At 43.5% G+C, this 144,179-nt stretch overlaps 1 non-coding gene across 1 annotated transcript; it reads left to right on the top strand.

Annotated features, from left to right (window-relative positions):
• Positions 1-95,362: 95,362 nt before the first annotated feature.
• Trnat-ugu (transfer RNA threonine (anticodon UGU)) lies at positions 95,363-95,437 on the top strand. The gene has a single exon. It is a non-coding gene; the product is annotated as a tRNA-Thr (tRNA).
• The last annotated feature ends 48,742 nt before the right edge of the window (positions 95,438-144,179 follow it).

Raw genomic sequence — 144,179 nt, forward strand, 5'->3', positions numbered from 1 at the left:
ACTGCCACTGGTACAGAATCACTTGCGACTTGACGGGAGTTCCGGCGACGTCGACGCAGACTATTTGTGGGACGAACACAGTCACTGTTAGAGTGGCACTGGGCAGAGTGGCATGAACTACATGAATTTGCATGGGCGAAGTTTCACGAGCCTGAGTATCCTTTGTTCGATTTCGGCGCGAAGCAAAGGACCTGGAATGGTTGTGAGTGACTGATCTGAGCTTTTTCTGGCAAACACTCTGAACATGGCCTTTTTTATTACAGAAAAAGCAAATAGCCTGGCGTGACGGGCAGTTCTCACGCGAATGTCTAGTAGCACACCGCGGGCTTGATTCTAGAACTACATTTGCTTGCTGGCGCAGTACACGTGGCTGAGAGCCAGGCGGCTTTGGCGCGGCCGGGCGCGAGGACTGTTTCCTGTTCCGTGCAGCTCGCCCGACAGGCCGGTTAACCTGACACACGGGTGGCGAAGTTTCAAATGATTCCTGAGCGAAGTCAAGTGTGTCCTGGCGATCCAATATGTCCATCACTTGTTGAAGAGAGGGATTGACTTGTTTCAAAATCTGTTCCCTTATATGAACATCAGAAACGTTCTGTGCAATTGCATCACGCACCATAGTATCTGAATAAGGGAGTCCACATTCACACTCAAAAGCACAATCCCTAGTAAAGCCTTGCAAGGTTGCAACCCACTCCCTATTAGTCTGACTTGCCGTACGCTTTGTACGAAAGAAGGTATACCGTTTTGCAACTACATTGGCTGTTTCTTTTAAATATGCATCTAATGCAGACAAAATTTCTTCATAGGACAGAGTTGCTACGTCGCGTCGGGGAAATAATTTGACTATCACACGGTACATGGTCACTCCGACATAAGATAATAAGAAAGGCTGCCGCTCGTTACCTTGAATTCTGTAGGCGGCGAGATGGAATCCAAATTGGCATGACCACTCCGTCCAGCTTTCCAGTGCAGCATCAAAAGGACGAAAAGTTGGTGCAACTGCGTGTTGTGGCTGCGTGAGCGGTGGAGCGGCGGCTGCAGCATCTTTTTGCATTGCACGTTGACCCTGGACAAGCTGTCCAAGGGCATCCAATAATGCCTGCGTCTGCTGATTCTGTAAGCGATAAAATTCGGACAGTACATCTGGAGATTGTGGCGAAGCCATGACACAAGTAAATCAGGGCAGTATAGTTACGAACGCGGATTGACCTCGTCGCCAAATGTTGTGGATTGGCAAGAGAGCCAACCCACTATGAGAGGAAGCCGAAACGCACGCGTTTTAGCTCACGCAGGCTGGCGTGAGGTCTGGAACAGGTCAAGGAAATGACTTGCAAAAAAAGGACGTAGCTTTTGGAATACTTAACTTTAATCCGTAAATGGTGAACATCGCTCTTGACGGTACATGTTTTACAGCATCAATAGTAACTGGTAATGGCGCCTTGCTAGGTCATAGCAAATGACGTAGCTGAAGGCTATGCTAACTATCGTCTCGGCAAATTAGAGCGTATTTTGTCAGTGAACCATCGCTAGCAAAGTCGGCTGTACAACTGGGGCGAGTGCTAGGACGTGTCTAGACCTGCCGTGTGGCGGCGCTCGGTCTGCAATCACTGATAGTAGCGACACGCGGGTCCGACGTATACTAACGGACCGCGGCCGATTTAAAGGCTACCACCTAGGAAGGTAATGTTGACTTCGGTGCTTGTGTTGACATGCGACTCATTGCTCTACAGTACTAGCATCAAGCATATCAGTACGTAGCATCAACAGGTTAGTGTTCATCACGAACGTGGTTTTGCAGTCAGTGCAATGTTTACGAATGCGGAGTTGGCAGATGCCCATTTGATGTATGGATTAGCACGGGGAATAGCCGTGGCGTGGTACGTTTGTATCGAGACAGATTTCCAGAATGAAGGTGTCCTGACAGGAAGACGTTCGAAGCAATTGATAGGCGTCTTAGGGAGCACGGAACATTCCAGCCTACGACTCGCGACTGGGGAAGACCTAGAACGACGAGGACACCTGCAATTGACGAGGCAATTCTTCGTGCAGTTGACGATAACCCTAATGTCAGCGTCAGAGAAGTTGCTGTTGTACAAGGTAACGTTGACCACGTCACTGTATGGAGAGTGATACGGGAGAACCAGTTGTTTCCGTACCATGTACAGCGTGTGCAGGCACTATCAGCAGCTCATTAGCCTCCACGGGTACACTTCTGCCAATGGTTCATCCAACAATGTGTCAATCCTCATTTCAGTGCAAATGTTCTCTTCACGGATGAGGCTTCATTCCAACGTGATCAAATTGTGAATTTTCACAATCAACATGTGTGGGCTGACGAGAATCCGCACGCAGTTGTACAATCACGTCATCAACACAGATTTTCTGTGAACGTTTGGGCAGGCAGTGTTGGTGATGTCTTGATTGGGCCCCATGTTCTTCCACCTACGCTCAATGGAGCACGTTATCATAATTTCATACGGGATACTCTACCTGTGCTGCTAGAACATGTGCCTTTACAAGTACGACACAACATGTAGTTCGTGCACGATGGAGCTCCTGCACATTTCAGTCAAAGTGTTCGTACGCTTCTCAACAACAGATTCGGTGACCGATGGATTGGTAGAGGCGGACCAATTCCATGGCCTCCACGCTCTCCTGACCTCAACCCTCTTGACTTTCATTTATGGGGGCATTTGAAAGCTCTTGTCTACGCAACCCCGGTACCAAATGTAGAGACTCTTCGTGCTCGCATTGTGGACGGCTGTGATACAATACGCCTTTCTCCAGGGCTGCATCAGCGCATCAGGGATTCCAAGGACATTTTGAACATTTCCTGTAACAAAGTGAAGTCACGATGGTACATTCTGTTGCTGTGTGTTTCCATTCCATGATTAATGTGATTTGAAGAGAAGTAATTAAATGAGCTCTAACATGGAAAGTAAGCGTTTCCGGACACATGTCCACATAACATATTGTCTTTCTTTGTGTGTGAGGAATGTTTCCTGAAAGTTTGGCCGTACCTTTTTGTAACACCTTGTATGTACCGATCAGACATTATTCTCTGACCCACTAACTGTTCTTTTTCTCGACACCAAATTCTTTTTGTACTGATTGGCCTATTTCTGTTCATACTGATGTAAAATATTTATGATTATATTTTGTAATGTAACATTGTTTTTTATGCAGATATTCCAGTTATGAAAATCTGTATAATGTGACACGTTATCGTAAATTAATTTTCAGGCGTTGTGCCCAGCTGGAGTAAAATATGATCTATAATTTTAAGTGAGCATGAAGACGATGACAGATAACAGTAGAGAGCGAGTATTGGAAGCATGCTGGTGAGTGGTCAGTGTATATCAGTTAAGAAAAAAATTTAGAATACGAGTAGCTTAACTATAGTCCGTTTAAAATTACTTGCTAGTTGATGTCTGTCACTTGCCGCTACAGCGTTGCCACGTCGGCTGCCGGCCACCGCTCGATTCTCGGTGACACACACACACACACACACACACGGGGCGGATCGCTTTACAAATTCTGTTAATATGTAACGTGGAACAACGTTGGAAGTGGCCGCCGCGGTGCATGTCGGAAATGCAAGATCGTCTGTCGACATCTGGTTTTAAGCGATCAATGACTGAACTGTGGCAGGCGACGTGTTTTGTAGCCCTGAAATTAAACTCATGTCCTAAGCTAACCGCAACCTAATGGCGTGCAGCATACGCGAGAAAACGGCGGTCAACAACCTGCCGCAGAACTAAGATGGTTCAAATGGCTCTGAGCACTATGGCACTTAACATCTATGGTCATCAGTCCCCTAGAACGTAGAACTACTTAAACTTAACTAACCTAAGGACAGCACACAACACCCAGCCATCACGAGGCAGAGAAAATCCCTGACCCCGCCGGGAATCGAACCCGGGAGCAGAACTAAGATCACGACCGCTTTGTTCACGTCGATTAAAGCTAACCTCTACGAGAAAACTCAAAACAGAACAACTTCACTTTCAACGCTAAAAACAAACTGTGATTTCTCGCTATCTTTGGTTACAAAAAAAAAAAAAAAAAAAAAAAAACAATACAATGATGAAAATGATGTGGCAAAATATTAGAAATAACAACAAATTAGATTTGTACCAATTAATTGACTAAAAATAATTATAAAACTCTTTTGATTAAGAAACAAAAAGTTCGCATCATTTGACGATATTCAAACGTACAACCTTCTACACGTCACATTTATATGCTGATCATTGCACTACGCCTGAATGCTGGGGTGTTTAGTTATGTTTATAGCTATGGTGACCCAGTCGCTATGATGAATTGCAGTCTTCAAACATTCGGTTTGTAAGCCGATTTCTGTGACTATGACAACTGTATATGTGACGCTGAATCGTTTCTTGTGTGGAAGTATTCAGCAATGTTTGGTTAGTACTGTATATGAGACGTATGTTGATCATTAGCACCATTATGTGTGTGTTGTTTCTGGTATGGTTATCAAGTGTGATGAAATATGGTTCAAATGGCTCTGAGCACTATGGGACTTCACATCTGAGGTCATCAGTCCCATAGAACTTAGAACTACTTAAACCTAACTAGCCTAAGGACATCCATGCCCGAGGCAGAATTCAAACCTGCAACCGTAGCAGTCGCGCGGTTCCAAATTGAAGCGCTTAGAACCGCTCGGCCACCGCGGCCGGCATGATGAAATATGAAATAAAAGTGCCAGACCCATGATTCTGGATCCAAACGCACCAAGAAAGAAAGCGAGACAAGGTACTGGAAGTGAACTGACAAACTGTTGTGGCAGTTTGGCAACGGTGAACGATTCGGGCGTGACGTAGAGCGCTATGATTGGAGGAAACCAGATGCAACGCGTCAAGTGTCAGCCATCAAATAATTTAGTCGGACCATAGAAGGATATAGAGTGAAGTTAGTTTAAATATTCGGCGATGTGGAGAAGAGTTTTGCTATGGTTGTTGTAACAATGTAGTGCTAATATGTCTAGGTGAAATTATCGTTGAAACATCGTGAATGTAAACTATTTAACGACAGTCGAAGCAGATCCGAAACGCAGAAAAGTGCAAGGAAGATGGAAAAGTGGTCGTAAATAATTTCTGGTGGAGTTTTACTGACCTGAAGGAACGAGCAGAAGATTCAGTTGTTACTTTGATGGTGGATAGCAGCTATTTTAAGCTGAGAGGTTAATAATTGATGAACACTGACTCAAGAGGTTAGGATGGGAAAAGCGGAACTAATAGTCACTATCAAGCGTCCATATCTTCGTCAGTAAAGAGCAAACGGGTATACAAACTATGTCAAGTGAAGGAACAGTATATACGTACAGTCGTGCTCAAAAGTATCCGAACGACTTGAATTGCATTTCGCCTGATTCACATGCAACCAGCATAACGCAGCTGTCTAGCAGGTCCTCTAATCGCCCCTCGGTACAGTCGTTTGACTATTGAAAATGGTTCCAACAAGTTCAAATGGTTCATATGGCTCTGAGCACTATGGGACTTAACATCTGAGGTCATCAGTTCCCCAGAACTTAGAACTACTTAAACCTAACTAACCTAAGGACATCACACACATCCATGCCCGAGGCAGGATTCGAACCTGCGACCGTAGCGGTCACGCGGTTCCAGACTGAAGCGCCTAGAACCGCACGGCCACAACGGCCGGCGTTCCAACAAGTCACCACTAGAAAACACTGCTCCGTATCGCAATATCTCAAGATGTAAAGTTATACCACGATACTACAAATATCACGGAACACCTTATCACAGATAAGACTGTCCTTAAGGCTTGTAAGCTCACATTTATTACAATAAATGACATACCTGAAATGTTACCACTCTCATTATTACGTCAGAGAGGTAATGCACGTAGTACGTTCGTCGTATTCATGATTTCCTCTTCAAAGTAACATGCCATACTTATTATTTAACACAAAATGACATTAAAAATTTAAGTTATTCACGAGCAGCCAGTTCAGAATATGTATGAACTTCAAATGAAGCGACGAACCGTCTCGTTCTGCATATGGATTCAAACCCAGGTGATGCAGACTAAGCAAAGATTTCGTGACTGACGGAAACTAACACTCATTCCTGACTATGCATACAGGGAGTGGTATATCTCGATTTTAGACAGTTTCAGTTGGCAGATATCAACTTTAAATTACATAAGGTAAACATTTTTACCGGACAGGAATTCCTACCCAGCATCTATTGTCCCTGTTAACGAACTACGAGAGACGTTAAATATTGCTTCTTCACAAGTAACTTACTTGAACTGCCTTGAGGTAAAGCTTTGTGTTGGACAGGGATTCGAACCCAGAACCTAATCAGATTGTTATCGAAGCACAATCAACTGTGCATTTCCGATTTTCTCGGCAGTAACTAGATGTTTTAACTGAAATGACGAGACCAAACATAAATTTTTTCCTTCCCAGGGCTCCAAACCGACACCTATCGCTGTTATATTCTAGAGAAAACGAACGTTAAATATGGGTATGTTACACCAGCAGCGACATGTGAGCATGTTTGAACTAGAAATAATATGACGAAAAGTTCAGTTCTGATTGGGAATCGAACCACACACATATCGTTGTTACCGAATTTTTCTCCACCAGCAGCTATAGTTCCGTGACTCACTGGGAGTCAAAAACGTCAGATATCGTTAGTGTTGACAACGAATTAAAATAAATTAAAGATCAAAATTATTGCCGGCCGATGTGGCCGAGCGGTTCTAGGCGCTTCAGTCTGGAACCGCGCAACCGCTACGATCGCAGGTTCGAATCCTGCCTCGGGCATGGATGTGTGTGATGTCCTTAGGTTAGTTAGGTTTAAATGGTTCTAAGTTCTAGAGGACTGATGACCTCAGATGTTAAGTCCCATAGTGCTCAGAGCCATTTAAAATTATTATCCACCAGCAGAGAGGTGTTCTCATGCTAGAGCTTGATAATGCGTAATGAAAACTTTAGTGCTGGGCCAGGATTCGAGCCCATTCACGTGCAAATATGTGGTGATGTTGAAGAATCTGCAGTTTTGAACAAACAACAAATTGTAGTTAAGCTGTATTGTCACGAAGAGATCAAATTTCGCGTTAGGTGCGGTCTGAGTTGCATTCCCAATTCAGAACCAATTTTATCGACATACAGAAGCTCAAATAGAAGATGGAATAATCGTCCTGTGACCCTACATTGCGTTTGTTTCGCCACTAGAAATAAATAACTAGCATAATAAAGGCTGCTGGTGATAGAGTTTCTACAAGTCGTCGCACCTGACTTTATTGTGGTTCAACCTAACGTCTACTTGGTAGAGGAGGAATATCATTATTAATGTGGATTTCAGACCACAGTGTCATTATACCTTCTTCACTTGACGTAGCCAGAAGAGAATAGAATCTGTCTCTCCCTATCAAAAATCATCGGTAGAAGTTAGAATCGAACCCAGACCATAAGCATAGGAACCTGTTATTAATCCAAGAGACCACCCAATCCTCCGCTCAGCACGCACTTGCGCCACACTAGATCAAAATTCTGACACACAGGCTCCCTGTAGTGGTTTGCAGCATGTTCAGTACATTCATTTACTTGGTTGACCGAATCGCCATGAACTAGCTAGTTCATCGCTACCCAGCGCATGCATTCGACTCTATTTTGTAATCACCGAAATAAAATCACGTAACTGCCACCTACACAGAAATTCCAACAGTGTAGGATGCAAAAATTAAAATAGGATGTTCCTTTCCACTTGAGCTACTCTATTTCGCTATCTGTTTGTTGTAAATGTCGCGCAGTGCAAAAGAAAAGCTGTCTATCAGAAGTTACATCCGGCCATATGCATTATCTCACAGCACTGTGGAATGTTTGGAGGAATTGTTATTGACTTGTGGAGGTGCCGTACCTACGTGTCAGGTAGAAGCATAATGGTAAGCGTTTTGCTCTGTAGATAACATGTCGCGAGTTCGAGTACCTTCACTGCTACATTTTTTTAAACGCAATTCTGCTGTCTGCTGAAGTTATCAATCTAATGGAACTTTGAACGTAATTACCTTCACTTCTCAACCCAAAATAGTCGCCTGAGGAAAAAGGGCTAACTTCTGCGACATTTTGTTCTTTTCAGGTTTAATAGACGGCCAGGCAGCAGATGCAAATCGAAACTTTTGTATTATGTATCGGGAGAGCGCAACGTGCCAAAATACGTCAGAAAAGTATTATCTACATTAGCTGTCGTGTGGTAGTGGCATTTTATTCTTCTTCAAACCTTGTTTGACAGCTTTAACTCAGAACTAGTTTTCTACATGCATGTAATCAATAAACTGCATGTGCATTGTCATACTGTTATAAAGAACATCGCATACATCTTTGATGATTAATTTATTTCTCATGTTTACTATTGTTTTAACAACACTAAAAGAAACCTTACGAAAATTGTGCACTGTATTATAAGAAATGAAATAAAACTGCACACGATAACCTTACGACGGAAGTCTGTTTTAATAAAACTGAGTATCTGTACACAAGCGCGCATCTGTCGGCACGAATTAATAAAATACTACTCACTTAGATTTCGATTGGGCCTGTTTTTAATTAGTATGCTGTGTCATACTCAAGAGGTATGCAAATGTGGCATTTCATAAATAAAGTTATGTACTCCTAGAAACCCAAAATTTGCTTGTCAGCAGCGGAAAGAGGCGTTACCTGTTTTTCACCATAGCTCTATGAGCCGAAAGTATTTTCTTGCGATTTCCTTATTGTTGTTTCATCTGACTGATTGTAGCTCTTTCACAGAAGGGATAAAAACGTCACTGTCAGCGAGACTGGAACCGCGAGCCATAACGGAAGTTTCTTCACAGGTTAGCACGTAACCACAGAACTGTGGAAGAGGTATGTATTTGGTTACCTCTTACGACACCAATAGTGTCTTGAACTCGTAAACAGCTATTTAAAGGACGATATTAATTGCGATTTCCACGTGCAACGACTTTCCTGGGCTGAAAACCGTAAATTTACAATCATTTATGTTACACTTCAAGCGATAATCATTCAGATTATCCAATGGAAATGACAGGAAAAATCAAGTGAACTTTCATGCTTAATTCCGTGCACACCAGGAAGTAACTCGTCGATCACAGAGTAGCCAAACATACCATACCGTGTTGCCAAATCTCAGTTACAGTACCAGGAGGCAGAAGACGAACCGATGCGAGCCTACAGTGGTCTGGGAAGTGACCATAGCTGGCGTCTCGAAGACCCAGCTGGTATGGCCCGGAATACGTAATGCGTCGGATTCGCATTTCTGTAACTAGGTTTAGGGACTGTAGCGTAGTTACTAATAATAATCAGAACTGACTGCAAACTAAGCATCATAAATCAGTAACTCTCATAGTTGTTATTATATTTCTTTCGTAAGTGTACTCAAAACTAAGAAACTCATTCACGGACGTTTTCGTGCCTCAGCAATAGTCTTGCACAACAAACAAATTAAAAAAAAAGAATGTGAGAGAGAGAGAGAGAGAGAGAGAGACAGAAGAGAGAGATAAAAATAAAAAAGAATGAGAAGGAGTGTAAAAAACTGTTATAAAGAAATTGAATCATGGTGTGTAAAGAAATCATTCATTAAAATGACACGTTGCACATCACTAAAAAATGTCGTATTCATGATTTATGGAACAAGTATTAATCGAATCTAATCTAATCCAATCTAATCATATCATATTGCTAACTAGCAATGAAGAGTCATGAATTACCGAAATTTTCGCCACTATCAGTAACCAAATCTAAACTTGAAAATAAAAGACGACAGTTTTTGTAATAAACCGGACTCCTATCAAAACCCTTTGGTCCTATTAACTGACCACGAAAGATGTCAGATATACCTCCATTCAGAATTAACAATGTGTGCACACATTTAAAATATGAAGCGCATGATGTGAAGTTCTGTGACAGATAGACGAATACAACATGTAATTGGATTGTTAACTAAGTAAAATCAAATGTTGCTTATCGGTTTTTCTTACCAGCTGCTAGGTGTTTGAATCTAAAATAAAGATACAAATATTTGTGCCTGAGTGACAATCGAACCACACAACTACCGCCCTTCTTTATCATCCACGAATATAGCTTAAGTATCAATTACTTACTCACCAACAGTAAGATGTGTGCGTGTTTGACCAGACGTAACGACACCTGTTGTAATTGTTTGAAACACATGAACAGACATTGAAAATGCACGTTAATGTTCACTAGCAGGCCGGTGTGCACATGACACGGCTTGAAATGAAATTATGAATATTTTTGTACTGGATCAGGATTCGGACCCACATACTTACCTTTGGAGGAGACCTAGAGAAGGTTGCAGTCTTGCGGAAAGAAACGAAATGATTGAACTACACTGTTCCGAGAGATTGAGATCCTTGAAAGAGGAGATACGAATTCGAATCACAGTCTAGCACCAAATTTTTCGCTCTGGTTCAATCAAGTACAAGTAAATTAAGAGCTCTGTTCCTTTAAATGGCTATCAGTTCATCAAATGAAATAAAATTTTCTAATGTAAGTAAGTTCACAGGCGACAGTATTTCTGTTTACCATGCCTTCCGCCTATGTCATTGTCCAGCGTAAACCGGCTCTACCCAATTGGTAAAGAAGGAACATGATGTTCAATGCGGATTCACGACTATAACAGGGACAATAGATGCTGGGTAGGAATTCCTGTCCGGTAAAAATGTTTACCTTATGTAATTTAAAGTCGATATCTGCCAACTGAAACTGTCTAAAATCGAGATATACCACTCCCTGTATGTATAGTCAAGAATGAGTGTTAGTTTCCGTCAGTCACGAAATCTTTGCTTAGTCTGCATCACCTGGGTTTGAATCCATATGCAGTACGAGACGGTTCGTCGCTTCATTTGAAGTTCATACATATTCTGAACTGGCTGCTCGTGAATAACTTAAATTTTTAATGTCATTTTGTGTTAAATAATAAGTATGGCATGTTACTTTGAAGAGGAAATCATGAATACGACGAACGTACTACGTGCATTACCTCTCTGACGTAATAATGAGAGTGGTAACATTTCAGGTATGTCATTTATTGTAATAAATGTGAGCTTACAAGCCTTAAGGACAGTCTTATCTGTGATAAGGTGTTCCGTGATATTTGTAGTATCGTGGTATAACTTTACATCTTGAGATATTGCGATACAGAGCAGTGTTTTCTAGTGGTGACTTGATGGAACCATTTTCAATAGTCAAACGACTGTACCGAGGAGCGATTAGAGGACCTGTTAGACAGCTGCGTTATGCTGGTTGCATGTGAATCTGGCGAAATGCAAGTCAGGTCGTTGGGATACTTTTGAGCACGACTGTACAATCAGATATTAAGAGGACGCTTAATTCGACGACAAAGAGGACTATTGAATAAATTATGAGGACATAGTGCGGACTTCGTGCAATGTGAAGCTTTAAGATAGACGTGCACGCGAGCAAGCAAATAAATTTAATCTTGTATGTACTGTTCAAACTGCAATACCGTGTTTTGCTAAAACGACGAGCCGTATCTCATCCATGAGTTAGTTTCCATTGTGTTACCTGAAACTGCCGACAATCTGGAGCAAGACTTTGTCACATGATTTTCAGCGAAGTTTGTTCGTAGATGGTTGTCGAGGGCCGTCATTTGTACCAGTCATCGACGACTGACTATTAGAGGAGTGGAGCAATGATCACGCAGCATCCCACCGCAGCTGCCCGTAACGTGAACAAGGTACGTAGGTGGTGACGATACACACGTATTTTAAATTGCCTGGCAGACTGGAACTCAGACCTGGGATCTTTGCCTTTGGTGGGCAAGTGCACTATCGACTGAGCTACCCAAGCACGATTCATTACCTGCCGCTAAAACAGTACTTCGTCCTCTGCCTTGCAAACTTCAAAGAAGTTCACCTGCATACGTTTCGGGACTAGCACCCTTTGAAGAAAGCATGTCGTGGAGACACAACTTAGCCACTGTCTGCGTGGGTCCTGAGACGTACTGTGATAGGTTAGCCGGTTGAGCACTTGCCCGCAAAAAACAAAGATTCGAGTGGTGTTGAATTTAAGGCAGGACAGCAATGTTTATGGGTATGACGGAAGTGAAAATATTAACTGATCTGATCTGGTCGACTGATTTTTGTCGTACTTGACTTGTGAGTGTGAATGAGAGAGGAAGTACTTAATTGTCAGGAGTGGGTGGTGGACAGATAATAGCAAAAACATTTGTTTTATTCAGGTTTATATTTTGTCTCCAAACATACTGTGTTCTATGTAATAATAAAAAGTTCTCCCCAAAACGGTTGAATTCTTCGATTCCCTATGTTATTAAAATGCGGACTTGATTCATATCACATGACTTCGTTCTTTCCTTTTCGAAGGCTAGAAATACCATGCTAGCCACTCTTTCGTGACCCGCTGAAGCCGCTGAGGTCTACTGACTGCAGTCAAAGTCGAAAACGTAGACTCGCACACATACTATGGTCACCCATGTGTATCTCTGAACGCCTCCTGCTGCTTATCCTCGTGACGACTCAAATAAGCTTTGATCACAGTAGACTCTTCCCTCGATGGAATTGTTAGACCTGTAAAATCAATTAAAATTGTCAATTGAACATAATTAAATAACACAAATATTTTACAGACAGCAACAATGGTTTATTTAATTTTCTCACATGCAACTAAATTTTTCAACGATACCATTCTGCCTACATCGAACTGATCGAAACTTGCTAATGAATTTAGTAGGTCGTCGTTTCCCGAAAATCTTCTTTGTAATTAAGCAGTTGGCATGTCCAGAGTTTCGAAATGCTCACACTTTAATTCTGAGCAGCCTAGTCTTCTATAGTTTGTCTCACGGACGAACAGGAAGGGCTATACATCATGTAAGCATCCATCTGATTTGATTTTTTGACTTGCCTCTTCTGGGTCTGGGTAGCACTTTCGGGATCACCACTTTGCATCTTCCAAAATTTGATGATACATTTTTTTCTGATCTCTGTTTCGTCATTTCAATTGAACGCACTTTATTATTGTTATGGCGTATTTCAGTCCTGCGGTTCGGACTTGCAAAACTGCGTCTGCAGGCTGAAACACGGATAAGATTTTTTTTTTTTTTTGTCACAACCACGGGCATTCGGAATTCTAGATTGAGCATGACACTTTTAATGCCGACACTCCTGGCAATATAGTCACCGTTAAATCTGTCATTTATAATTTAACCTAAAGTCTTCAGAATCGATGAATATTTATGGTTTACAACTTTTGTAACCACCAAGTTCCCTGACCAATGCTGTTCGAGGAGCAGGCCAGTCCTTTTTCCACCATACAAGGCATCTGTTTTGCATGGTAAAAGAATTTATGTAACATGATACATTGACAGAAAATAAACGAATGAAAGCCATTTTCTAGATAGTCCTGATACCTATCAAATCCAGGCGATGGTTATAGCAGTGGACGTAAGGAATTTTTCAGCCCAATTTATTTTCTATTCTGGTCGCAACTCATTAGACTTGCACCCATCATAGCATAGGTCTGGTATACGAGAGGAACAAATCTTATTTTCCGTGAGGGTATTTAATGTTAATTCTGTAAAAGTGGTTGCATCAATGTTTTCAGTAGTTGTTAACTGTCGACATCGGCTCGTTGACGATTCCATCTTTAGCGTAACACATTACTATTGCAATATTTCTACGGTTATTGCTCTCTCTCGTCTCATCTTCCATTAGAATAAACCAGTTGACAACAGATTCTTTAATATCTTTAACAACTGAACTTCGTACTGCTTGAACGATTACTTGAATTATTTGATTTTGAATATCAGGTGAACGATACGTTGCATTTCGTTGTACATGACTGAGAGCCTCCTTCAAATTCGTATCTGTCAGCCACGTGTATTCAAATAAATTCTGAAATAATCTGTGCTCTTCTTCTTCTTCTTCTTCCAAAATATAATTTCCAAACAAAACTAATTCGTTTACAACTAGAAATTGTATTACATCAATAATAACCACGTAATACCTGCTTTTTTATCTAATGCTTCTTGATGTATCAAAGTTCCAGCACTGCTAGTTGTAGATATTATCCTGCCCAATCGCCGCGGCTTGTGTATGACAAATGAATTTTTCGTGTTTTGGAAAACCAATTTTTGAATCAGTGGCATTTTTGCAGTTTCTGAATCTTTTTCATGTGTACGAAGTATATTTGCTTCCACGAGGCAAAAATGTTTGGCAAGGGTAGCAAAAAGCATCATCTTTCTCGCCATAATACTATAACCATTTATATCCCTTGAACCAGTCCACTAGAAAGACCCCGTTATTTTCTTTTCGATACATGTCTAAAATAACTTGCTTTATCGTTTCTCCGATATGTGCAGTATCAGAAGGAATATCATAGCTAACGCTACCAATATGTTTCGCCGAACTCGTTTCCATAGGACTAGGTGTAGCAATTGTATCTTACGTTTCCATCTGTTTTGAGGAATGAGGTTCTTCGTGGTTACACCTACACAACACTAACGAACACCACAGACAAATAACCTCTCATTTACTTATTTTAATTTAAAAGGGGATTCCCCGTACCATAGAAATTGCAATACGGGCATAGCTCCCAAACATACTTTAAAAAAAGATAAAATAGTATGCATGATAGTGACAAACCAAGGTCAATTGGGAATTGCTTAGATGTCGCTACACTAGTGATAAATATCCAGCACTTTGTTTTAATCTGCCAGGAGGATTCGAATCAGCGCTCACTCCGCTGCAGAGTGAAAATAAAAGATCAACATAAACACATTGCTGATCACAGAAGCATAACAATAAAAATAGAAAGTAGTAAACAGAGTATAAACTTGGCAGCTATTCAGAGTGGCAGCTGTACCAATTAGACTATTACAGCTTGGCTAGGGATTTGGAAGCAAGGGGAATTAGTCATACAGAATACTCTGTAATGAAAAAGTTTACGATAGAGATGTTGCAACTGTCCAAGCTGCAGTAGTTCGTAACAATACAGACTAAAATTTCTCGCAGTCCATTATACGCAAAAATAGTATATAAACTGGATAACTTACTTACAAGCCAGCTCACCAACACAGTTAGACCGCAATAGACCGGTGATGCTGTATTGTAACATATCACCCCGGACTAAAAGTCCATTAAAAATTATAAAAAAAAAAAATTACAAGCCAGGACACACCTGCCCATGTTAGGCAAAATTTTCTGCCTGACTCGTGTAATACTATCACCGTCAGAGGGCGGTACGGGACCATAAGTCCCACCGCCACACCCCCAAAGTGAATTACCGTCAGAGGGCGGTACGGGACCATAAGTCCCACCGCCACACCCCCAAAGTGAATTGCAGTGACGCAGCCACTGCCTGTGGAAATCACTGCCTCACCAACACAGTTAGACCGCAATAGACCGGTGATGCTGTATTGTGACATATCACCCCGGACTACAAGTCCATTAAAAGAAATGTCAAGATCGCGGCAGCACCCTCAGCACAGGCACTCCGCAAGGATCGCGCGGCAGCACCCTCAGCACAATACGCTGACGACACAGCACTATACACCACCGGCCGCATTACTGACGCCGTCGTCGCCCGCCCCCAGCGACAGGCGGACGCCACTATCACCTGGTGCCGGACAAACAAAACAGCCCCCAATGCCGCAAGGATCGGTGCTATCCCCCATCCCCCCCCCCAATATCCATGTCAGCACAATACGCTGACGAAACAGCACTATACACCACCGGCCGCATTACTGACGCCGTCGTCGCCCGCCTCCAGCGACAGGTGGACGCCACTATCACCTGGTGCCGGACAAACAAAACAGCTCTCAATGCCGCCAAAACTACGGCAGTTTACTTCACGAAACGGCGCCCAGTCCTCCGCCGCAATATCTCGATTGCAGGTGCCCTGGTCCCCGACAACCACCTATCTCGGGGTCCAGATGGACCACAAGTTGCCCTTCCACTGTCATGCGGAGTATGTCACCAAAAAGGGGCAAAAGCTAACCAGGGCTTTGTACCCGCTTTTTCGCAGTAGGGAACTTAACCTGCATACCAAGCTCCGCATTTACCGAACAGTTATCCTGCCTGCCCTCACGTATGGATCTGCTGCATGGGCCACCGTCAGAGGGCGGTACGGGACCACAAGTCCCACCGCCACACCCCCAAAGTGAATTGCAGTGACGCAGCCACTGCCTGTGGAAATCACTGCCTCACCAACACAGTTAGACCGCAATAGACCGGTGATGCTGTATTGTGACATATCACCCCGGACTACAAGTCCATTAAAAGAAATGTCAAGCGTCAGAGGGCGGTACGGGACCACAAGTCCCACCGCCACACCCCCAAAGTGAATTGTAGTGACGCAGCCACTGCCTGTGGAAATTACTGCCTCACCAACACAGTTAGACCGCAATAGACCGGTGATGCTGTATTGTGACATATCACCCCGGACTACAAGTCCATTAAAAGAAATGTCAAGATCGTGGATGACCCCCTCTGTGGCAGCACCCCCCCCCCCAGTGGCTCAACGGGGGCACTCCGCAAGGATCGCGCGGCAGCACCCTCAGCACAATACGCTGACGACACAGCACTATACACCACCGGCCGCATTACTGACGCCGTCGTCGCCCGCCCCCAGCGACAGGCGGACGCCACTATCACCTGGTGCCGGACAAACAAAACAGCCCCCAATGCCGCAAGGATCGGTGCTATCCCCCATCCCCCCCCCCCAATATCCATGTCAGCACAATACGCTGACGAAACAGCACTATACACCACCGGCCGCATTACTGACGCCGTCGTCGCCCGCCTCCAGCGACAGGTGGACGCCACTATCACCTGGTGCCGGACAAACAAAACAGCTCTCAATGCCGCCAAAACTACGGCAGTTTACTTCACGAAACGGCGCCCAGTCCTCCGCCGCAATATCTCGATTGCAGGTGCCCTGGTCCCCGACAACCACCTATCTCGGGGTCCAGATGGACCACAAGTTGCCCTTCCACTGTCATGCGGAGTATGTCACCAAAAAGGGGCAAAAGCTAACCAGGGCTTTGTACCCGCTTTTTCGCAGTAGGGAACTTAACCTGCATACCAAGCTCCGCATTTACCGAACAGTTATCCTGCCTGCCCTCACGTATGGATCTGCTGCATGGGCCACCGTCAGAGGGCGGTACGGGACCACAAGTCCCACCGCCACACCCCCAAAGTGAATTGCAGTGACGCAGCCACTGCCTGTGGAAATCACTGCCTCACCAACACAGTTAGACCGCAATAGACCGGTGATGCTGTATTGTGACATATCACCCCGGACTACAAGTCCATTAAAAGAAATGTCAAGCGTCAGAGGGCGGTACGGGACCACAAGTCCCACCGCCACACCCCCAAAGTGAATTGTAGTGACGCAGCCACTGCCTGTGGAAATTACTGCCTCACCAACACAGTTAGACCGCAATAGACCGGTGATGCTGTATTGTGACATATCACCCCGGACTACAAGTCCATTAAAAGAAATGTCAAGATCGTGGATGACCCCCTCCGTGGCAGCACCCCCCCCCCCCCCCCCCCCCAGTGGCTCAACGGGGGCACTCCGCAAGGATCGCGCGGCAGCACCCTCAGCACAATACGCTGACGACACAGCACTATACACCACCGGCCGCATTACTGACGCCGTCGTCGCCCGCCCCCAGCGACAGGCGGACGCCACTATCACCTGGTGCCGGACAAACAAAACAGCCCCCAATGCCGCAAGGATCGGTGCTATCCCCCATCCCCCCCCCCAATATCCATGTCAGCACAATACGCTGACGAAACAGCACTATACACCACCGGCCGCATTACTGACGCCGTCGTCGCCCGCCTCCAGCGACAGGTGGACGCCACTATCACCTGGTGCCGGACAAACAAAACAGCTCTCAATGCCGCCAAAACTACGGCAGTTTACTTCACGAAACGGCGCCCAGTCCTCCGCCGCAATATCTCGATTGCAGGTGCCCTGGTCCCCGACAACCACCTATCTCGGGGTCCAGATGGACCACAAGTTGCCCTTCCACTGTCATGCGGAGTATGTCACCAAAAAGGGGCAAAAGCTAACCAGGGCTTTGTACCCGCTTTTTCGCAGTAGCGAACTTAACCTGCATACCAAGCTCCGCATTTACCGAACAGTTATCCTGCCTGCCCTCACGTATGGATCTGCTGCATGGGCCACGATTAGCGTCACCAGGATGCGGACATTGCAGCGCCTGCAGAACAAGGTGCTCAGGTGGAGCCTGCACGCCCCGCCACTCACGAGAACTGTCACTCTCCACGAGGAAGCGGATACCGTCCCCCTGAAAGATGACCATACGCAACAACGCGCGGCGGCTCTATGAGAAAGCGGATGCTTTGCGGGACACTGTCCATGGGTTACGCCACGTCGGGACCACACTTCCACGCCGCTGGCATCGACATCCGGTTCCCCTAACCATCCTAGAGGAATCGGATTCCGACCATGGCTAACGATAGGTCTGGCACGCCCAACACGGCCGCATCCTTTGGCGGGACCAGCCCCCATTCTACCTCCAATACTTTCCAATCATACCTGCCCACGTTAGGCTAAATTTTTCTGCCTGACTCATGTAGTACTGTCACTGTCAGAGGGTGGTACGGGACTACAAGTCCCACCGCCACACCTCCAAAGCGAATTGCAGTGACACAGTCACTGCCCTGTGGATAAATTTACTGCCTCACCAACACAGTTAGACCGCAATAGACCGGTGATGCTGTATTGTAACATATCACAAAAAGAAAAAAAAATATAGGTCGGTTGTCGCTTCGTTATAGTAGAATTCCACAATTTCGCTCTTTCGTGAAAGTGAGTAGGTAAACAGGAAGAACATGATAGATGACTACGGCAGTATATTTATTTATTTATTTTTATTTATTTATTGATTTATTTAACCTGGCAAGATTAGGGCCATCAGGCCCTCTCTTACATCTAACCAGGCATTCTACTTATTTTACATTCATATGTTTTAGTAGGCATGTTAAACTACATCTAGTACAAAAAGTGAAATAAACAATTAGAAAGGTACACCTGGAAAAATACATACATATAGAGTTTATATTCGTAGATCATAAGCACTGTTATAATTAGACATTAATGAAGAGACAGATTTTAGATAGGAGTGCTGGCAGCAGGGAGTGTGAGGGAGACTCATGGTGAAGGAGGAGAAGAATAGAGAGACATGATGAAACATAACTAAGGAAATATAAAGGAAAAGAAGATTGCGTAGCTAATAGAGATAGATGAAGAGGAAGGCATCTCAGGAGCAAGATAGGAGACGCTAGCTTTGCTATTTGACAGATGAGAGGATTGGCCTTGTACATTAATTTTGTGGAGAACTTTATGAGGATGATAGTAGGAAATGCTTCAACTTCTTCTTAAAAGCAGCAGGAGATTGAATTTTGCGCAAGGTAAGGGGCAGTTTGTTCCAGAGGCGGACAGCGGCAACTGAGAAGGAGTTTGCAAAAGTTTATGTTTTGTGAGTGGGCACAGTTAGGATACCAAATAAGAGTGACCTCGTGTTTCGATTATGATGGCATGACAGGTTTTTAATCTCTGAAGCAAGGTACTGAGGTGCTTGCGCGACGAGGAGTCGGCGAAGTAGACATAGAGTGTGGTAGTCACGAAATTTGTCCGGCCGCAGCAACCCTAGCTCGGAGTATGAAGCACTAACATGATCATATCGGCGAATGTTGCAGGTGTAACGCACACAGGTATTCATGGTTAGCTCTAACCGTCTTTTGTTTTCACTACTCATGCCTTGTTGAATCACATCACAATAGTGAAGGTTCGGTAGAACGAGTGCTTGCACGAGCTGGCGTTTCAAGTCCTGTGGAAATATGTTCCGAAACTTTTTGAGAGCATAGAGACAAGCAGACGTCTTTCGGCACACTGCGACTGTATTCTCTGCCCAGTTGAGATGCTCATCCAAAGTTACACCCAAGTTCTTCACTGTTTTCTGATATGGTATTGGGGTACCGTCGAGCAGAATAGGAGGTAGCCGTTCGCGGAAATCTGAACTTATTAATTTCTGATGGGCTATTAAGATTACTTGCGTCTTTTTAGCATTTAGTTTAAGCCCCAGGTTTTTCGCCCATGTCACTACTGAGGACAGATCACCATTCATCTGAGCGATTGCAGTGTTTACATATTCAGGTCTGACGCTTATGTAGAGCTGGAGGTCGTCGGCATAGAAATGATATTTACAGGAGGACAGAACCGACGAGATATCGTTGACGTATAAAGAAAACAAAAGTGGTCCTAAGACTGATCCTTGTGGCACTCCCGAGGAAACATGCTTCCAGGAAGATTTTTCATTTACGCAGACAACACATTGCTGTCTGTCTTTTAAGTAGCTTTCAAACCATCTCATTGCACTATCAGAGAAATTAAGCTGTTGCATTTTTCTGAGCAATATGTCAAAGTTAACAGTGTCAGAAGCTTTGCTGAAGTCCAGTAGCGACAATATTGTTGCCTTTCGATTGTCGATGGCATATTTCAGGTCATCAGTTACTTTAATTAGAGCAGTGTTTGTGCTGTGACCGGATTGAAATTTGTCATATAGGCTGAATTCATGCAAGTGTTCAGTGATTTGGTCATGAAAAATATATTCAAGTGCTTTGGAACAGCAGGCAGTATGCTAATTGGTCGGTAATCACTAGGCAGTTGCGGGTTTTCGATCTTAGGGGTGGGTCGAATTATGCTTCTTTTCCATGCAGTGGGGTATATTCCGTTCACGAGGGAAAAATTAAACATGTCAGTTAAGACATGTACTAAGATATCGGCAACATTCTTAATCTTGGTTATACCGATACTGTCGTTGCCTATTGCATCAGCAGAGATTCTCATTATTGATTTTCTTGCCGTATTTCTTGTTACATGTTTTAGATGGAAGGTATCGTTGTTAGTTATCCTGTTTGGGGATTCTTGTGGACGGTAATTATCAGCCGTGCGGGTATTCAGAGGTGCAGAGAAGAATTCATTTAATTCGTTAGCTGACACATGAAAAGTAGTTTCCGATTTTGCCTTTCCGACCCCCAAGCTACGGAGATTCTTCCATAGAGTCGTGGGCGTCAGATCGCTGCATACAAGGGAGCGAGCGTGCCTGATTTTAGCATTGCGAATGCATTGTTTCACTCTGTTCCGTAGCTTTCTATATTCTTCGAAACGCTCGGGTTTCGGATCTGCCTTGAAACGCCTGTGGGCAGCATCCCTATTAGTCATCATTTGACGTAATTCAGCTGTCAGCCATGGAGCAGGAGATTTTCTTACACGGATTGTGCGCACAGGTGAATGTTTGTCATAGAGGGCAGTGAGTTTATCACCAAGTTCATTAATTTTGCCGTCGATTGTAGGTTCTCTGATTATTTGATGCCATGAGATTTCTGAGCAATCGGCTGTTAGAGCGTCAAGGTCAATACGTTTCATGTTCCTACGTGTTATGTAACGCGATTTGATCCTTGGGGGCTGCGCAGAGTAAGCCAGGAATATTACATCATGTGCTGAGAGGCCAGGGGCCGATGTTTGACCAACATCTCTTACTTTGTCAGTCTGTTTCGTTGCGATTACGTCTATAAGAGTATGACTGTGCGCCGTATGGTATGTAGGTTGTAATGGAAGAATGTTCATGCTATTGCAACTAAACAGTCTTCTTAGGATTATTGCGGAGGGAGTGTCTCTTAGCAGGTCTATGTTCAAGTCACCCATTACGATGACATGTTCGTATTGACACTGAAGTGAATGTAATTCCGACTGGAAGGAACTCATGGAGTTTATTTTTGGCGGCTTGTACACGACGCCAGTCAAGAATTTCCGACTTTGTATACTTATTTCAATGAACATGAATTCAGCCTCTTTTTCTTCAGCAGGATTTGACGTACATAAGACTTTCGCTTTGAGATCTGTTCGTATATACGCGCCGACCCCGCCACCTCGCTTTTTTGATCTGTCTGCCCTAAGAAATGTGTACCCTTGGAGATGAATAGATGCAGAGGATATGTGTGGTTTCAACCACGTTTCGGATAAGAGGATTACGTGGTAGTTTAGTTGGTTGAAGAGGAGGCTAAGTTCTTCGTAATGTGCAGGTAAAGACTGGATGTTGCAGTGAGCTGCTAAAAGCTCTGACGCGTTCCGCTGAGCAGCCTGGAGTAGGGTGGCAGACTGGTTTGTCCCTTTGTTAGGCACTACCTGCCGCGAGGGGCACTGGCCGGTGCTTCCGCCAAGTGACATAACACAGGGGTGTCCGAGATTTTGCGCGCCCTGTTTGTGGCTCCGCGAGTGCCGAAAAAAAGGCGACTGCAAGAGATTTCCTGAGGTTGCGGGAGTATAGAAAATAGAAGGAGAATATGACCAAAATAGTGACGGCTGTGTGTCACTGTGTATCCTATGTCGTAAGAGGAGAAATGTAATTAGCGTATTTGAAACAGGTTAGGGTGGAAATAAGGGAAGGGGGAGTGATTTAAGAGGCCGATGCTGCCAGCAGAGAGAAGTAAGCTTAATAATTAATAGATTATCGTAGGAAGCTAGAATTAAATTGAAATTTACTAAAGTGATACTGGTAGTGATTATCGTAGGAAGCTACAATTAGATTGAAATTTGCTAAAGTGATACTGATAGTGATGTTTGTTATGAACAATTTAAACCGAAGAGATGGGTGATTAATGAACTAAAGGAGAGACTAATAATTGCAATAGAACTATTACAGAATGGAAGAGAATAAACTGAGAAAATGAAAAAAGCATTAGCAGTAATTAAAATTAAGTAATGGTTAGAGCTACAGACACAAAAAAATAGTGAAAAGTTAATACAGTTACAAAAACAATTAGTTGAAGGTACAAATATGGGTATAATTAAAAAGTTAATACGATTACAAGACTATATCTGAGTATAGGGCTGTTACAATTTGCAAATGGTGTTAAGTTTGCACTTTTGGCTAGAGTAGCTTCACTTAATACTATTCAGTTCTGTCATGTTTGTGACTGTCTTCTTTCCAGCTGCTGTCTTAATGATTACTCTGCCATCCCGAGTCCACACATTCTGAAGACCGAAATGGGATATGGCACTGTTTAAAATCTTCGTGTGTCAGATCTTCCCTTATTGTAAGCCCTCTCCTTGCTAACTTCTTCTTCTGGGTAAAGATCTCTGCCCTTTTTCGGTACGAGACGAATTTAATTATTATTGGACGACGTTTGGTAGCACCTGGTAGTTTTCGTCCCACCCGATGGCTCCTGTCAATGTCTGCCTTGGTCACTTCAACGCCTAATTTTTCACGCGCAACCTGTATAAGCAGGTTGTCTGTGTCTTCTTCCTTATTTTCTGCTACTCCAAACAGTCATAGACTATTTCGCCTTTGGTACTGTTCTAGCTCGTCTGTTGCGGCAGATAGTTTCACTTCCAACTCTCGTGCCTTATTCAGACACAGACTTTTTTAGTGCTGTAATTTCGGCAGTATTGGCCTCAACAGTTTCACGCATTTTGGCCAATACTGCTGCCGTTACAGTATCTGATATAGTGCCTGCTATCAGATAGAGATTGTTTTTATCGCGAAGCGCAGCGTTTACCTCTGAGCGGACCAACTCCGCTATACCGGGAGCCGCGGCCGCACCTTCCGCCAAGAGCAGACCCGCCGCACCTGCTGCTTCCCCGCTGCTGGACGCGCTGCTGTTGACTCTTCTGTTTTCTCGAAGATATACGAATTCGAAGTGTTAAACAAACCATTAATACGGTTCAATTCCCGCTTTCTAATGCTAGAATTTCGTGGTTTCATATATGGTTCGGCAATATACTAACTCTTCGGCAATATACGAATGCTAAATGGAGTAATAAAGGAAACGTTAACATAGTTCAATTCCCGCTTTGTGATATTAGAATTACGTTATTTCCTTTTCTCGTAAAAGTGAATTGTTGAACAGGAGGAACGTAAAAGTTATCTTCGGCGCCTGTATACCGCCTGCTAGTGATCCTGTGCACAAGCCGTGGGGAGTGAACTGCTTCCAAATACTGCTGTGGGCCTTAACACTGTTCTCTAAAGTTAAGTGAGGCCACTTTGTTAACATTAGCGTTGCTGTAAGTTATTTTACTGGTTGAGTTATTACTAGCGATTCTTATTTAATACTTACGTTAATCATTTGTGTATCTTTAATGAATGGTGTTATTTTTCCTGTGTGCCAGTTTTGCGAACTTGGTTGGCCCACTTTGCATTTTTAGTATAAGCATGTTTCACTGTGGACCTTTATGTGGGCATTTCAGTTTTATTAAGCTTTAAGATCTTTGTTTTTTTTTAATGAAGTCATGGTATTATGTGGCTGTGTAACTTTGGGTTGGAAGTGTATAGCGTTAGTAGTCTTATGAGATATGATTAAAGAAGAACGATTGTTTATGATTGATTATTCACCGTACCTACTGTCTATGATTTTGGCTGCGGATGCAAAATATGATTTTTATTCGTGTTTATGTTATTCAATTGAAGTGAAAATTTGTATATTGCATCAGTAAGAGGGCAAATGTCCGAATTGAAGTTTATAATAAAGTCTGTTTTGAGTCAAATTAAAATTGTAAAACAATGACACACTTGTCCATCACCAGTGATCCCGGGCTTCCTATTTCCTTTAAATAACTGTGGTGAGATTGTAATTTTTTATTTTCTGAAGAATTGAGTAGTACCACGGTCCACATGTAATTCAGAATAGTAAGCGGCCATTTGTTACCAGCATTCGTGGCTCACAGTTAACATCTGTCAGAGACCGTAATTCTAACTTACTCCTAGACGCAGTTCACACTGACAAGATACTATACGCGAAGAGTGTTTTGTGTCTTAACACTATTTACAGCTCTTGAAATTGAAAAAGAAAAGAAAGTACTGGGTGCACCCTGAACCGAGGCGGCACTTCTGGAGTCGATCCATCGCGGCTTGCGTATCTTTAGTTCACTGTGTGGCTAGGTGGCACTCGGGAGCTGAACGGGAGCGAAGCGAAGGAGATTTGGAGTACGGGCAGTGAGGTCAGTCAGCGAGCCTGGCGAGACCGCTTACAAGGAAGTGTGCGCTCGGCGTGCTGCACGCCGGTGTAGCTTCGCGGGATGTGGGGCCAGGAGGCATTACACAGTGGTGACTATCCAGATGGTCGTGCCGTATTTTGTTTACACATTGGCCGAACGGGCAGAACTGATTTTCAGGGCCTTCTGTTTGTCGAGTAAGGCCGTGAGTGAGGTGAGTGTTGTTTAACGTCCCGTCGACAACGAGGTCATTAGAGACGGAGCACGAGCTCGGGTTAGGGAAGGATGGGGAAGGAAATCGGCCGTGCCCTTTCAAAGGAACCATCCCGGCATTTGCCTGAAGCGATTTAGGGAAATCACGGAAAACCTAAATCAGGATGGCTGGAGACGGGATTGAACCGTCGTCCTCCCGAATGCGAGTCCAGTAGCAAGGCCGTATTTGCTGAGAACGGAGCAGATCTTCTGGAAGAAATGGTACTACTGTCCCCAACTCTGGATCCAAGCATTGTAACTGCATGTGTATTGTCAGCGTGGCTGAGAACTGCCTTCATCAACCTTGGCGCCTGTAATGAGCTATGTGATAGGGTTAAGCTTGCATGTGAACGATTTCTTTTAAATTCGTGTATTAATTTGTACTAAAGCCGGCCGGTGTGGCCCAGCGGTTCTAGGCGCTTCAGTCTGGAACCGCGCGACCGCTACGGTCGCAAGTTCGAATCCTGCCTCGGGCATGGATGTGTGTGATGTCCTTAGGTCAGTTAGGTTTAAGTAGTTCTAAGTTCTAGGAGACTGATGACCTCAGATGTTAAGTCCCATAGTACTCAGCGCCATTTGAACCATTTGTTGTGTACTGAAATTGATGGAAATCCTGGTTTGCCCACGTGGACTGCTAATTTTAATCTACGGTTTCATCACTGGACTGTTGTTCTGCTGGGTTTATCCGATCTGTTATTTACTCGTGGGCTCACCACTAGAACTGTGGTAAACTGTAAGAGATTTAAGCTTAATTTACCTTGATTTAAGCCGGCCGAAGTGGCCATGCGGTTCTAGGCGCTGCAGTCTGGAACCGCGAGACCGCTACGGTCGCAGGTTCGAATCCTGCCTCGGGCATGGATGTGTGTGATGTCCTTAGGTTAGTTAGGTTTAAGTAGTTCTAAGTTCTAGGGGACTAATGACCTCAGAAGTTGAGTCCCATAGTGCTCAGAGCGATTTGAACCATTTGAACCTTGATTTAAGTTGTTGAATTTTACGTGTAGCATGTTGCGCACTATTGCAGGTCTTGTTGCTGTAAATTTGTAACCTAGTTAACACTTTATTGCAATTATATGCCTAAGATACCTGTGAATTTCTTGTTCTGTCTGGTCATCAGATTAATGGCATTTGTTGCGCTTGTGAGCTCATTCATGCTTTTGAGGTCTGAAGATACTAAGCCACAGGTATATCGGGCGATTGCTTAAATTTGTGTCGGTCAAGCATAGTGGCCTGGTGCAAGGTTTTACTAATGGAAATTTAATATTTTAGTTCAAATTTCGCTTTCTCCTTTGTGCAGTAAACGCTAGTTTTTTCTCTTCGATGCGACAAATTAGTTTTTGTATCCTAAGTGTGCCTCCCATCCTAGTCGTAAGTACTTGCTTGTGTGAGGCTACCTTCCTTTCGTTAAATGGCTACGCTTGGGTCGCTGCGACAGTCGCGCTACGTACTCCACACGCCTGCGATCCGCAAGGAACACCTAGACATTGGGCGACACACCCTGTTCTGTGTGATTATCCCACGGGATCCGTCTATATATTGTGCCAATTGCAATTATCCCACACATGTAATGCACAAAATCACGTTTTACTTCACTGTGGTCTGAAACTGGCCCCGGAGTTTCAATATTTGATGCAATAACTGAAACTTTGGTCTCCATGTTCCAGGAAGTTGGTTACTATATTATTTCACGTTCTTGTATCTGGTCTGTTACTGTGTTGGTTAATAGTTTTACGAACCTAGTCGTTCCTTGACAATATGTTGTTCTGATTCATATTTCTCTAAGGCAATATTGCTGGTCAAATGTTTATTATTCTTATAAATCTGATCTAGTTGATTTCTTAAAGGGTGCCACTCTTTTATTTATTTAGTTTGCCTCAGGAGCTGGTTCCCCGTGGTAAATGAATCATAATTTACAGTTTTAATCTAAGAATTAACCAACCTGTGAATCCTGATTTTGATTTTTTAATTAATAACATTACATCGTTTTAATATCAATAAAAAATTGTAGATTAATTGATGGCTTGAAGTGACCTTCTACAATTGATTATTGTTTCACTAAATTGGTTGTTTTCTGAATGATTATAGTAAAAATACGTTGTATGTGAAATTACACGATGAATGCTGTTGAAGGAACTTGAGGTCAGTCCCTTCCAAGTAGGTGTTTTTCCTAGAAATTCTTTGGGGGTGCAATTTGCTCATTCTACACCCGTACAGTGCCATAAATACAAAACATTGTCCAACCGTGATTTCTCGTGAGCTGTCCTAACACGAACACAAATTCCACAAATTCTACAGAAGGAATCTAGACAATTCCCACGTTTTCCGAGCAACTACCAGGTCCAGTCACATTAACATGACAACCGCCTATGTTCGACGTCGACGTGCAGTAACTACTCAGTGTCTCAAAAATGGTTCAAATGGCTCTGAGCACTATGGGACTTAACATCTGTGGCCATCAGTCCCCTAGAACTTAGAACTACTTAAACCTAACTAACCTAAGGACATCACACACATCCATGCCCGAGGCAGGATTCGAACCTGACACCGTAGCGGTCACGCGGTTTCAGACTGAAGCGCCTAGAACCGCACGGCCACACCGGCCGACACTCAGTCTCCGTCGTAATGCGGAGACCTGAGTGGTTTATCTAACGCCCAAAAGTGCACGACCATGGACTTACGGGACAAATGTGGAGTCATTTCTGAATCGGCTAAGTTTGTGAACTGTTTGCGTGCCGCCGCAGTTACATTATATCGTACTTGGCGAAATGTTGCGCCACAGAGCATAGATGACAAGGTGGACGGAGATGTGTGCTGGAGAATAGACGAGCAACTGACCGCCCAGGTGAACGACCGTGCAGCGGACGTTTCTGCGTCTGGACCTCGGCAACAGGCGCCTGATTCATGCACCCATAGTGATGCTGTTTATTGGCGTGAAGGCTGGAACATGGACGCCAATACCGCTCAACTGAACGTCCGCTGAGTGACGACAGGTGTTCTTTTCGGATGAATCATGTTTTATACTCCATCGGGCAGCTGTCTGTTGGCATGTATGGCGTGAAACGTCTGAAAGCAAACACCCTGTAACTATTGTCGGAAGGATCGAGGCTGGAAGAGGGGTGGTCGGGGGAATCTTTTCGTGGCATTCCCTGCCTGATCTCGTCATACTGGAAAGCACAGTGGATCAACGCAAGTCCATCCCTACAAGCAGTTTGTTTTCCCTCTGCAGAAAGGCATCTACCAGCAGGGCAATGAAACTAGTGTAGTTCAGAGAGCACCAGGTTGAGTTTACTGTACTCCTCTGGCAGAGGGCCTATAACACTTCCCTGGGAAGTGCCAGATATCTCTTCTGTTTTACTCGATGACTTACCGTCGATTACTACGAACTGTGACCTTTCTGACAGGAAATCATGAATCCAGTACCACAAGTGACACGATACCTCGTAGACACGCAGTTTTATTAGAAGTCGCTTGTGAAGAACGGTGTTAAAAGCCTTCTGGAAACTTAAAAATTTGGATTCGCTTTGATATCTTCTGTCAATGGCATTCATTACGTCGTGAGAAAGAAAGAGCTAATTGTGTTTCACAGAAACATTATTTTTTAATTCGTGTCGGCTATTTGCCAATAAATCGCTTCCTTCGAGGTAATTCACAACGCTCGAAAACAGTGTATGGCCCAAAACCCTACTGCAAATCGACGTTAGGGACATGGGTTTCTGCCGGCCGCGGTGGCCAAGCGGTTCTAGGCGCTCAGTCCGGAGCCGCGCGACTGCTACGGTCGCAGGTTCGAATCCTGCCTCGGGCATGGATGTGTGTGATGTCCTTAGGTTAGTTAGGTTTAAGTAGTTCTAAGTTCTAGGGGACTGATGACCACAGATGTTAAGTCCCACAGTGCTCAGAGCCATTTGAACCATTTTGACATGGGTTTCTAATTCATTGGGTTACTCCTATTTTCTTTCGTGGGCATTGGTGTGACCTGTGCAACTTTTCCAGTCTTTAGATACGGATCTTTCGTCGAGCGAACTATTTATACGATTGCTAAATACGGAGCTATCGTATCAGTATATTGTGAAAGGAACCTAACTGATACACAGTCTGGACCATAGGCCTAGCATCTATTATTTTAAGCCGCTTCGCTGCACCGAGGATATCCGTGCTAAGTTACTTATGTCAGCAGTTGCTTTTGAATCGAATTATCGTATATTTATTTCGCCTTACTTTTTGAAGGAATTTCGGAAAACCGTGCTTGGTAACTCTGGTTTAGTGGCAATGTCATGAGTAACATTAGCATTGCTATCGTGCAAGTTAGGTATTGATTGCGCCATGCCGCTGGTGTACTTGACATACGGCCAGAATCTCTCTGGGTTTTCTGCCAGATTTCGAGACAGAGTTTTGCTGTGGAAACTATTAAGGGCATATCGCACTGAAGTTCGCGCTAAATTCTGGGCTTGTGAAAAACTTCGCCAGCATTGGGGTTTGTGCATTCTTTCCAATTTGGCATCCTCTTTCCTTTGATCCTGAAACAGTGTCCTGACCTGTTTGTGTCTCATGAAGAATCAGCACCGTATTTTTATTAATTTCTTTGGTATACATCCCTCAATTGCAGTCGATGCGATTGAATGTAAACTACGTCTGGTCTGCGTCTCCATAGTCTGATTAGAAGTAATGGAGACTGTATCTTAGGGAGGCGTCAAGCGAATTTTTATCTACTTTTCTTTAAATATGTATATTTTGTGTTTATTTTTGTGGATTTAGATATTTCGGTATTTAGTCTTGCTACAACGATCTTGTGGCCACTAATCCCCGTAGCCGTCATGATACTCCCTATTGGTTCAGGATTATTTGTTGCTGCGCAACCATTTACACTTCGAGCGGGCTCCTAAACAATTGTTCAAAATAATTTTCTGAGAACGCTTCTAGTACGATTTCGGACGACGTTTTATACCTTCCACAGGCTTTAAACGTGTATTTTCACCTATACATCGAGGGTAAGATTTAAGTCATCACTAGCTATAATTGTATGAGAGAGGTACCTGTTTGATATGAGACTCATCTTTTCTTTAAACTGTTCAGCAACAGTCTAATCAGAGTCGTGGCATGATCCTTTTACAAATTTATTTCACTTGCCAAATATAGCGTCCACATGTAGTGACACACAGCAACTATCTTCTTCGGTTTCACTACAAGATAAACTAACTACTTATGCATAGCAACAGGCACCTCACCACCAACTGTACCCTCACATTCCCACGTAGTCCAGCATCGGAAACCCCACAGATCTTGATACTGCACGATTCCCCCAGGAAGCCGAATGGAGACTGACAATGAGGCCTCTTTCAAACTCTGTCAGCTGCTGATAACGCTGTCACACGCAAGTATGTGGCCTCTCGTATCCCTCATAGTGATCACTCAGCATATGACGCAGTTCACGCCCCTTATTGTACTATATGAGGCCTGTTAACAACACTAAACACGATCCGCGCTAATACGCTCTGGTGGCTGTTCTACCTATCACACAGAATTGCAACTCTAATCACTCAACTTCTGCGCGCTTCACTTTGAATGTCGGGCAGTGTATTTCATGCCACTCAGACGCTTTAAAAAAAATAAAGTCGAAACGGGTATGGTATGGGAATCCAGTTGCATAGAGACGGACTTCATGTGAAAATTATTAATATAGTACTGAAATAAGTTTGTGAGCAAGTATTGAGGAGTGTAAGTGGACTGCAGAATAAAAAGTACAATCTAAAAAAATACAATTTCAGGATTGGACGATTTATTCAAAAGAAAGAGCTCTACAAACTGCGCAAATCAATAACGCGTTGGTCCACCTCTACTCCTTATGCAAGCAGTTACTCAGCTTCAAATTAATTGATAGAGTTTTCGGATATGCACCTGAGGATATCGTGCCAAATTCTGTCCAATTGGCGCATTAAATCGTCAAAATCCCGAGCTGGTTGGAGGGCCACATTCATAATGTTCTAAACGTTCTCAATTGTGGAGAGATCCGGCAACTTTGCTGGCCAATGTAGAGTTTGGCAATAGAAGCTCTCACCATTTGTGGACGGGTTTATCTTGCTGAAATGTAAGCCCAGGATGGCTTGCCATGAAGGGCAACAAAACGGGGAGTAGAATATCGCGCTGCATGGGTGCCGTGGATGGCGACCAAAGGTTCCAACCCTCTCTGGGGCGTCTTCAGACACTTCATTGGTCATCGTGTCCCAGTTCGAAGCGGGGCTCATCACTGAAGACAATTCCGTTCCAGTCAAAGACATTCCAGGACGACACCACTACAATAGGGCTTGTTGGTGCACAGAGGTCAATGGTAGCCGGTACATGGGGCCTCGTGAGCTCGGCCACCTTTCTGTAAGCCGCCTATTAATGGTCCTTGTGGTCACTGAAGCACCAGTTGCACCTCATATCGACGATAATGATGAATCCGCGGCTGTGAGTGACTCTCTGACGACTACTCGGTCCTTAAGTTTTGTCATATCTGTATGTCGACCGCTTCCTTCTTGACTGTCTTAGGCCACGGTTCACCCGTTGCTGCCAACATCGTCGAATAGTGGCATAGCTTCTATTCAAATGTTGAGGATCCGCCGATTAGTCCAACAGACTGCTTTGAGCCAAACTACACGTGCACTGTTTACGTTTCTCTGTCTGTGAACCATAGTTACTGTCCTGCTGAGTACACCAAATGAAATTCGAAAAGACTTTACTCCTTGTTATGAACATTCCCCTGTTTGCTACCCTTGCCAGATGCGCATTGAAACTGTGCTGCAGCGTTACCATTCATTACTTGGCCGCAAAAGTGTACAATTTTGCGTTTTCGGTCAGAACCTATACAAATATCACTTTGTGACCAATTTGCACTACTCCTCCGTGGTGTGCCGTTTTCTTTTGGTCTTACAATGTATAGGGTACTATCTAAAAAAAGACGTACTCATGTCCGAAAGAGTAGACACTACGCATGCATATAACTGGGCTGTGAATCCACCACCTTCAGAACGGATGGACAACTATGTTCGACATCCTGCGGGAACCCCAAAGTAGTGAGTGTGGAGGACGTGGGTGAAGACTGTGGACAGATAACCGTTGGTGGGAATATGGGTCGGCCGAGGAGCTTGGCGAGATAGTCTGTGCATTTGCAATAAACATTGTCCCTGGATGGCGCAGTGGTAAAATCGATTGCCTAGCAAGCAGGAGCTCCTAGGTTCGAATCCCGGTCCGGCACAGATTTTCGCTCGTCGCCGCTGATTGCGCATAATGTCCCGATGCAACTGACATTAATACTTCCCTCCCTTTCATTTCGTTTCTCCCCCTCCATTTTCAATTTACGTCATTCTGGTTAATGTACTGCTGGCGGCTAAAGAATGTATGATTGATATATTTTTTTTATTTTGCTTCTGACCGAAAAATTATTTGGGGTGCTTTAGATAAAGTCGATACCTCGTATATAAAAGTGATTTTTGAATGATGAGACTGATTCGTTGCTACGGTGTACTGAGGTGTACACGTCGCCGCCTGAAGTACTATCTAACCGAGCGATACTTGAAAGGCAACATCCTTGAATTAAAAGTAACTATGTGGTTTCAGAGACCTTTTGAAGACTCAGACATCTATGAAGCGACGAATGAAAATTTGTACCAAGGCCGGGATTCGAACCTGGGCCACCTACGCACTAGGCAGGTGCACTAACTGCTACGCCACCCTGGCACAGTGGCTTCGTGGTAACTTCACGGACTAACCTAGCACGCGTCTCTTTTCAGTTCGAATTCCCATTCACGCCTCAGTTCACTTGGTATTTCCCCTAAACTCCAAAAGCGCTGCAGAGGCTCTCCAACTGTATGGGAGTAGCACCTCAGCACCGAACGCTACAGAGGTTCCAATCTGAAACCCAGACAAAGATGCTGTAATAAAACGAAACTGTATAGTTCCAGAGATCTTTTCAACTCTCAAACATCTATGATGTATACATGCAGACTGAAGCAACGAAAAATTAGTACCAAGGCTACGATTGGAAATGCGACCTCCTGCTCACTAGACAGATCCGCTAACCACTATGCCACCTTGGCACAGTGGCTTTGCACAACTGTACGGACTTCTCTAACACGCCTCCACAGTTCGAATCCTGGCATTGGCGTAAACTTCCATTCGTCACTTCAGTCTGCATATACTGCGTGGTTGTTAGTAATGTTTAAAAAAAAACCCGAAGCGACGTAGATGGCGCTGAATAAGTAATTTAACGTAAGACACATGGGGTCACGAATGTCTGGAAATACTCCAAAAATGGATGATAAGTGTTGAACATTTGACGTCACCAGATCACGTACTCTGCCGCAGGTGCAGCGGTTTGACTTGGGCGCGAAGGGATGATTGAGCAATACAATACATGCATTCGAGCAAACGGTGCAAATTTCGAGCACCTTTCGTAAATGTGGACTGTAGTGAACGTAGAAGTTACTGCATTATTGCCCTCACTGTAACCGCGTAATAGCTATTTTTATTTTGTGTTTCTTCCTTTTTCCTTTTCTTTTTGTTTTGTTTACAGCCATTAATTAGTAAAGAAAACTAGGAATTTACTGGTAACGACGCAATTCGGAAGCTTATACTCATTTACTTGTGACGCAATACGATAGGTTTTTGTTGTACCGTACTTAACAATAAACAAGCAGAGACCGCGAAACCGGTAAGTAAAATAATAAATCCTACCACGATGTAAGCACGTAACCCTCTAAAGAAATGTAAAAGATACTGCCTGCCCAACGTAAGACTCGAGCCTTGAGCTGCAACCGCTGAAGTCGCGCACAAAGGCCTAGAACCACACCGACGTGAACACTTGACTTGGCTCGGGATGATCAGGTGCGCAACACCGACAGGCTCCATCGCTGCACGTGCGGCGAGGTACGTCATCTGGTGTCGTCACGTGCTAAATATGTCCCATCTAGTTTCGGAGTTTTTCCCAACATTTGCAAGCCCGTGTGTCTTACGTTAAAGTACGAGGGTGAGTCAAATGAAAAAATTAAATTTTTTAAAAATATTATTTATTGTGCATAAGTGGCACAAAGCTGTATCACTTTTCAACATAATCTCCCCCACGCTCAATGAAAGTCCTCCAGCGTTTACAAAGTGCATAAATTCCTTTAGAAAAAAATTCTTTTGGCAGCCCGCGCCCCACTCATGCACCGCGTGGCGTACCTCTTCATCAGAACGGAACATTGCGTCTTTGAGTGGTCCAAACACATGGAAATCACTTGGGGCAAGGTCTGGTGAGTGTGGTGGATGAGGAACACACTCAAAATGCAGTTTTGTGATTTTTGCAACTGGTGTTCGGGCGTGTCGGGCCTTGCATTGTCATGTTGCAAAAGGACACTTGCTGACAGCAATCCTCGTCGCTTTGATTTGATTGCAGGCCGCAGATGATTTTTTAGGAGATCTGTGTATGATACACTGGTGACAGTGAACCCTCTGGGCATGTAATGCTCCAAAATGACGCCTTTTTCGTCCCACAAGAGAGTCAGCATAACCGGGAAGGTAATGCTGATGGTTCTGTTCGAAACTTCTTTGGTTTTGGTGATGAGGAATGGCGCCATTCCGTGCTCGCTCTCTTCGTTTCCGGTTGGTGGAAGTGAACCCAGGTTTCGTCCCCAGTAACGATTCTTGCAAGGAAGCCATCACCTTCTCGTTCAAAGCGCCGAGGAAGTTCTCCGCAAGCATCAACACGTCGTTCTCTCATTTCAGGAGTCTGCTGCCGTGGCACCCATCTTCCAGACACTTTGTGAAACTTTAGCACATCGTTCACAATGTGCTGTGCTGACCCATGACTAATCTGTAAACATGTCATTCAGTGTCACTCGGCGGTTTTCCTTCACTATGGCTTCAACTGCTGCAATGTTCTGTGGAGTCACAACTCGTTGTGGCTGACCTGGACGAGGAGCATCTTCCACTGGAGTCCCACCATTTGCGAACTTCCTACTCCATTCTTAGACTTGCTGCTGTGACAAACATGGATCACCGTACTGAACCTTCATTCGTCCATGACTTTCAGTAGGTTTCACACCTTCACTACGCGAAAACCGAATAACAGAACGCTGCTCTTCCCTGGTGCAATTCGTAAGTGGGGCGTCCATCTTTATACTGATACTGCGACGCTATGTGTGCATCTGCACTATGCTGCCACCTACAGGCCATTCTGCACGCTGTTTGTAGCACGCTTATCAACTTACAGGATAACGGCGTGAAATTTCGATTTGTTATTACAAATTTAAGGTTTTCATTTGACTCACCCTCGTACTTGTCTCAGCTTCATCTACGTCACTTCGGGGTATTTAAGTGCTAATAAGAATCACCATGTGGACTTGATTCCACGAACTGCAACTGCGCTAACTGTCGGTCTTACAAGAGGGACCGCCACATTGTTAGATTAGAGTTCGTGCAGCGATGTGAGCGCTGGAGGCGCAGACTGCTAGAAGAGTGGCGCCCCTGAGCCCCCACGGTAATCAGCCCCCGGTGCTTCATTTCGCTGGTGGCGCGCAGTTCCGGGAAAGAGCAGTAGGCAAACACGCTCTGCAGGAATCGGCCTCGCGAGGAGCGCAAAATTACGGACGACTGCAGGATGCGAGGCTTGAATCACGGCTCGCCGTTTTCCATTTCCTCTGCCCAACCCACAGCACAACGCGCTGCCGCTGGCGCCTCTTTCCAGTGGAGTAAAGGTCTGCTGGAGGATAATATGCTACACTGTCATCTGCACTATCGCATTTCACTTTCTCTTTTATTGTCGTGGTAGTGGAACTTTGTGACTGTATTAACCAAGGACACTACAGGCCATTAAGATTGCTACACCAAGAAGAAATGCAGATGAGAAACGGGTATTCATTGGACAAATATATTATACTAGAACTGACATGTGATTACATTTTCACGTAATTTGGGTGCATAGATCCTGAGAAATCAGTACCCAGAACAACCACCTGTGGCCATAATAACCCCTTTGATACGCCTGGGCATTGAGTCAAACAGAGCTGGGATGGCGTGTACAGGTACAGCTGCCCATGCAGCTTCAACACGATACCACAGTTCATCAAGAGTAGTGACTGGCGTATTGTGACGAGCCAGTTGCTAGGCGACATTGACCAGACATTTTCAGTTGGTGAGAGATCTGGAGAATGTGCTGACGAGGGCAGCAGTCGAACATTTTCTGTATCCAGAAAGGCCCGTACAGAACCTGCAACATGCGGTCGTACATTATCCTGCTGAAATGTAGGGTTTCGCAGGGATCGAATGAAGAGTAGCACCATGGGTCGTAGCACATCTGAAATGTAAGGTCCACTGTTCAAAATGCTGTCAATGCGAACAAGAGGTGACCGAGACGTGTAACCAATGGCACCCCATACCATCACGCCGGGTGATACGCCAGTATGACGATGATGAATACACGCTTCCAATGTGCGTTCACCACGATGTCGTCAAACACGGATGCGATCATCATGATGCTGTAAACAGAACCTGGATTCATCCGAAAAAATGACGTTTTGCCATTCGTGCACCCAGGTTCGTCATTGACTACACCATCGCAGGCGCTCCTGTCTGTGATGCAGCGTGAAAGGTAACCGCAACCATGGTCTCCGAGCTGCTGCAAACGTCGTCGAACTGTTCGTGCAGATGGTTGTTGTCTTGTAAAGGTCCTCATCTGTTGTCTCAAGGGTCGAGACGTGGCTGCACGATCCGTTACAACCATGCGGATAAGATGCCTGTCATCTCGACTGCTAGTGATACGAAGCCGTTGGGATCCAGCACGTCATTCCTTATTACCCTCCTGAACGCACCGATTCCATATTTTGTTAACAGTCATTGGATCTCGACCAACGCGAGCAGTAATGTCACGATACGATAAACCGCAATTGCGATAGGCTACAATCCGACCTTTATCAAAGTCGGAAACGTGATGGTACGCATTTCTCCTCCTTACACGAGACATCAAAACAACATTTCACCAGGCAACTCCGGTCAACTGCTGTTTGTGTATCAGAAATCGGTTGGAAACTTTCCTCATGTCAGCATGTTGTAGGTGTCGCCACCGGCGCCAACCTTATGTGAATGTTCTGAAAAGTTAATCATTTGCATATCACAGCATCTTCTTCCTGTCGGTTAAATTTCGCGTTTGTAGCACGTCATCTTCGTGTTGTAGCAATTTTAATGGCCAGTAGTGTAGTATCACTCTCTGCCAGGCACTTAAATGTGATTTGCAGAGTATCCATGTAGATGTAGATGTAGATAATATCCCAGAAATCATATGTTTCACCGTAAGTCTAAAAAGTTTTGAGAATGGATTAATGAAAAGTAGGGAAAAATTTGAGACGAATGCTTTAGCTATTCTACATAGTCTCCTCCCAAGTGAGCACAAAGCACGGACAGTTCATACGAGGGACCTTCAATAAGTAATAGAACACTGTTTTTTGAAAGCACGTTGATTTTATTCAGGTTTCCAATGCAGCACTCTTCTGGCTATAAAAACCTATTTTGCAACATAATCTCCGCTCAATGCGACCACCCTTACGCCACCTTACTGTGAGGGTCTGTATGCCCGCATGGCACCACTCCACTGGCCGACGTCGGACCCGAAATCTTGCTGTGCAAGTAACCTCCCCAGCATCTACGTACTGCTTCTTGCGGAGTGCATCCTTCATCGGGCCACGAAATGGCAGTCGGAAGGAGCGAGATTCGAGCTGTAGGGTGGATGAGGAAAACAGATGAGAAGAGTCTTTGGAATGCCTCTCGGGTGTGCAGACTTATGTGAGCCTCTCGTTGCCATGGAGAAGGAGAAGTTCGTTTGCGTTTTTGTGACGTCGAACGCGCTGAAGTAGTTTCTTTAATTTTATGAGGGTAGTACAATAAACTTCAGAGTTGGTGGTTGCACATTCAGAGAGCCAGAATACTGTCGCCGTGACTTGACAGGCTGACGGTGCGGCTTTGAACTTTTCTTTCGGAAGAGAGCTGGTCTCGTGCCACTCAGTGGGTTGCCGTTTTGTTTTCAGTTCGAAGTGATGAACCCATGTCTCATCGCCTGAGACGGTGTTCGGAAAAAAATTGTCACGATCAGCCTCGTAACGCTCAAGCAATTTCGCACAGATGGTGCTTCGTTCCTCTTTCAGGCTTTCTGCTAGGTGGCGAGGAACCCCGCGGGCACACAACTTTGAGTACCCCAACCGGTGGACGAGAGTAACAGCACTACCAACGGAGGTGTTCAGCTGAGCAGCCAGGTGTTTGACTGTGATCCGTCGATCACTTTGAATGAGAGTGTCCGTACGTTCCAAGAATGCAGGACTCACAGCTGTGTGCGGCCGGCTGGCATGCGTAAAATCGGACAGGTTTGCGTGACCCTGTTCCGATGAAGACACACACCTCGCCCAACGACCCGCTGTACTTTTGTTCAATTCCAAGTCTCCGTAGACATTGTGCAAGCACCTATGAATATCTGCGATGCTCTGGTTGCGCCAACCGAAACTCAGTGACAGCTGTCTGCTTGGAACGCACCTCCTTACAGACGTTATTTTGAAGGCTATGCATAGCACCGCCACTTATCGGAATTCGATGAAACAAAAGCGGCTGAAGCAAAAATATTCCACGATGTCCCACAACAAATTCCGCATTTTTCTCAACCGAAATTGGCCGAGAACAAATGTGTTGAATTAAATATTGAAATGCCAGAACCATGTGAAACAGCCACAAAAGTTCTTATCTGGCCTGTCATTCGACTCGCACGTCATATTGGCTTCAATGTCAGTTACGCCACCAAATCGTCGACCCTTCGTGTGAATTTCTACAGTTTTTCATTTTGTCGTAGGTTCGTATTGAAGACACCAAGTCTTGTCACACGCGATAATTTTTTCCAGTACAGAATTGTCCACGCTTTGCACTTTAAACAAGTCACTGCATGCTTCCGCTGGTTGTAGTTTTTGTTCCGGAGTCAAGGTCTGCGGAACAACCTTTGCATACGCTGCAGCTTCTTCAGAACATTCACAACCACGCTGACACTCTGTGGCAGCAGACCCACTACGTAACGCTGCCTGCTCACAACTAAATGGTCGCATGCACATCTGTAGTTTACAGTTGTTAATTTAAGGTCCGATCATAATTAATGCGCTGACGTCGCTACGCAAGGACAAATCAGTATCGGAACTTTCTGGATGGCCAGTATACATGTTTAAGTGATAACTGGTTTCAAAGAGTTACTCGTAGACTTACATTGACATTTGTTAAGATTCGCCAACACAAAATATTTCCTATAAGCAACGTGCCGTGGGTTCTAAATATTTGAAGATGGTCATGCATAACCATCAAAAACCTTCGACAAGAGTTTATTCCTTGCCGTCATGTGTAGTTTTTATCAAAAAAAACGTTTTCAATCTCCTTATTCTCTATCGTTCACTAACTCATAGGACATTTAAAACGCCATCTTATAGGGTGATTCCGTGATGCAAACTTTTAGTGATGATGAGAACGGTAACTGTATCAGTTTGAGGGAAGGAACCTTGGCTCTTGCAGAATGTCTACGGACACTTGGAATTGAACAAAAGCACAGTGAGTCATTGGGCGAGGTGTGTGTCTTCATCGGAACAGGGTCACGCAAACCTGTCCGATTTTCTGCATGCCCGCCGGCCGCGCACAGCTGTGACTCCTGCATTCTTCGAACGTGCGGACACTCTCATTCAAAGTGATCGACGGATTACAGTCAAACAATCAAGTCGATAGTTATAAGCGGAAATCGCTTTGATATCCCTGACAGTGCAAAACATGTATAGGTACTATTTTTGCTAAGATTGTAGGGTACAAAGCTTTCAGAGGTCGTAGTATGGAGCGAGCAAAACAAGAAAAAGCTATCTAGTAAACATGCTCTCTAAAATGCATACCATATGGGCAGTGAGCACTTCCTCATCTTCGATACATGTTTTTGGAGGAGGCACAAGTAGTGTAGACCAAACAAGAAAAATATGTCCAGTAAAAAAGAGCTCTAAAGTGCTGCAAGAGGCGGCTACTGGGACGGCGCAAGCAGAGTTGGTTCTGTGTCAGGAGGAACTCTCACAGTTCGCTCTTTGCCAGTTTTCCTCGGAAGGAAGATAGTGACCTACGATCGCCAGTAGGCGCAGTGATTTAGATTCAGATTTAGTTATTTATTTCCATAAAAATACAGGTAGGTACGACTAGGTATCCATCTAGACTTGTTGCATCGTCTGTCAATGTCCACTGAGGAATAGGGTCGTAAGCGGTCTTCAGCTTGCTTAAGGCAGCTGACACTGCCCATTTAGTTCCAGCCGGCTGCCGTAGTGGCGGTTCGCTGGCGCCGGCTGCCCCGCGACGCCTCGGCAGTAAGAGTCGCGTGTATTGAACTTACACATGCTGACTTGGGAGGTGCTCTGTCCCCACCTGCTTACCACTCTTCTTCTTCATCCGTCGTACAGTGATGACGGTTACCGTGCAGCCTTGTCTGCCGGAATGTCAGGAACGCAGGTGTCCTGACCCTGGTGGGAAGGAAAGACCTTAGATCTCCCCATCTGCGACAGAGACAGACTGTGGTGTTGAACTCCACAACTGGTGACTACGACTAGGTATCCATCTTTCCCAGGAGTGGCTTTTGTTGTCTGTAGCGTGCAGGAAATCTACAACAGACTTGTGCCACACGTCACGTCGCTGCAGTCAGGAAATCGAGTGCGAACGTCATGTACGCCATCGATCCGTCTGACCGACTGCCTTACGAACTTAACATCTGGAGTGTTTGTGGAGCGAAGTACTAGATACTGTTGACCCGACGCCATTCGTCATGACCGCATATGGCTTGCTATTACGAATGTATCTGTGGTTTTCCTTCTGCCATGATTGCTTAGCGAGTTGATTAGAGTATAGAACTGGTTCGTAAAAGCTCTTGGTACCCTTTGCTGCATTCGCCTTAGCCTTTCTTTCATCACACCTCGAAGGCCACGTGGCCCTGTTCAACTGCTTACACCCACTACATTCTGCTGAGGTCTGCTGTCTGGCTCGCCAGAAACGTCGATGCCGTGTTTTGCCCTGACCCAGTCTCGGTGGTAAAATGTTTTCATTGTGGCCGCCTCGTGTCGACATTGCCATTATGTAGCGACTTAGCTTCGTTCTGTGACTTTGAAAATTTTACCAGTTTTACTGCCCTACACAAGGTTGGCATGCAACAAAGCATAACTTAAGAGCTACGTGAACTTGTGAACTTGTGACCAAGAGATGAATACACTAAGCAGATTCAGAAGGATGTAGGATGCATAGGTACTGGAAGATGCTTGCACAGGATAGAGTAGCATGGAGAGCTGCATCAAACCAGTCTCTGGACTGAAGGCCACAACAACAACAACAACATTTTCACCCGTAAACCGATGAACACAGAGCTTTGGGTAACAACGTCAAAACGGCGCCTTTCGTTTTCATGAATAACATCAAGTCTTATATATACATATATATGAACAGAAAAATAAGTGTTTTTTTTATTTGTATTACTGAGATACTAATAAAAATACAGTAATTGACATTTCAGGAACAAGCTAGAAGACAGAATTAATCAAGCAAAAAGTAATTGATGCAATTTGAAATTATGATGGTCTTTGTTCTGTGGCGTCGGAAAGTTCACTTACTTGTGATAGTTTTACAGCATTAAGTTCTGTGAGGTGATTTCAGATAATTACCGCTAAATTTTTCAGAATAAAGTTTGCCGTAGTGGTAGATTCAGTAATTTACAACGATTTAGATAATACCTCGAGGGTTCAAATATTCCTTATGAATGAGGTATTCTGGGCAAACATGGCACATTATGAAAATTAAATTCCAAATCCATCTCTATAGCATTAAGGTTGATTGTTAAAAATCCTGCCAGCAAGCGTTGGAAGCTACAGGAGTCGCTGTACAAGATGTTGACGGAGCCTTCCTTTACGTCGCGCAGCAAACGGCAGCTATTTTTCTTTAGAAAAAGAACCCATCTAATATTTACAGCCTAGGAGCTACGAGCTGAATCAGCCTCTAACTCTGCCTGGAATCACCAGAATGTCAGCGGAATTGTCACCTACGATAGAAGCGTCAAGTGGAGCCCCGTGCACGGCCGTCTTCGCTGGACTGCACTGAAGAGTTCGTGCTGGCTGCTACTGCCGTGCCGCATCTGAGCCAAATACGTGTGTCCTTCACTAGTCCTACTGTTGTGTCGCTGTAATTACAGAGGGTATCATTAAGTCGCAACTGTCGAGCTTCCACTAACCCACATAAAGATGACCCTTTGTTCTGAGCCTGCAGGTACTCTAAGTTGCAAAAGCGAGAAGATTCGGGAAAGGAGCATGTTAGCTTGTCCTGTGGTGCCATCCGACCGGGAAGTTCTACTTACAGTGAAGGAACACAGTTTGGCAAGTGGTTAGAATTTGAAAATACAGAGACTGCCATTCTAATGCAACGGAATAGGGACTGTTCTCGTATTTGTAGTGCCAGTAGTAATGTGCTGCATTGGCTCCGCATATTTGCAACATGACATTTGTCATCAGCTGTACTGGGACTCACCTACAATGCGGCAAACTGCGGATATAATAGACCAAGTTATTCTCAAAGAATCTTCGGTACATCTGTTAGATAGTAAACTAATGTCCACATCGAATCATGTACGACTAGTTGCACTCTCTACACTTGGTAGTGGGGCGAAACTACCATGGAAGAAGATTACACTACCTTGATACCGTGTTCTAGCCAGCGATGTTTCGTGGCATGTAATTTGGAACAAGCTACTATACATGACTTGTGTTAGAGGTACTCTATGATCATTTGTTTTGACTTGCCATGATGATCCTGGGTTTGGTTCGTGACCGTGTGTCCTCGTGCTCAGATCAAACAAAGCTTCCAGGTGGACGCAATGGCAAGACTGTTATTCCCAAATGATGACAATTTGTTTCATGGCTACCGTAAGGTAATCTGCCTATTCTATGTCCAGCAACTCTAGCGTGTCGAAATAAAAAACGTTCTGTTGGTTGGTCTGCAAGCATCATACTTTACTGCAGCTACCACATGCGTTGTGCGGCACTATTTTCATCTGAAACTTGTTGTCAGTGTATGAGATATGTAAGTTCTACTTTGGCCATTTGTAACTAATTGTGTTTATATTGCTTATGGGCAATGCCTGCAACTAACTGCGTTGTATTAGTTGAAGAGATTTTGTCATATATTCGGGTGATGAGCGTAAAGCTCTCATTTTAAGAAAGAGCGTTTTCTTTTGTGTTACAACAGGTATATATTAGACGTTGCAGTCTCAGAGTTTTGAAATTTAAAGTGTACTGGGCAAGATTAAGTACTTTCATCATTTGCAGCTTGTTATCTAGCATGCGTGTTGTAAATTTTTACCATCGAGCATAGAGTATTGTTATATTAGTAATTAATGTAATTTCAATATTCAGTATCAAATGGGCCGGCAGGACGGTAGATAAGGTGATTCAAACACAGTCTGCATTACTGTGAGATATCCTCCCTCCTCCCCTCTAATGTCACCGATAACATCACGTATTGTTGTCAGATTTCTCTCCCACCGCTATCCCACGCTTTGACGTCACGCCAGATAGAGGCTAATTGCCCTATATAAAAAATGGTGAGAAATTCAAGAAATGGCGAGAAATTCAACTAGACCAATTGTGCTATCGGGCTTCCCCTACTATCTGATGACATTTTGTTAATGTGTCACTTGTCCTAAGTCTTAAGTGGCGTAAAATTTAATAACTGCCATATGGGCAATTGTCCGACTGATGAGATATTATAAAAATCAAGAGGGTCATTTGTTTTAAGTAAAGAATCCAAGATGCCAGGAGGACGTAGGTGCAGCCTGCAAGTTGTAAGATTTCCTGGGTTTTCCCCAGCTCAAAATCTACGATGACGAGTCAGCATATGGAGCTAAGGACACAGGAGCAGTCTTCATAGTTGCCAGGTCATTTGTGCTAAGTTTTGAATCCTGTCCTTCGTTTACTATGGTAGAAAATTAAAAAAAAAAAAAAACAGTGTGGCTTTGCCCCACTTCTGTGACATCACAGCTCACTTGTACTGAGAGTACACTTACCTTAAGTTTAAAACTATGTTCTGTTGAAATAATTGCTACCAGTACTGGGATATGGTAAGAATGCTTGTCTTTATTTAGGCAAAAGAGGGACACAATGAGAAGATGTCCCACTACCAGCCCCGTCTACCCTACACCCGTCTGCACTAGAGAGGTTCCAACAGCACAGCTAAGAGACACTGCCACAGTCGTGTATCAGCAGATGCCGGCAAGGTAGGCAAAACGCACATACCACACAGTGCCGAAGCCACCGCTGCCGACTGGGCAGGTCAGCGCAGGACTCCTGCAGCACCAGAGATGCCTCAGCCACCCCTGCGTGGCTATAAACCACAAACGTTGAGTCCAAAGTTTAAAAATCCCAGAGCCCACAAGTCGTAAGTTGAAAACTGTGAGAATTTCAAAATCCAAGATCGCGGAAATAGCGCAGTTGTTCTATTTCTCCATACCACACACCTGCACCGCCTCCACCTCCTCTGCAGACCACAGACACCAACTGTCAAGTTTAGAACCTAAGGCCCACTCGCTGTAAGTTAAGAATTGCGGGAAATTCAAAAATCGAAGATAGTAGTTCTGATAATGACCACTTGTATGTTGTTTGTGATGATGCTGCAGTTACCCCCTCAATGCCCCTATTACTGTAGATAAAATGGGGTAGAAATTTGAAAATGTAAGGAAGACATTTACACTTAAGCCCATATTGAAAAATGGTGGGGAATTTAAAATTGACCTATGCTTAAACAGTGTCTTTTATGTTGTGTAATGACACACACATAAGTTCCGCAATACTGTGTTACTTCATCTGTCCTGGAGGGAAATCAAAGATGGGTGATGCACATTCGTCCTCTGGTAAAGACTTATGCGATTTGCAAGGAGCTGAAAGACTGGAATTGTATCTTTTTAAAATTCACCATCAAAATATGAACGTGTGGGAATGCTGGCAACAATCAAACAAACAGGTCCCATCAATAACCACCTCTTAGTTCCTTTAAAAACGCGTGAAGTTTTACACATCCAACAAGTTCCCTATTCATTTAAGAATGAAAGAAGTTTATACTAATTTACAAGTCGATTCATGACCGTCAAAAACATTGCAAAGACAGGTGACGGAAAAAGAATGATATTTGTCATGGTATGAAAGTAACGTTCATGGGCCTACTTGTGTCCAGCAGCCGCGCGGAGTGGCCGCGCGGGTTGAGGCGCCATGTCACGGATTACGTGGTCCCTCCCGCCAGAGGTTCGAGTCCTCCCTCGGGCATGTGTGTGTGTGTTGTTCTTAGCATAAGTTAGTTTTACTAGTTTGTAAGTCTAGGGACCGATGACCTCATCAGTTTGGTCTCTTAGGAATCCACACACATTTGAACATTTTCTGTCCAGCATGTCGAGACGAAAAACGTGTATCATCAGCGGTGGGAGAGAACAATGCCACCTAGCACATGGATGATGTGTGGTTCAGCCCATACTACTCCCAGAATGTTATTAGAATTGAATCTTGACTGAATATACCTTACAAAGGATGAAATTGTCTTATGGTGTGGTCTCAAACACACAGCTGTCGTTTTCCTTTTGTGTGCAATGTACAGAATGAGTTTGACGCCTTCTATAACGATCCTATTTGATACATTTTAAGTCTTTAGACGAGGAATGTTTGATTAGTATAGCCCAATCCGTTACACTCGAAGGCGAATGTCCAATGTTCCAATATACATAACGATTTACCAGATAGTCAGCAGCACTGTGGGATTGTTTGATGTCGATGTTGTGTAGTGGGAAGTGTCGTCAGGGTGAGTGGAAGTGTTCCAGCAAAGTGGAATGCATCCGTAAGGTGAGCGGGATACAAGGCGCTAGTGCCGCCATTTGAGGAGCGTTTTCCATGTGTTTGGAACCCTTACCAAGAAGACATGACAGCAGACAAATTCAGAGACGCACTACTAGGATATTAACAGGGCAATACAGCCCCCATACGAAAGTAACAGAAATGATCAGAAAGCTTAAAAGGATTCCGTGGAAGATTGATGATGCGGGACCACACCTAACACTGCTGCTGGAGGAGCTCTTGGAACGGGAAGATACTCGGCGAATGGACTGACCTGCCCATTCCCCAGACTTAAATCCCATCGAGCACGTGTGTGATGAGTTGGGGAGACGTGCTGCAGCAAGTCGACGTACACCAACGACCATCCCGTAGTTGTCAACCGCGTGAGTGGAGGAACGGAACAACCTCTACCACAAAAGCCTCCTACCAACCTTCTGGCCAACATGGGAGCACGTTGGGATCATGCATTGCCGCCCGTGGCGATGACATACCGTATTAAGAAATATCACACCTTCTGTAACGTGCAGTGGATAATCATGAATAGCAATGATTTCAGAGTAGTTACTGTCTTTGAATAAAAGTGTCATTTCCTTTCGTCATATTGCGCATTGTTTTCAGTTACTTTCTGTACTGCACTGTACTATACTGTTGCAATTCCTTCTGTGCACGGTCCACGTTTCATCGGGTTGGGTTACTTGGCCGTGACACGCCATTCAAAAGCTACTTTCGTCCTTAAGTTTTTCACACTAATGTACATATGATATACATGTTTAGACAATTAACAGACAGATATTCCTTCACTACTCATGAAACGTGGTGGAATAACCAACTGTCATATATACACCACTGAAACGGAACAATAAGCGTTAGTCACATGTATAACTTTATTCAGCTTGCCGATTTCGCACTATGCTGAAACACCATCTTACAAACTTTGAGTTATAAAAATTCTTATTAAATAAATATAAACAAATGGGAATAATAGGCCAAATAATTCATGCTGATGTTAATGTATCATGTACCAGTAGAGAAATCCTTGTTTTGACACTCAGTAAATAATTGTTAAATCATTCATTTATAATACTTTATCTGTTCAGTAGTAAGATAGATATTCTCATATTACAGCTAACTTCAATATATGTCCAATGGTGGCACTGCAGCTTTTTTTACTGTTGTTAAACACAATTTCACACATAAACATTAATAACTTTGTTAATATTTGTTATATGAATATGGTAATAATTTTACTGAATTGATCCTTTCATTATGATTTCAATGCTGTCATGAGATTTTCTGTAGCTCATCTGGAAGTGATTTTGGTGTTTCTAGCGAATATTTGAAGCCTCAGTTTTAGCACAGTGAGAATGTGGCAATACTGCTTAGCCACGCAGTGTGACAGTTTACGCTTGCTGCCCCGGGAATTCCAGGCTGCTTCTGCCCTGTGGTCCGCTGGTCATCAGCCCATCTCCTCTCAGGGCTTTCTGCAGCGACTCGGAGCTCTCCCCGGTGCTCGCGTGCCCACCTGACCGAGTCGCCTTATAACAACTGGCCAGCGATATGATGTAAACCCAACCTTCTATTCTTTCCAATAATCTGTTCATAACTGACACGCCACTCGTAACATCACACGTTGGAGAGCTTTTCTAGTGCTTTCTTGAAGATGCGACTTTGCGATAAAAGTATAACCAGTTTGTGTAAGATTCTATAACGAAATTTTTGATTTTTACAGTCATGTTCCATACGTGTCAATTGTATACTTGTTGAAGGACACTGTGACAGTGAGAATCCAGAGGCAAACAGTATGCTAATTGTTTATGATGAGCCCTCACTGATCCAGTCTTGGCTATTACCCTCGATTAGTTAAAACAGTGCACCTCCTTGGGTGTGCGGAACCGCGGGATTGCTACCGTCGCAGGTTCGAATCCTGCCTCGGGCATGGGTGTGTGTGATGTCCTTAGGTTAGTTAGGTTTAAGTAGTTCTAAGTTCTAGGGGACTTATGACCTAAGATGTTGAGTCCCATAGTGCTCAGAGCCATTTGAACCATTTTTTTGGGGTGTGCCATTTATTGAGAGGCCAGACAAACGTATGGTTCCTGAAGAGGGGCAGCAGTTATTTCAGTAGTGTCAGAGGCAACAGTCTGGGTTACTGACTGATCTGGCTCTGTAACACCAAATAAAATGTCCTTGCTATGCTGGTACTGTGAACGGCTGAAAGCAAGAGGAAACTACAGCTGTAATTTTTCCCGAGGGCATGCAGTTAAATGATGATTGCATCCTCTTGCGAAAAATATTCTGGTGTTGAATAGGCCTCCACGGGCGGGAACTTCTCATGAGGATGTCGTTATTGGGAGAAACAGAACTTGCGTTCTACGGGTCGTAGCGTGATACGTTAGATACCTTAATCGGGCAGATAGGTTAAAAAATTTAACTAGAAAATGGATAGGATGTAGTTAGATATTGCGGGAATTAGTGAAGTTCGGTGGCGACAGGTACAGGACTTCTGGTCAGGTGAACACAGGTTTATCAATACAAAGTCAAATAGGGGTAATGCCGGAGTGGGTTCAATAACGAATAAGAAACTAGGAATGCGGCTAAGGTACTACGAACAGCAAAGTGAACAGATCATCGTAGCCGAGATAGACACGTAGCCCACACCTACAACAGTAGTACAAGTTCATACGCTAACTGGATCCACTGATGATGAAGAGATTGAAGAAATATACGATGAGATAAAAGAAATTATTCAGATAGTTACGCAAGACGAAAACGTAATTGTGATGGGGGGGGGGGGGGGCTGACTGGATAACACTTGGTTTAAGAGTCATGAAAGAAGGTTGTTTACTTGGAAGAAACCTGGAGACATCGGAAGGTTTAAAATAGAGTATATCATAGTAAGACAGATTTCGGGACCAGATTTTAAATTGTAAGACATTTCCAGGTGTAGATGCTGACTCTGATCACAATTTTTTGTTCATGAAATGTAGATTAAAACTGAAGAAATTGCAAAAAGGTAAAAAGGTAGAAAATTAAGGAGAATGGTCCTGGACAAGTAGAAAGAATCAGAGGTTGTTGAGAGTTTCACAGGGAACATTAGGCAAAAGTTATCTAGAACGGGGGACAGAGATACAGTAGAAGACGAATTGGTAGTTTTAAGAAGTTAAGAAGTGAAAATGTGAAGGCAGCAGAGGATCAAATACATGAAAGGACAAGGCCTAGTAGGAATCCTTGGATAACACAGGAGACATTGAGTTTTGTAGATGAAAGGAGAAAATAAGAAAATGCAGCAAATGAAGCCTGTGAAAGGGAATACAAACGTCTAAAAAATGATACTGACAGTAAGAGCAAAATGGATAAGCAGGAATAGCTAGAGGACATTGTAGAGATTTAGAAGCCTGTTTCACTAGGGGAAAGAAAGACACCCGATGGACACCGTCTCCAGGAAAATTAAAGAGGCTGTTGGAGAAAAGAGAAGCAGCCATATGCATGTCAAGAGCTCAGATGGAAAACCAGTCCTTAGCATAGAAAGCAAAGCTGAAAGGTGGAAGGAGGATAACAGAGGGTCCATACAAGGGAGATGAACTTGAAGGCAATATTATGGAAACGCAAAAGGACGTTGATGAAGATGAGACGGGAGATATGATACTGCGCGAAGGATTTGATAGAGCACTGAAAGATCTAAGTCGAAACAATGCCCAGAGAGTAGGCCACGTTTCTTCAGAACTGCTGATTGCCTTGAGAGAGCCAGCCATGAAGAAACTCTTTCATTTGGTTTACGAGGTGTATGAGATAGACGAAATACCCTCTGACTTCAAGAAGAATGTTATAATTCCAATTTCAAAGAAAGAAATTGCTGACAAGCACGAAAATTATGGAACTATCACCTTAATAAGCCATGGTTACAAAGTTCTAACACGAATTATCTACAGAAGACTGAAAAAGCTGGTAGAAGTTGAACTCGGGGAAGATAAATTTGGATTCTATAGAAATGTAGGAATGTAATATAATGGTCCACATGTGTCAATGTCGGTGCAATGAAGATAGTCTAGACCTACCGATGGTGAAGTCAGTTTTTAAAGATCTCCTCCACCATATTTTCACAGTATAGTTTGCTGATCGTTCATTCCTTTCTTCATTGAGGGACAGACTTCGCCATATTTCTTAGGCCTGCATATCTTGAATAATTTCACACAAAAAGCCTCACAGCTATTATTACATTTCTTGTTGAGTATTTCCTAGAGTTTCACTACATTTTGTTTGAAGTGTAAGGTTACAGCATCAAAGAGTTTGCTTTTAGTGTACACCTACATTCTGACAGTCCCAGTCGAATCAATTCCAATGTCAGTGACACTGTCCATGTCGCAGTTTGCTGTGTCAGAGGCTTATCCGCACCGCTTTTGTTGGCTTTGCACAAATTTCCATAGTCTTGTTCTTGTCGCCTCCACGTACAGATACATGATGTTACCGGTACCGGACAAACCTGTAGACACAGACGTAAGTGTGCACAAATTTACGCGAAGCACCGTGAACAATTATGTCGTGTGTTAAATTGCTAATTTTTATAACTTACGAAGTATCAGTTTGCTCTCCTATTGGATGTTTGCCTCTGCAGCGAATTTCGCTAATCACAGCTAGTATTTTGTAGTTATTTGAACAAATGTCTGACCCCTTGACACTGGTCAGGTCTTACACTCTTCATTAGAAGTGTGCTGCCAGAATTTAATATTGGCACTAATCATTTAACCAAAGCCACAAAAGAAGCTGTATGTGGCCACCAAAATCAGCTGCAAGTACAGTTCCAGCATCAACCACAGTCAGCAAGGCATCAATCACCAATTATGATATAGCGTGTAATGACTAAGTAACTAGTGATGTGCAGAGGCAAATGATCCACAAAGTGAACGTGTGTGTGTAGAATCTAAGATCTTAGTAGGCTGTTATATGGACGAAATACCAAGTAATTGAGGGGTATCCCAAGCCACAGATTACTCTCGAGATCAATAAACTATTTCATCACAGGATATAGGTGAGACTGAAATGCAAATATGCGATACGGTAGCCCAATTCACTGCATTCATAGAGGGCATCGACAGAAACATACGCAAACTAGACCCTATGTCAGTTGGCTAGTTACTGTACTCTTGCAGTTTCATTTAATACATGATTTTGTAACATGTCACCCTTCAGAGAGAAAAGTATTCAAAGTTGAACTCAAGATCAGTGACAGCAGCCGCCAAATTGATTGACTCATCCGGTTTCAGAGACAAAAACTTAGGTCTCTGGCCTGTATTCCAAATTGTCTATTGCATACATATGGAATTATGTATTTCGATAATGGTATATAAAGGAATACACGAAGTAGAGAGTACATGCGCAGTCACCCATATCAAAAGTATAAAGGCGAAAGTTAGCGTAACATTCTGATGCCAGTAACAGTCTGTGTCATAGCATTCGGATTGCAAAGTTCGCCCTCTCACTTGTCTACACTGGGGACACACAGTCCAGTCGAGTCGTACGTCAATCCAGTAGTACGATGCAAAAATTGCTTTCATTTCTATCACAGCGCGAACCAATGCTGCAGATGAGGCGGACAGCAGTCAATGAACAGCTGTGTGACAACAGAACCAATTCGCTTGCTCTGTCCCGGACCGTTTCTCGTCACAGGCACGTCACGTATAACATTTGGGTAGCAATGAGAGCTAGAGGGTGCAACGGCTCACTCCAGATATACATGTGTCCTTAATGGCACAGCCCACGTGTTTAGTGATGCTTAGAAAGACTCCCACGCACAAGAATTTCATAAACCATGAACAGCGCCAGCATGACGCGAATACCCCACAGGAGTAACGTCGCCTCAAATAGTTTTCCATTCGCAGTAGGAGGACACTAGCAGAATACCTGTTAGGCTGAAAAGAACAGCCACTTCAATGAATACGAAAGAACCCCGGAGAACATGTACTGCGAAAAGGTACAGTTAAGTACAAAGCTCATGAGAATGGCGTAGCACTGTAAGGTTCGTGCGAAATATTCAACATTGAGCGTTTGCGAAATGTGGGTTACATGCACAGTTTATCGTTACAGGACTGTTTTGTCACTGCTGCCTGCAGCATACCGAGGCTGGTCTATTACCAAGGGCCTGAAGCTTTGCAGATGGAAACTTTTGTCCGATCGTATTATCTTAATACATACAAGTGTCTAATTAATTTGCAGGAAGTTTGTATCTGGTTAAAATATATTGCTAGATTGAATTTGACGCCACTGTGCAGCGGAGTATACGTATACTGTTTGTCTACTTAACTATATACCCCACTTTCTTGCATATACATTAAGTGCCTAATTATAACTTTTCAGTTCTGTACATTTTCAGATCGCTCAACTTCAATCTGGCTTTGAAACGCTGCGTGACGAAATTCCAAATTCTAAGGTTTATTCGTAACATACAAACATACACAGACCACGTTATATATATTATAAATATCCCAAATATTATAATCACTTATATGCTTCTAAATACAGGATTCAAACCCTGGAACAGATAAGAGGGGAACCAACATGAGGTCGCTTCACTCGCGTGGCTCCCAGAGCTGCCGCTGACGGCAGGCTGACGCAGGAGGGCAGTGGGGCGGAGCGTACGTCACGCTACTACAGCCTACTGTGGAGTGAGGGGCGCGCTGTTTACCAAACATCCCAGGAGGTCTCCATTCTCTGTCTTTTGTTGAGACGTCAAACCTAAAGTGAAATACCTTGCCCTCTGAAACTAAAAACAGATTGTTTCAGGCCTCTTTGGAACATTTTTACTTCTGCTTCCAAGCATCTTTAACTACATTTCTTAATTTTCCTTCTATGACCTTGTTTTCCCATTTATATTCCGTTTCTGAACGAGAAAATTTGAAGAGATTGCATCGAATGAGCAGTTAGAATAGAGCTGTATAGAAGATAACTGTTCTCATTTATTCCCATTAATTCACCCAATTACGGATAGCAAGGAGTACTAAGAGTGCACCATCGAGCACTGCAAATGTCTAACCCTGTCAAAACAGTTTCGTTTCTGCGTCTTTTCAACAACGTACACCGTGAGGAGCCTCATTTACACTCCTGGAAATTGAAATAAGAACACCGTGAATTCATTGTCCCAGGAAGGGGAAACTTAATTGACACATTCCTGGGGTCAGATACATCACATGATCACACTGACAGAACCACAGGCACATAGACACAGGCAACAGAGCATGCACAATGTCGGCACTAGTACAGTGTATATCCACCTTTCGCAGCAATGCAGGCTGCTATTCTCCCATGGAGACGATCGTAGAGATGCTGGATGTAGTCCTGTGGAACGGCTTGCCATGCCATTTCCACCTGGCGCCTCAGTTGGACCAGCGTTCGTGCTGGACGTGCAGAACGCGTGAGACGACGCTTCATCCAGTCCCAAACATGCTCAATGGGGGACAGATCCGGAGATCTTGCTGGCCAGGGTAGTTGACTTACACCTTCTAGAGCACGTTGGGTGGCACGGGATACATGCGGACGTGCATTGTCCTGTTGGAACAGCAAGTTCCCTTGCCGGTCTAGGAATGGTAGAACGATGGGTTCGATGACGGTTTGGATGTACCGTGCACTATTCAGTGTCCCCTCGACGATCACCAGTGGTGTACGGCCAGTGTAGGAGATCGCTCCCCACACCATGATGCCGGGTGTTGGCCCTGTGTGCCTCGGTCGTATGCAGTCCTGATTGTGGCGCTCACCTGCACGGCGCCAAACACGCATACGACCATCATTGGCACAAAGGCAGAAGCGACTCTCATCGCTGAAGACGACACGTCTCCATTCGTCCCTCCATTCACGCCTGTCGCGACACCACTGGAGGCGGGCTGCACGATGTTGGGGCGTGAGCGGAAGACGGCCTAACGGTGTGCGGGACCGTAGCCCAGCTTCATGGAGACGGTTGCGAATGGTCCTCGCCGATACCCCAGGAGCAACAGTGTCCCTAATTTGCTGGGAAGTGGCGGTGCGGTCCCCTACGGCACTGCGTAGGATCCTACGGTCTTGGCGTGCATCCGTGCGTCGCTGCGGTCCGGTCCCAGGTCGACGGGCACGTGCACCTTCCGCCGACCACTGGCGACAACATCGATGTACTGTGGAGACCTCACGCCCCACGTGTTGAGCAATTCGGCGGTACGTCCACCCGGCCTCCCGCATGCCCACTATACGCCCTCGCTCAAAATCCGTCAACTGCACATACGGTTCACGTCCACGCTGTCGCGGCATGCTACCAGTGTTAAAGACTGCGATGGAGCTCCGTATGCCACGGCAAACTGGCTGACACTGACGGCGGCGGTGCACAAATGCTGCGCAGCTAGCGCCATTCGACGGCCAACACCGCGGTTCCTGGTGTGTCCGCTGTGCCGTGCGTGTGATCATTGCTTGTAAGCCCTCTCGCAGTGTCCGGAGCAAGTATGGTGGGTCTGACACACCGGTGTCAATGTGTTCTTTTTTCCATTTCCAGGAGTGTATGTCATTGAGGTGTTTCAATCAGCCGGCCGGAGTGGCCGAGCGGTTCTGGGCGCTCCAGTCTGGAACCGCGCAACCGCTACGGTCGCAGGTTCGAATCCTGCCTCGGGCATGGACGTGTGTGGTGTCTTTAGGTTAGTTCGGTTTAAGTAGTTCTAAGTTCTAGGGGACTTATGACCACAGCAGTTGAGTCCCATAGTGCTCAAGCCATTTTAACCATTTTTTGTTTCAATCATCTGGCAATGCGATGTTGGACAATCAAGTATTCAGGTTTGGCATCGTCTTATTAAAGATTTACTATTACCATATACCGAGCTAGAATTGCGACTACTTGGTATGGGCAACACAGGAGTAAAGACACATCTGCCCTACCCCGTATTTGAACTCTTCTGGAACATCTACATCTACATCTACATCGATACTCCGCAAGCCACCTGACGGTGTGTGGCGGAGGGTACCTTGAGTACCTCTATCGGTTCTCCCTTCTATTCCAGTCTCGTATTGTTCGTGGAAAGAAGGATTGTCGGTATGCCTCTGTGTGGGCTCTAATCTCTCTTATTTTATCCTCATGGTCTCTTCGCGAGATATACGTAGGAGGGAGCAATATACTGCTTGACTCTTCGGTGAAGGTATGTTCTCGAAACTTTGACAAAAGCCCGTACCGAGCTACTGGGCGTCTCTCCTGTAGAGTCTTCCACTGGAGTTTATCTATCATCTCCGTAACGCTTTCGCGATTACTAAATGATCCTGTAACGAAGCGCGCTGCTCTCCGTTGGATCTTCTCTATATCTTCTATCAATCCTATCTGGTACGGATCCCACACTGCTGAGCAGTATTCAAGCAGTGGGCGAACAAGCGTACTGTACCCTACTTCCTTTGTTTTCGGATTGCTTTTCCTTAAGATTCTTCCAATGAATCTCAGTCTGGCATCTGCTTTACCGACGATCAACATTATATGATCATTCCATTTTACACTCCTTGAAATGGAAAAAAGAACACATTGACACCAGTGTGTCAGACCCACCATACTTGCTCCGGACACTGCGAGAGGGCTGTACAAGCAATGATCACACGCACGGCACAGCGGACACACCAGGAACCGCGGTGTTGGCCGTCGAATGGCGCTAGCTGCGCACCGCCGCCGTCGGTGTCAGCCAGTTTGCCGTGGCATACGGAGCTCCATCGCAGTCTTTAACACTGGTAGCATGCCGCGACAGCGTGGACGTGAACCGTATGTGCAGTTGACGGACTTTGAGCGAGGGCGTATAGTGGGCATGCGGGAGGCCGGGTGGACGTACCGCCGAATTGCTCAACACGTGGGGCGTGAGGTCTCCACAGTACATCGATGTTGTCGCCAGTGGTCGGCGGAAGGTGCACGTGCCCGTCGACCTGGGACCGGACCGCAGCGACGCACGGATGCACGCCAAGACCGTAGGATCCTACGCAGTGCCGTAGGGGACCGCACCGCCACTTCCCAGCAAATTAGGGACACTGTTGCTCCTGGGGTATCGGCGAGGACCATTCGCAACCGTCTCCATGAAGCTGGGCTACGGTCCCGCACACCGTTAGGCCGTCTTCCGCTCACGCCCCAACATCGTGCAGCCCGCCTCCAGTGGTGTCGCGACAGGCGTGAATGGAGGGACGAATGGAGACGTGTCGTCTTCAGCGATGAGAGTCGCTTCTGCCTTGGTGCCAATGATGGTCGTATGCGTGTTTGGCGCCGTGCAGGTGAGCGCCACAATCAGGACTGCATACGACCGAGGCACACAGGGCCAACACCCGGCATCATGGTGTGGGGAGCGATCTCCTACACTGGCCGTACACCACTGGTGATCGTCGAGGGGACACTGAATAGTGCACGGTACATCCAAACCGTCATCGAACCCATCGTTCTACCATTCCTAGACCGGCAAGGGAACTTGCTGTTCCAACAGGACAATGCACGTCCGCATGTATCCCGTGCCACCCAACGTGCTCTAGAAGGTGTAAGTCAACTACCCTGGCCAGCAAGATCTCCGGATCTGTCCCCCATTGAGCATGTTTGGGACTGGGTGAAGCGTCGTCTCACGCGGTCTGCACGTCCAGCACGAACGCTGGTCCAACTGAGGCGCCAGGTGGAAATGGCATGGCAAGCCGTTCCACAGGACTACATCCAGCATCTCTACGATCGTCTCCATGGGAGAATAGCAGCCTGCATTGCTGCGAAAGGTGGATATACACTGTACTAGTGCCGACATTGTGCATGCTCTGTTGCCTGTGTCTATGTGCCTGTGGTTCTGTCAGTGTGATCATGTGATGTATCTGACCCCCGGAATGTGTCAATAAAGTTTCCCCTTCCTGGGACAATGAATTCACGGTGTTCGTATTTCAATTTCCAGGAGTGTAAATCACTCCTAATGCGTACTCCCAGATAATTTATGGTATTAACTGCTTCCAGTTGCTGACCTGCTATTTTGTAGCTAAATCATAAAGGATATATCTTTCTGTGTATTCGCAGCACATTACACTTGTCTACATTGAGATTCAATTGCCATTCCCCGCACCATGCGTCAATTCGCTGCAGATCCTCCTGCATTTCAGTACAATTTTGCCCGCATCTCGTGGTCGTGCGGTAGCGTTCTCGCTTCCCACGCCCGGGTTCCCGGGTTCGATTCCTGGCGGTGTCAGGGATTTTCTCTGCCTCGTGATGGCTGGGTGTTGTGTGCTGTCCTTAGCTTAGTTAGGTTTAAGTAGTTCTAAGTTCTAGGGGACTTATGACCATAGCAGTTGAGTCCCATAGTGCTCAGAGCCATTTAAGTACAATTTTCCATTGTTACAACCTCTCGATACACCACAGCATCATCTGCAAAAAGCCTCAGTGAACTTCCGATGTCATACACCAGGTCAATATTGTGAATAGCAACGGTCCTATGACACTCCTCTGCGGCACACCTGAAATCACTCTTACTTCGGAAGACTTCTGTCCATTGAGAATGACATGCCGCGTCCTGTTATCTAGGAACTCCTCAATCCAATCACACAGTTGGTCTGATAGTCCATATGCTCTTACTTTGTTCATTAAACGACTGTGGGGAACTGTATCGAACGCCTTCCGGAAGTCAAGAAACACGGCATCTACCTGTGAACCCGTGTCTATGGCCCTCTGAGTCTCGTGGACGAATAGCGCGAGCTGGGTTTCACATGACCGTCTTTTTCGAAACCCATGCTGATTCCTACAGAGTAGATTTCTAGTCTCCAGAAAAGTCATTATACTCGACACAATACGTGTTCCAAAATTCTACAACTGATCGACGTTAGAGATATAGGTCTATTGTTCTGCACATCTGTTCGACTTCCCTTCTTGAAAACGGGGATGACCTGTGCCCTTTTCCAATCCTTTGGAACGCTACGCTCTTCTAGAGACCTACACCGCTGCAAGAAGGGGGGCAAGTTCATTCGCGTACTCTGTGTAAAATTGAACTGGTATCCCATCAGGTCCAGAGACCTTTCCTCTTTTGAGCGATTTTAATTGTTTCTCTATCCCTCTGTCGTCTATTTCGATATCTACCATTTTGTCATCTGTGCGACAACCTAGAGAAGGAACTACAGTGCAATCTTCCTCTGTGAAACAACTTTGGAAAAAGACATTTAGTATTTCGGCCTTTAGTCTGTCATCCTCTGTTTCAGTACCATTTTGGTCACAGAGTGTCTGGACATTTTGTTTTGATCCACCTACCGCTTTGACATAAGACCAAAATTTCTTAGGATTTTCTGCCAAGTCAGTACATAGAACTTTACTTTCGAATTCATTGAACGCCTCTCGCATAGCCCTGAAATCTGAAGTTGGATGTTGACAACTCCTATACTCAGTAGTAATGACACACCGCAACCAAGCTTTATCAGTTTGTATCTAAGTGATATACTCTTCTCGTAAGACGATGATAACGTTTTATAGCCACGATTTCCTCAGGCGTTAGGTTAAGGAGCACAATTTGCTCATCCAGTGTCATTAACATTCATTTTTTGATTCGGTTTGTGTAATATTATATTCGATTTTTTAAACATTTATAAAATTAACATTACAAAGGAATACATCTGTATCAGTGGCATTCAGTACTTTGCTAAAAAAAAATAAAATTTCTTATATCCTAAGCCAGCTATCCTCAAAGTTAGGGGAGGGTGGCGCGCCCTCTTGGAGGTAGGTGGGTGGCGTGGGGGTGCAGACAGTAATGAAAGGGGACCTCTGGCTTTCACTGAAAGGTTTATATATTTTCATATTATGTAAGGAAAAGACTTCAGTGAACGAATACTGCTAGCCTCAGATTATCATTTCCTTTTAAATCAGGACTTCCCCCCCTCGTTAATTTGCAGTCTTATTACACAAGAACTGACCATTAGAGCCTGGCAGCAGGAATGCTGAGAGAAGGCGGGAGTAATATCTCACTACACAGCCTCTGTCACCGATCATCCGCTGGGTTAGCAACCGATCAAACATTCAACAATCATTGATGACAATAAGCCGCTTGACAATGTCACCGACACATTCTTGTAACACTGACTAAGTAACAGATTATTAATCACAACCGTTGCGACTGTCCACTCTATTTCAGCCAGGCTTCCGGAATCAGTTCGAAGGTAGAAGTTGAATTCTAGCGCGTGTTCAGTGGAAGTAGTTAACCGAATTTAAAATAAAGTGATATGGTCGATTCACAGTGGTAACAAGACATCCCATGGAGGTCATACATCGAGTGTCCCTTCTCCTTCTAAAGTACGCAGTTACAATAAGGAAAAAAATTTGAATTTGATAAAAGTACATTCTTCTTTTGCGTCTTTCTCCGTTCCTATCAGTAACGTCAGTTCTGAATGCGAAATAAAAGTGCGTATATATAAAGACGTTTACCTGACATTAGGCTTTACCATCATTCTTCTGAATAATGAGGATCGGCCACCGGAGATTTTAGTTAACGATAGCTTGAAGCCTACGAAACTAAAGAGGCACTTACAGAGTAAGGAAACCCATCGAAACCCATCGAAGGAAATGCCAGATTCCTCAAGGAACATACATCAGCCCCTAGGGAAACCCTAGGAGCAATATCCTTTTTCCGCAGTCGTCAACCAACTGAGCTACCCAAGCATGACTCACGACCCGTCCTCACAGCTTCAATTCTGCCAGTACCTCGTCTCCTACCTTCCAAACTTCACACTTCTGAAAACTTACGTGATCACAGCTGTTTAGCCTTATAGCCCTAATAAGCCGAAGCAATTAGCAATATCACCGTATGTACTGCGCCAGGTGCGTCGGAGTGATGGTTTTCGTACACGTCTGCGACCACGGAAGAACTCCAGCCACAAAATATAAAAAAAAACCCTCATTCAAATACTACAACGGTAGAAGACGGTCCTCTGACTAATATAATCTAATACTGTCTTCTTCTCTCTGTGTTCTACACACGAGAAACGCGAACTCCCAGCCACAAGTACGGAGTTCAGATAATGTCTCAACGTGAGTGTAGGCAGGAGAAGTGCTCTCAATCACTGAGCGCTGTGTACTCAACGACGACTGTCTACCCGGAGGCGAAGTCCAGAATCGAACAAGTTCGCAACAATACAGTGCCTAACCGTTCTAACTGTAAAATCTCCTGAGAGCAGAGACAGCAAGTCCGTCTGTAGCAACAAAAGCTGATACTGAGCGACCGTCAAACACGGGCGCTCAAAACGGAAGACCTCATTCTCTCCACCGCTGGCTTCCCAGCAAAGCTCGGCTCCCCTGCCTCGTAACTGCAGGAGGCGAATCATATTCTCAAAATCACGGAATATTCTCCCTCTCTACAGATTCTTCCGAACGCTGACCAACCATATTTTAGTCTTATGTCGTTCAGCGCAGAAAGTTTGCGAGGAAATACCTATCCCCGTCAATTAGGAATTCATACAGTGGTACGCTTCTCAGAGTAAAAATCCTCGGAAATAACTCAGTCTGCGTGATATCCGAGGTAACGCATCCTTGTTCCTCTCTGCTGTGTCCAAGATTTTCAGAGTTTCCGGTTGTCCTTGCGGCCTAGCTACAATCCGGCCAGTCGCAGCTGTCCTGTGCTTCCGCGCTCAGGTGCCCCGACCGTCCGTCTTGGCTACTTCCTGTGTTAAGCAGGACCAACACACCTGTGTGGGTTCTTCCACCCAGGCCTTGATTTACGCCTGCCGTTTCATTTCCACTGGCGTTCCAACCTCTGGCCGTATAGGCAATAATTCATTATGCCGTTTTGATAATAAAGACACTCCATCACCTTCCATGCAATAAGCGTTAACAACTATTTACAAGGCATATGTGATAATGTCAGTCTTCTTTAAATATTCATATGTACGATGTACAACCTATCAAATGATAACTAATTCCGGTTGCATCTCACGGCGAAGTATGTAGATGAGTGCTTGTAAGGTGCGAAATTATAGCCACCTTACAAATACAACAGTAGGGTGAAACGTCCCCTTAGAAAAATTGTACAAGACTGTGCTTAAACTGACACACAATATTTTTTTTAGCGCAACGCAATCTGACTTTCAGAAATCCCTACAAAGGAGTGGCCCTGACTAACATTAACCTGTAACTTTCACAAATCACTTACCTCACAAAAATCTTCGTTACTCAAGCTACTGCAATACAGCGAGCGCCACTACTGCCAGCTAAATAAAAGATTCAAACTACAGAAGGCACTAACTACTGATAGGCATAGTTAGCAAATGAAAGATTTTAATAGAGAACAAACAATGTATTTACCTTAATATCATCAAAAGTCATAATATATGTAATTTCAAAACTTCGCCATTTCCTTCCACACATCCACCACTGCTGGCGGCTCACCTCTAACTGCGCAACGCTACGCGCTGTTCACATCCAGCTGCCGCTGCCCAACACTACAATGGCAGATAACAATGCAAACTAGCCACAGACTGCACACAGCACAGCCAGTGATTTTCATACAGAGAGCGCTACGTAACGTTGCCAATAAGAAAACATAAATAGCCTACTTACATAGCCCCCATACTCCCCACAAAAAATTTTACAAATTGTTTTGGGCAGTGGCCAATACAGATTTGAAAAAAACATAAACAGCCTACTTACATAGCCCCCATACTCCCCACAAAAAAATTTTACAAATTGTTTTGGGCAGTGGCCAATACAGATTTGAAAAAAATTTTCATAATTACAATAACAAAGAAATCAAATGCACACACTTATTGATACAATGTTGGTCAAAAGCTAAAATTTTCTCACAGTCCATAAAGACAGTCCAGATTGTTCATCACTGTAAAATTGCAGTGTTTTTCTTAAAGTCTGAGCAGTAAAAGAAAATGCACACGGAAGTAGTGGATTTCCATGCAGTCTTGAAGAAGTAGTGTTGTCCTTCCAACTGAAAGACAGTGCTGACTCTTGACATGCTGACAGGTAATCGGCCACAACAGAGTCATTCGACGCTTTGAAGAAGATTGGTAGGTAGGTCATCACAGAGCAGACCCACTGTAGTCCTGGTAGAGATTGTGGTATTGGTGGGCCACCAGAGGTGCAGACCCACTGTAGTCCTTGTAGAGACGGCCAGCAGCCATCTGTTGCGACTGTGCAGGTGCACAATCACCATCGAAGAGTCTTGCAGAGAAGATAGTAAACAGCCTACTTACAAGGGAACACAAATGACAAAGTGTCGGCCGTCGGAAAAACGTCCAATAAAGGTTAGTTCTGCAAAAACTAATGCAGAGACGGAATGCTGTTAGTGGAGTTTCGTTAGTGGCAAGGAACATAGTAGTAGTAGTAGTAGAGGGGTGTTTGGGCGCACGACAGCAAGGTCTTCAGCGCCCGTTCAGTAACATAGTGAGACGGGTGTCAAGAAAAAAACTCAAAACATTTACATAAAACGGAACATAAAACACGGGGAACAATCATTGAAAAATATGTGCTCACCCACACCGAAGCGTGGCATGAAGCAGGGCGTCAGCAGTAAAACATGGACAATACAGGAAGAAAATGGTAGAGAGAGCTAAAACAATGTAGCAGATGGAAGTGGCTGGCTGACCGCAAGGAAAAAAAGGGAGGAGTCAGCCACTCTGCAATACACTAAAACCTCCAGCCTAAAAGTTTAGGCCAGAGTCCAGACACATCACAAAACTCAAAAACCCTAGACACACACGTCTCATCGTTAGCTAAAACACAGGGCAGATCCCCATCAACTTCTGCTTCTGCCCTTGCATCACGGTATAAAATGCAGTCTGTTAAAATGTGCCGGACAGAGATGTGCACACCACAAGCATCACAATGCGGAGGATCCTCCCGCCGTAATAAATGGCTATGTGTGAGAGGACAGTGTCCCATTCCGAAGACGTGTGAGGGCCACCTCTTCCCGCCTGAGCAACGGCAAGGAACATAGGTTTTCAGTAGATTCAGGGGCACATGTATTGGTACTCATACTAGATCTCTTGGGTACAAAGGAGTCAGAAGTAATGATACAAGTTCACTGGGAACAACACTGCTCAAGTTTAGCATTGGAGCTAAAAAATTTTCTGAGCGCATGGAGGTGCTGCTACTCGTTGGTGAGGTGTATTCTGCATTTCTCAGGCTTGATTTCCTAATTAAACATCATGCTAAAACCGATCTTTCACAGCATACAGTTGAGCGTGGAGTGTTTATGCTGGGTGATGCCGCCACAAGCGAGGCAATGTTCCAAGGTGCATCCATCATGAGGATGTTGCTGTCTGCACTGTGTACATGCATGTTAAAGATGGGTTCCTATGATAACGTACCATGAGGTGCAAGGTAGTTAGTTTGGCTCTCTGTAGGTACAGACTTACCAAACGTGATGTTACGTGACGTTGAGCCTCCGTGTGGGCTTGAATCTCTCTAATTTTATCTTCGTGGTCTTTTTACGAGATATACGTGGGTAGAAGAGAATTTATTTGTTAACTCTTCTAGGAAGTGACACTCTTGGAACTTTAACAATAACTCATACTGTGATACAAAACGCCTTTCTTCCAGCGTCTGTCACAGGAGTTGGTTGATTATCTTGAAGATAATGATCGTTTGGATGCTATGCATTATTTTTTTTAAAAAGACGCGTGTCACATTTAGCTAATTTGAATTAGGAATGTACGGTTCCAGTTAACCTAGACGAATTCGGAATGGACCATGTGGGTCTACTGAAGAGCTTAATGATTGCCAAATTGAATATTTTGGATGAGGAAGATATAGATAGGTCGTGCACTGACCACGACCACAAGCATACCATTCACACGTCTGCATTACGAGACAAAGTTGGTCGTCTGTAGTGCAGTGAATGAGGAGTTATGGATATGGAAGTGCTACTGTTACAGTTTAAGGAATTGTTTACTGCAGAAGCACCACTACCCACAATCCTGATTACTAAACATCGCATACCGACAGGGGATAAGGTTCCAGTTTATGGGAAGCCATATCGTATACCTAAGCTATTTCAACCACTCATGGACGAATTCATCAATTCGTGTGGTGGATAACTAATGTCGGGGAGATCAATAAGATCAACTAGAAATGATGTTAAAAGAAATGGTGAAATCACATTAGTGGCATATAAATGAAGATGGCAATCAAATCTACTGCTCTAAACGTTACTTCCTTCCTCTACTTTCAGCTAAGTATTTGCTTACCTTGACCGTGGTAGTACAGTAGACTGGAGCTATAGCAGGGTTTTCAGTCGAGAAGTGTATGAATAACTAGGGACAGCGGAAGGTTACAGGCAAGAAATAGATGGCCAAAATTAATTCAATTTTTGTGTACCGTCTCAGTAGGATAAAAAATATAAAGGAGCCTTTACAATGTGAGAAAAACACTGATCTACAATGTCAGATTGTCAATGGTGATAGACTGCTCTTGATGGGAAAAAGAAGGTACACGTATAAAGGGATGTAATAAATGAACAAGTACGTTCCAGCCTCTGTAAAATTCTTACAGAAGAAACGGTGAGTAAAGTCACTACGACGACAGGAGAGGCGTAAAGTCACTATGATGACAGAGGAGGTACTGGGTGACCGTGAGAGTAATCTGAACTCGTTGCAAAAGGCAGCGTGTGTGGCGAGCGTCACTAACTCACCTCAGAGTGCTGTTTGCAGTCGGTTCACAGTGCAGGCTGCGGGAACAGGTGGTCACGGTGTAAAGGAACAGTGTTGCTTGACATTGCTCGTGGTGTGTTATAAATATACGATTTCATTGATTTACGAATATTTAATGACGCTCGTATAGACAGAGATGAAATCAACACTTCTTGAAACTATAAGACGAATGGTACTTGATAGTGATGTTTGTCCCGGAAGTGTCGTATATGTTCGAAAGTCTGTTCCGTAGCTCTCTCCCTTATTATCTACATCTACATTAGTACTCCGCAAGCCACCTGAAGGCGTGTGGCGGAGGGTCTTTCGTACCACTAGCTCATACCCTCTTCCCTGTTCCACTCGCGAATGGCGAGTGGGAAGAAGCCTATGTATTAGCTCTAATTTCCCAAATTTTTTCGTGGTAATTTCACGGGATGTGTGCGGGAGGAAGTAATACGTTTTCGACTCTTCCCGGAAAATACTCTCTCGAAATTGCAGTCGTAAACTTTTCTGTGATTCACGTCGCCTGTCTTGTAGCACCTGCCACTGGAGTCTGTTGCGCATCTCGCACCGACCAAACGATCCAGTGACGAATCGCGCCGCTCTCAGCTGAATCGTCTCTATGTCTCATCCCAACATGGTAAGCGTACCATACTGATGAACAACGCACAGGAATTGGTCGAACAAGCTCCTCGTAAGTTTTTTCTTTTGGGGGATAAGTTGCGTTTCCTTAAGATTCTTCCTATGAATCTCAGTCTGGCTCCTACTTTTCCTACTGTTTGTTTTATGGATTCGTTCCACTTAGGGTCGCTCTGGATAGTTACTCCTAGATTTTTACGATAGATACACTGAGGCGACAGAAGTCATGAGACAGCGTCATGCACCTACAGTATACTGATGGCGGTAGTATAGCGTACGGAAGGTATAAAATTGTAGTACATTGGCGGAGATGTCGTTTGTACTCTGAAGATTCATATGAAAAGGTCTCCGACGTGACTGTGGCCTCACGACGGGAATCAACACACTGTGAACGCGCATTGGTAGTCGGAGCTAGACGCATGGGACATTCCATTTCGCAAATCGTTCAGCAATTTGCCATCAATAGTGTAGTTGTACACTACGTCTACGCAATATGTTACATTTATTTAAGTTCAGAGTCAACTGCCAGGCACTGCAAAAATCATCAATTTTCAGTAGGTCATTTTGCAAATCGATACTGTCTTCTTGCATCGTTACTTTCTTATATATATAACTGATCTCTCGATTATGTCCCATGTCGGGCGACCAGGGTAGTTAAATCAATCACTCGAATCGTCCAGAATATTCTTCAAATCAATCGCGAACAGTCTTATAAAGCATCCTACTCTTTCTAGTGGCTCATTTATATATTCGTACATATACAAACAGTGACAGTTCTGAAACTTCCTGGCAGATTAAAACTGTGTGCCCGACCGAGACTCGAACTCGGGACCTTTGCCTTTCGCGGGCAAGTGCTCTACCATCTGAGCTACCGCAGCACGACTCACGCCCGGTCCTCACAGCTTTACTTCTGCCAGTATCTCGTCTCCTACCTTCCAAACTTTACAGAAGCTCTCCTGCGAACCTTGTTGTGAGGACCGGCCGTGAGTCGTGCTGCGGTAGCTCAGATGGTAGAGCACTTGCCCGCGAAAGGCAAAGGTCCCGAGTTCGAGTCTCGGTCGGGCACACAGTTTTAATCTGCCAGGAAGTTTCATATCAGCGCACACTCCGCTGCAGAGTGAAAATCTCATTCTAGTGACAGTTCTGTCACACTTCCTTGGGGTACTCCGGAAATTACCATTACATATGTCGATTTTGTTCCGTTAAGAGCGATGTGTTAAGTGCTATCTGCACAGAAGTACTGAATCCAGTCGCAAATCCGGTCAGATACTCGGTAAGCCCGTAATTTTTCAGTGGGCAGTAGTGCGGACGGTCTCAGATGCTTTCCTGAAGTTACGGAACACGGCGCCAACTTGAGCGCCACTATCTTTAGCGCCATGGGTCTCGTTGAGGAACAGAGCGAGCTGAGATTGGCAAGATCTCTGTGTGTGGAATCCTTGTTGATTTTTATGGAGGAAATTTTCCTTCTTCAAGAACGTCATAATTTTTGAGTATAAAAATGTTCCTTAATTCTACAACATATTGGCGTACTGACATAGGAGTGTATCCTAGTAGTGTTCAGCACGTTCCGCTCCAAACTCTTGAGCTGCGTTGTGTGCCACTCCACTGCAGTCTTAATACTGTACTGCCCAGCGTGCCTTCCAGTTGACAACCGACACGATCAGTTCCTGCACATCGTCTTCATTTGCCGTCTCAAACAAGGATTTTAAAAAGCTCCTTCCTGCATTTATCCATGCCTCTTTTTCTCCATATCGTTGACTGCAGCACCACATCTGTTATCTGCAACAACGGTGCTCTTAGTTTCTCATGAGACATTTCCAAATCAGGATACTCGTCACTAATTTCTGAGAAAATGGTCCGTTTTGTCGCCTGCTCAGATAAACATTCGAATCTGTCTTGTAGCCTGCGGACCTCGTTCCTAACTCTCCATTTAGTCTGTTATTAAGGCCGTGGTCTGGTTAACCAGTAGAAAAATTGATTTGACAACAAGCTCAAACATATACATACGTCATACATGAAAAAAAGAAAATGCACTTACGATTAACAATACATCCAGTCACCCGTAGCGTCGATAATTGCTTAGCATCTCCGAGGCCTACTTGAAACCAAAATTTCCACGTATTCACATGCAACAAATCTCAACATGCGTGAATTTGCGTTGACAGCTGTTTCAAAGTGTTGATATTTTTTCCTTGGAACTTCTTTTTCATGTAATGTCAGACATTTTCAATAAGATTAGTGTCAGACGACTGCGAGGGCCAATCCAGTACCTGCACACCTTTCTCCTTTTTCCAGTCGCTGTGAACCACCTGCGGTTCTTTAGATAATTCTTCTTCTGCAATAATACGGAAAGTTCTGTTCAAAATGGCTCTGTGCACTATGGGACTTAACATCGAAGGTCATCAGTCCCCTAGAACTTAGGACTACTTAAACCTAACTAACCTAAGGACAGCACACACATCCATGCCCGAGGCAAAATTCGAACCTGCGACCGTAGCGGTCGCGCGGTTCCAGACTGTAGCGCCTAGAACCGCTCGGCCACCCCGGCCGGCTATAAGAAATAAAGGAGGTCTTTAAATACAGGTAAAAATTCGTTTACACTCAGAAACAACGTAGTAACAGTTGGCATCACCTGATCTGTCTGAAGATAAAACAGTTAATGGGGTATTTCCAGGAAGAATCCCATTTGTAGTAGCGTTATGCCTTCTGTTCTCACAGACTGCTCTCGTTCGCTGAGTTGTACCCAGTGCCTACAGTAGCCTAGGGAATTAAATACCAGCGACGTCCGAAAGTGACTTTCCTCCTTTTATATAAAAAAACGACGTTACACACAATTTATGATTTTGAAATAATTTTGGTAACATTTTACAATGCTTCTGCTACTTTTCCACATAATCACCATTTTTACAAGCATTTTTGGTAACGTGACACGAGTTTTTCCAAACCAGTTTTGTACCAGGTCGGGTCCTGTGCTCGTAACCAGCTGTTCATTGTTGATGTAACTTTATCATACATGTTGAAATGCTCATCTCCAAGATCACTTTTGAATTGGGTTAGCATATGAAAATCACTTGGGCCAAGACCGGGTGAAATGGACTGCGGGAACACTTCCCTGACGAATCTTCCGAGATACGCCTAGGTCATTCGTGCTGCATGAGGCCGAGATTTATCATGAAGAAAGAGAGACGTTCGTGAGACAAAAGTCCCGGACGTTTTCTTTTGACGGCAGCTTGCAGATTCCTCAAGACATCACAATAGCTATCTGCATTCATTGTGGTGTTGCGAGGCACGTAGTGAACGAGTAGTGATCACTGCCAGTCCCGAAAGATCGAAAGATGGTTGCCATTTAACTTTCTCTGCCCAATGTGAGACCTTTGACTTTTCTGGGGTATTTTCGCCAGATTTCTTTCATAGCATACTTTGATGTTTGTGTTTGGTCTTAGCGTCGAGCCTTCCCCACAGACGAAGGTTAACTCCTGCTAGATATCAGCAAAAAAAAAAAAAAAAAAAAAAACGAAGGACAGAGCGCGCAGCTCACAAGTGCACACACTTTGTAGTGGTAGCTCTAAGTTGTCAGCATACCGGCAAGATACTGCGGTATGCATCGTAGCCAGGTATAAGTGTTTCCAGCACATACCAGTCGAACTGACCAGCCCTCACACGTCATGGGCACAATTTATTTTGCAACGAAATATCTACATCTACATACATACTCCGCAATCCACCATACGGTGCGTGGCGGAGGGTACCTCGTACCACAACTAGCATCTTCTCTCCCTGTTCCACTCCCAAACAGAACGAGGGAAAAATGACTGCCTATATGCCTTTGTACGAGCCCTAATCTCTCTTTTCTTATCTTTGTGGTCTTTCCGCGAAATTTAAGTTGGCGGCAGTAAAATTGTACTGCAGTCAGCCTCAAATGCTGGTTCTCTAAATTTCCTCAGTAGCGATTCACGAAAAGAACGCCTCCTTTCCTCCAGAGACTCCCACCCGAGTTCCTGAAGCATTTCCGCAACACTCGTCTGATGATCAAACCTACCAGTAACAAATAAAATAGGAAATCTTAATTATTGGATGACCTGTAACATTACCGCCTGTAATTACCTGAAATTTACTTGTGTTCTGAATCTGCTAATCAAGAACATTAAATGTTACGTAAAACTCTGTCTTTGGTTGTAACCTTATAAGAAAACTGGGGCTAAATTATATCTTTGATTTAATCTGAATTACTTTTGTAAAAATCAAGAACGATAGTAATACCGTTAACTGTCCTTTACCTTAAAACTGTAAAATAGCTACGGCCCACACTTAGCTTCGAAACAATTCATTTGATATTGTAATAAACGTGAAAAGAATTGTACTCAGAAAAGGCATCGGACTCCGAGAAAAATAAATGACTGTAGTTTCTGATGAATGTGATATGTAAATAGTAATTACACAGAAAATGGCTTTTGAAACAATAGCGAACCAAAGAAATGCTGTCGTATTTATTTACCTCACTTTTTATGAGTGAAATCCATTTTTTTCTTTTTATCCAAAATGAAGAAGGCTCTTCAAATAACTCAGTCGTAACACGCAGTTATTTTTTATGCTTTGAGGAACATCAGGCTATACACGTAAATACAACTAACATTTAGCAACACGGCTCAGCGACAGTGATCAAGGAAAACCAAATTCCCAACAAGACCTAGACCGCAAGAGAACAAGGGCGCAAGAGAGCTAGACAACAAGGGAGATAAAGAACAAGAAGGCTTTCCACGCTCGTGCATGTCGTTCTATAATATTTTAAGTGTTATCTTTGCGTAATTTTTTCTCGGTTCTAGTTACAAGTTCATTCATCGCTGCATTACATAGCTGTTTCATTCAGTAAAACTAAATACTGTTACAATTTAGCGGACTAGACACTGTCATTTAGTAATTATTTCCCTTGACATGGGAGAAAAATAGTTAGATCTGTCTGTGACACTACAGACCCTCGTATCACGCAAATGGTATCATTCGTATGTTAAGTCACTTCACTCCTACGTTAATCACCACATATATACACTCGTATTTCTCTTGTTGCAGCACAGAATATCTGCAAACTAGACCCCCGAACTGGCCTCATAGTTGATAAGGCACAAGAATGATAGCTGAAAATATACACTGAAGATCCTAAGAAACTGGTGCATTTGCCTAATATCGTGTAGGGCGGCCGCGAGCACGCAGATGTGCCGCAACACGACGTGGCATGGGCCCGACTAATGTCTGGAGTAGTGCTGGAGGGAATTAGCACTATGAATACTGCAAGGCTGTCCATAAATCCGTAAGAGTACGAGGGGGTGAAGATCCTTTGCAAGGCATCCCAGATGTGCTCAAAAAAAAAAAAAAAAAAAAAAAAATCGGATGTGTATGAAATCTTATGGGATTTAACTGCTAAGGTCATCAGTCCCTAAGCTTACACACTACTTAACCTAAATTATCCTAAGGACAAACACACACATACCCATGCCCGAGGGAGGACTCGAACCTCCGCCGGGACCAGCCGCACAGCCAGATGTGTTCAATAATGTTCAAGTTGGGGGAGTTTGGGGGCCAGCGGAAGTGTTTAAACTCAGAAGAGTATTCAGGGAGCCACTCGGTAGCAGTTCTGGACGTGTCGGGTGTAGCATAGTCCTGCTGGATCTGCCCAAGTCCGTCGGAATGCACAATGGACATGAATGGATGCAGTTGATCATACAGGATACTTACGGACGTATCACCAGTCAGAGTCGTATCTAGACGTATCAGGGGTCCCATATCACTCCAACTGCACACGCTCCACACTGTTACAGAGCCTCCACCAGCTTGAACAGTCCCCTGCTGACATGCAGGGTCCATGGATTCATGAGCTTGTCTCAGTACCCTTATACGCCCATCCGTTCTATGCAATTTGAAACGAGACTCGTCCGACCAGGCAATATGTTTCCAGTCGTCAACGCCCAATGTCGGTATTGACGGGCCCAGGTGAGGTGTAAAACTTTGTGTCGTGCAGGCATCAAGAGTACACGAGTGGGCCTTCGGCTCCGAACCCCTATATCGATGATGTTTCGTTGAGTGGTTCACACGTTGACATTTGTTGATGGCCCAGCATTGAAATCTGCAGCAAACTGCGGAAGGGTTCCACTTCTGTCACCCTGAAAGATTCTCTTCAGTCATTGTTGGTCCCGTACTTGCAGAATCTTTTTCCGGCCGCAGCGATGTCGGAGATTTGATGTTTTACCGGATTCCTGATATTCACGGTACACTCGTGAGATGGTCGTGCGGGAAAATCCCCACTTCATCGCTGCCTCGGAGATGCTGTCTCGCATTGCTCGTGCGCCAACTATAACACCACGTTGAAACTCATTTAAAGGCGATAACTTGCCATTGTAGCAGCAGAGCCGACCTAATAACTGCGCCAGACACTTGTCTCATATAGGCAGCGTCGTATTCTGCCTGTTCTCTGTATTTGAATACGCGTGCCTGTACCAGTTTCCTTTTGCGCTTCATTGTATAATGTTGATTGAAAGGTGCAGGTTAGAGTTGTTGGAAGGACAGCGGGAACTGCCGTGGGCTACTGCAACGCACCTTGCTCTGCTGTGCAGATGTGCTCGCGGAGGATCGGTGGTGCGCAGACAGTGCGCGCAGCGTGGCCAGGAATAGCGCCGCTGTCTGTGCTGCCGCTGCCGCCGCCGCCGCCTGACGCCTTGTGGCGGCCCCTCGTGTTGTGTCTCGCCCTGTGACGCAACACAACACAGCGAGCGTCCAGTTGGCGAACCGCGCTGGCCGTCCGCCAGCCGCGTCACACCAGGGGACGCCCGGGGGAGCCCCAGCTACCTGTTCCACGCCAGGGCTCCGCGTGTACACAGCTTTGCAAATAACGTCTGTTCTCTTACCACACGAGCGTTGCTAACAAGGAAACGACGAGACATTTGGACATTGCATTTGCAACACCAGGGAGAATGGTAAATTGCCTAATTTCATCTTTTGTCTGTAGGACAGTACAGTAGGAAGAATAAATTAAATCTGTAGGTAATTGGCGCTACACAGGGTGCTAAATTCAGTACACAGAGCTGCCATTCTGGGAGCAACAATGGCTCTAACCCAGGTGGACATCAAATCGAAATGACAAGCGGAGAGTATGACGTTCGTATCAATGATTTACTTACAATTTTCTACACTTTTAATAGCCCATTAGGATAACGTAATGTGCAGGTAGTAAGGCGTTCAACGAGGGACATTTCATAAATAATGCTCAGGTTGTTATTACTGTTGATTGATTGATGCAACAACAAAGAAAATGACATCGGATGCAGTTGGGAGCTTGAGAAGAAGGACATGTATTTCTCTTTTCACTGTGCATAATATAAAATTGACCAGGGGTAGAAACGGATCCTGCAGAGGTTTCAGGTAGTGTTGCGAGGTGCCGGGGCTAGCAGTGTATTTAACACTCAATTCTTCTAGAATCTACATATGTAAATGATGCTCTAAGCCCCCCCTATTCTAACTCCAACCTTTGCTGTTGCACAAGGATTAAAAAAAAAATACGCAAACTGACTCTAATCAACCCTGCCAGTGGAGTAGAAGAGAGTTTGGCACCTGCAATAATTTAATTTGATAAAGAAGTTAAATAAACGAATGTTTCATTAACATACTGAGGAATGATGGGGTTGCTCTACCGATTAACAGAATGAAAGTTCTGTCCAAAATAAGAATATGATTTATTAAGACTAAACACAAAATAATAAACAAAAACACATGAAACATTTATAATACATCAAATTGGCTCAAATTGGATACTCAAACAAACGCTATGAAGGTGAAGTTGTCCCTAAACTAGATTGTGAGGTTTAAGACGAAGTGGTATGTGGAGCCAATTCCTTGCCACTCAAATCTTAAGAGAGACACACAGCTAACCCAACAATAATTGCTGCTACTCAAGACAGAACGAAGTTAGAAAAAGACGAACAGGCGCGCTCTGCTGAGCTCTGATTATCACCCAGGAAAATCCCTATCTGCCGCTGCTGCGGACATACATTACCAAACTGTCTTCTTAACTGCCAGAACACGATCTGGCGTACCGGAGGCGATGGCTGGTTGCTTCGACGTCCTCGACCGAAAGGCGAGAGCCAACTACCTAGAGCACCCGTACAGGCTGAACACACAACATTCCCGCCCCCACGACAGTGGCCGTGGTTAAACGTTCCAATCAGCAACTCGAAAACCGGCGTAAAATTCCACTCCATTGCCGGAACACTACCATTCCACCAATGGAGATTCTTGGCGCCAATTTCTGCGCCGATTTTGCTACGTCACGGAGCTATGCCCTGAGCAAGCCAATCACAGTTGCGATTTTGCAGAAAGCGCGGGAATTTGCCAGCCACAACTGCCTGGGTACACAAGTCATTCCCACACGTCGCTGGTAGCCCGCCAGAATGTGTTTTCGCTAAGTTTCTGCAAAGTAACGGAACCTCTAGCCCAGCCGCAACTTCAGGCCCCTGCGGGCGTGCCTCTTGACAATGTCGGCGTCTGCAAAGCATTCACTCGACTCTCTCACACCCGTCGGCTTACCCTTTCAAAGTCAGCAGAGCCCGCCTGTCACCGGACCACCCAGGTGACGAGAGACGCTGCGTGGGAAGTCTGTGTGTGAAGGAATAGCGACTTTCCACCGCATGCAATTAGAGAGGAGAATCGTAAGATAGAAATATGAGAGGGGGCTCATGCCAACTCTCATAGCCCCTACGCCATTTTAGATTGTAATTGGTGAGCGGTTGGCTCACTTAGGAGCAAGGTAGTGAGTCAATCGCCCAAGAACAATCTTGCAAACTGACTCCACATGCCGCACTCTATAAAGAAAATCACTGCAACTGAAAAATGCAGCTCATAGAGGGAGGCAACTTCACCTTCTTAATATGGAACTCTAACACTCACATCACACATCCAAACCCAGGGAGCCCCTTCCAAACACCGATTAACACAGACATTCACGCTCTAAATATGGCCCGGGCATGTGAGCCAAATATGGAGCAATTTATTCTTTACAATCAGAGTTGGAGTGCTCCGCAATTAAATGCCCAAGATGTTACAACAATTTTAATCATTAAACTAACCTGAACTCACTCACACATGATACTATTTAAGTTAACAATCTCTTTGTGAGCTTTCAGAATCTAATTACAACCTCCGATTCATTCTGTCTCCCTGCAGCAAGAATAACCTTTACAAAATGTTCCCTGAACTGATGGTCCATTCACAATGACAGTGGTGGTATCTGCTTCAGTTTATGGGGACTTCAGGCACACTGTTTGCAAACACACAACAATAAATTCAAAATACAAAAAAAAACATGGTGTGGAGAACAATACAGTAATTTGTAATAAGAATTACAGTGTAAAACACAAACACATACAAGGTATAACATACATTACAAAAACAACACTAAAGAAAGAAATTTAAGAAAAAAACAAGGTTCATGGGGCATCAAGTTGTGCGTGCACATTGCACAAAGTTCACGACTGTGCTGAGAATGAGGCACTAAATCACATTGTTAGAAATATTCGAAGCACTTCACAAATTCCACAGTACTGACATCACATAGGGCTAAATGTCGGGTGTTGTTGCTACGTTGTTGCAACGGCAATAGGGTCTGCTGGAGCATCTGCAGTACTCTGTTGAGATTGCACCAAGACCTACGCATATGATCACGGCAGTACGGTAGGAAGACACAGTGATAGGCTCTCCTCACGTCGATTAATTGTCTCTGAGGTCTACTTGTTGGGATACATCACTAGTCTAGGTCTCTTCTCTCGCTGGACAGTACTTTACGTTTCCCAATATTGCAGTTCGACGAAGGATGATGGCACGTGGAGTGACTCCACAAGTGTGTGGGGTCATCCATACAGGATCGAACTAGTAGCGACGATTGCTTAAACTGCTCTCTAATAGAGAGGAGAAGTTAGAAATGATACCATACATTTGTTAGTGTGGCACGATACTGCTTTGTGTATGCAGATCGGCCAATGCTAGTGAGTTGTAAAAACCCAAACAGGTGAGTATATAGCGTCCCTTTCTGTCCTGAGGCACATGAGGCGCAGGTTCTGACACGATATGTGATCTTCTTCGTGTACTCACGACAACGTAGTCTGCCGCAGGGAATCCCTCCAAACGGCTGCCGCGTCCGGAGAGCTAGCTGGCTGTCGCATGTGGGTTGCGTGTCAGTGTCAACGGCCAGCCTCACTTTCGCTTGTGGCCCAGCGAGGATCCCGCCTAATCCCTCAGGTATATGGCCCGGTGACTGTCAGCTTGCAGGACCAGACGCTCACCTTCTAGCAGGTAGCCGAAGACCTCTTGTTTTTGCACTGGCTGGCCTCTGCATTGCCACGATACCCGTCATCTGCACAGTTCTGACAAAAATCTTATGCCTAACTTTTTCCCATGACCTTCTATGTTATAATAAATTTACATAATGACACATTGATGGTCTGTCATTTCAGACACTCTTATTTTACTTTTATAGTTATTAATCTATGGCTATCATTATAACAAAATAGAGACCGGTCTCACTACTGTACATGGTGTGTGACGCTACACTGGATGAACAGCTAAATGTGTGGGCCCACACTAATATTATTATTAATTATATAGATCGACAGTAGACATGCTCAAGAATTAACTACCATTTGCCAACGATCTACATTCTATGTCTTTTAATTAAATTATGTTGTTATGCAGGTCTAAGTTTTACTGTGCTATAAAGAACATGCAACTATGCTACTTTCGCTCACCTGTCGTCCCTCCATCTCGGGTCTGTGGTTTGGTGACCTGAAAAATAGCATCTCAACAGGCGCGCTCTGCTGAACACTTGTGGTAGAAAACCCCCACAATATTAATCTAGTTATTGTTAAATCCTACAGTTTAACTTATCCTAGAATATCGTACCTTTTTTTTTGTTTTTTGTTTGTTTACCTTATACAATACTCTTACATAATTCCTGTTACGTTGAGGTGTCTCGCTGCTCGCCGCTATTGCCGACAGTGATGTGCGCGCCGTACAACATGACCTCCGAGTTTTCATTACGCCTCACTGAAACTCCAGAGACTGGGTTAGCCATGGCTATACACAACAATAAATTTATAGTTGCAACTTCCTTCTCTATGTTATGCGGTTTTCGCGATCAAAGCACACCTTTCCAGAAGCAATGTAATATGACCAAGCCAGGACTGGTTCCTGTTGAGGATTCAGTCGCCCAACACATGCCAGCTACACAGTATATCACGAATATCCAAGTATAAGTCCCTGGTTATTCATCTGTGACAGTCACGAGCAGCACGCTAAATCCCCAACCAGCACATTGGCATGGTAGGCTTTATGCCCGCATTTCTCTCGTCTAGGGCACCATTGGAGTCAAACGCTCACAGGTTCACCCCGACTTGCAAGACAACGATGCTGGCGCAGCTCTGCAAAAAACTATACTGCCCATATTCATCCTCGAAATCACGCAATATACCACAATCTTGCAGTGCACTGACGCGTGCCTGCCAGCATTGGTATGAAAGTTTCACGAACTGGTTGTGGCCGCTATGGAGCGTATCACGACTCCTCAGAACGCTTCTAAGAGCACGTTCTTGTATGCGCCCGTTTGTGCGACGTCTCGTCACTCATCTTTATCCCTTAACATGGATACCAGATAGGAAAGGACAAAAACATTGCTCATGGAAAGGTAGTGTCTCCTACTCCACCGACAATGGAAGTTGCGAACATATACAAAAAAAACTAGCAGCAGTAAATTCTTTTACAAGCCAACGCAGCGTGTTAATACTTTAACAATCTTAATCTATTAATGCAACGATTATTGTTCCCCGAAGAACGGTTCATATATTTGCCTATTCTACTATGTACATTACTTAAACTATTATTATTCCACGAACTTCTTTGTGTGAGAGATGTGGTGGAGTCCTATGGACTAGCGCCAGTCCCTTGTTAGACTCCCCCTTCTCTGACGTGCGTTAGGATTTGCAGGTCTAATTTCAGTCTCCTGGTTCTCCTGTTGTCCTTGATTTCGCTCTCTCCAATTACGGTCGCTTTGCCGTTCGTTATTTCTCCTGTCCCCGCTTCCTTGTCTAGCATGACCCTGTTCCCTGACGTTCTGGTTTCCGTGTCTCTGGTTTCCATAACCTTGAATAGCGTAACCTTGATTTCCGTAACCCTGGTTTCCTAACTGACGAGTGCGATTATGCGATCTGTTGTCGTCTTCCCTTGCTGGCCCGTGGTATTTGTTATTTTGCGCCTTCTTCCTGTGCTTTGCGTCTTGTTTATCGAAGACTACTTCGAGTTCGCGCAATAGACTCTTGAATGCTTCTATGTCAGATCCACACTTCCCGACAAGTGTTTGTTGATACCTAACAGGCAATTTGGAAAAGCAAAATTTAATGATTTCTCCGTTGCTATATGGACTATCTAAAAACTGATTCTCCTTGAGTAAATCATCAAAAAATTTGGTTGCGTTCCTATGCCCAGACACTTCCAGTTCAGGACAAAATATTATTTCCTCTTTAATCCTGTCTTGCGTTTCCTTTGGCCAGTAGGTCCGCAGGAATGCACCAACAAATTCCTGATAAGTCCGACACGTCGCTGCCACACCCCGCATCTTTTCCGCGGCTTGGCCTTCGATGTGTCCACACATTAATTCTAATTTTGCCTGGGTTGGCCATGATGACGGTAATGAATTTGTAAACTGCGTCACCCAGCTCTTCGGATGCATCGATCCTCCATTATCTTTGAACTTCTGGAATTTTAGTATCGACAGGAAGTGATTGTGATCAAAATCCTGTCCGGTCCTCGCACTGGTGTTGTCACTCGTTTCCGATACTTGCACGTCTGCTGAGTGTCCTGATCTATCTTGCTGATAACTGTGATGTGCTACCTCTCTATCACAGTGGAAGTGGCATTCAGCATTCACTCTTCTAAGTGGGCCGCAATTATCGGAGCTATTACTCTATGTTTCTGCGTCCGCACTCTGTCACTGGGCTAGAGCACGGCGGACTTTTCCTCGGAGACACAATGCTGTGTACTCCATCATTGGTATCCGAACGCGCAGTGCTCGTGTGCCCGTTTCGCTCTAGTTTTGCTATCCGACTGTCTACATCTTTCATTCGTTTCGTGATGTTCGTAACCACAATATTACCTTGAGTCTTTAAGACCGCTAGGGATTTTGAGTGTGCTTGTGTCGCAAGTCACAAGCGCCCTGCGAGTTGAGAAGTTACTTTTGCAATTTTCATTGCCCCTGTTGCTGCCGTTTTGGCTAGGCCTGCTACTTTTTTGCTACCATTGAGATTTGTTTTGCTTCTCCACATTCTTTCTATATTGTTAGTAATTCCCCACGAATTTCCCCTATATGCGAAATTATTGCCTGAGTGTCTTTCTTACGCTGTTCGTCAGCTTCTTCCTTCTCCTTCTTACGCTGTTTCTCAGCTTCTTCCTTCTCCTTCTTACGCTGTTTCTCATCTTCTTCCTTCTCCTTCTTACGCTGTTCGTCAGCTTCTTCTTTCATTGATCGTAGGAAGCTCAGTATTGGGTTAATGTCATCATTTTGATCCTCGTCACACATGGGTGATGTAACTCTGGACACCTGGGCGCTAGAGCTCTGACGTGACCGAGCTGGCCTCTGTCTGCACTCGTTCGTTTGCCGTCTCGACCTGTGTGCCTGTCTCTGTTTCATCGTCTACCTCATTATCATGGTCGCGACGTATGTGTGACTGTTGAGTACCAGACGTCGTATATCAAGATCGAAACTTTACGTGGCAAAAACCCTACAGAAATCCAAAAAGCGTTAAGTGAAGTTTGTGGTAAGATTACAGTGGATCGTAGTACAGAGTCACGTTTTCTTGGTGGTTGAATCAGCATAGACGATAATCCAAGACCCAGAAGGGCAAAAACGTCAGCAGCTGAACAAAGTGTGAAACTTGTAGCAGGTGCTCTTGAAGAAGATCGCAGTGCAACTTGTGACGAACTCTCTTAAGCCCCGGCAATTTCCTCAATATCCGTATTCCGTATTCTAACAAACGACTTGAAGAAAAGAAAAATTTCTGCGATGTGGGTCCCACACTCTTTGGCTGCTGAAGTGAAGCAGGTGAAATCACAGTTCAATAAGTGAGGAGCTTCAGATTCTCCACGCCCAAAAAAATTTCGACGCGCTCAATCAAAGAGCAAACCAATGACGATTTTTTGCTTATGATCACCAAGGAATCATCATAACAGAGTTCCATGTGGAACAAGTGTCACAGCATTATTATCGTAATTTCATGCAAAACCTGCACTATAAAACACATAAAACCCGCCTCAGTTGCTCGAGGCTGGGCCACTCATTCTCCACAACAATGCTCACCCCCGTGTTGGCAATGTTGTAGGCCAAAAATTGCGCGAGTACGGATGGAGAGTGTTGCTGCATGCTCCGTGCAGTCTGGACATGTGTTCACCAGACTTCGACTTGTTCCCGAAGTTGAAAAAAACCTAAGCATGGACGTCGTTATCTTTCTCTGGAAGAGCTTTCTACCACCGCTACCCGAGCCATTCGACAGACGAACGGAAGTGGTGTCCTGGATGGAATAATAGAGGTACCGAGACGTTGGGGTTCAATCATAGAGAAGCAGGGAGACTGCGAGACTTGCCCAGAAAATAATGCACAGCATTATTTTCTTCAACAATTCTTTATTGAAAATAATGGGAATTACACACACGAAAAAATGGTGTTTTATCTAAACACCCTATTTTCCAAGTAATCTCCATCCCTTCAGCGCGAAACAAGGGCGTGTATGTCCTGTCGGTACCAATCCTTGTCCTGGTGGCGGAGCCAGTGCTTCACTGTGTGACTCACCTCCTCATCGTCCTCAAAATGTCTTCCACGAATGTCATCCTTTAATGGCCTAAGCAAGTGGAAGTCCTAGGGGGCTAGGTCAGGTGTGACAGCCATGGATGGTTCCGCCCGACCGATGCAAATCGTGGAGCTCAGCCGAACCGCCTTCCGATGACCTCACCCTCCGTGCCCAGCGACTAACTGTACTTATGTACAGAGCAGATGCTCCTCAGACTTTGCACAAGCGTTTGTCAATATTCCCCAGAGTTTCCTTCTCTGCAGTGACAAATTTAATGACGGCACAGACACCTACAGACACTATTTTGAAACTGTCATGCAGCTACGCTATCTGTCGGAAGTGACAGAAACTTGGCTCAGTCACTGAGGAGACTTCAAGTAACACATACGTAACGTTTAGCATTCGTAGCATTGTTTTCGGCTGAGAGAGAAAAAAAAGTGCATTAGTTTCTGGGAAACCCTCGTATATTGAAGGACTGTAAAGATATATTGAAAAAAGGTGTAAATAATAAAAATTTGTGTGCATTATTTATGAAATGTCCCTCGTATTTGGGCGATTTCGAGAAAATCGCAAAACAAGTTTTATGCGTCACTGATCTACGGAGCCTTGCGACGACGAGCGCGATCTGGCGGCGTCATGTGTCAGAGGTCAAGCTCCGTACCCGGTGCATCGCTAGATCGAACCCACCCATGTTTTCTTTTATTTATATTTTTTTCATCACTAGTCATATTATATCATACATAGTACATTAGGAGGGTAATATGATCAAAAGACACGCGTATTTGCATGAACTTTTATTGAATTCCTAACTATGCTTCGCAGTTTACTAATTTTTATTATTACAACAAATATTACACGACTATTATGTCTACATGCAAGTTAAAAACTTGCGCCTACTCATTTTTGATTGATAAAGACAGTTGCTTCTCATGAAGATGCTATTAAACATGTTCAATCGTACACCGCCAATTTTCGGCACCGACGCTTAGGAAGCTGTGGCATTACGCATGGTTTGTCTCCAAATTATCGGAAGAAAGGAAATTTTTTTTGAAATGTCAAACAGCTTCATTTTCCTTAGAAACTCTGAAGAATCCTTGTGCATACGGGGAAACTGCGTTCATCCAGTGTAGTACATGCCGTTTTAATTTATGTTTTCCGTGTCTGTCTGAAACATAACCGGCCGCTGTGGCCGAGCGGATCTAGGCGCTTCAGTCCGGAACCGCGCGACTGCTACGGTCGCAGGTTCGATTCCTGCCTAGGGCATGGATGGGTGTGATGTCCTAAGGTTAGTTAGGTTTACGTAGTTCTAAGTCCTAGGGGCCTCCCCCCATGAACCATGGACCTTGCCGTTGGTGGGGAGGCTTGCGTGCCTCAGCGATACAACGGAGGGGTATCTGCTGAGAGGCCAGGCAAACGTGTGGTTCCTGAAGACGGGCAGCAGCTTTCTCAGAAGTTGCAGGGGCAACAGTCTGGATGATTGGCTGATCTGGCCTTGTAACACTAACCAAAACGGCCTTGCTGTGCTGGTACTGCGAACTGCTGAAAGCAAGGGGAAATTACGGCCATAATTTTTCCCGAGGGCATGCAGCTTTACTGTATTGTTAAATGATGATGGCGTCCTCTTTGGTAAAATATTCCAGAGGTAAAATAGTCCCCCATTCGGGTCTCCGGGCGGGGACTACTCAAGAGGACGTCGTTATCAGGAAAAAGAAAACTGCAGCTTTACTGTATTGTTAAATGATGATGGCGTCCTCTTTGGTAAAATATTCCAGAGGTAAAATAGTCCCCCATTCGGGTCTCCGGGCGGGGACTACTCAAGAGGACGTCGTTATCAGGAAAAAGAAAACTGGCGTTCTACGGATCGGAGCGTGGAATGTCAGATCCCTTACTCTGGCAGGTAGGTTAGAAAATTTAAAAATGGAAACGGATAGGTTAAAGTTAGATATAGTGAGAATTAGTGAAGTTCGGTGGCAGGAGGAACAAGACTTTTGGTCAGGTGAATACAGGGTTATAAATACAAAATCAAATAGGGGTAATGCAGGAGTAGGTTTAATAATGAATTAAAAGATAGGAATGCGGGTAAGCTACTACAAACAGCATAGCGAACGCATTATTGTGGCCAAGATAGACAAGAAGCCCATGCCTACTATAGTAGCCAACTAGCGCTGCAGATGATGAATTAATTGATGAAATGTATGATGAGATAAAAGAAATTATTCACGTAGTGAAGGGAGACGAAAATTTAATAGTCATGTGTGACTGGAATTCGAGAGTAGGAAAAGGCAGAGAAGGAAACATAGTAGGTGAATATGGATTGGGGGTAAGAAATGAAAGAGGAAGCCGTCTGGTAGAATTTTGTACAGAGCATAACTTAATCATAGCTAACACTTGGTTCAAGAATCATAAAAGAACGTTGTATACATGGAAGAATCCTGGAGATACTAGAATGTATCAAATAGATTTTATAACGGTAAGAAAGATATTTAGGACCAGGTTTTAAATTGTAAGACATTTCCAGGGGCAGACGTGGACTCTGACCACAATCTATTGGTTAGGACCTGTAGATTAAAACTGAAGAAACTGCAAAAATGTGGGAATTTAAGGAGATGGGACCTGGATAAACTGACTAAACCAGAGGTTGTACAGAGTTTCAGGGACAGCATAAGGGAACAATTGACAGGAATACAGTAGAAGAAGAATGGGTATCTCTGAGGGATGAAGTAGTGAAGGCAGCAGAAGATCAAGTAGGTAAAAAGACAAGGGCTAGTAGAAATCCTTGGGTAACAGTAGAAATATTGAATTTAATTGATGAAAGGAGAAAATATAAAAATACAGTAAATGAAGCTGGCAAAAAGGAATACAAACGTTTCTAAAATGAGATCGACAGGAAGTGCAAAATGGCTAAGCAGGGATGGCTAGAGGAGAAATGTAAAGATGTAGAGGCTTATCTCATTAGGGGTAAGATAGATACTGCCTACAGGAAAATTAAAGAGACGTTTGGAGAAAAGAGAGCCACTTGTATGAATCTCAAGAGCTCAGATGGAAACCCAGTTCTGAACAAAGAAGGGAAGGCAGAGAGATGGAGCCAGCCGGAGTGGTCTGGAACCGCGCCACCACTCCGGTCGCAGGTTCGAATCCTGCCTCGGGCATGGATGTGTGTGATGTCCTTAGTTTAGTTAGGTTTAATTAGGTCGAAGTAATTAGGTCTAAGTTCTAGGGGACAGGTGACCTCAGATGTTAAGTCCCGTAGTGCTCAGAGCCATTTGGATCTTTTTTTTTTGTTTTTTTGTTTTTTTGTTTTTTTTTGTTTTTGCAGAATGGTGGTGATATAGAGACTCTATACAAGGGCGATGTACTTGAGGACAATATTATGGAAATGGAAGAGGATGTAGATGAAGATGAAATGGCAGATACGATACTTCCTAAAGAAAGTGACAGAGCACTGAACGACCTGAGTCGAAACAAGGCCCCGGGAGTAGACAACATTCCATTAGAACTACTGACGGCCTTGGGAGAGCCAGTCCTGAAAGAACCATCTCGTGAGCAGGATGTATGAGACAGGCGAAATACCCTCAGACTTCAAAAAGAATATAATAGTTCCAATCCCAAAGAAAGCAGGTGTTGACAGATGTGAAAATTACCGAACTATCAGTTTAATAAGTCACAGCTGCAAAATACTAACGCGAATTGTTTACAGACGAATGGAGAAACTGGTAGAAGCCGACCTCGGGGAAGAGCAGTTTGGATTCCGTAGAAATGTTGGAACGCGTGAGGCAATACTGACCTTTCGACTTATCTCAGAAGAAAGATTAAGGAAAGGCAAACCTACGTTTCTAGCATTTGTAGACTTAGAGAAAGCTTTTGACAATGTCGACTGGAATACTCTCTTTCAAATTCTGAAGGTGGCAGGGGTAAAATACTGGGAGCGAAAGGCTATTCACAATTTGTACAGAAACCAGATGGCTGTTATAAAAGTCGAGGGGCATGAAAGGGAAGCAGTGGTTGGGAAGGGAGTGAGACAGAGTTGTAGCTTCTCCCCGATGTTATTCACTATGTATATTGAGCAAGCAGTAAAGGAAACAAAAGAAAAATTCGGAGTAGGTATTAAAATCCATGGTGAAGAAATAAAAACTTTGAGGTTCGTCGATGACATTGTAATTCTGTCAGAGACAGCAAAGGATCTGGAAGAGCAGTTGAACTGGATGGATAGTGTCTTGAAAGGAGGATATAAGATGAACATCAACAAAACCAAAACGAGGATAATGGAATGTAGTCGAATTAAGTCGGGTGACGCTGAGGGAATTAGATTAGGAAATGAGACACTTAAAGTAGTAAAGGAGTTTTGCTATTTGGGGAGCAAAATAACTGATGATGGTCGAAGTACAGAGGATATAAAATGTAGACTGGCAATGGCAAGGAAAGAGTTTCTGAAGAACAGAAATTTGTTAACATCGAGTATAGATTTAAGTGTCAGGAAGTCGTTTCTGAAAGTATTTGTATGGAGTGTAGCCATGTATGGCAGTGAAACATAGACGATAAACAGTTTGGACAAGAAGAGAATAGAAGCTTTCGAAATGTGGTGCTACAGACGAATGCTGAAGATTTGATGGGTAGATCACATTATTAATGAGGAGGTATTGAATAGAATTGGGGAGAAGAGAAATTTGTGGCACAACTTGACAAGAAGAAGGGACCGGTAGGTAGGACATGTTCTGAGGCATCAAGGGATCACAAATTATCATTGGAGGGCAGCGTGGAGGGTAAAAATCGTAGAGGGAGACCAAGAGGTGAATACACTAAGCAGATTCAGAAGGATGTAGGTTGCAGTAAGTACTGGGAGATGAAGCAGCTTGCATAGGAAAGAGTAGCATGGAGAGCTGCATCAAACCAGTCTCAGGACTGAAGACGACAACAACAACAACAACAACAACAAGTCCTAGGGGACTAATGACCTCAGATGTAAATCCCATTGTGCTCAGAGCCATTTGAACCATTTTTTCTGAAATATATCATCCTGAAATTTGTAATGTCGAAAGTATATCCGCCGATTAATCGTACATCACCCTCATATTCTGGCATATTATAACTCTTTATCTTACTGAACAAAGTTATTTACACCTTTATTTATCGATGTACTACTTGGGATTTGCAAGGCCGCCCCTGGTCCTACTGTGACTACAGATCGAAGCGTCTAGGTGCAAAGCAGTTCTCGGTATCTTATCCGACTGCAGATATAAAGGATTTCAGAAATCACGACAGACATACATTTTCAGGAAAACTTAGTGCGTCTTGTCGTTTATTTGCCGATAGCTGTAAATATATTTTTTGTGATAATAAATATTAGCGAACAACCAAGCAGCTCTGGAAATACAAGAAAAATTCATGCAAATACACGTGTCTTTTCATCAGATTACCTTAAACGTAATATGTATGAAATTGTATTACTACAGTTCAAAAAATATAAATTAAAAAAGGCAAGACTTGGCCTCGATCCAGCGATCCACAAATTACAGAGATTGAACGCTAACCATGTGTCCGCCGCCAGTTCGTGCTCGGCGTCGCAACACACCGGTAAATCACTGACGAGTAAGCTTTTCTTGTGTTTATCTCGAAATCGCCTAAGCAGTACACATTACTGCTTGGGCATTATGTTGTCCAAAGGGATTACTAAAAGTGTGCGAAGTTTGAAGTAAATCTATGACGCAAACACTGTGGCCTCCCCTTGTGTGCTTGGATGAGAGACACCGGTGTTTCATGCTGCTTCAACTATACGCCAGCATTCATAAATTTTGCGGCTGGCGAATGGTGACGTGCCAGTCTGTCGGCAACCCACTACCAGACGATTTCAGTGGGTGAGAGGTCTGTAGAATATGCTGAACAGTCGAACGCATCTGTATCGAAGTAGATCAGCACAGTACGGATAACATGCGGTCTTGTGTTATGTATGATAGATGACATCACAGAGACCTCGAAAATGCACAGACATCAGAAATGCAAAACCAGCAGTCCAAATTACCGTCCATGCGGATCAAAGGTCATCGTGTTGTGCTAACCATCGGTACCCTACAACGTTACGCCAGTTTCTCCACCGAACACCAAATATCAGAAGCGCAAGCCCCATGTCACGATGTGGGAACAGAGACCGACTGCATCGCCCCGAGAGGCGGGCAGTGAACTCCGAATTCGGAAAAATATGGCGCGATAATCTGTATTCTTGCTTTGCTAAACACAAGTACTGGAGTCCGATTAAAGTTACTTGATAGTTGACGTCCGTCACTTGCAGCTACAGTGTTGCCACATCGGCTGCTGGCTACTGCTCGGTTATAGGTGACACACAAGCATGGCCGGTCACTTCACAGATGCTGTTAATGTGTATCGCGGATCGATGTTGGAAGCGTGAGATATGGCGGAGATGCGAAATGCAGATTTTGGGCGTGCAATGACTCAACTGCGGCAGAAGATGCATTTTGTAGCCGTGAATATAAACTTACATCCTAACTGAACAACAACGCCGTGACGTGCAATATAGCCTAGAAAACGCCGGTCAACAATCAGCGGCAGAACTAAGGTCACTATCACTTTGTTCACGGCTATTAAAGCTAACCTCCACGAGCAGACTCAAGACAGAAAAATCGCAGTTTCATTGTTACAAATAAACCGTAATTTTTCGCTACCATTCATTGGTTACCTGAAACTATCCTCACACTGGCTACACAAACTGCTACATTACCAAGCGCTGAGCAGTGCTGGTTAGCAAAAATGGTTCAAATGGCTCTGAGCACTATGGGACTTAACATCTATGGTCATCAGTCCCCTAGAATTTCTTAAACCTAACTAACCTAAGGACATCACACAACACCCAGTTATCACGAGGCAGAGAAAATCCCTGGCCCCGCCGGGAATCGAACCCGGGAACCCGGGCGTGGGAAGCGAGAACGCTCCCGCACGACCACGAGCTGCGGACTGCTGGTTAACACTTGGTTGTAGATTATAGAAGATAAGGGCAGATTCTAAATGAAAAAGAATGATGCAAAGAAAAATAAGGGCTAATAGAAATGTCAATATGATAAGGAAAACGAAGATGCAAAAAAAATTAATTTATTGATTAAAAATGATAATGAAAGTCTTATATTAAAATTTGAAATAAAATCATTTAGCTGGAGATCACGAGTTTCGGACCTAGTATGATCAAAATGGCTCTGAGCACTATGGGACTAAACGTTTATCTGTGGTCATCAGTCCCTAGTATCATCTACACGACACTACGACACGACGATGCATAAAGTTGCTATATTTATGTCTCTCTTATTCCAGCAGCAACGATGAATTGTAGCCTTCAAAATTTTGGCTTCACGTAATGTTGCGCAAATCTTTTCTAACGTAAGCCGATCAATGTGATTATAATAACTATATATGTGACACAGAATCGTGTCTAGAGTGGAAGATGTAGTACTGTCTTGTTAGTGCTGCGTATGAAACGTGTGTATATCGTTATCATCGTTGTGTGTGTGCGTGCGTTCGTATGTGAGTGTGTGTGTGTGTGTGTGTGTGTGTGTGTGTGTGTGTGTATTTGTAAGTTGTGGTAATCAAGTGTGATGAAATGAGAGATTACGGGGCCAGATCCAGGATTCGGGACCGAAGCACAACAAGAAGGAAAGCCAGACAAGGTGAGCTGATCAATTTTTGTGGCAGTTTGGCAAGGGCGAAGGGTTCGGGCGTGAGGTTGAGCGCTCTCATTGGAGGAAAGCATCTCCAGCCCATGAAGTGTCAACTATGAAGTAATTTTAATCGCACTATAGAAGATAATATATGTCATTTATACTTCAGAGGTGGGTCTGGTAAGCCGGCCGGTGTGGCCATTCAGTTCTAGGCGCTTCAGTCCGGAACCGCGCGACCGCTACGGTCGCAGGTTCGAATCCTGCGTCGGGCATGGGTGTGTGTGACGTCCTTAGGTTAGTTAGGTTTAAGTAGTTCTAAGTTCTAGGGGACTGATGACCTCAGATGTTAAGGCCCATAGTGCTCAGAGCCATTTGAATCTTTGTAGTAGCTGCTAATAACGTGCGAAAACATTTGCATAACTCTAGTCGCATTTTTAGCATTTGCAAGGAAGACTGCTCTACTCACGAATAATACAAAGCGTACTCATCTATATCTATATCCATATATCCATACTCTCCAAGCCACAGTGAAATGTGTGGCACTCACTGACAAGAAGCACCATCATTAAAACTAGAATAACATGCTCTTCCGTGAAAAGATGCAATAAAGTTGAATACCAATACTGTCAAAACTTGCTTACATGGAGTTCTACACTAAATGCGAAAAAGTACGGAAAACGGATGCAAACAAAAATAACGTAAAATACGAGCAATATACTTACAATGCGTATAAGTCGAGCAGTTCAAAGGTTCGTAAGCAGGGACAGATAGACGTAAGTCCGGAGAACACCATGCAACGAAAGCAGCTTCTGTTTTATACGAATCAAGAACATACACGGAATTATTTGCCCCATCCAATACAACGAATGCGACAAGAATGCAAGCAGAATACGAGCAACATATTAACAATGCTGTTCAAAGAATGCAATACACACGAGAAGTCTTAATCAGAAGCACAATGTGGTGAAATCAATCCTGTTAACTATGAAACGAAAAAAAAAAAAAAACCACGGGAGACTAAAAATCATCGAATAACAAAGCGAGATAATGGAGTGATAAGCTTGCAGCGCTTCACGTGGCATAGCAGCGAACCGAGGCCGAGTTTCCAGAAGTCCCTATGCGAGTTTCACTCCAGTGAGTTGCTCATCCCGGATGACCATGACGAATGTAATCTGGCAACCGTTCGATAACCTCCCAGGCCCAGCGCACGCATACATCCATCGTGATGCATGCAGAACCAGGACTAATCTGAATGTTTGGGGTGGTGGCACTCCAGTGTGCCTTGTTATTTTTGCGCTAACCACTCCCGGAGCGCCACACTCTGTCGACACGTTAAGGGACACCGCAGCAAAGGTCGCCCTGAGTGTCCTTCGTGCTCTAGATGTCGTCACACTGTCCAAGTGGATGCTTGACCTGCAGCAAATAAACCCATTTCCTGCACGAAGATAGGTGAAGTGGCTGTACGATCCTCCGTCTCTGAGTGAACAATATGTCTCTCCTCTCAGGTGCTAGTTGCATAGGGGTGCTGAGATACCACATGGTTTTAAGTATGACTTTCCTAAACCCACTGATTCCATATTTGTAAGAGAGCAATGGAATATAGCAATGATAAATTGCAGTTTCGATAAGCAACTATCCTGCCACGCCGGCCGGGGTGGCCGAGCGGTTCTAGGCGCAACAGTCTGGAACCGCGCGACCGCTACGGTCGCAGGTTGGAATCCTGCCTCGGGCATGGATTTGTGTGATGCCCTTAGGTTAGTTAGGTAAGTCCCATAGTGCTCAGAGCCATTTGAAGGATTTATCCTGCCACTTTCGTAACCCGGTGTGGTTCTCCCACTAATACTATGCAAAACACAATTTTCTCACTAACAATCAATTTTCAAATGCGATTTCTGAACGAGAAACTCGTTGCGCAGTCTTTCCTTATATACGAAATGCAGATGTCGTGATTGCCACGTACTTTGCGCCTTTGCACTGAAATGCTAATGATTTGTATTTCGAAGCACGTTGGTAAAATTTTTGTAATTTTTTTTTATTTCATTATGTTTCTCCCTGCGTTAGTAATGTGCTGTTGAATTTGACATCATTCTGAGCAATGGTTCCTTTTCTACAGTGTTTTGAAACTGGAGCTTTGATTACAGACACACATTTGTTGTTTCTTGCATGCTGTCTTAATGGAGATAAAAATTAAAGGCCAGCTGTTCGTAAGCCATTTGACGATTCATTACTGCTCTGTATTGTGTACACTAATGTTTATTGATATAAGAGATGTCTGTAATCAAAATCCCAGTTTCAAAACGCTATAGAAAAGGAACCATTACTGAGAATGACGTCAAATTTGACAGCATATTATTAGCGCAAGGAGAAACATACTGAAATAAAAAAAATTAACGAAAATTTTACCAATAGATGGCGCTGTAAGCGCCCTTACATAAATTGGGTTGGCTACAAATGATATTACACTTTCGGTGCTGATGTTCAATGTGAATGACTGCACAGATTCGGCAGCAAAAAGTTGTAGGAATGTTAGTTAGGTAACCCTGTACACCACGGCAAGGTCGTACCACACCCAACGAGAAAATCGGTTTTGATTATCATGAGGCCAAAAACGGCATACAAAGCAAAAAGACGTACGTGCCAAACTGTCGTGAGGCTGATGCAAGACATATTCAATATGCTGTGCACTGTTTTCTGCGACAAGTTGAAATCGAGGAACAGCATGTTTCACAACAGATCGGGGTGTCTCGGGTATCACTTTCGGAATGCGACGCGCAATGCACGTCTTCAGCTCAGCTGCGTCTTAAGTGGAGCAATGAACCAACACCTGTGTCGTAACCCCACAGTCAGAAGTCACACGGATTAAGATCAGGTGATCTGGATGGCCAGGCTGTACGAAAATGACGGCTGATAATTCTAGCATTTCCGAAGTGCCACTACAGCAGCCGCTTCGCTGGCTGTGGAACGTGCGGAGTAGCGCCATCTGGCATAAAAAAGATGCTACCCACACATCCATGCTGTTGAAGGGTTGGTATAAAATTTTGTACATGGCTGCACGTTCAGAGACCGCGAACAGTTACAATTGAGAGAAAACAGCCCTCGGTCACTATTTTTAACAAATTAACCGGGTTTCAACACTGCTAGGAGTGTCTTCCTCAAAATTTAAATCAAAGAATGGTCTATAACATGGTCACAGAATTATGACTAAAAACGTATGATAAAGTACGGAATCATAGTGAAAGACTGGCAGTACTTATATGTTATTTAAAAAATAATAATTGTGCCAAAAGGGCATTAGTCACAAAGATATTTAAGACAAAGAAAAGTGTGATGGCGAGCCACTAAGGGCCGCTCGTTACTTGCGGGGTGCAGGTTGCAGTGTCCGTTTTACAAGTACACATTAACAGACATGTTTTCGCGGTTTTTCTCAAATATTTCCACCTCCTTCAGATAGCTAGGAAACGAGTTTACAAAGTTTAATGTTTCTGAATAGGGATCATGATTAGAGATATAGCTCACATTGTCATTTGAAGCAATAATTATGATTATTGAATCAATATTTGTCATAGCATGTTTGTTTTCCATCTATTTTCATAAGTTTCTGTGGGTTCTTTACAAAATCACATATTTATATTTACATTAATATAAAGTTTCAAAATTTCTTTTAATGCCCAACTGGAATCATCAACTTGGATAGTTCAACATTAGCTGAGTACCATTCACTGATATCATCAGACAGCATTATGGACGCATTCTCGTTGTTCTGTATAAATTTCTGCAACCTCACCTGACTTGGAAGTAGGAATTTACAGATTAAGGGGACGTTTATCTCAAGCAGCTGACTGAACTCGTGTACGCTGTTGGTGAGAACTGGAGTCTTGCATCAAGAAAGCGTATGGAATCCTTACACCGAATATGATTGTCTATTATACCAGTGCACATTGACTTCTAAAAGCAGAGCCCATTCAAATTCATTCACAAGTATCTCACTGATTTTAACACGCTTTGCAGACGGTTCAATCATTATTTATAATAAACACTACCAAACTATCCGTAGCAACTCATTTTCTTCATGAACAGCTTGCAAATGAATATGTCACAGTATTCTGTAATCACGTTTTGTAGCTGAAAGAAGACGATCCACGTGAGCTATATGAACACTCTAGTACAAAAATTATAAAAATTGAGACTATTGGTAGTAACGTCCTTACACTCACATTTTGAGGCTGAAGAAAATTATGTATGTGTCTGCTCAAAATCCCTTGATAACGTACCCAGATAGGACGTATATTTGTAAGTGGATCAGCATCAGACTTACTGCCAGTGGCTGCCTTGTTTTAATATCTGTCTTCTTGTTTAGTCAGCAAGGTCTGAGACAGGTCGAGACTTGCTGTCATCTGCACAAGTGCATTCAAGAAATTGTTGAACAATCCTCAAACGCCGGCCGTTGTGGTCGAGCGGTTCTAGGTGAATCCCGCCTCGGGCATGGATATGTGTGATGTCCTTAGGTTAGTTAAGGTTAAGTAGTTCTAAGTTCTAGGGGACTGATGACCTCAGAAGTTAAGTCCCATAGCGCTCAGAGCCATTTGGACCAATCTTCAAACATGTCACACTCCATCAAGCTGCATGTGCAACAAGTGTTTGTCACGCCACCTGTGAGCTGCGTAACTTCGTGCAACAAATATCTTTCGAATGAACTCAAAAACTGCGATTATAGTTCCACATCAGCTGTAGGATCTTTCAGAACAAATGAAAATTTGTACCGGACCGAGACTCGAACACAGGTTTCCAGCTTGTTGCGGGCAGTCTCCTTAACAGCTTCTGCTATCCGAGCACGATTCCAGGAGTGGCCAAAACTCCATCTCTTTGGTGTCTCTATTCCGTTGTGCTCGCACTATACCGTGATTCCCGCATCCAGAACACACACAGGCACCACGACAGATGGAGATATGGGCCACTCCTGGAAGTGTGCTCGTATTGCCGAGGTGAATAAAGTGACCGCTCGCGATAAGCAAGGAGTATGGATTCTAGTCCCGCACAAATTTTAATTTGTTCTGAAAGATTCTACAGCTGATGCGGCCCCATAATCGCAGTTTTTGAGTTCATTCTTAATTGAATGCGGCTGCCGGTAGTCAACGCAGTGTCTCAGACACTGCACTGCAGTAAATATGTTTGGGAAGTTGGTAATAAGTTTCCGATTCTTTCGATACTTTCCAATCCTTTCTGATAGTTTCAATAACTCGATGTTCATAATACTTATTTGAAACTTTTAGAGCTTCTCATTGTTTCGATATTTTTCTATACTTATATTCGCTCATTGTTTCAACATTTCTCGATATTTCTGTAACGTTTCGATACTTTTCTATATTTTTCGATACTTTCCACAACGTTTTATAGCAAAAAAAAAACAGCTTTGTAAATATCAACTGGCTTTACAGCAACAACTTTTGACTTTAGAGAAATATCAATGGGAACCACGTCTGACAAATTTTGGTGTGTTTGGAAGTTTTCTGAGATTCTTACGTCGTAAAATTTACAGAGCGTTGTTAGGGCTAACTGAGCGGAAGCGCTATGCTGCACTACATCTGTGAAGGTATTGTTAGCTCACTGTTAAATAGCAGCTGTTACTAGCTGAGCCAAGTCGTGCGGTCGCCTGTTTATTGCCTCTTGTAAACTCACCCCTCCTGCCCCTCCTATGTCCTTAAGTCAAGGTAGCCACGTGTAAACGGCTCGCCACAGAATTCTGATGCCACAGAAACTGACTTTGCGTCTTGGATGCACAATTGCAATCTGCCAGGAATTTTAAAGGAGATGTAACTCAGTTCCGACCGAGGAAGGCAGTCAACGTGAGATCTCTGAGAAAAGTGTCATTTGTTGTGTACGTCATTATCTTTGTACCTGATTTTATGTAAAGCTATAAATTTAGAAAACTGTACTACGATTCGAGATATCATTTGCGACAAACTTTATCTTTGACTGTGACCACAGGCTGCTATTAAGATAACTGAGATTGACCGTAATCTGTTTTAAGCTAGTTGCGCATCTAAATCATCTATCACTTCATTAATTAACGTTTGCCGTTAAAACTGGAGGAAAGACAAGAGAAACGGGAGAGAGACAACCTTACCCGCAAGTGAAAATGAAACGCTGTTTAAAATAATTACAAATTGTTCGGTGAGATCGTAGAGTCGAGAGGCTTTGGTGAAGATACATATTTTTATTAGGACCGGACTATGACGAATCCGATGAGGCAATGTTGTTGTTGCTGTTGTTATTGTCTTCAGTTTGAGGACAGGTCTGATGCAGCTCTGCACGCTAGTCTACCCCGTGCCAGCCTCTTCATCTTTGCGTAACTACTGCAGCCTACATCCATTTGCACCTGCTTACCGTACTCCTGCCTGCGTCTCTCTCAACAACTTCTACGCGCCCTCCTCCCCCCTTTAACATACAGACGATTGCTTCTTGCCCCAGGGTGTGTCCTATCAATTGATCCTTTTTTAAGCAAATTGTGCTATAAAAGCTTTCTCCCGCAATTCTATTCAGTACCTCCTCATTAATTGCTCGATATACCAATATGATCTTCAGCAGTCTTCCGGAGCAGCACATTTCAAGAGCTATTCCTTTCTTCTCTGAACTGTCCATCGTCCACGTTTCACTTCCGTACAAGGCGACACTCCGACAAATATTTCCAGAAGAGACTAACACTTAAATTTATATTCATTGTTAACAAATTCATCTTTTCCACAAATGCATTACATGCTATGGCCAGTCTGCATTTTGTATCCTTTCTAATTCGGCAACGACCAGTTACTTCTCTGAGCAAATAGCAAAAAACACATCTACAACATTAGTGGCTCATTTCCTAATCTAATTCCTTCAGTACCGCCTAACTTAATTCGACTGCTTTCCATTATCCTTGTTTCATTCTTGTAGAGGTTTATCTCGTATATTCAAGACACTATCCGTTCCATCCTCTGCTATTCCATGCCTGTGACAGAAGTACAATGTCATCGGCAAAGGTCAAAATTTTTATTTCTTCTCTCTGAACTTATTCGATTTCCAAATTTGACATTGGTGTTTCCATTACTGGTTGCTCACAGGGGAATTTCCTCATCGCACTCAACTCAGATTTAGTGACAGAAAGAACAGTTACCATCTTAGTATATATATAGTTAAGGCTCACCAGCCACTTGACCATCTTCTTCGTCCGTGCGAATGCGCAAACAGTGCCCGAACTCTTATGGGAATTGGCAACGCGCCGCGAGTAATGAGTATAATGGGCGGGGGCACTACGAATGTAGTGCGGGACAATGCGTTGAAAATGTGGGTTTCGCGGGAGGCGTGCCAGAGATAAATCCCTGCAGTCGCGCTATCCTCTGTGCCGTCGGTGGCTCAGATGGGTAGAGCGTCTGCCATGTAAGCAGGCGATCCCGGGTTCGAGTCCCGGTCGGGGCACACATTTTCATCTGTCCCCGTTGACGTATGTCTAAGCAGCTAAGGGTGTTCATTTCATTGTAATTTCGTTCTAACGAGCTGCATGGTCACCGATGGTGTCTGTTCTTTCGGACATGTCCGAAGAACAGATACCATCTTAGTATATAAACATTTCAGTGACCGGACGGACAGTTCATAATCTTGTGGGAAAAAAAAGGACACAAGGGAGTTTCGAACAAAGCTCGTCCGGTTTATAATCCACTATCTTGACCAGTCGACCATTACACCACAAGCCGGCCGCGGTGGTCTAGCGGTTCTGGCGCTGCAGTCCGGAACCGCGGGACTGCTACGGTCGCAGGTTCGAATCCTGCCTCGGGCATGGGTGTGTGTGATGTCCTTAGGTTAGTTAGGTTTAAGTAGTTCTAAGTTCTAGGGGACTTATGACCTAAGATGTTGAGTCCCATAGTGCTCACAGCCATTTGAGCCATTACACCACAGCTGTGCAACTTTTCTTGATCTTGGACTTGTTGAGCTTGGAACATTCACTGTTTTTATTTTGCTTCTTTTCCACAGTTCAGTACACCTTCTTCCTGTTTTCACGCTTGATCTGTGTTCAGTTTTTGACAGGCTATCCACCGGACCATCTTACCACTAAATCTGAGAGGTGTCAGAGTAAAGACTGACTACCCCTGAACAACTTTAGGGGTAATTTACGACACTGTCTCATTCCCGTCTCAATCACTGTTTCCCTTTCATGTCCTTCGACTCTTTTTAATTGCAGTATATTTTCTATACAAGTTATAAATAACCTTCCGATTCATGTATTTTATTCCTGCTATTTCTGAATTTCAAAGAGTATTTAATGCATCTTTGTCAAAAGCTTTTTCTATATGTACAAATGCTGTAAATGTGGATTTTCCGTTTCTAAAATATGTCGCATAGTCTGTATTGCCGCACTTGTTCTACATTTACCGGAACCCAAACTGATCTTTCACGAGGTCAGCTTCTACCTGTTTTTACACTCTTCTGTAAACAATTGAAGTCAATATTTTGCAAGCATGACGTACTCGTATTAAACTGATAGCTTGGTAATATTCACACTTGTCAGCACCCACCTTCTTTCGAGCTGAACTTATTACATTCGTCTGCAGTCTGAGTGTATTCCAGCTATCTCGTGCATTTTGCACTCCAGAAGGAATCATGTTGTCATGGCTGGCTCCTCTCCCAAGGATCCCAATAATTCTGAGTGAATGTCATTTACTCTAGAGGCCTTCTTTCGACTTATGTCTTTCTGTGCCCGTCGAATTTTTATCGCAGTATATTATCTACCGACTCATCTTCATCGAATTTCTCTTCCCTTCCTATAATATTCAATTTCGTTTCCTTTGTAGGCCTCTTTTGTATATTCCTACCATATTTCCGTTCTTAATCTTGATATTTACAGAGCTGTTTCTGTTTTCCTCGGAGGTCTCTTTAATTTTCATATAGGTGACATCTACCTTTTCCCTAGTAATGAATGCTTCTGTATCCTTTAATTTCTCAAATTGGCATTTCTGCTTTTCCATTTTGCACATCCTATCGCTCTCATGTTTTACTCTTCTGTATTCTCTTTTGCCTGCTTCATTTGCTGCATTTTATATTTTCAACTTCCATAAGTAACAGTCAGTATCTCCTGTGTTGTCCGAAGCTTTCTATTAAGCCTTGTCTTTTTGCGCTTTCGATACTTTGCTGCCTTCACTGTTTCATCTCCCAAGGCTACCCGTTGGTCTTCCGTTCTGTTCCTCACCTCTGTTTTGGACAAACGATACCTAATCCTCCCTTTAAAACTCTCAGAAACCTCTGGTACTTTCAACGTATCCAAGGTCTTTTACCGTCATTTTTTATCATCTCGTCAACTTTAATCTGCGGCTCATAACCAGTAAATTATGGCCAGAGCACATATCTACCACTGGAAAAGTTTTGCACCTTATAATCTGATATCGAAATCTCTGTCATACCATTGCGTGGTCTGTCTGAAAACTTTCTATTTCCATAGATCTCTTCCATGTAAATGCTACCAGATGGGTTCCACCTCTGTTCCTTTCCCCCAGTCCACGTTCTTCTACTATTTTCCTTTCCCTTCTCTTTCCTACTATAGAATTCCAGTTGAAAGTTTCCCGTCTAACCTCCTTGCCTAGGGACGCCAGATGAAAGTTGATGTCGTCAAGCTCTGAATGAAAATTGCGCAACGGATAACTGGGGAGGGGAGCTTGAGAGCGCTACCTAGAGAGCGTGCCCTTTCTGTACGATACTAAGCAAGGGGCTGGAGGGCTCACACGCTGATGTGTGGGTCCCTGCATTCTATAGTTTTTATTTAAATAAATTCCTTTAACTTGACTTCTTTGTGATTTTTAAGGTATGTTAAAGATTGATGACAGTCGATTACCTATTTATTTTAAACATTATCACTAGACTTTACAGCGATTGCAGCAATTGTTTCGGTTTACAGATATTACAATTTTACAACTTATAGCTCGGGCATTATATACTAATCTGCACGCACATTTCTACGGGCAAGAGGGAATTGCGTTGGCCAAATGTATACCACCAAAGTCTCCCAATATTTTACGTAGGACATCCACTACGTGAGGAGGATAACGGGCAAACTGAGGACCAGATACATTAACACAAGGGGTCAAATTTCCTAAATTAACGAGATCATTCATTTCCTTACACAATCCGAAGCTGGAAATAAAAGAATTAGTACAAATATTCAAATACCTCTCTTCCATGCGTGAACATTGAGACAGACGCACTGAGGGCACGTCTGCTCACTTACCCGTCTTCTGTAACACTCCTAGAATATGGCAGGCACCCGGAGGTCTTCCTGGGCCCCGGTGGAGGGGGTGGTCGAACCACTTGGCCGTGACCAACCTCTCCGCCCCAAATCTTGTGACACTGGAAAGTCTTTGACTTTTACCTGCCTGTGCTGTCTCTCTGATCCCCTACCCAGGAGTAAGGTTGGCACTACTATACTACAGAACTACTTCCCAACAAAGATTTGGCCACGCTTTACGGAAAGGTGTGAGGAGGATTAGGAAAGTTCATGTGCAGATTCACATTCACGTACAAGAAATGCATACTACACGACACATATAAATACGTATTATGAAGCCTGACACATTTCTTTCCACCCGTCCACATGGGTTCTGTTGCACCCGCGGCCGGCCGCGTCGTGTAATAAAAGTTGCTGCGGAGCCGCCTCTGTTTCTGTTTCCCGGTACGAGCGAGCATCGAAACCTGCTGCTTATAGAGCGGAAACTACTGTACCGTTTCACAGTCACTCATCAAAATTAAATTTTCGTGATTCTTAAGACTGAAATTTTTTTAAATCTAATATTCTTTAAATCTTCTCAGAATGTGCGGAGCTAGTTGGTATATACATTTATAGTATTGTGATGGTGTTGACGTCGTATCTAATTGGTTACGATTATGCATTCACCATGCTGTTCGCAGAAACTTACCCGCATTCCTGTTTAGTTATTATTAGACTTAACCCTGTATTATCGCTATCCGATTTTATATTTATAACCCTGCAGTCACCTAAACACTGTCCTTCCTGCCATCGGACGTTACTGATTCGTAGTATAACTAAATTCAGCCAATCCATTTATCTTTTTAAATTATCTAGCCTGCCCACCACATTAAGGGATCTAACACTACACGCTTCGATCTGTAGAAAGCCAGTTTCGTTTTTCCTTATGGCGACATTCTCCTGAATAGTCCCCGTCCAGAGATCAGAATGGGGTGGAGAGGCTATTTCACCATCATTACTTGTGCATACATTAGTGCTGCAGACCCTTGGGAAAAATAACGACTGTAGTTTCCCCTTGTATTCAACCGTTTTCAGTACCAGCACAGCAAGGTTATGTTGGCTGATGTTACAAGGATAGGTGAATCAATCATGCAAACTGTTGCCTCTGCATGTACTCTTCAGGAACCATAGATTAGTGTGGCCCTCCACCGATACCCCTCCGTTATGTTTGCACCTACGTACGGCTATCCGTATCGTTGAGGCATTCAAGCCATCCATCTCGGGAAGGAAGGGGATGAAGTGGTAACCGGTAGTAAAGCAGTAAAAGAAGGGCAACTGGCTTCCACCGTGCTTCCATCACTATTGTAAAAGCGGTATAACACATTATTATCACGTCAAGTACAGGCGAAGGACGTCTTTGACTTACTTACCTCCTAACAGCAACAAATTTGTAGAAGACAGGTGGTAAGAATTTGGTTTAATACGATAATTCAGTTATTTGTTTCTACAACAGTTTCGTGCTGCATTGTATGTGGATGGGTGTGTGTATGTATACGCCCATGCTCTCGCGGGTGTGTGTGTGTGTGTGTGTGTGTGTGTGTGTGTGTGTGTGTGTGTGTGTGTGTGTGTGCGTGTGTGTTTGTCTGTGTGTATGTGAGGGCTGGCGCATTCTTTGTGTAATAAAAAGAAAATGAAGGAATATAATGCTTCTGTGTAGTTTGCGTTAAATTATATCCATAACGCGTTGAAAAATTAGACATTTTTATATATTAAGGAGAAATGCTACCATTTTGTCGATAACAGTTATTATTTAGCAGTCTGAGATAAAAACGTATGTTTAGATATTGCCAATTACCGATTACAAGCAATCCACAGTCAAGTCCGTTTAAAAAAGGGCGCTCGATACCAAGAGGCAAACACGCTGCTTTAATGCAAAATGTAATGTTGAAAGTACTCATGCTTGTTACGAAGTAATCCGCCAATTTAGGCGAGCTAAGCAACCTCCACCTGTCATAGGAACTAATTGGTACCGGGTGGTTACAATTAAGGTCCACCTATTCACTGACGTCCAATGTAAGCTGTAATTATCGTACAACAGCGAAACTTGGTAGATATAATAATGCGTTAATGTTGATCCAATTTAAGCTGAAAAAAATGGTTCCAATTTTGGCCACCTGATGCTGTGCTGTGAATGCAAGGAAAAAAGTACAGAAACGTTTCTATAAGTAAGGGGTTAGGAACGGAACGTGAGCAGAAAAGTTCAAACAAATGTGAAAGGCATAATTTTGATTTTATTATTAACCACCTTTTACACAATTCGTTCAGTTTGATCACCGGAGACGTCGATGAGGTGCTGCATCCGTAAAACGATATGATCAACAGTTGCTCGCATCAGTTTCGGTGGAATCTGAACAACGTTTTGCTGTATAATGGCCTTCAGATCAGGTAGGGACCGAAAGCCAAAAGTCACATGAATTCAGATCAGGTGATCTTGGAGGCCATGCATCAGGAAAACCTCTGAAGATACCACGTTCGTGAAAGGTTGCATTAAGCAGATCCCACACTGGGTTAGCAACGTGAGGTGTTTCCCCAACTTGCATGAAAACAGTAGTATCCAGAAATTTGCGTTCTCCGGAAGCAGGGAACACATATTGTACAAGGAAGTCTCGATAACTTGCAGACGCCACAGTACACCTCACAGGTTCCCTGTTGTGTCTAGACAAGACAGCCTAGACACAATGCGAGGAAGCCGAAAGGCACGCGCTTAAACTCACGCAGGCTGGCGTGAGGTCTGAAACAGGATACGTAATGAATGCTATAAAGAAAAGTACGTAGCTTCTGGAATACTTAACTTTAATCCATATTTGTAGAACATCGCTCTTGATGATACATTAATAGAATCTCAATATCTATACTGGTAATGGCGCCTTGCTAGGTCGTAGCAAATGTAGCTGAGGGCTATGCTAACTATCGTCTCGGCAAATGAGAGCGTAGTTGTCAGTGAACCATTGCTCGCTAAGTCGGCCGTACAACTGGGGCGAGTGCTAGGACGTCTCTCTAGACCTGCCGTGTGGCGGCGCTCGGTCTGCAATCACGGACAGTGGCGACACGCGGGTCCGTCGTATACTAGCGGACCGCGGCCGATTTAAAAGCTACCACCTAGCAAGTGTGGTGTCTGGCGGTGACACCACATTCCCTGAGTGTAATCTCTTCAAAGAAGAGCGGACTGAGAATAATGATGCTTATGAATCCACACCACAGACTCACGCATAACGAGTGCAATAGCTCTTCGAGCACGACACTCAGCTTAACAGCACTCCAAATTCGGCGGTTTTATGTATTCACTGCGTCCTGTGGCGTAAAATGTGCCTGATCACTTCACAGAATATTGCCTGGCCAAATATCGTCTACATTGATCCATGCCAGAAACCGAAGAGCAAATTCGGAACGTTTCTACGAATCATAAGACATCAGTTGCTGCACCATCCTGATCTTGTCGGGTACCTGTGTAGAACAAACCACAGAACTTTCCGTATTATTGACCACAGGATGGGTACCTGTCGTGGCACTGCACGAGCTCCAGCACTACACGGGGCACGTGCTGCATGGTCAGTTAGTGCAACACCGTTCTTGTCAGTAACTTCCACCGGGATAGGACGCTTCCCTCTTCCAGGTGCCAGACCAAGCGTACTCGTATTTTCGAATTTCGTTATCCTATTCTTTAAACTGTTTAATGACATCGGGCCTCTCCACGGACCTTTCAGTCGGCGATACTCTCTGAATACAGCACTGTAATTGCAGTTGTTCACATAAAACTGTTTCACTAACAGCGGACTGTCCCTCTTCTTGACAGATGTACTGAGCACTCACATTATGTCTTGTCAAATGACATCGTAGATGTCATACCGACATTAAAACATTCTAGAGCGCCATATTTGCACCTGGCAGCAAAAACTGGAACTAATTTCTTTCCAGCGTAAATCAGTTCCGCGTTGACGCATCGGCGTATCTACCAAGTCTCTCTGTCATATGATAATTACAGCCAACCCTGGACCTCAGTGAATAGCTGCACTTTAATTGTAACTACCACGTAGTACTTGAGCCAAGGCGGTAGAAAGTGACTTACGGTAATGAGATCAGGAAATGTCAGCCAGCAGGCATAGCTCATAAGAGGAATGTAAGGGTGGGGCAGGAAAGACTTACTGTCTACGCGGAACACAACAGGTCTGTTCTACGTTATGTAAAGTTATCTGAGATATTGTTCTCTTTGGAATATTTACTCAATCCGCAGCTATAATATTTATAGGTCTTGCCAATAAATTGATAAATCACCCATACTTGCGCTGTCCCTATAGAAGTCGGTCACTGTGGGGACTTACAGCCTTCTCTCTTCTGTAACGGAACCAAGGCCTGTCAGTGAGGGGCACGCTTCCACCCGCCTCTCTCCACACGTAGGCAAGTCCAGATCGGGTAAATACTATCACTCAAAGAGAACAATCGTAAATGAATCGAAGCAGATACCGCAATAAAACTCTCTCTGTCCATTTAATAGCTAGTCTAGATTCTTTCGGTGACAAGTATCGTCTGCATTTCGAGCTCCTGTAAAATATTGAGGTAACGATCTTTCGGTGCTATGGATACAGAATGTTATCCACAGAACCTTTGTATCATTTCGTAAGTCAAAGTAGCTGTTTCCATAAACTTGACACAAAGCTGATTTAGCGTTGCAGAATGGTTACATCTGTATTGTGTGACAGAATGTTGATTTTTAGACTTTAGTGGACAGAGCGTTATGTCGAAAGTAAGTTGTTGAGACTTCAAGGAGACTTAAACAAGTCATACAACACAAACAACAGCCGAACTTTATTTGCCGTATTTTTATAAGCCTATAATTGACTTTAATCTCTTCGGCAAACACGAGCATAGTAGCATAATTAGAAAAGTGATATTTTTAGTCAGCTTCCCTACACTATACCCAGATTTTGCTGCAAGCCATTACCATTCTCTCAGGCATATGAAAAAGTGGCTTGAGCCCAAATCCTTTGATACGGACAAAGAACATGGAGCTAATCTCGCTGCCTGACTTACTCTCCAGCCAGCAGAAGAATTACAGTCATAACCAATTCATAAATTATACATGGCATGGCATGGGGCCGAGAGGTACTGATATCGCTAACATGAAATACTCACAGGCGAGGGAAATGGAACATTAACACTTACGACATACCTGTTTATTGGATGTGATCCATTACAAATGGTTTTTGAGAGGCTGTGACTAAAAACAATGGGCCTGTTATAAATAATTTTTCCACTATCACTCACAATTTTCTCTTATTCGTATTTTTTAACAAAAAAATATTTAACAACCGAGGACACAACCTAAAGAAAATTGAATTTTGTAGGACATTTGTGAATCACACATTAGTGAAACGGGATGCCAAATACATTACAGCCACTCTAAACTGCTTCGATAGCCCACATGAGAAAAAAAAACATTTATAGTGGAATATGAACAAGAGGAAAAGCATAATTTGTTTTTTGAGTCATCCGTCTTCTGACTGTTTTGATGAGACCCGCCACGAATTCCTCTCCTGTGCCAATCTTCTCTTCTCAGAGTAGCACTTGCAGCCCACGTCCTCAATTATTTGCTGGATATATCCCAATCTCTGTCTTCCTCTGCAGTTTTTACTCTCTGCAGCTCTCTCTAATACCGTGGAAGCTACTTCCTGATATTTTAACAGATGTCCTCTCATCCTGGCCCTTCTTCTTGACCGAGTTTTCCAGTACCACTTCCCTCACCGATTCTGGGTAGAAACTGCTCATTCCTTATCTTGCCAGTCCACCTGATTTTCAACATTCTTCTGTAGTACTAAGTCTCAAATGCTTCTATTCTCTTTCGTTCTGGTTTTCCCACAGTGCACGTCTCACTACCATACAATACTGTGCTCCAAATGTACATTCTCAGAACTGTCTTCCTCAAATTAACAGCTGTGTTGAATACTGGTAGACTTTTATTGGGCAGAAATGCCCTTTCTGCCAGTGCTAGTCTGCTTATTATGTCCTCCTTCCAACGTCCGTCGTGGGTTATTTTGTTGCCTAGGTAGCAGAATTCCTTAACTTCACCTACTTTGTGATTATCAACTATGATGTTGAATTTCTCGCTGTTCTCATTTCTGCTACTTCTCGTTACCTTCATCTTTCTTCGGTTTGATCTCTGTCTATATTCTGTACTTATTAGATTGTTCATTCCATTCAACGGGTCTTATAATTCTTCTTCGCTTTCATTAAGGATAGCAATGACATCAGAGAATATTAACGCTGATATCCTTTCACCTTTCATTTTAAACCCACTCTTTAACCTTTATTTTATTTTCCTGATTTCTTCTTCCACGTATAGGTTGTAAAGCAGGGGAGAAAGACTATGTCCCTGTATTACTCCCTCTTTAACCCGAACACTTCGTTCTTGGTCTTTCAGTCTTATTGTTCCCTCTTGGTTCTTGTACATAGTATGTATTGCCCGTCTTTGCCTATCGCTTACCCTAATTTTTCACGATTTCGAACAAAGTCCATTATTTTAAATTTTACATTTTTCCAGGTCTACAAATTCTATGAACGTGTCTTGATTTTTCTTCAGTCTTGTTTCCATTATCAACAGTGACGTGTGAACTGCCTCTCTCGTGGCTTTGCCGTCCCTAAAGGCAAACTGATCGTCTTGTAACAGATCCTAAATTTTGTTTTCCATTCTCGTATTTATTATTCTTATCAGCAGCTTGGATACATGAACTATTAAGTTGATTGTGTGGCAATTCTCTTACTTGTCGGGTCTTGCAGTCTTGGCAATTGTGTGGATGATGCTTTCCGAGTCTGATGATATATCGCCAGTCTCACGCATTCTACACACCAATGTGGATAATAGTTTTGTTGTCATTTCCCTCAATGATAGATAATATTCCATCGGAATTTCTAAAATCATTTTCTGCCTTATTTGATTTTAAGTTTTCCATAGCTCTCCGATGGAAAACAAAAGGATTTCAACAGAAGCATTTCTTTTGTTACCCATGGTTTCCTCACAGTTGTCTTTCTTCTAGCTACGTTTTTCTCTCCAACTTCTGTGATTGTACTTTTCAGCGGTGTCATCTGCCTTATTTGATTTTAAGTTTTCCATAGCTCTCCTATGGAAAACAAAAGGATTTCAACATACGTATTTCTTTTGTTACCCATGGTTTCTTCACAGTTATCTTTCTTTTAGCTACGTTTTTCTCTCCAACTTCTGTGATTGTACTTTTCAGCGGTGTCCAGTCCTCTTCAGCTGAACTGCCCGCTGATCTATTAGTTATCGCAGCATCTATAGCCGCAGAGAACTTCGAGAGTATCTCTTGTTTCCTTAGTATCTGTATCCCACCTCTTTGATCGTTGATTTTTCATGACTAGTCTCTTAATGCCTCTGGGTACGCCTAACAATCCAATATCTGATTCCGGAATCTATGCCTCACCATAATGTACTGTAACTGGAATCTTTCCGTATCTCCTTGCATTTTCCAAGTATATCACCTCTTTCTGTGATCCATGAGCAGAGTACTCGCTATTACCATCTGAAACGTATTGCAGTACTGTATAAGTCTTTCTCCTTCTCATTCGTACCACCGAGCCAATATTGTCCCATAATCGTTTTTTCTACGCCTTCCCCTACAACTGCATTCCAATCCCCCACGGCAATTAGATTTTCATCTCCCCTTACGTACTGAATTACCCGTTAAATATCGTCATATACTTTTTCTATCTCTTCATCTTCTGCTTGCAACGTCGACATGTACACATGAACTATTGTTGTAGACCTTCGTTTGCTGTCGATTCTGATGATAACAGTCCTATCACTGAGCTGTTTACAGTAATTCACTCTCTGTCTTACCTTCCTACCCGTAAAGAATCCTACTCCCGTTACACCATTTTCTGCTGCTGTTGATATTACCCTGTACTTTCCTGACCAGATCCGGATATAAATATTACAAAATACAACAACACACGAACATTCAAAATATAAAAAAATAAAAATACTGTGACCGACACCGCAAACCTTGCAACATTATGCCACCCAAACATCCATAAATAGGCAGCATACAGGTGAATGCTACATAGTGCAACTAAAATATCTTTAAAATAAGAAAACATGCAACAGGAATTAAACATAGTGAAACAGATTGCAATTGGCAGCGATTATACTGGTTCCTTAGTTGATACAGTCCTAGAGGAAGAAAGATCCAGACACAAATCACACAACATAAGAAAAAGACAAAAACAAATGTATATCTTGCATCCCATACATTGGCAATGTATCACAGTAGATTGCAAACATTTTCAAAAACCATAAAATAAAAATTGGGTTTTCTACATCTAATAAACTACGCCAAAAGTAACATATAACTTTAAGTGTAATCCTGACCCACACACCGGCACTCGACATGTCGGGACAAAAAGTCCGACATTTCAATACAGGATATACAGAGCACATTAAAGCCTATACACATAAAAGACACACAATGTCAGCAACAGTCACACACATACACAATACAGGACACCCATTTGTAACAGTACACCAAATGTCAAAGCACTCCACCAACTAAATGAATGGCAGAAAACGGGCTGTTAGAAGAACTGGAGATATATTCACGCTACAGAAAACATGAAGATAAAATATTAAATGAAAAAATGAAAGTGGATCAGTGAATTTCCTCAGGTACTTGAAGTATACTTAAATAAAAATTGTAACACATAAAAATGAGGATCATTGTAAATAGATTTAAGCAAATTATGAGCAAGATTTTTAAGATAAATACCCTGGCACCAAAGTATATCATACTCAGTGGAAGACCTATAACATTATCTCTATTGACTACTGTTTGTTTAAGTACGTTTTTTATTCTCATTGTATACTGGGCACAGAAAATTGCGTGTGATATTTGACATGTGTGAGACGCTACACAAATGGATCCCACGAAAACTGTAAGTACAAGGTCTTCCAGATTTCGCTGTTAACTGTATATAAAGATCGGTAACCAACTAAAACTTGCGCATTTTTTATATATTGCAATAAATTGAACGGAACAGTGCAGAAACTCAGACATCAAAAACATTATGAACACAGGGAATAGTACACAGAGAGAAACACACTTGAAAATGGAAATCATTTTCCGAAAAGGGTTGTGTAACATATAAGTAAAGGACAATCGTGAATGGTAGCAGGAACGTTATTTATAAACAAACTCAAATGTTGACGCGACAACGTCTTTAGGATGTGTGCTGAAGCAATTCTTCGTACTGGGTCTGTATTCTTACAGCTCATTCGCTTTTTCTTGTAAACTCTGGGCTACACAACTGCTGATCTAGATCAAAATTACTGTCTGAAACTGGTTAGTTTCAATGGTTATGCCATGTGTTGATTTATGTTCCATCCCTAGATACGATAGTGCAGACAGGTATGAAGAGAACAAATAAATTTGAATTTCATACCAAACATGGCAACTGTTGCAGAAAAAGTTCGCAACTCGAACATAAGCTAATAGAAACAATGTATTGATCAAACCAAAGCACTCGGAAATGTGTTGTAGACATTGTGAGAATGTTAAATCAAAATTTAACAAAAAATGGGTGACAACTAATACTCGCTAAGTAAAATTTCGATGAAGAGTGAGTTTGCGAGTATCAAAATATCTGACATAAATGGCCGTATGCTTTGACCGCATTGACGAACGGACCATACACCTTAGTAAGATACATAAATTTGAACTTTATACATTTACCCGTTCCAGAGAAAAAGGGTTTCAACAGATGACTCGTAATTGACTAATAGAAAATTTCGCAAGAAGTTGAATATTTCTTTAAATGTGTGTACAGTCTGAGAAGCTCAGATAATTAATAACGAAAATAGTGACATTTTAGAGTTAGGCCTAGATGATATAGGGAAAATGATTCAGGATATAAAGGAAGAAGCGGCGCCTGGGGTAGATAATTTTTCAATAGAAGTAAAAACTGGAGACAAAGAAATAGGAAAGGATCTTGCAAAATTGTTTACAGGATGTCTGTCGAGGAAGACATTCTTCCAGATTGGTACAACGCTTTAATTACTGTACTTTGTAAGAAATGAGACAGTCAAGACATAAATAATTGTAGATCTATAAGCGTTCTCTGAGAAATATACAATCTATGCACTAATATTATCACCAGCTGCGCAGATAAAAACATTAGACTTTAATCCAGCGAAGGAACAAAGTGGCTGAGGAGTACATAGGGCGATTTATCATTTACTAACTATGGCGGACATTATAGAACAGGGAAATGAGTATTAATTTTTAAGTGTTGTATCTGCGAATATTTCTGATCACTATGTTCTGTTATTTCCACTAGAAGTTGCTGGCCAATACATTCTCCCATTAATAGTTGTAAACGCTTGCGAACACGTTATAGTTTGTTATAGGCGGAAGTATTGATACCTGTGGGTGTACGATGTTGTGTAATAGGTGTCTCTAGTTAAGGACCGTTTGTATTAAACAAATCTAACAACAGGAGTAACAAAGCTTCCATGGCTTGTGATTCACTTAATCACGTAATGCAGATACACTAACGGTTTGCTTGCGGCTCTGATCGTCACACGGCCTGTCAACGTCTTTGTACTAGTGGTACGCAAGAATGCAAGTGGTCCGCTTACAAATAAGCAAAACAGATAATGATATAAGTAAAATTATTCCCTACGTTGCTTTATTTTTAAAGTAAAATGATTGAGAAAACAGATTGCTAAAAGCAGTAACTGAATAATGTTAAAGATAACGGATTTACAGCAGAATGTTTGATATGGACTGTACGCACGGACACAGGGAGGTCGGATGGCTCCCTCCCCATTCCTTACTTCATCAGCCTCCGCTGCCATGGCTGGGAATGATTCATCTTCTTTTGACGTTGACGATATTCTGATCGGGTCTTATCGGTGGTTATTCGAAAGTATGTGACGCTGCAGTAGTCAATACGTAGCGAACGGTTTGTTGTTGTTATTGTCGCTTTGTTGCGCTTTGCGTTAAATGACGTCGTGATATGAAGAAAGCTTGCGCCTAGAACCGATGGGTGCGTATTACAACGTTCTGATTCTCGACTTCTATGATTGTGATGTGAAGTTTAACCTGATTGTGTGACTTATATGCAATGGTGTTTTAAGTTGATCATGAAGCAATTTTTAAGCTAGAAAGCTCCTTCACCCTGCAAGGATGCAGTTATAAAACGTACACCATATCTAACCGCAAGTATGATGATAGATACTTACAATTTAGCTTTACGCAGTAAAGACCGGTGCAGAAACCAGTGATAACGCAGCTCCCCAATGCATTCCATGCTTAGAAACACTTTTAAATCGAAGCATGAAGCCTGCTTTATTAAACATAATAAAAAGTTCTCTGAATCAGCTGGTAAACCTATTGACTTTATCCAAAAGAAACACGCGTTTTGTAAAAAAGAATCCAAAAGCTTGGTAAATTTTATGAACAATGATACTAACTTTATAAATGCCTCATAGCTGGCTAGTTGTAGGAGTACTAAGGAAGGAGAACAGACAAATTCAAAAGGTTCCACTATCAAACAATATGATAAAAAGGAGAACTGAAGACATGTCTTCCAACATTGAAGAAATGTTGTTGTTACAAGTACAGGAGTGCGCTTATTTCGTTTTTCAACAAGGTAAAAGTACAGATGCCACAGGTATGGTGCAATTACTCGTTTTTATACGCTTTGACTACCATGAGAATAAGAAAAGAGTTTTCATTTTGGAAACAACTTGAATCAAATGCTACAGCAGGAAACATTTTCACTGTGGTTGACCTTTGCTTGTTAGAAATAGGTATTGCTTGGCAAAAAGGTGTAGGTACTTGCACAGACAGGGTCAAGGCAATGTATGCTTACTTAATAGAACTGGCAGTAAAAGTGAAGAAAGTCGCACCTGATTGTCGAAGCAGACACAATATAATAAAACGACAAGCATTGGCTACTAAGGATATGCCAAAAACTCTTCGTATTGTTTTGACTGATGATGTAATGGTTATACACTTCATCAAGGCAAGGGTTCTGTTCACGCTGTTGTGTGAAGATGTGGGAAGTAAATATAAATGTTTGATTCTTCACACTGAAGTAAGATGGCCCTCTCGTGGTGAAATTCATGTGTTGACAATAAGTGGATTTTTTATCCAAATTCGATTTTGGCCTTTAAATCTGCTATTCTTTCGGAAAATACGGATTAAAACGTTCATTCAAACCCTTCCGGTGATGAACAACTTCTTCAATAAATATCTCTCCTATTCCGATCCATTTACATTCTGAAAAGCCCTTTGTTAAACAACAAAGGGCAATGAAACGCACTGGAGCCGGTCGGAGTGGCCGAGCGGTTCTAGACGCTACAGTCTGGAACCGCTCGACCGCTACGGTCGCAGGTTCGAATCCTGCCTCGGGCATGGATGTGTGATGTCCTTAGGTTAGTTAGGTTTAAGTAGTTCTAAGTTCTACGGGACTGATGACCTCAGAAGTTAAGTCCCATAGTGCTCAGAGCCATTTGAACCATTTATTTTATTTTATTTTATTTTATTTTTTGAAACGCACTGGAGTGCATAAAAATTCTCCAAACTTCTAGCGTTTTCTTGAAAGCAAGAATTTTTTAATGAACAGCAAATTCGTTTCTTATTTGCCTTGAAAGATTAAATCTAGGTCATTGATCTTCGTGAAAGTGTAGATTAAATAGCCATATTGAAGAACTAATTTTTATCGCGTGAAAGTTCCTCAGCTGAGAAATACGGATTAGTGTATTTACTGGAGATAACCATCTGGCCTCAGTATGTAAGACAAAAGATGTAAAGCTAAGTGTACTTTCCATGTCCTCACATAGAGTTTTGAATAACCGATCATTTAGTTGCCGAGATGTTATGAAGTTAATGATTTTGACAACAACATTTAACAGCATTCTTATAGATGGAGGTTACTTTTTATGCAACAAATACCTGCCTGTGGATCACGCAGTGGCTACTACAATAGCTTTGGCTATATTTTGAATAAGGTGTACTTTGTACAGCTCCATTAATTATGTCATTCGTGCCTCCATCTGTAGACTATCAATGCATTTGTCCCATTGTACTTTATTCTCCTCAAGATATGAATTTAGGAGGCCAAATATTTGAATTGTAGTAGTATGCATTGGCAGATATTTGCATAAAAGAAGATCCTTCAGTAATGGATTTCGTACTCATACGTAACTATTGTAACTTGTACTGCGAGACCAGTTGCATACTTATACTCATCTATGAGTGATTTGAAACAAAAAATTCATTCTTTATATTCGTTGCTAAATCTCTGACGCACGGAGTTACCGTCTCATTCGAAAGTGGGATCATAACTTTTTTTTGCTAATTTTTCACCTAACATACGTGTCAGCTTGCCCATAGCGTAAGGTTAAAAAGATTTCCGCAATGTACAAGCTATCTTATGGTCTTACAGCTGTGTAAGTAATAAATTTCGGAACGTTTTAAATTTAAGAGCTTGATACGTTTTCAAATGAATAGCTTGATATTTTGTTCTTTAAGCTCACCATTAACGAATTCCAAATCATGACAGGTTTTACATGGAAGCACAGAAAAAAACACGGGAACATAAAGTATTGACAAGTAGCAACATAAGTGCAAGAAAATTCACAACCATCCAGAAATAGTCTGTGTGTGGTATTCACATTTTTACATAGAACGCCGATGCTTTTCATGATTTATTGCTTTCTAACTATACATCATTTAGATATTTTGGCTTGACGTGATTGAAAAATTGTTTACACTCAGCTCTTAAACATGATCAACTTAGGCCGAAATTAATTATTTGGTGTAAAACATTGAGATCCGTAACCGTATTAAACTATAAATACACACATCAAAAGAAGTTTTGCATGACCTCGGTTCCGAGAGTTCCGGAACGTTTACAGAAAACTGGAATAGAGATCAACATAGACATCGTTTCCGCCCTTTTTATTGCTCATGAAAACCATGCATTGCATGTTGTACCGCTATACAGCGGGACCTTCAGAGGTGGTGGTCCAGATTGCTGTACACACCGGTACCTATAATACCCAGTAGCACGTCCTTTTGCATTGATGCATGCCTGTATTCCTCGTGGCTTATTATCCACAAGTTCATCAAGGCATTGTTGGTCCAGATTGTCCCACTCCTCGACGGCGATTCCGCGTAGATCCCTCAGAGTAGTTGGTGGGTCACGTCGTCCATAAACAGCCCTTTTCAATCTCCCCCAGGCACGTTCGATAGGGTTCATGTCTGGAGAACATGCTGACCACTCTAGTCGAGCGGTGTCCTTATCCTGAAGGAAGTCATTCACAAGATGTGCACGATGGGGGCGCGAATTGTCGTTTATGAATACGAATTCCTCGCCAATATGCTGCCGATGTGGTTGCACTATCGGTCGGATGATGGCATTCACGTATGGTACAACCGTCACTGCGCCTTCCATGACCACCAGCGGCGTACGTCGGCCCCACATAATGCCACCCCAAAAGAAGCAGAGAACCTCCACCTTGTTGCACTCGCTGTACAGTGTGTCTAAGGCGTTCAGTCTGACCGGGTTGTCTGGTTGAAGGCATATGCGACACTCATCGATCGAGAAAACGTGATGCCAATCCTGAGCGGACCACTCGCCATGTTGTTGGATCCATTTGTACCGCGCTGCAAGGTGTCGTGGTACAAAGATGGACCTCGCCATGGACGTCGGGAGTGAAGTTGCGCATTATGTTACGTAGACAGTGACCTTCATCGTTTTTTTCTAAGAGTCAAGAGTACAAAATTTTATCGAGTTAGGAATACGTGGTTTTCTGTGACAACCTAACACACTCTTTTGCTTACGCATATGTAGATTATGATTGCAAAACGTAATGTGGCTCTCTTTTTTGATGTGGACGACGGTGCATTGCGAGACGACGGTGGTGTTGTGAAAGGCTTGCGGCAATAGTGATTTGTGCAATCATTTCCACCTTACAGAATATGCTGTCTGCATCGTTGCAGTCTTGTATCTGATAAATAAAGCTTTATTCGCTGTCGGTTTCACTTTAGTATCGACTATCCAAATTAACAAATTATCAAACATCGGCCTTAGACTGAGGAAGAAATGACTGAGAATATATGTTTGGATTACAGCACTGCATGGAAGTAAATCCCGGAGAAAACCAAAAAAAGAAGAGAATAGAATTGTCTGAGATGTGGTGCTACAGTAAGGTTTTGAAAATTAGATCGAATGATAAAATAAGGAACGAGGAGGTCCTCGCACAGTCGGCGAGGATAGTAAGACATAGAGAACACTGGCAAGAAGAAGGGATAGAACATGTGTAAGACATCAGGGAATAACTTGCATGATAAGAGAAGAAGCTGTCGAGGGTAAAAATTATGGGGGAAGCAGATATTGGAACATATCGAAAAAATAAGAGGCTGTAGGGTGCAAGCGCTACTCTGAGGTGAAGAGGCTGGCGCTGGCGGGGAAGTCGTGGAGGGGCCGCATCAAACCACTTGGATGACTGATGACTATTAAATTTTTTTTAAAGTTTGCTTTTTCGTTTATGATACGGCTTCTGCTCCATTTCCCGAGTGAACACAGCTAGACTGATGTCAGCTGATAAGGCGACTGCAAATGAAGATATAAGGTGACAGAACAAAAAGGTGAAGCCAGTTCAAAAATAGCTAAAGATGCAGGAAAATGGCTGTGAAGTGTGCACGTGTAGGGTGGTTATAATTAGTGCAACTATCCACGGAAGTCTAGCGTGAACTGTAATATCGTATGGCACTGAAACTTGATATTATTCTAAGGCGTTAAAGCGGAACCCATTTACGCTGGATAAAGAATTGTTTCTAGTTGTAGCTATCAGGCGGAAATCTGGCGGTGTACACTGTTTGTATGACGTTTTGACATCCACGCTGTCACTTGACAAGCCATAACATGAGTGTTTGCAATATGGCTATCGAGAAGAGGTCCGCCGCTCGTGGTCTCGCGGTAGCGTTCTCGCTTCCCGAGCACGGGGTCCCGGGTTCGATTCCCGGCGGGGTCAGGGATTTTCACCTGCCTCGAGATGACTGGGTGTTTGTGTTGTCCTCATCATTTCATCATCATCCAGAAAAGTGGCGAAATTGGACTGAGCAAAGGTTGGGAAATTGTACGGGCGCTGATAACCACGCAGTTGAGCGCCCCACAAACCAAAAATCATCATCATCATCATCATCGAGAAGAGACACCGTGCGCTATTAGTGAAACTGTTTTATGTGAACTGCAGCAATTACAGTGCTGCATTGAGAGAGTATCGCCAACTGAAAGGTCAGAGGAGAGGCCCAGTGTCATTATATGTTTTAAAGAAGGTGATAATGAAATTCGAAACCACGAGTGATCTTGGTATGGCACCTGGAAAAGGAAGGCATCCCACCCCGGTCGAAGCTATCGCAGAAGTTGCTGTTGCTGTAACTCACCATACAGCACGTGGTGCTCGTGCGGTGCCACGAGAGTTGTCGAACCTATGGTCAACAATACGGAAAGTTCTGTGGTTTGTTCTACATTGAAACCTGTACAAGATCCAGACGGTGCAGCAAATGAAGCCTTATGATTCACAGAAACGTTCTCAATTTGCTCTTCAGTTTGTGGCACGGATCAAAGTTTATGACTTGTTGCCAGGCAATATTCTGTGGAGGGGCTAGGCACATTTTACACCAAAGAGTACTGTGAATAAACGGAACTGCCGAATTTGGGGTATTGTTGAAGCACTTGTTGTCCATGAAGAGTCATTTCACTCTCTGTATGTTACTGTGTGGTGTGGATTAGAAAGTACTTTCATTCTACGTCCCCTCTTTGAAGTGAATACACCCAGAGGGCCTGTCAGTTGTACCGTGACGTCTACACATTATCGAGACCTCCTGACAAAGCATGTGATTTCTGCATTTTAAGAGCGCAACTTTGTGGATACGACTGTTGCCATGCAAGATGGGGCACAAAATGGTTCAAATGGCTCTGAACACTATGCGACTTAACTTCTGAGGTCATCAGTCGCCTATAACTTATAGAACGGATTAAACCTAACTAACCTAAGGACATCACACACATCCATGCCCGAGGCAGGATTCGAACCTGCGACAGTAGCGGTCGCTCGGTGATGAGGCACACTTCATGTCGCTCGCCCAGTGAAAAGATCTGCTTAAAGAAATATTCCACGAACGTGTTACCTCCAGAGATTTTCCAGATGCATGCCCTGCAAGATCACCTGATTTTAATCCATTTGACTTTTGGCTCTGGGGCTATGTAAAAGAGCGCGTTTACCAGGGACAAGGTCGGTCTCTACCTGATCTGAAATTCGATATACAGGAAGAAGTTGCTCATATTCGACAAGAACTGCTGTCAGCAATTATTTATCACTTCGTTTTACGTATGCAGTATCTCCGGTGCTCATACTGGACAGACTGTGTAAGAAGTGATAAATAATAAAATCTACATTACGCCTTTCTCACTTTTTTGACCATTTCTGCCCACATACCGTTACTAATCCATTATATATCGAAACATTGCTACACGCCTTTCTTGCTTTTGCAGTACAGGATTTGCATCTGGTGACCAAAGTTTTAACTAATATTTTCTCCAACGTAAATAGTTTCCGCATTAACATTAGCATATCACTTCGCTGTCACACGATGATTAAAGCCCACAATTGACCTCTGTGAGTAGCTGCACTTTAATTATAACCATTTTTTACTAGAGATAATCCACACTGTGACTTTCTACCTTCCTTGTCTGTGTTGTGGCTTAGCTTAATGATTGTTTTCCCCAATTCGCAACATGTATCCTCACACTATACTGATCTTGTATTTCATTGTTATTGGTGAACCAACCTAGCAACAATGCACCTACTTTAGCCTGGAAGCGATCCAGAATCATTTAAGATCACTGATAATTACTCCTAGTTCCGACAAAGGAACTGCGGTTGATGAAATAGAATACGGAGTTCATTTTACAAGTGTCGGTACGTCCGAGCAGGAGACTGTTTAACACATAGCGACGCCTACGTACTACGCGAGGTGCCATTTGGTTCGACAGCGGATGGCTCGTCCGCCTGACATTCCCGTCGAGAGCGAGCTCTGGCCGGCCCCTACTTGTGCCGTTAGTGGCTTCACTTCACGTCACTTCACGCGGCCCTCCGGCGTTGCGACAATCGATTGACGCCCTCACCGCGCTCAGCACGCGTGGGTGGCCTGCAGTCCTCCTGCCTTTCACTGCTGCTGCCAGAAAGTAGAAGGAAATTGAGGAACTAGAGACAGAAATTGAGGTACTGAGGGAAGTGCAGGTCACATGGTCAGATTTTCTTTTGTCTCCATAATACAGCTACGGCTCCCTTCCCAGCGATAAGGTGACAATAAATGACGATATGAAGTGACACAACGTTTTGATTTTGTCAGTTCAAAAGTAACAACACCTGCAGGAAAATTGCTGTGATGTCTGCGTGACGCATGTACTAGAGATAACTTATAATCGGTCCGTGCATGATAGTGCATAGTACCAAAATGTTCCAAAAAATCGCCCGCGAAAATGCTATTTTTGAGGTCATATCTCGGGTTCTCTTCGTCACAGACATAAAGGGTCAAGTGTTACTGATGGCCGTTGGCCTAGCGACCATTTGTATATCTAGAGGAAGAAGGAGCATACTGTAGCTAGCCTACAGTAAAATTTAAACATTACATACTTCACCGAGCGAGGTGGCGTAGTGGTTATGGTACTGGACTCGCATTCGGGGGACGACGGTTCAAACCAGGGTCCGGCCATCCTGGTTAGGGACTTCTGTGATTTCCCTAATTCGCTTCAGGAAATGTCGGGATGGTTCCTTTGAAAGGGCACTGCCGATATTCCTCCCCATCCCTATCTCATCCGATGGGGCCGATGATCTTGCTGTTCGGTCCCCTGCCCCAAATCAACCAACCAACCAACGTCTTCCAGACCAGGAAAGTTGAGGCAGTCGGTTAGTTCTTTCATATTAGGTGTGGTCTAGGATAGGTCTTAGGCTCCTTATAATAGCACCATTTGTTCACTGTCGTGTCCTGAGAAAACCCCAAAAGACCATGATTTTTGGGCACCAAAGTACCAATCGTGGGGACGGCCTCTTCTTTATCATGGTAAATTGTATAAATTTTACCATATGTTCTTAAGATGATGTTCTCGGGAAAATTTGAAACATTTTTCGGTATCATTATCTGTTATCGAGAGCCAGCGGTTTAAAGCTGCCATGCTTATGCAGAATTAACAAAAACCAGTTTTTAGCCGTTTTTGCACCGTGGGCCGCGATTATCTACATAACTAGCCATAGAAAATGACTCTAATTTTAACTGTATATTCCTCAGACATTTATCTAGAAACATCATTTTACCGTTTTCGAAAATCTTTATTAGTTACCACGATATGCACGAAAAACCACGAACTTTGGATACCAAAAGTATAAGTGGTCAGTTCTACAATTTCTATTCATGGCGAATCGTCGAAGTTTTTCCTATACTTTCTTCAGACGACGTAATCGTGGAAGTTTGAAACATTTTTCGATATCTTATCCATTACCGAGATGCTGAGGTCCAAACTTCCCGTACTTCCGCACGTAATATTCGATCTGAGATATACTCGAAAAATGTAGTTTTAACTGACACAGTGAGCACATGGCAAGCGATTTGGGGCTATCGGAAGGGTTCTGAGATCACCAAACTATGTTTCTAGCCACAATTTTTCCCCAAAAATTTTATGACGCGCTATACCTGTATAACGGGCATTTCACAACTATACTGATCTCGTGACTTGAAAATCATTTGAAGGTGTCACCTGGCGTTATAAGCACAGTATATTTTGGTGTGCGTGCATTTTTATGTAAAGTAGTGTAAAATGGAGTAGTATTGAATGGGAGAGTATTTTAACCTTACCTTATGCATACTTATTTGTTATTTTTATGTGCCAAAGTATGTAAATGTGTCGAAATGTATAAACACATTGACGGAAATAAATCCCAACACCAAGAAATAATTAATGTGGAGTAATGAAATTTTGGTGATACATTTCTCTAGTAATACATTTCTCTAGGTAACATGATTAAGTGATTGACGTTGCCAAGTTCATACGTTAATGTAAGCGCGAGATAAGCCATTGCAAATATGAAATGCTGGAACATTAATAACCGGCGTAACCACCAGGATGTTGAAAGCAAGCATGCAAACGTGCATGCATTGTGTCGGATAGGCGCCAGATGTGAGTTCATGGGATGTTGTTCCATGCCTGTTGCATTTGGTTCTAGGCGCTTCAGTCCGGAACCATGCAGCTGCTACGGTCGCAGGTTCGAATCCTGTCTCGGGCATGGACGTGTGTGATGTCCTTAGGTTAGTTAGGTTTAAGTAGTTCTAAGTCTAGGGGACTGATGACCTCAGCTGTTAAGTCCCGTTGTGCTTCGAACCATTTGAACCATTTTTTGCATTTTATCGGTCAATACAGGGAGGGTTAACGCTGGTTGTGGATGACGCTAGAGTTGTCGTCCAACGGTATCCCATACGTGCTCGATTGGAGACAGATCAGGTGATCGAGCAGGCCAAGGCAACGTGTCGACACTCTGTAGAGCAAGTGGGGTTAGAGCAGCGGTATGTGGGCAAGCGTCATCCTATTGGAAAACACCTCCTGCAACACTGTTCATGCAAAGCACCACAACAGATCGAATCACCAGAACGGAGTACAGATTTTCATTCAGGCTATGTGGGATAACCACGAGAATGCTCTTGCTGTCATATGAAACTACTGTGACTATCTCGCAAATAGGTTGGCTGCAGGTGGTCACCTGGCATTCTTATAACCAACTCTAACACCGAGGCAGAGACCTTTCATCAGAAAACGCAACAGACATCCACTCTACCTTCCAATCAGTTCTTGCTTGACATGACTGAAGTCGCAAATCGCGGTGATTTGGGATCAGTGGGATGCACGCTACAGGGCATCTGGCCCGGAGCTAGCCGTGAAGTAAACGATTTGTAACAGTACGTTGTCACTGAGGTTGCTCGAATTGCAGCTTCAGGCGCAGTACGAGGTGCCTAAGCAATACGGCAAACACAACGGTCTTCCCTCTAGGTAGTGTCACGTGGTCGTCCGATCTTTTTGCAACGGTGCCTTCTCGTGACCACCGCTGGCGGCAATCATGTACAGTGGGTATATTCATGCCAAGTCCTTCTATAACATTGCGGAAGGAACATCCAGCTTCTTGTAGCTTTGTTACACGACCTCGTTCAGTCTCAGTGAGCTGTTGATAATGGTGTCTTCGTTGTGTTAAAGGCATTCTTCACTAACATCAACTCACTACTTCCAATCTCAAAGGTAATTAACACTCACGACCGTTACAGTACGTTTTTAAGATAAACCTGCCGGTCGGAGTGGCCGAGCGGTTCTAGGCGCTACAGTCTGGAACCGCGCGACCGCCACCGTCGCAGGTTCGAATCCTGCCTCGGGCATGGATGTGTGTGCTGTCCTTAGGTTAGTTAGGTTTAAGTAGTTCTAAGTTCTAGGGGACTGATGACCTCAGAAGTTAAGTCTCATAGTGCTCAGAGGCATTTGAACCATTTTAAGATAAGCCTTATTTGAATCCTCGTAGTGGCGCTACTAGCGCCACTCTTAGGCCACTGGCTCAAAATATGAATCGAGATTATTTTGCAGATGTAGAAACACGTCTACCAGGTTTCGTTTATCTCACACAACTCCTTCTTGATGTTGGGATTTTTTCCGTCAATGGGAAGTGAAAAAAAAGGCGAATATGCTCCTTTTAAAAGACTGGCAGGACAGTGGGGAATCTTATGCTTCAATTCTTACTCCGCGTTCTTCACCAAATGACATGCAGATTACTATTTATATTGACCCACGCTGGGAGTGAAAATGTAGTGAATCCTCCAAACACTGTGTGATACGACACGCTATGGGAATTACCAACGAGATCACCCCTGGAATTCAATAATAAAGTGGTCAATAATTTAGTGAACTCAAACAGCAAAAGATTAACAGAATAGGGGATTGATATATGAATGGAAGAGAGTAGTTATTCTATTAAAACATGTAATGTTTCCTTTCCATGACAATAACTTGTACGCAAAAAAAGAAGTTGCAAGTTTCAGGGCCGATTTAACCGGGCATGGACATGGCTGAATTATTAAGAGGGAGAAGGAGGAAATGAATTATCTCACCAACCCCCGTGTTTATTCGTCGTGTGGTGATGCCGGTGGCAGGCGCTGGGTCGGTACGGCGCGTCGCCTCATAGAGGAGGGGGCGAGTCGGCAGCACTCACGGCGACCCGCGGCTGTACGGCGGGGGCCCGGACCGGTCTCCACGTTCACAGCTTGTTGTGGGTTGCGAGGCCGAAGGTAGGATATCACGGTGTCGGGAGGCTGGTGTAGGTGATGAATGGAAGAGTCCCCATGTCGTTTTGCTACCGTGTTGTCTCACCACCCGTCCTTCTCCGCTCTCCGCTAAGCTCAACGACTTCTCGAAATTTTCTTGCTCTCGGCGTCGTCATTGGCGGATTAAATTTGCACTGCCGCCCAGTGACTAATCCCTGTTTCGTGACCTCGCCTCCCAGTGCAGGGTGAAATTTTCTACTTTATGTGGACTGGTGTGTGACTCGATAATTAATGGTTTCATCACTGTCAAGGCTGTTTACAGCGTTCGTGGAACTTTGCTTCGATGGTTTTCTGCATTCCAAAGTTGCTTTGCATGTAGCCACACAACACTTCTTTGTATCAGCTATTTGCGTGAGGCCTGGAGAGTTTCATGTCTGTGCTTCGTCTAAGAATCTACTGTCGTTCTACATCTACATCTACATATATACTCCGCTAGCTACCAAGCGGTGTGTGGCGGAGGGCACAATTCGCGCCGAAGTCATATTTACCCCCCCTCCGTTCCACTCGCGGATCGCGCGAGGGAGAAACGACTGTCTGAACGCCTCAGTACGAGCTCTTATTTCCCTTATCTTTGAATTATGATCATTACGCGATTTGAAAGTTGGTGGTAATAATATATGGTCTACATCCTCGGCGAAGATTGGATTTCGGAATTGAGTGAGCAGCCTCTTCTGTTTAGCGCGGCGTCTATCTCCAAGTGTGTCCCACTTCATACTTTCTATGAGATTTGTAACGCTCTCGCGATGGCTAAATGTACCAGTCACGAATCTTGCCGCTGTTCTTTGGAGCTTCTCAATCTCTTGAATGAGACCCAACTGGTAAGGGCACCATATAGACAAACAGTACTCTAAGACTGGACAAACTAACATATTGTAAACCATTTCCTTTGTTGCAGGACTGCGTCGCTTCAGGATTCTACCAATAAACCGCAATCTAGAGTTCGCCTTACCCGTTACTTGTGTAATCTGATCATTCCATTTGAGATCATTTCCAATAGTCACAGCCAGATACTTGACTGATGTTACCGCTTCCAAAGACTGATCATTTATTTTGTACTCGTACATTAATGGGGATTTTCGCCTTGTTATACGCAGTAGGTTACACTTACTAATATTGAGAGATAGCTGCCAGTCATTGATTTGTTCACAACTTTCGTGTGATACTACTTTCCTGTAGACTACAGCATCATCGGCAAACAGTCTAAGGTCGATGTCAATACCATCAACCAGATCGTTTATGTAAATCGTAAAAAGCAGAGGACCTATTACGCTGCCCTGGGGCACACCTGAGGTTACTCTTGTTTCTGTTGAAGTTACCCCGTCCAGGACGAATTATTGTTCCCTCTCTGTTAGAAAACTTTCTATCCAACCGCATATGTCATTGGATAGACCGTAAGAGCACACTTTTTGTGGCAAGCGACAGTGCGGAACTGAGTCGAACGCCTTTCGAAAGTCGAGAAATATGGCATCAACCTGGGAGCCGGTATCTAGAGCCTGTTGTATATCATGCACAAAGAGGGCAACCTGTGTCTCGCACGACCGCTGTTTCCTAAAACCGTGCTGGTTTCTGCAGTGAGCTTCTCAGAGTCTAGAAAGGTCATTATGTCTGAACACAAAATATGTTCCATGATTCTACAACAAATCGATGTCAGTGAAATTGGCCGGTAATTATGTGCATCCGATTTTCTACCCTTTTCATAGATTGCTATGACCTGGGCCTTCTTCCAGTCCCGTGGAACTTTCCGCCGTTCCAATGATCTCTGATAGATGACGGATAAGAATGGTGCTATATTTGTAGCATAGTCAACGTAAAATCTTACGGGGATACCGTCTGGGCCAGGTGCCTTTCTGGCGTCTAAGGATCTTAACTGTTTTACAATCCCGGATACACTGAACACTATGTCAGCCATCCTTTCGTTTGTTCGATAATTGAAAGGGGGAATGGTGCTGCAGTCCTCTATCGTAAATGAGTTTTTGAAAGCTTCTGTTTATCATCTTCAGTTACATTACCAGTACTGTCAGCAAGAGAAGGTATTGAATTATTTGTAGCGTTCATAGATTTTACGTACGACCAAAATTTTTTGGGATTAGTTTTAGAATCTGCAGATAAAATATTGATTTCAAATTCGTTAAAAGAGTTTCTCATTGTCCTTCTGACAGCTGCTTTCATTTCTCATAATTTCTGTTTGTCAGCGGGGTAGTGACTACGACATAGAAGCCACAACGACATTATGGTCGCTAATATCTTCTTCTACACTAACTTCTTCAAAAAGATCAGGTCTGTCGCCACAACTCTGCATCTCCCTGAATGTATGACATTACGTATTGAAATTTTTGTGCTTCGTTCCACACACTAGGCAAGATATTTTTAAAGCTTTTTATGAATACTACTGGGTGTACGGACTTCCGTTCAGTAGTAAACGTTTGAAACTGCCTATTTTTGATCAAACTTTCTTCAACCAATATTTTTGGACTGTACTGGCTTGCTCCTGGGACATATGCTGTGTGCTCCGAACCGAAGCTACAGCTCTTCGCATTATCGCCTAAAGTTTCACCATTGTTGCGTCGCGCATAGGTTTGTGCGTTGCCAAAAACATTGGCTGTCGGCGACTTAGTTTCATGTTCAAGATGATTGCTGCTCTGTGCTAAACCCTTTTCCAAGCCGGATATCCGTTTGGTGATATTCACTTGCCACTGCGGAATATCCTCGTTGAGTATTTGTTTGATGGTTTGCACGTCGTTCTGTACTTGACTATTTACTGCGGTACTGAACGATTCGGAATCTCCATCTGCCGTGGCTGCTTGTACCTTAGAATCAATATTTTTGTCGATCTCGCTCTCCTTCGCTTCTAGCCATGAGTTGAACTCAGTTTCAGTTTTAGTCGTTTGTTCGTTTCACTTCTGCTCTACAAGCCTGATACTATTATCAAATCTTTTGTGTCTATGCCAACATCTCTTCTCCTACACATTCTTTCTGAATTTCTGTATAGAACTTTAAGTTTACAACCTTTGCAAATGAGAGTCCGTTGAATGTAAATATTCCATTGGTTTTACACCCCGCAAATGAATATTCTGTTGCTAGGTTTACAGTATACAGTTAGGCACATTTAGACATAATACAACCATTTTAAGCTGGTCCAAATGGAAATTGAGGCTTATAAAAAAGTTTCTCGTTTATCCTTTGATCTAGTAAACATTCCACGTTCTTCTGATTTCGACCAGCTCTCCAACACATGACGTATTTCCAGTGCTGTTTACTGTAAATGCAGATATTTAATATTTCATAAACAGATTTCTCCATGAACTATGTTTAAAGCGCTATGTAAACCTTGCTTGCACAGCTGTAATATCTACTTATTTTTCCTTTACGGCGTTGTCTTCATCATATACTCTAGTTTTCATTTCCTGACTTTGATGTCCCCCATTCTTTTTTGTGCACTAATTCCCTTAATATCGAATTTTTATGTCTGTTCGACACATCAGTTCTTTTCCTTAACACTCACAGAATAACACTGTTTATGGAAACCAGACCCAACTCGGCAATATATATAGTTGATGGTATTGTGGAAATCAATGTCCTAGATGGTGAAAAATTTGTTTCACCTGCTCTAATACAACACTCCTGTATAATCCTTAAATCATCTTTGTTGAAGTCCGTGTTAAGAATCTCCACATAGTTTACAGGTGTACAATTAAAACTGCATTCAGACAGAACATAAATTATAAGCTTTTCCCACTCTTGAGGGACTGGCGGAATTACGCGTACGCCAGTCAATTTACGGCTATTCTTATTATTCCAGTAGACAAACTGCAGATTCTGTCAAACACCACTCAACAGCTATTGTGTAAGTTATTATTTAGTTGACACCACATGGATATGATTGGCACAGAATACTATGGAGCACAGTGTAAATATTGTTTGTTAGATTCTAATACACTTAAACAAACAGTCTTGCACAGAGTCGAATACACTTTGTTCTTCTATATCGCAGCCACCAGTCTGGTAATGCCATTCTCCTTAGCGAAAGAAGATGTAAAACGTTCTCCTAGTCGCTTTTATAGACACTTTACAAGATCTATATGGTGGTTACCGATAACTTCATTTACTACTGGACTTGTGATTTGACATATACATTTATTATGTAACTTTATAATTAGAGGTCATCCACATTTAGCAATCTATTCCAACTAACTTATCGTTGTCCATAACCATGTTGCTGCGCCCCTGGCGGTCTCCTCTCATGAAGATGTTGTGGTTTGATATTAAATAGTCACACATATGCAATTTACTAAAAATTCAGGGAAAATCTTGTGTGATGTCCAAATCCAAAAGGTAATAGTTGTCTACACGTAGCTGCTGCAATGTTGCAGGCAGGTCTTCCATTAGAACGTCCAACTTAAACGTCGGTTAATTCCACTTTATATGGTATAGCCACAGGATGTTTATACATTTCCTCAAAATGATTTCTGTTGCTTGCTTGTTTGCTTGCGGGTTTTCTCCAGTATTCCTCTTGCTGTCACACTGTCGCTCTTGTGCAGAAGAAAAGTTAGCTTTACTTTGACACCATGCCTCGCAGTGATGAACTTGGCGAATTTACTATGTAGGTAATAGTTAAGTTATCCACACATCTCCTTCCTTAACATTACAGGCTATCCCTTCTCTAGCTGCTTCTGACAGTCGACTTAATCTCAGATTTTAACAACCATAATGTTATCACAAAACGGCATTTTAATGATTGTAAACACACTTAAATTCTTGCTGTTAAGGAGTGTGCCAGTTTCGGTTTCAAATACTTGTCCGAAGATACTATTTCCGGCCTATACCCAACCCCTGAACTGTCTAAGAGTTATATTTTGTGCTATGGCTTCTCATCGTTTCCTCCAACATATGATTAGCAAGCATCTTCCTGTCACACTCCTACAGTAGTGGGAAGAGTGTGTGACACAGTCACTGCCAGGATGGATGATTTCCGATGAGGTAGTGAGTAGCTGTTTGAAATTCTAGGAAAAGAAGCATAAGCTATAAGAAAAAGAATTGTAAGAACTGGCAGCTACTACAATATTCCAGATAGCTGCTCCATCAGAACAGCAATTTTTAACATCAGCCACTTCCATCTTATATGGTTTGATCTAGATGCTTTCTTGCTGTTTTTACGAAGTACTTCTAATGCCGTCACATTGTCATGACCATGTAGGAGACGTCATTTCTCAGCCTTGACGGAGGTGGACTTGAGTGTTGGTCAATTGGGCTCCTTCTATCAAGAAGTTGAAGGCTGCTAGACACTTTAGATCAGAATAGGCATACATGATGAATCATAGAAATCACACACACAGGACATAACAGATATTAAGCCGATAAGAACAGATTTTTTTACTGGATGAGATAGTACTTAGACGAAATATAGCCTATTCCATGCCACTGTAAGAATTTTCACACTAAGAAACAACAAGTAGCTATTCTTAGCCGATGTGAAAAAGTGTGCATGCTCTGATTTCTTTTGTTGTTCAAAAATAATGAGCATAGAAGGGAGAATCTACATTTATCATGAGAAATTCGAAATGTGTAGACAATAAGATTCCCATCTCGGATCGGATAAAGTGGATTTTTTGAAACTGGGGAGTCTGTGTCAAGGATGGAATTGCAGTCAGAACTCTGCATCCAAGCCGCACCTGCTGCTTCTCTCGCTGTGTACTAGGAGTTAGCGATGTCGGTCCTCGGCCAGCAGCAGGTTTGGTCCCAAGGGATTGGCCAACCGGAAGCTGTGGCTCAGCTTGTGACCAAGCAGGTACAAAGACAGGCTCCAGCAGGTGGGCTCTTTAGCTACACAATGCACTCGGCAGGTGGCGTTGGACAAGACTGGAGATGACTAGCCAGTTTTTTCGTCCTGAGATATTGTATTCAAGTAAGGTAGTTAGTACTACACTGACAAAAAATATCATACATTGTATTTCCCACATTTCTGTTGGCTAGGATATGACTTGAGACTTGTAAATAGCTATGAACGTTTCATTCCCCAATGCTGTTGCTGCATGACTCCTGTATGTAAAGAGCATGGATTTGTAACAGCAGTCTCCCACCCTCACCTACCTTGGCCTCACCATTGACCGTCACCTCACCTGGATCCCTCATCTCCACTCTATCCAATCCAAAGCCCACAACTGCCTCCGACTCCTCAAACTCCTCTCTGGCCGGACATGGGGTTTGAACCCTTCTACCATCCTCCACACCTACAAATCCTTAATCCATCCCATCCTCTGTTATGCCCCCCCCCCCCAAATTCTCTGTCCCTCCAGATCGTAAAGCGCCATGCACTCTGCCTCACTTTCTGTGTACACCTCACGTCCCCCACACGGATCCTCTACGACCTGATTCCTTTCTCCCATCTGCTCCATTTCCTCGAACATATCCGCATCCTCTACACCTCCCGCCGCCTCGATCCCACTCATCCCCTGGTTGCTCCTCTCCTCTCCAACTCTCACCCTCTGCTGCGCCTTCACTGTTGTGTTCCCCCTTCCCTTCACCTCTCCACCCTTCATCTTCTTTCCCAAAGTGGCTTCCATTGACTCCCCCTCCCAGATGATGCCCTCTCTCCCTCCATTTATCCCTCTTATCAACTCTTATCCTCACCTCCTCCTCCTTTCCTCTGTCTTTCCTTGGGGATTCCTCTTCCCCCTCCTTCCATCCTGTTTTTCCCCATCTACCCTCTCTCTGCCTCCCTTCTCTCCCCCCGAGTCCTTCCTGCTCTCCCCTCCACTGCCTTTCCCACTCCTTCTTGTGTCCGCCCAGCCCCCCTTTTCTATGTCCCCTCGCTCCATCAGCTCCCCCTTTTTTTCTTTTTCTCTCCTCCCCTCCTTTTCCCCCTCATAGGCCCAGGTCCTTCCCCCCCCCCTCCAATTTGCTGCTGTGTCACCTGTATAGAGCTGTTATAAGTGAGTGTTCACTGTTGTGCATCCCCTGTCAGTGTTGTGAACAGCCGCCATACTGTCCCTAGTTGTGTTTTTTTTTCTCGTGTGAAGAGAAACCAGACTGTCACTGTGTGTTTTAATTGTGCCTGTCTACTTCTTGTATGTCTTCATCCGCATCGTCACCGAAGTGTTTTTATATTTTAAATTCCACAATTTTCCGCCATTTTACAGTTTTTTACAATGTCACCATTTTATCGCCTGTTTTTCTTGTTTGTTTCTATTCTCATTATGTTTTCAACTTTTCTGTAGGCTTTAGAGCAGCATATTACGCTGCTGCCAGCCCGCTCCCCCTCTGTGTGTGTGTGGGGGGGGGGGGGGGGGGAAGGGGGGAATTGAAATCCAATGAAGGAAAGAGGTAACAGCACTGGGATCGTGGGTTGCTGTTGTTATATTATTACCCATCCTTATTTCTCCTCTTCAGCAGTTATTCACCTGTAGATCAGCAGGATGCTATACCCTTTCACTTCAACGATAGTTTGCTGTCCTATTATTATTACCCATATTTCCTACGTAGGGCTATTGGCTAGAAAATATCCTCTCAACATCTAGCAGCATTATTGATGAGACTGGCTGCAACTACTCTCTATTGTTCGATCAATGGCACCTGCTCCTCCCCAACTTCCATGTTTCATAGCCAGAGGAAAGAATTTGAATTTTCCTGCTGATTTCCTACCAATTTTGAATTTCCTGCTGATAGAAGGAGGAGAGTTAGACTGTACCAGTATTCTGGGTCAGCCATCTTGGATTTTGATGTCATAGTTAGATTGTAACAGTATTCCAAAGACGAAGAAATAAAGAGACTACACTATATCCTTCACACCAGCCATAACCAAACTGAATTTTTATAAACAGGAATATATTATTATTAATTATTTTTATTATCGTTATTATTAGTATGTCCTCTGAAATGAAATCTAATTAGCATTTGAATTTATCATGAGAATTCGAATTTACCACACATATTTGAATTTCCCACCATCTTTCCAGGTGTGGAAAGGATGGGGTAATTAATTGGTCAATTTAATTAGTTGGTCAATTAATTTGGTACTAAATTTCTCCAGAACCTCTTCTTTTACCAGGGAAAGGTCCCAGGTTCGTGTCTTGGTACAGCACACAGGTTTGACCTCCTACAGAGGAGGGTTGGGGCAGACTGAAGATTTTGCAGAGATGGTGACTGTCTGATGGGCTGGGGATTTCCCAGAGGGGGCGAGGATAATTAATTGATCAATTTGGTTAATTATTCAGTTAAATTGATATCAATTTGATATCATAAGTGCACCTCTATGAACATTACTCCACTATTAGTGCTAGGTGTTCCCTGCAGATGGTTTACAGTGGCCCATGAGATTAACACCAGAGACTATGATCTTTGTGGCGCCAATCGAATTATTTATTGCCAAGTTTTGTTGCTGTTGAATAATAAGAGTTTTTACACTCGCTAAGCAACAAATACTTGCCAAAAAAATGTTTCTTGAAAAATTATTCCGGAGTAATGCTTGTTTTTCCAGTTTCTCTACAAACTCTGGTCAACTTGGATAAATGTTATTTGATCGCTAGATGGGCTCATTATGTGCTCTATCACAGCCTCTACTGATTTAAACAGTCGAGGTCACAACTGCAACTCCAAGGACGTTTTTGTGTGCTCCCTAGGGGATCAGTATCTGGCAAAACCCTTGCTTCAACCTCCCTACCTCCCGCCCCCCTTCACATTTGCCCATGCACAGATACATTGCAATATGCAACCATTATAGAGATACGTCAAAACGAAAATAGAATTGCTGCTGCAACGAAAAATCTTAGGCTGCATGCGACAGAGATCAATTCAAACAGTCTACAAACTTATAGGTGAACAGTACAAGGCACAGAGTACTACTAGTTAGAACCATTCCTTATACTGTAGTTGGGTCTAGTGCGACAGGAAATAACTGTGTATCCTAATTTATCTTATCTTAGTCTCATGATCTCTATGCAATATATACAATAGAGACCATAAAAGGTTCTCCAAATGCATCTCACATGATTTCGCTAAACACTACGTCACTTCCTTTCTCTAAATTAAGGCGTAAGTGACCTGAGCATATACATTACTCTTTCGTGTGGGTTATTCTGAAGGTGGCAGGAGTTAATACAACAGACTGTTTTAATTGTATACAGACTGTTGTAATCGTATACAGAACCAAAGGTTGTTTGCGGCAACCGTGCTGCAATTATAAGTGTCGAAGGACATGAAAGGAAATCAGTAGTCGAGAAGAGAGAGAGACAGGATTGTAGCCCTATCGTTAATGTTATTCATTCTGTAATTTGGGCAAGCAGTAAAGGAAACCAAGGAAATATTTTAAAGGGAATTAAAGTTCAGGAAGAAGGAAATAAAAACTCTGAAGTGCGCCAATGACATTGCAATTCTTCCAGGACGACAAAGATTTGGAGGAGCAGTTGAACAGAATTAATACTGTCTTGAAAATCGGTTACAACATCAAAGAAAGTAAAACAAGGATAATGGGGTGTAGTTGAATTACATCAGGCTATGCTGATGGGATTAGGTAAGGAAATAAGACACTAAAAGTAACAGATGAGTTTTGCTATTTGGGCAGCAAAGTGGTTAGTGATGCTTGAAGCAGTGAGAATGTACGGTAAAATGCAGTCAGGAAAAGCTGAAAACGAGAAATTTATCAACATGTAAATTTTCGTGTTAGGAAGTCTTTTCTGAAAGCATTTCCGTGGAATAGCTTTGTAACCGTGTGTGGAAGTGAAACGTGGTCTGTAAGCAGTTCACACAAGAAGAGAACAGAAGCTTTTCAAATGTGATGCTACAGAAGAATACTAAGACTGGATGTGTCGATCGTGGATCGTGTTTGTAATAAGGTGATACTGACTCCAAATGAGAAAAAATGAAATCTATGGCACAACTTCGCTAAAAGAAGTGGTCGGTTGACAGGACGCAACCTGAGACATGAAGAAAACCTCAAGTTGGTAACGGAGTGAGTGAAACGTGACAGCTTGACATTTTTTAGGAGTCAGTATTTCGTATAATTTGTGTCCGCACTCCACTCAGTTTCTAAACAATCACAATTGTGTTAATATTCATTTCAAATATAACAGGTGTAACAGTTTCTATGCTTCTGTAATAAAGAGTACATTTTCCTAAATCAATTAAATATAGTCACCAGTGACTAGCCCGACTTTGGGCGTTTAATATTAAATATCTACGGCCAGGTAACTTGACTGGCGTAGCGTTTTTTTTTTTGGGGGGGGGGGGGCACGAATACAATTCAGAGAACGTTCATATAACTTGCGCGATGTGAGGAGTGCACGCCAGGAAAACTGTCAGAAGGTATCAGTGTTACTTGTTCCATATGGAATTGGCGTTTGGAGTGACATCTCATGGCAATAATGGGAGCACATCGTGATGTAAGTAACATTCTTTACAGCCAATGCAAATATTGTATAGGAATCGTAGATATATGTCTTTCTGTGTGACTGGCACAGATAAAAAAATAAAAGAAAACACACGCATGATCCACATGTTCAAAACTGCTCTGAACACTATGGGACTTAACTTCTGAGGTCATCAGTCCCCTAGAACTTAGAACTACTTAAACCTAACTAACCTAAGGACATCACACACATCCATGCCCGAGGCAGGATTCGAACCTGCGACCGTAGTGGTCGCGCGGTTCCATACCGTAGCGCCTAGAACCGCTCGGCCACCCCGGCTGGCCCACATGTTCAGCTCGTGTTACAGCACACCTCTTGTGTGACTTAGTGCGCACTGTGACGCATTGTTGTGACTCATCACCGCAATTCCAAGTCGTGGACTCTTTGTGACAAATTTCTTTGCCGTGCTACACAAACAATCGTGCCTACATGTAGGTTTCATTCAAGAAAAGCAGAAGCTGAAACTTGAATCATGTACTGCGCTAGTGAAAGAACGTCCCGTATGTAAACGAAGGAAAGTTGTTGAAGTACATTTTCGGAAAACATTTTACTTGAGGCATAAAAAAATAAAGCACCACATACTTTGGATTTGCAAGTTTTTCGCTATGAAGTTGTTCTCAACGAATTTCAGGGAAACAATTGGTTAAAAATATTTTATTATTTCAAATTGAAAGTCTCACATCAGAGCCCGATGATAAGGTGACTATCTTTTCTTTATTGATCATATTTATTACGATACTTCGAAGATCAGTAACTCACTACCCGTTCTTCCAAGAAATTGCAGTGAATTAACAATGGGAACTAGATTTCTAATCTGAGGGAAGCAGAAACTACCAGCCTTGAAATTTGTCAGTCTGTAGTAGTATTTCGAAATCTCGTGTATTCATCTGAAAGAAGATTTGTCCTTATGACCTTTAAAACGCCTAAATCTCTTTTTCGCGAGTGGGGGTTTGTTTTTCTGTATTCTATATAATTTCAAAGTGTCCAAACAAATAATATCCTTCGGCCAACCACGTACAGAAACGTGTTAGCATCTATTTATGAATCAAGAAAGAAGCAACTGGGAAGTCATTTGCTTCGCTACTGAAAAACTGTGTTTTATACACTCCTGGAAATGGAAAAAAGAACACATTGACACCGGTGTGTCAGACCCACTATACTTGCTCCGGACACTGCGAGAGGGCTGTACAAGCAATGATCACACGCACGGCACAGCGGACACACCAGGAACCGCGGTGTTGGCCGTCGAATGGCGCCAGCTGCGCAGCATTTGTGCACCGCCGCCGTCAGTGTCAGCCAGTTTGCCGTGGCATACGGAGCTCCATCGCAGTCTTTAACACTGGTAGCATGCCGCGACAGTGTGGACGTGAACCGTATGTGCAGTTGACGGACTTTGAGCGAGGGCGTATAGTGGGCATGCGGGAGGCCGGGTGGACGTACCGCCGAATTGCTCAACACGTGGGGCGTGAGGTCTCCACAGTACATCGATGTTGTCGCCAGTGGTCGGCGGAAGGTGCACGTGCCCGTCGACCTGGGACCGGACCGCAGCGACGCACGGATGCACGCCAAGACCGTAGGATCCTACGCAGTGCCGTAGGGGACCGCACCGCCACTTCCCAGCAAATTAGGGACACTGTTGCTCCTGGGGTATCGGCGAGGACCATTCGCAACCGTCTCCATGAAGCTGGGCTACGGTCCCGCACACCGTCAGGCCGTCTTCCGCTCACGCCCCAACATCGTGCAGCCCGCCTCCAGTGGTGTCGCGACAGGCGTGAATGGAGGGACGAATGGAGACGTGTCGTCTTCAGCGATGAGAGTCGCTTCTGCCTTGGTGCCAATGATGGTCGTATGCGTGTTTGGCGCCGTGCAGGTGAGCGCCACAATCAGGACTGCATACGACCGAGGCACACAGGGCCAACACCCGGCATCATGGTGTGGGGAGCGATCTCCTACACTGGCCGTACACCACTGGTGATCGTCGAGGGGACACTGAATAGTGCACGGTACATCCAAACCGTCATCGAACCCATCGTTCTACCATTCCTAGACCGGCAAGGGAACTTGCTGTTCCAACAGGACAATGCACGTCCGCATGTATCCCGTGCCACCCAACGTGCTCTAGAAGGTGTAAGTCAACTACCCTGGCCAGCAAGATCTCCGGATCTGTCCCCCATTGAGCATGTTTGGGACTGGATGAAGCGTCGTCTCACGCGGTCTGCACGTACAGCACGAACGCTGGTCCAACTGAGGCGCCAGGTGGAAATGGCATGGCAAGCCGTTCCACAGGACTACATCCAGCATCTCTACGATCGTCTCCATGGGAGAATAGCAGCCTGCATTGCTGCGAAAGGTGGATATACACTGTACTAGTGCCGACATTGTGCATGCTCTGTTGCCTGTGTCTATGTGCCTGTGGTTCTGTCAGTGTGATCATGTGATGTATCTGACCCCAGGAAAGTGTCAATAAAGTTTCCCCTTCCTGGGACAATGAATTCACGGTGTTCTTATTTCAATTTCCAGGAGAGTATAAACGGAGGAAAGCCGCATCTCGTGCTGCGTTTTACTCCATGCATAAAGAATTGAAAACCATAGGTTTTGGACTTGCATGTTTTATCGCTATGAATGTTGATCTGAACCGACTGCAATCAATTGTCACTTAGGCGATTTTCTAGTTATCCATTTGGGATAAACGGGAGCTACAGTGTAACGAGGAGTCCAACCACGTTTCGTTTGTGGTGAATGTGCACACGATCGAGAGGTGAATGCTATGTTAAAAGGCAAAGAAAACAAATAAAAGGAAAAGAAAAGAAAAAATTGATACGACCTGCATTCGATCTTGCAACCTAGCCAGATGCTCTACCACGATAACATAACAATAAATGCGAATTTGCTTATTCATGAAACTACTACTCTCTCGTTTTATGGTGGTAGTTCGGTAGGTAGCTGCGCCACAGTTTTCTCAATCTAAATTTAATTCATCGTAATTCATACAACTTGTACGATATGTATATAATTTATATACAAAATCCTTCCTCGTTGATCAATGTCTGTATGTACCTATTAGTGATATCTGGATCAAAATTCCTACAGCAGTTCCTGAGTTTGGCATGCATGTACAGACGGATGCTTGCAGGCGACTTTATATAGGGAAGAAGACATGCGTAACAATAATGGTAGTCTGGGAATTAACTTCAAGTAAATTCGCAAGACGCCTTAACGCAATAATGCGCGAGGGAAGCCCTTTTTATATTCATTTTTAGGAGTGTGACAGAGTTCAGAGAATGACGTGAGAGGCGCCCGCTTGGAGTAGGGAGAGAGACACAGCCAGCGAGTGATAGGACAGGTGGTCACTTGAACGCCTGTAACAGCTTCGGGAATTTCCCACCACATTCTAATTAGGCAGTCTTCCGGACTAAATAAGTAGTAAGATGTAGTGAACTAGTAAGACACCCCTCAGTGAACTGGTTGGACTTGGGTGGGTGTAGGAGTAGAAGGAAAAAATATGCAGAAGAAAATTATAGTTTTGTCGGTAACTTGACATCGGATAAGACCCTGTGATAACTTCAAGTCGAAGTTCGGCATTTGGCAGAGTTGTTAAAAGCATTTAAAATTCTGATAAGGCAGAATCGTGGAAGGCGCGGTGGGGGATGGCTGGAGGTAACACAGAGAGGGCGACGGCGCGTTCGGAGAGAGATTCGCCGCTTCGCGACGAACGAGCGCGGGCTCGATGAGTTCAGCCAAATCGCTGCACAAATTATGCAGCAGCTGTTTCAGCGGAAGTGCTCTGTAACTGCCCAAGCTCGAAGGACGAATAGCGGTTAGCTTTCAGGTTAAGGTCAGGAGTTTAATTTTGTTTAAACTGTAGTCTGAAACAGTGAGTAGTACAACTGGAAATGGAGCTGCAAGTTGAAGACTTCGTGTCCCCCCTGACCAAACAACTAGACCTATGCTACGCGCCTTGGCATTCATTGTTCAGTTTTCCAGTGTTCGTGTTTTTACCGATAGTGACCAAATGGACGCAGTCAATGTGGTGTCACCGCCAGACACCACACTTGCTAGGTGGTAGCCTTTAAATCGGCCGCGGTCCGCTAGTATACGTCTGACTCGCGTGTCGCCACTCTCAGTGATTGCAGACCGAGCGCCGCCACACGGCAGGTCTAGAGAGACTTCCTAGCACTCGCCCCAGTTGTACAGCTGACTTTGCTAGAGATGGTTCACTGACAAATTACGCTCTCATTTGCCGAGACGATAGTTAGCCTAGCCTTCAGCTACGTCATTTGCTACGACCTAGCAAGGCGCCATTATCATTTGCTATTTATCTTGTGATGCATGTACCATCAGACCGATGTTCACCAATTATGGATTAAAGTTAAGTATTCCATCAGCTACGTACTTTATTTGCTACTATAAATTCCCTTAACTGTTCCAGACCTCACGCCAGCCTGCGTGAGCTTAAACGCGTGCCTTTCGGCTACCGGTCATAGTTGCTTGGCTGTCTTGCCAAGTCACAACAGTCAATGCGCCCTGTGAATCCATATTATTATTCCCTTGCTGTAAAGCTGCCTTCAGTGCTAGGTCCAGGGTTCAAATTGCTGTATTTCAGTACCCACGTGGCACAGAAAACGTATTTACAGTGCGTCTCTGGTACAAGTCAGTTTAAGCTATCGTTTGCTATAAAGACAGAGTTACCGTGGGTTTCATAATTTCACGATGAATACGTAGGAAATGCGCGTGCAATTTTATGGTTTGCCGTCTTGGCGCTTTACTCTATGATGCCAGACAGAGACTAAGACGAAGTGTTAATATTATATGTCACGCAAAAATTTTAAAGGCCGCCATATTTCCGTTATGAATTGTCTAAAACTATTCGTGGTATGCTTCTTGAAGTTAGGTTAAACAATCCCCTTCTCACACCTAAACGCTCCTTATCATTTAACCGCATGGCGTTGGACAAAAATATGGAAACATTGTGAGAAATGCACGGTTGAACATAAATGCAGGTGCTAGCCAAGCCTACATGATGCATAGTTGTATTTGACCAGGAACGGTCATAGAACATTGTTCTGTGCGGATATGAGTGGATTATGTCGGATCTAAGTGAATTCGAAAGTGTGCAAATTGTTGTTGCGCTCATATGGTGGATGCTTACATAACCAAGACAGCCCAAGTGTTTGGTACTGAAAGAGGCACTGTATCGAACATTATACAGCATACGGAAAAAAAGGAAAAGAATCATACGTCAAGGCACAACGCGAACGAAAATGTGTGTAGAGTGATCATGTCAGACGGTCACTGAAGAGGTTTGTGATGAAAAATAAGATTAAGACAGTTGCAAAAGTCACTGCAGAACTGTACATAACACTCACGAACCCTACCAGCAACAAAACAACACAAAGGGAGTGCCATACGCAAGGAACTGCAGGGCTAGCTGTTTATCCAAACGTAAAGAAAGTTGCCTGTCGACATAGCAGGTGGTCTGGCAACTGACAGCGAATGCCGAAGTGTATTGTACCTGCCACGAATATAAATGATAAGTTTATTAATATCAACAGCTTTTTGTCATACATTTTCTACCATCGTTTTGCACGGCGTTAGTATTCTGAAGACAACATCGAATGCAAAGGACTATAAACATTGTTTGTATCTACTGTATTTCAGTTCAGATGTCCTGCGGGCATGCTGGCGTGATATAGAACACAGGTTCACTGTGACACGACTATGTGTGTATCTGCTGTATTATAGTGTGGAGAACACGCGCACACGATATGTACACTCTAAGACAAAGAAAACGACGCACCAGGAAGGAATTATGCGAATGGGACGGAGATCGGTGGATGTGATGTAAATTTACAGACAAAATTATTACAATTTCAGAAAGAAATGGATGATTTATTCAAGAGAAACAGCCTCACAAACCGAGCAAGACAGTAAAGCGTTGGTCCACCTTTGGCCCTCATGCAGGCAGTTATTCGGCATGATACTGGTTAGCGGAGTTATTGGATGTCCTCCTGAGTGCTATCATGTCAGGTTCTGTCCAATTGGTGGGTTACATCCTCAAAGTCTGGAGCTGGTTCGAGAGGCTTTCCCACAATGCTCCAAACGTTCTCAGTTCGGGAGAAATCCGGCGACATTGGAGACCAAAGTAGTGTTTGAAAGCACGAAGACAAGCAGTAGAAGTTATAGCCCTGTGGGGTGGCCATTATTTAGCGGAGTGTAAGCAGGATGGCTTGCCATGAAGGGCAACAAACCGGGCGGTAAATATCGTCGACGTTCCACTGTGCTCTAAGGGTCCCGCGGATGACAGCCAAAGGGGTACTGTCATGAAATGAAATGACATCTCAGACCATCATTGCTGGTTGTGGGTGGGAGGCGTAAGGTGGGAGGCGTTCAGGTTGGTACCCAACCGCTGACCATTGTATCTCCAGGCGAGTCTTACCTGGTCATCGGGGATAAATTCAAAGCGGGACCCATCACTGAAGAAAATTCTACTCCATACAGTCAGATTCCAGGCCGAAGACTTGTCTAGAGACACCCCCATCAGCGATGGGATACCAACGCGATTGTCGCCCGTCGTAGCGGCCGACAAACAGGAGTGATGACCTGGGGTTTCATTTCATTTCATAGCAGGATTGCTTTGGTTATTACCCGCGGCACCCTTAGATCACAGTGGAACGTCGACGACATTCCACACCCCGTTTTGTTGCCCTTCATGGCAAGCCATCCTGAGCTTAAATTTCAGCAAGATAATGCCCACTCACACACATCGAGAATTTCTACTGCTTGTCTTCGTGCTTTCCAAACCCTACCTTGGCCAGCAACGTCGCCGGATCTCTCCCCAATTGACAACGTTTGGAGCATTATGGGAAGGGCACTCCGACCAGCTCAAGACATTGACGATATAACCCACTAGTTGGACAGAATTTGGTACGATATCACCCAGGAGGTCATCCAACAACTATTATCTATCAATGTCAAGCCTAATAACTCCTTGCATAAGGTCCAGAGGCGGGCCAACAAGTTACTGAGTTGCTCAATTTGTGAACTCTTTCTCTTGAATAAATCAGCCAATTTTTCTGAAATTGTTATCATTTGTTTGTCTGCAAATGTTCATCGCATATGTTGATTTCCTTCCCATTGGGATAATTCCTTCGTGACCTTAAAGTGTATGTTTCCACTGTGATATTAAATCGCTGGAAGTTGCAAATGAATTCTCCATTGAACTCTGTTCAAAAATGGTTCAATTGCCTCTGAGCACTATGGGACTTAACATCGGAGGAGATCAGTCCCCTAGAACTTAGAACTACTTAACCCTAACTAGGCCGGCCGAAGTGGCCGTGCGGTTAAAGGCGCTGCAGTCTGGAACCGCAAGACCGCTACGGTCGCAGGTTCGAATCCTGCCTCGGGCATGGATGTTTGTGATGTCCTTAGGTTAGTTAGGTTTAACTAGTTCTAAGTTCTAGGGGACTAATGACCTCAGCAGTTGAGTCCCATAGTGCTCAGAGCCATTTAACCCTAACTAACGTAAGCACATCACACACATCCATGCCCGAGGCAGGATTCGAATCTGCGACCGTAGCTGTCGCGCGGTTCCAGACTGAAGCGCCTAGAACCGCTCGGCCACAGCGGCTGGCTGAACTCTGTTGTGACTGCCTGGTTGAACATGAAATTGAAGTAAGCTCAGTACAAATGTGGATGTTTACGTCGTATATTGTAAAACGTGGGAGCCAGTAGCAGTTCAGTTGACTCGAAGTCCCTATTAACGGCATTAAAAGCAAACTGAATCCCTATCTGGCGATCTAAATTTGTTTCCCGTGGATTATTTGGACCACTTAAGACGAATGCTGGGATTGTTCCTTTCCAAAAGATGCGGCAATTTCCTTGCCCTTACCTATCCCTGTACAGTCAGTGGTCGACGGTCGTTAAGCTCTAACAATTCCGTCCTTTTGTAATTCCTGCGTAGTCTTACTGATGGACTTTAATTTTTCATTTTTCGTTCCCAACTCGACTTTGTCCTTTTCAGCTAAATATCCAAACTGTCTGGGAGTGGGGCATGTCAGTAATTGTAATGTCCATTACTGAGAGGAATGCCCTTGAAGGAAATCGACAGCGACGTGGATCTAAACTGTAACATACTTCAAGACAGAATAGTACGTGCCATTCCAAAAATATTTTCATGAATACAATAGTTATATCAACATCCTAACTGTGACTGACGTTATGAGGTTCGAATCACGTAAATGTATTAAAATCTCTTCAGCAATGTGTTTACTGTTTTGTTCTTGTCTGGACTGTTTATCTCCAACGTTATACATCCGCGTAAGACCACGTACCAGATAAAGACACCAAAGTGCAAAACTTTAGGACGAAAGGATCTTTCACATGATTTTTCACTATCAAGTAACATAGGTCGACGAAACCATACATATAAAGAACTGCTACGGTGCGGTACAGAAGGTAAGTGAAAGAAATAAGTAATGAGACGAAAATAAGTGGCACTTTAATTCAAAGAGAATAATTACACTGAAATCACCACCATTTGTGATGGTTCCTTGGACATTACAAAAGGCAGAACATAGTTCTTAAGACATATATGATCACCATAGACAGCAGTGCATGTTTTCCGCCGAACCCCCATGCTTGCCACGAGGTTGCTAAGTTGTTACTGTGAAGGGCGTTCCATTCCTTCACCACCGCGGTTGGCAGTTGCTGGATGGTCTCTGGTGCTTGTAGACGTGCTGCAAAATATCTCCGCAACGAATCCCACATGTTCGCGGCGGGACAAGTCAGTGGAACAGAGGGCCAATCAATATTGTTTTACTGCCCAAATAATAAGGCTAAAACTCATCTACTGCTTTTCGTTTCTCATTTCCTAGTCCAGTTCCCCCAGCACCGCTTGATTTAAATCTACATTCCATTACCCTTGTGTTTGTTTTGTTGCTTCTCGCCCTATAACCTCTTTCCAAGAGACCATTCTGTAGAACTGCTCTACCAAATCCTTTGCGTGTCCAAGAGAATTACCACGTCATCGGTAAACCTAAAAGCTATTTTTTCTTCGTCTTGAAATTTAGTTCCTGCTACACATTTTTTTGTTTTCTTTACTGCTTGCTCAGCGTACAGACTGAATAACATCTGCATACTGAGGCATGCTGATCCTCACATCATAATATTAGTTAAATTTATGAGTACATGTTACCACTAGCTCCTGTGTAAACATTTTATTAATACTGGCACTGGTATGCAAATACAGTTATTTTTTTGTGAAGATGTACATAACATTTTATTCAGTTGAAACATCGCCACTGATAAGATTTTCTTAACTATATACCTACACATGAAAGGAACTGTATAGACTAACTGACTCGTCATCTGCCAGCACAGACCGCTAGGGAAAGAAACTTGAAATTTGGAGAAGGTGTCGATCTTATATTGTAGGCATCGTTGAAAAGGGGTTATTCGCAATTAGACCGATAAGCTCTGAAGCTAGAACTACGAAAACTAGTTTTAGGTTTCTTGGTCAGAAATAAAAAAAAAAAAAGAAACGTGTTTCAGCATTTTTGAAATTCACCCAGTAAAAGGATGAAATAGTGAATAAAATAGTGGATAAATTTAAAGAAGAATCATTATTAAAGTACTACAAAAGCATTTTTAAACCTATATCTACCAGGCTGGTATTTCACCTCTCGGCTAGAAATAAAAAAATACGTGATTCAGTATTTTTGGAAATTCTACACTTATGGGGGTGAAATAGGAAATGAAAACTTTTGTGAAAATATTTCATTACGAAATTATTTTTTAAAGCTAAACCTGAAAAAATTTATATTTGGCTTCTCGGTTAGAAATAAAAAACATACGTGTTTCAGTGTTTCTGAAAATATTCCGTTACATTAAAAAATTTTTAAAGCTACAACTATGAAAAGTGGTATATAACTTCTAAATAAATATTTGTCAGGGGATGAAAATCTCTATGGAAATGTCACCACAAGAACTCAAAAGACGGGATTAACAAAGACTTCCCACTCCAGCTACCAGAATGCTACCAGGTTCGCTTTCTGCTCAGAAGTACATTCGGAAAAGGTCATCTTCCTATGGTCTTAATGACCGTGAAAGGTTTAGAAGGTGTTTCAATTTGTGAACAACATAAAAATTATATTAAGATAAAAGATCTATGCAGACCACACAATATACGCAAACGAAGCAGTGGGCGCTAAGATAACCTTGCATAAAATGGGGATGTGATGGCTGCACGCACGTTTCACTAGAATTATGTCCTTTGCGCTGGTGGTGTACTCACTAAAAAAAGGAAAAGAGAATCCACAACAAGGCTGACAACGAATTCGGACAAATTTTTTCGTTGGTCAATAACACAGACCATGTATGCGAGGGAGTGGCGGGCTGTTTCCCAGCTCCCCGCTACATTCTTCGCACACCTCCTGATGAGCTGCCTAGTGCGGGCCCTGCTAGGATCATGTCACACAAGTCACTCCTCTCTCCCGACGGGTTCACTGTCACGAGTTTATGATGCAGACATATTGAGCCAGACCTTGTATGCACAATAAATGCAATAATAAACACTGTGTACCGGATACTTAGGAAGAAATATACCGACGTGACAAAAGTCATGGGTTAGCTCCTAACATCGTGTCGAACCTCCTTTTTCCCGGCGTAGTGCGACAGTTCGGCGTGGCATGGACTCAACAAATCGCTGGAAGTCTCCTGCAGAAATACTGAGCCATCTGTAGCTGCGGAAGTGTTGGCGGTGCATCAGTTTGTGCACGAACTGACATCTCCATTATGTCCCATAAAGGTTCCATGGCATTCATGTTGGGCTATCTGGGTGGCCAAATCATTCACTCGAATCGTCCAGAATCTTCTTCAAACCAAGTGCTAACAATTTTGGCCCGGTGATAACGGCGCATTGTCGTCCATAACAATTCCATCTTTGTTTGGGAAGATGAAGTCCACGAATAGCTGCAAATGGCCTCAAGGTAGTCCAAACATAACCATTTCTAGTCTACGATAGGTTCAGTTTGTCCAAAGGACTTCGTCTATTCTTGTAAAAACAGCCCAAACAAATTACGGCATGCACAATGCCTTGTTGACAACTTGGGTCCATGGCTTTGTGTGGTCTGCGCCACGCTCTAACCCGACCATCATCTCTTACCAAGTGGAATCGGGATTCATCTGACCAGGCCAAGGTTTTCCAGTCGTCTATGGTCAAGTGGATATGGTCAGGAGCACACAAGAGGCGCTGCAGGCGATGCCGTGTTCTTAGCAAAGGAACTCTACTACCATGGCCCATTAACACCAGATTTCGCCGCACTGTCCTAATGGATACGGTCATCGTACGTCCCACATTGATTTCTGAGGCTATTTCACGCAGTATTGCTTGTCTGTTAGCACTTACAACTCTACGCAAACCACTGACAAGAAAAAGATAAAAAAATAATGCAATAAGTAATTTATTCTAAAAACACATTATTGTTGCTTAGCGAATTAAATTTCAATTCAAAATACAGTAACTTACAATAATACAGTAACAGATAGTAACACAGAAAACTCAGTAATACAGTACAGCAAGTATAGTACTGAAACTTAAAGTTGTTTCCTTTTATTTATTTTTTTTAATCCGCTTGATAAACAATGTTCTCAAACGTGGGGCCACTAAAGTGAGGAGTGAAATTCTTTGTGTTTTTCCATAATTCGATTGAAATCTAGAATAAGTTTTATCACCTCAATTTTCGGTTCGAGTCCACCTTGAGGCGATGTCGCTTTATGGTTTTAATACTGCAAAGAGCAGAAAAGTAGTGGTAAGGGAAGGCATCATTTGTTCTAATGACCTTTTAGACAACTCTTCCTACTGACAGCGCACACGCAGCCAAAAGTTACAAAGTTCATTTTCTTTGAAAACATTTTTCCACGAAATATCGTAGGATAGTGCCAGTAGCTGTTCTTGTTCTGTGTCAGAGAGGTCCATACCTTGTGTCATCTATTTCTACATTACTGAAAGAATTTTCATTGCAACAGGTACCAGGTTGTGGGACAGGGAAATATTCTCGAAAACGTGCAGTTAATCCTATCAAGTGTCCTACAAGTGTATTGTGCACTTCAGCAGAAAGTTTTTCAACTGAAGAATCAGTGTAGTCCTTGAGCACTGGAAATGAGGAATATTATTGTTTTGTTCTCTAACTGCCCATAGCTGGAATTTCATAACTGTAGCTTCACCTTTGCTCTCAACCTGGAAGTATTAACACTTCTTCCTTGTAGGTCTAAGTTGAGTTCGTTGACAAAGCAGAAAATATCCACCAAATAGGGTACTTTACACAACCAACTAAAATAACACAATTTCTTGTTTGAAGAAGAATGTTGCTTGTCTCAAAGAAACAATCGCACTTCATCACGCAGCTCAAAGAAACCAATAGAAATTGCACTCATGACAACCAACGTACTACAGTATGAAAGAAAGGTTAAGTGTGTTCACTGCCAATCTGTTGACATAAAACTATGAAAAGATGCGAATTTAGAGAACGTGAATGAAATTAACAAGTTTCGTGACTTTATCCAGAATACATTTCAACTCCTCAGGCATCTTTCTCAATGCTAGCTTCTCTGTGTATGAAGCAATGAGTACACTTTACATTTCACTGAGCCATTAGGCCTATGTTGAAACCTGTAAAGGCACGTGCTCCGTCCGTAGTGACAGCCACACATTTATCCCAACTAATATCATTGTTTATAATGAACTCATTAAGTGCACAAATTGTCTCTTTACAGTCAAAACGGATGAAAACTAACAGATTTGCTTTTCCGTCTATGTCTGTGCTTTCATCAAGTTCAAAAATGGTTCAAATGGCTCTGAGCACTATGCGACTCAACTTCTGAGGTCATCAGTCGCCTAGAACTTAGAACTAATTAAACCTAACTAACCTAAGGACCGAGGCAGGATTCGAACCTGCGACTGTAGCGGTCGCTCGGCTCCAGACTGTAGCGCCTAGAACCGCACGGCCACTCCGATCGGCTTTCATCAAGTTGTAAGAAATAAAATAAACTACTCTGAATTTTTTAAATTAATCGTTCTT

The sequence above is a fragment of the Schistocerca cancellata genome, chromosome 2 (genome assembly GCF_023864275.1).
Source record: "Schistocerca cancellata isolate TAMUIC-IGC-003103 chromosome 2, iqSchCanc2.1, whole genome shotgun sequence".
In the NCBI taxonomy this organism is placed as follows: domain Eukaryota; kingdom Metazoa; phylum Arthropoda; class Insecta; order Orthoptera; family Acrididae; genus Schistocerca; species Schistocerca cancellata.